The 114,698-nt window shown below is 31.1% G+C and overlaps 2 protein-coding genes across 4 annotated transcripts in view; one reads left to right on the top strand and one right to left on the bottom strand.

Moving 5' to 3' along the window:
- Positions 1–5,862, top strand: part of LOC111640149 (3-phosphoinositide-dependent protein kinase 1-like) — a 43,961-nt gene extending 38,099 nt beyond the window's left edge. Inside the window, exons 12-14 of the mRNA XM_023386144.1 lie at positions 1,684–1,781; positions 5,454–5,508; positions 5,591–5,862. Of these exons, the coding sequence (XP_023241912.1) occupies positions 1,684–1,781; positions 5,454–5,508; positions 5,591–5,692 (255 nt within the window). The 3' untranslated portion in view covers positions 5,693–5,862. The remainder of the gene's footprint in view (positions 1–1,683; positions 1,782–5,453; positions 5,509–5,590) is intronic.
- Positions 5,863–12,419: 6,557 nt separating this feature from the next.
- LOC111640150 (chaoptin-like) lies at positions 12,420–84,664 on the bottom strand. Of its 3 annotated transcripts, XM_023386146.1 has the most exons (8): positions 34,664–34,747; positions 34,516–34,589; positions 29,080–29,225; positions 20,199–20,306; positions 17,933–20,086; positions 16,922–17,760; positions 13,566–13,981; positions 12,420–13,019 (listed from the first exon to the last, which is right to left on the bottom strand). In XM_023386146.1, the coding sequence occupies exons 5-8, from the start codon at positions 20,084–20,086 to the stop codon at positions 12,712–12,714; spliced, it is 3,717 nt and encodes a 1,238-aa protein (XP_023241914.1). In that variant the 5' UTR covers positions 20,199–20,306; positions 29,080–29,225; positions 34,516–34,589; positions 34,664–34,747; the 3' UTR covers positions 12,420–12,711. The 3 variants fall into 3 exon arrangements, with proteins under 3 accessions (XP_023241914.1, XP_023241913.1, XP_023241915.1); XM_023386145.1 differs by lacking the exons at positions 29,080–29,225; positions 34,516–34,589; positions 34,664–34,747 and adding an exon at positions 84,586–84,664; XM_023386147.1 differs by lacking the exons at positions 29,080–29,225; positions 34,516–34,589; positions 34,664–34,747 and adding an exon at positions 81,557–81,852.
- Between the last annotated feature and the right edge of the window lie 30,034 nt (positions 84,665–114,698).

The raw sequence follows: 114,698 nt of genomic DNA, 5'->3' as shown, positions 1-114,698 counted from the left end.
ATTATTTAATACTGTATCTTTTGATGACCTCAACATCCAATCCTGATCAATATTCTCATTAGCTTCATAAATCCATTCCTGCAGTTCTACTCCAATGCGAGCATTAAAATCACCAATTAAAAAGTCTATCTTATAACAATTAACCAACCTAGCTACCTCTGTCCAAATAGAATTCCATAATGCAGGTCTTATATACATAAAACAGAAAGAAATTACTATAGGCCCTATAGACAATTCCACAACAATCCAATGCCTATCTTTTTCCAAGATATTTACTTTCCAAGAGTTAGACAATAACAACAACCAGCCACCAATACAGCGCACTCTATCAGCCTCTCGATAACCTGCCTCCGAAAAAACAGAAAATTTATCCATATTTTGCAAATTGGGAATAGCAGACCTGCCATCCCACCACGTTTCCATTAAAAAAATTATATCAAAAGTATACAAAAAATTCCAAAAAGAGATAGGCTTATTTACAATACCTTCACAATTCCATGAAAGTACCGACGTACCTACTCCCAGTCAAGTTGACATTTGTTCTTCCAATTTCTTAGAAACTATATTATATTTATAAATTTTATTATCAACTTTAACTGCATTTCTATTATTTAAATAAGTAATTGAAGCACCCAATCTCTTTTTTTCTCTTGCAAAATCATTCATTGTTTTCCTTATGTGTCTAGTTAAAGGAGGAAGGTCATCCATTATAAATATCCTGGTTCCTTTTAATTTAAATGCCGCTCTTCTAATCTTACATTTATCACCATAGTCCAAAAAACTACAGTAAATCAACCTAATACTATCTTTCCGTTGTTGTCCCAATCTATAGCACTGCTCTAAACGAACGTTATCGACACTTAATTTATTTTGAAAAAATTCCAATACTACATCTTTAACTTGCAAGTTATCATCTTCCGACTCAGGTAAACCAGAAATTATTAAATTATTACGCCTTAAGAAACACTCAAACCGCTCCTGACTTAATGTGAACTCGGCCATTTTGTTTTCCAAATCTATTCTATCGTCCGATAGAATTTTATCGGTATCGTATGTAAATTTTTTCTCTAAATCTTCTAATCTAGTTTCTAGATTAACAATAGCTTCGTCCAAAATTTTCTACCCACGAGTAGATTCTATCAATCTTAGCAATCATTCCTTCCAATTTCTTATTCTGCTTTAAATTTAGCTGAATAAGTAGCAATATCCCATCCTTAATATCCAATTCTCCCTGAAGTAACTCCAGGATACTCATCTTCTCCAATGGGTCAGAATGAAAAATCTTAGATCTACTATCCAACTGACTTACTGGTGAATAAGTCTTCCTTTTAGACATGACGAAACAAACCAGTGAGCTTACCTGCAAAAGAGTAAACAATTATTTAAAATACGCCCAAAAACGCCGACCATAAACGCTGCCAACTCTCAAACACTAAATCGTTCACTTAAATAGTTAATTTACACCTCCTGGTGGTAAGCATCTGCAAAAGAGTAAACAATTTAAAATACGCCCAAAAGTGCCGACCATAAACGCTGCCCATAAACGTTTTATTTAAATTATAAAAATTATATTAATTCAATTATAAAGTATTATGCATTATCAATATGTATGTATAAATGTGCGTACACATTTTTATCAATGTTTCTTCTCAATTTACGAATGTTAATGTAATAAATTTTTAGGGACTCTTTGCAAGAAGACGAATGCTACTATTAACAACAGGTCCTCATCTTTATTATGTAGACCCTACAAATATGGTATTGAAAGGGCAAATTCCTTGGCAAGTATTTTGATTTTCTACTTAAATCACATTTAATTATATAAGAAATTAAAATTTTTAATAAGAGTATCTTTATTACCATTATATGCAATGGAAAATCATATAGAAGCCTGCATAATTTAATTACTTTTAAAATCAAACAAATGACAAATATAAATTATATATTAACTAAACACACAGATTTATATATTTCTAAGCTGTGGTTTGCTGAATGCATTGTGCACATTTTTTTCCTCTGTTCTATTTATTGTTTTTTTCTGTTAAATGATGTGTATATAGTTTAACCTTTAAATACTTTATATAGTGGGTGATCAGTTAACAAACATAATCCATTCCAAGACTGTGTTCTCTACCTGAATTGTTTGTTAACTGATTATCAGTTTACCATAGATTTTTATGGTAATTTGATTAATTTGTTCTGGACCCCCAAAAATAAAAAATTACAGGTAACCCCCATATAACACGGGAGTTATGTTCCAAAAAATTGCTGTTATGCGAATCCGTGTTATACAAAACAAAGAACTAGTATAAAAAGGGGGGTTAGGTTCCAAAAATTAAAAAAACATGCTATTATATTTTCATAATTAAGATAAATATCTTTATTAAAATTTTCTTAAGTGATACATATTAATATAAATTAAGCAATGTTTTCTTCATCATCACTAAGCACTATTAACCAAGGGCGTTTTCTTTTTGGCAAGATATCCTTATCCTCTGAGCATTTTTCTGCATTATCTTCAGATCCATGCTCTACCTTTTGCAAAACATATGCTATTTTAGATTGCTTGCTTTTTAGTTAAAAGGTTTTTATAAATTTCCTTATATGGTGCTAAGCACTTATGAAGAATAAAGCAAGTATGGAATAAGGGAAAAACATCTGGCAACACCAAAATTAGAAGTGTTGAGATCTGGCAACATGAAACAAGTTTCGAGAAGGACCATGTGTATCGACAGAAGGCGGGAAAAAGAAAATTTACATAAGTATGTAAAAATTTATTATATTTCATGTTGTATGAGAGTTTTACCCAATTCTCGAACCGTGTTAGAGTGAATCCGTGCTATAGAAGTGCCATGTTATAAGGGGGTTGCCTGTATATACTTTCTTACTATGTTTATTTATATATAATAATAAAAATGCATATGTGCACAATCTTGCATTTTTATCAGTCATGTTTTTATTCTATTTGTGGGGTTAAACAATTGTCCAATGTTGATTGCTTTTCTTTCTTCTTCAGGATTTTTCAGAAGTAATTAATAGCATTGTTTTTTTAGAGATCTCGAAGCCTATTAACCTCAATCAGGTTTGGATGACCATTGTTCTGATATCTTTGTACTTCTTGAAAAGATCTTTAATAGCAGGTGTTGGCATTGGTCCTCTTTTGTCTTCCTCTTTTTCAAGAAACACATCTCACTGAGTTTCTTGGTATTCTTCATTTGAGAGTTCTTGGAGTTCTTTTGTCATCAGATCAGTTTCAGGTTCCATTATGAGTTCTAAAATACTCTTTATTTCTTTCATAGCTAAGATTGTGCCTACTGTAGACCTGTTCAAGCCATACTGCCTAGCAACATCAGACATCTTGTGCCCACTTTCTACCTTGGCTATTATCGCTTACTTGGTTTCTATGGTGAGCACAGTTCTTGACACTCCTCTTTTTAGGCTCCATAATATTATCAGTTTCTTTTTTAAATAAGAAGTTCAGAAAAGCACTTACAAAAATTCTGAGAACAGAAATCAACTAGCACACGAAAAATTATATAAATGTGAGACCCAGATGAAATTCAAATTTTGATGTCAAAATGTTAACAAATATCCGATGGACAGTTAAACTCTTGACTTTCTAAAAGAAAAATCAATGCAAAACTTAATGAGTGCCCACCTGATAGTCTTGCAAAGACTATAAAAAATCCTTTGTCAGAAAGGTAAACAAAAGGCTGGAATTACAAGGGATAGTTTCAAAGTTTGGAGGAATACTATCTGATCGATTTTGGGTTGAGCATTGATGTCAACATCTCCCAAGCTCCGAAAGGTTTCGAACTGTCACCTGGAGACAAGGGAAGACTAATCGGTATTCACTGTTTTACGTCGCTTCTTTTTGTATTTGTTCTATGAGGTGTTCGTTGTCTGATTTGTTCACAATCCAAACTGTTCGTTAACTGATCACCCACTGTATATGGTTGGTTGAGCAGAAGCCAGTTAAGTGTTTATTGGTTGGTTGTTTAATAAAAAATTTAATGCAAGATGAAAGATGATTATTTCAATGCCTTATGAATCTTTCATTTGTTATTTAGAAAGGAACAAAGGTCTCTACTAGGAAACATGTATTGACTAATTAATATGTGTTTTTGAATTTGATAATGATGGAATTTAACAAAAATTGTTTTTTATAGTAACTTCAAGATGAAAATGAGAAAGAATGTAAAAACCACTGAGTTTTTTAGAGAATAAAAATATTTTATTGTGAATTTAGTGAAAAATTTTTACATCGAAATGTATCCAAAAATAAAATGGTCACAACTTTTTAAAAAAATGAAGGTTACAAGCAAGGAATTCACTAATATTTGTATTCATATCAATCTATGAATTCTTATTTACATAAAAAGTTACTAATTGGTCATTTTTAAAAATTTTTGTTATCAAATATAATGACAGTCATTTTGTTTAGTAACTTGAATTTTAAACTAAAATAAATCCTATCTGATATTTGTTAACTGAAATTAGTACAAGAAAAAAATTAACCCGATAACTGATAATTTAAATGGCAGTTAGATTTAATTAGTGTTGTTGAAAATGATTGATGATATTATTTCAATTGTATATTTGTGTGCAAACAGTCACTGGAACTATTTCTCAAGGAAATAAATTGGTTGTCTTTAATTTGGGAATTATTCTTCCTTCATCAGAAACTTTTGATGAAGTAGTTTAACTCTTTTTTGAAGTGCATTTATAGTGTAGTCTTTGGTGATTGTTAAAAGTAGTTATATAAATTATATTATCTTAAAAATTGAAAATATTTTAATCCCAAAATTTCTAAATCTAATTTTTATAATTGATATTTAATTGGTCTCATTTCCAATTACAGCAAGTCCTCACTCAACAATCGATAGGTTCTTGGAAACTGTGGCATTAAGACATTCGGGCGAGGAAGTTATTTATAATGAAAGTTATTTATAATGAACCAAAGTTATTTATAATGAAACCCAATTTTATCATAGGCTAAATAATATAAACATGATATAATTTGGTTATTATTATTTTAATTGGATTGTGTTTGCAACCTCCAGCATTTCTTTCCCACCTCATAGAATTAATTTACGATTTATATTATTTTTAAAATGTGTGAACTTTCAATGAGCATCTGTATATTTAAATACTATGCTAATAGTATCGAAAACTTACATTTAATGTGTATTTTTAAGATTTCAGTTTTTCTAATTTACAAAAATTGTTTTAATAATAATCTTTTTTTATTTTATTAATTATTGTTAAAAAATCAGTTAAAATTATTTTCATTGCATTAAAAAAAGCAGTTAGTTTATAAAAAATTTTTAGAACTGTTATAGACTTTCTTCAAAAATATATTTTTTTTAAGAACATTCAGTTATTAATTAATTTTTTTTATATTTTATATTAGTGTGATTTTGATGTATTCTGATAACTTAGTTTTTATTTAGGTCTCCAGAATTAAGGCCAGAACCAAAAAACTTCAAAACGTTTTTTGTTCATACTGTAAGTGTTCTGATTCATATTTATTACATGTAAATTACTATAAAACATTTCAAAGAAATTCATTTTTTTCCCCTTGTTTTAGCCAAACCGTACCTATTATTTAGAAGACCCAAATGGATTTGCCCTCAAGTGGTGTCAGGCTATCGATGAAGTCCGTAAAGCCACTTATTCTCAACAATCCTAACATAGCAATTAAGTTATCTACTATATATATGTATACAAATATACTGTATATGCAGGAAAAGTAATGCGTGAATGTCTGCAATCTATTAGTTCACCATGCAGTTATGGTGGAAATGTATAGTAAACTAACTGGATAAATATGGAGTGATTAAAAAAAGAAAAAAAAAAAAAGAAAAAATAGAATACCATGCCTTTGTTTCACCAGATTGGAGAGTAGTTATTTTAATGCACAGTTAGTAATTCCTTCTAAGAAATTGGGCCCTCCAGTTTATTTGGCATTTGTTCAGTATGAAGAATGAGTGATTTGTGACATAATCAAATGAATCTGTATTTTGTAATTGGATAGTAAATAGCACTTTTTTAACACACTGCTAGGGTTTAAAATAGACAACAGTAATTTATTTTCCATTCTTATTTTTGTGAAAAATCAGAATTAATATGCATTAAGTATTTATATGTGAAAAACCATGCAATTTAAATGTAGTTACAGGCTATAGGTGAAAACTTTTAGGCATATCAGATATGCAAAATATCTGAATCTATAGCTTGTTATAAATAAATAAAATATATATGTATTGTATGTATGTATGTATATAATATATATGCATATATATATATATATATAATTTGTGTGCGTGTATGTGTGTATGTATGTGTTAAATATGTTTCATTTTTAAAACATATGTAGTTTTGATTCAGTTAAAATTTATTTATTTGAATTTAAAATTAGATATTATATTTATCTATAAATAAATACAATATGATTTGCATTTTAGTGATACAATTCACGCATGTACAAAACACAATTGCATTTTTGATGTTCAAACATTTAGATTGAGTGTTTGGTGGGAATTAGTACTTTGCAATAGATGAAAGTTTTATGTCACGTTTACAATGCGTTGACATTTTACGTGTTCTCTCGTTATATGGCATGGTGAAAATTGTTTCGAAATACGATTAACATCTCTTTTTAGAGTTTATATGTAATAGGAAATTTAAATACATTTCGTATAGATAAAAAGTAAACCCTAGCAGTTAAGTAAAGGTGTTTTTAATTTCTATTTTTCCCAACATATAAACGTTCTTCATCTATTAAATTGTTTATTGTAAATCATCAAACATATATTATAGAATTAGAATACTGTAGTATAAAGTCATTTTGCTGTTAAAATAATTTTTATTTTCACTTTTTTTTAGCAGCAAATTGTATTTTGGCACAGTATTTTGAACAGTAATAAATTAATTTTCACCCTTCTTTTGTTTGTAATAATTATTTAACCAAAGTCTTCAATCAAGTTTGCATAAACTTTGTATGTATAAAACATTTTACATGGAATTCATTCACACACATCAGAGCAATAGGTGTACTTGGAATGGACTTAATTGCAGTTAGCTATATAACCTTAAGCTGTGCCTATCATTTAAATAATAATTAGTTAATCCATAAAAAATTGTAATTACATTTGATTAAGTAGTAAAAACACACAACTTTCAAAACTTTGTTTATCAAAACTATTGTAAGATTTAAGTTTACTGTTTGAATGTTATCGGTACCAGGCGTCTGAAAAATTACTGTGAAATGGAAAAGGTTTAAGTAAAGTATTAATACAAATGAAATTTTATGTATGGTATTGCAGTTTCTCCTATGGCAAATGCCAGAAATATCCCCAAAGACTCTAAAGTTTGGGGAAGTAAGAGCTGGAGACTTAGCAGGCCAGATTTCACAGGAGGTTATGTGATTGGCAAAGAAAAACCAGAACATCTTGAGCAAGTCATAATGTCATCTACCACAAAGTGGAAATATGGGACATACAACTTATAGGTCTCATATGCAATACTTATAACTTTAATGTCATTACAAATTTCTCACTGCACAGTAACTTTACGGACACCCAAATCTATGTTTACTAGAGGATACATTAATTGTATGATGATAATTTTGAAGATACGTCAAGTAAATGGAATCTATAGAATTGTATCACTGTCAAAAGATTTCCAATTAATTTTAATAGCTTTATTTTTATTTATATTACACTTTTCAGCTGTATGCCCTCTTTACACTACAAAACAAAGCTAAGCATTACAAAAATTACAAATTATAAAATTTAAACATTAAAAACAAGCAATTATTTAGTGTAACATCATGACAATGCCAGGCTGACATTTTAAATCATTTAATTTTTTTAAAATGTGACTTTCAATCTAGACCAAAGGTTCATATATGGTATTAAATATATAATTGGAGCCTCCATCCCCTAAATTTTTCATATCTGATTGCAATTTTTATATAACTTCGCTCTCTGGATTGATGAAGGACGGACGACAGTGGGAACATATAAGTCTGCAATTTTCAAATTGCAGCCCAATTAAGTATTGTATTTGGACTCAGAAGGTTTTAATGGGGTTTATGCTAGGTTATATGGTTTATTTTTATGGTTTTGTGTTTTGTTTGAATAGATAAGGTTAAGCAGGTTTGTTTAAATTATTGTAGTTTGCATTATGGAAAGATTGAGTTTTGTGAGAACATTTATAATTTCATGCCTATTATAATGGGGTTTTCTGTTGAGACTTTTTTAAATGTGGATTTTTTTTTTTATTATTAGTTGAGACCAAAGGACGTGTTTGATCTCAAACGTGTGCTTTGTTACCAACTGTAGTGACTCAGATCTCAGCCAAATTCGTTTTGCATATTGCTTCATTTCTTAAGCTTTTATTTCTTTTCGTTTGTTTTTGATTTCAGGATTGGGTTAGTGAAGGAAATTTCTTAGTTTGGGAATTATTATTTGTTGTTTATGTATTCTTTAATGGCTATGGTAATTTTTATACTCTTATTATTGACAGCCAGATGATCAGTGCAATTAGAGTATTCCTTTTTTTCTGAGAAATTCATTTTTGAGTTTAGAATGGTGTCAGTAATTTTTCAGACAGTAGTCTGAAAATTTTGGACCCCATACCCATTCAGTCATCACCATTAACCCATAACAATTATGCAAAAAAATTTTTATATTCTTACTTTTTTAAAACTCCACCCATGGACACTAAGAAGGCCCGGCAAAAGCCATCTTGGGCTTATTAAAAAAGAAGACTATTATGGGTTTGCCCAGGCCCACAACAGAAGTAGCCAAGTGATGGGGGATGGGATCCAATGTATTTAGACCACCATCCACAAAAAATTCTGGGGTTTTTTGACCCAACCAGATTTGATCCCAAGTCCCCAGAGTGGTAGGCTGCCACCCTAACTACTTGGCCATCTGGCTGTCAAAAAGCAAGCTCCTACATTCTTACTGCCTAAGGTAAAAATGGTTAAAACACTTCACTTTGTAATTTAAATCAATAGATACTTGAGTGAATATTAAAAATATATTTATTTATTTATTTTAATTATTAAATTTTATAATAATAAATGACTTGACCATTGATCACAGAACATATGCAATAGTAATCAATAATCAACATACATTTATTATTCTCCCTTTATTGTATTGATTCTAAGAGTACTGTAACCAGTAGCAAATACTTTAGAAAAGCATATACAGTATGTTGTTTTGGATCTCTGAGTAATGATACAAAATAATGAGTAATTAATTACTAGTTCTTCAGAAATGCAGACAATGAATTTTACAATTAGCCAAAGAATGTAAAGAAGAACCAACATATTGAACTATCAATAGTATTCTTGTCACACCTAAAGATTCCTGACGACATTGGAAATACTTTAATTTTCATAAAGTGTTTTGGATTACATAGAAAGTATATGCCCTCTTCGGACGAAGGCCTGCCGGTGGCCGAACAGATAAAACACCGAATTCCGCAGGTTTACGACAAGCCAGTGGTGCAGAGTTTTCGGGTCTTTATGAGTGGCACCCAAACGGGAGCCAGTTTCACATAGAAAAACCCGGAGGCCACACGACACATGGTCGATCCATTCGAGAGATCACCCACGTGTTGCATTGCCATGTCCCATTAAACTGAATCGAATCAGTCTTCAGATAGATACACACAAAATAGTTTGATGCAAATCACAAGTGCAACTTCAACATTACACAAATTATAAATGAGGCAATGCCTTATATTGGTGTTTGGTGTGCTTCATCTTTATTGTTTGGCTTAAGAGTAGGACCATCGATTTAATAGGAAACATCTGTAAAAAAAATAATTCTTTGAGAGTCCTTTATGCAGACACGAAATACTAAATGAAAAAATTACTCGAACAGACAAATTCTCCATTAGAATTATAAGTAATGATGTATCTTACGTCTATGGAAAGACGACTTTAACAGAGTAGTAACACTAGAAACTTCATTTCACGTACTAAAAATAACATACATAATTCTAGAATTACGTGTTTCTCTAAATGTTAAAGCTTGTTAATCAATCTGCCTGCCAAGAGCATTCTCGTTTAATCTATAGAACCAAACGGTGTGAAATATCGTCGCATTGTTTCGAATTGATTAGACGTTAAATCATAATTTGAATTGCGATATTAATCACATTACTGTCAATACATTACAGTACATTTGTACACGTTACGGCTCTCTGCAACACACCTCGTTAAAGCTAGTTAAAATATAGATAAATTTTTAGGTTTTTGTGTGATCGAATAAAAAAAAATTTTTCCCCCTCTTACCAAAAAGATTTCGATACTTTACATTGATAATATCGTAATTTGAAAGAGTTTGGAGCCTTTACACCGAATCGTCTCAAAATTATAACGTATTCGAACCCGGATCCAGCGTGGATGGAGAAACTTAATCTCCTATTCGAGTGCTGGGAAAGTTGAGCAAGAGTCTTTGCCAGCTGTTTTTTTAATATTAAGACGCAAATAAAGTTTACAATAAGATATTTTATATTTAAGAAAGTTTTTTGTGATAATCTTTAAAAAATTTAACTTGATTTCATTGTGTTCGTGCTTATTTTTTAATTAATAAACAATAGAAAAAGGAAACCTAAAAAAAACAATATAAATGCTATATTACTTCTGTTGAAAGAACTGAAGCGCCATCTGATAGTAGATATGTGAACAACTGTAGACAGAAGGCGCCATCTAATGGCAAGGGCGTAATCTATGTAATCATATAATTTGTCGTTCTTAGCATTAAGCATGTAAATTTTAAATTAATCGATATTTTAAAAAATATANGAATGCCGCCATGTTGAATGCTCGAGTGTCATATACTGTACTTTGAAATGTGCCTCATATGCTGTAATTTGAACGTTAAAATGTATACCTTCGTTGATGAAATACTGTAATGTTTCAATATTCAAATTGTTGTTCAATGCTTGAATACTAGCAACCTACTTTAACGTTGACTTTAACCTGTAATGTTCAATGCTGGAATCTTCTGTTTTAAAGCTTTGTGTAATATAATATATTAAGATGAATAAGAAATTCTGTCATTTAGAAAAATTTACAAAAAAAAAAGCTATACAAAATAAAATGCCGAATTCTTTATTGGGCTACTAATTGTGTTTTATTGAGGTTTTTAAAGAAAATATTTCTTTGCTGTGGCTTATCCATTATTATTATATTTCAAAATAAAAAAATAATTCTTAGTTTACTCTTTTTTATTTTTCCAAATGATGGTAGCGCAGTTTCTTTCTCGCTCCATCTTCACCCTTCTCTGATCCCGATACTTCGTTTTCTGTTTTAAGGATTAAGTCGAAACGTTGATCTTTATCCCGAATTGCAATCGAGAAACGTACTTTATCATTGTTAAGTCCTGCAGTTCTCATTGAGGACATTCCGAAGGATAACACTACTTATCTATTATGAAGATCTTTGTGTGAATGTTACACTCTTTCAAGGCCGTGCCCGCGGTGATTTGGGGGTTTTAACGCTCTCCATTTGAGAAGAATTTTAAAAAAATTTAATAAATTAAATCCACTAAATTAAAACTTCGCCCTTTAAAAATCCTGTGCATGGGTCTGTAATCTATAGTAAATTTTATTCCATAAAATCTTGAATTTCTTATTTAATTTCCTTATATGACAGTCCTTTTTTCATAGAAAATGCTTCGGGAACTTTGACTATCCCATTTAGCAGTTTTTTAAAATGTTCTCGGACATTCACAGAGAGAAATCCTAAATATATTTTGAAGACATAACATACAAGGCCTAATGAGGATACAAGGCGCCTGTATATTTCCTATTCTGTTATTGTTAGTTATGTTTACACCGTTTAAATGTAACTTTAATTTAAACACAGTATTAAAAATTACAAAAAAAGACAAAAAATAAAACGAATAAACCTGCTACTACGGTATCTAATATGCCTGAAAGACTTAATAAATTGCTTAAATGAACCATTTAATGTTGTAATAACATGTAAGACAATCATCACGCGAATGACTAGTTAAATTTCGTGATTCAAACGTTTCATTTTACAGCTTTACAGTCAATAACCTCTTGGGATTAGGTATAGCAAGTAATTCCCCACGTTGGTCTAATATACAACAGGAGTGGATAGATCTAACGACAAGCCAAACTCGGATACAAGTCTATTCTGTTCCCATGTCAGTAATTTCAATCGGGATGTGGGTAGTATTCACATCAAATGTACAAAATAAAATTGTACATTCCGTATTCTACACCACTCGATTTTGTGATGTAGAGACTGATATCGATCGCCCTTAAGATACCGAAGCTCCAATGCTTGAAAAACTCTGATTTTTCTTTTGTAACTTACTACGTTCTACTTTCCAGGGAAAAAAATCAAACTACGAGAAAGATAAACATTGAAACACATCTTTTACTTTCTGTAAAAAAGTGTAAAAATAAAATTTTGGAATTTCGAGGTGGGATATTTCACCCACTCAACATATATTTTTTCTTCTTTTTTTTTGGTTTTGTCTCATAAACACGATCTAACTTCAAATAGAATACTGATATGTCGGCTCAATAAACCCTTTGATCTTCACCTTGAAACTCTGTGATCTTCACTAAAGTCTATGATGAATCCGATCGATTTGAGCCTCGGATGAATCGCTGATCGTTTTTTTTTTCTTTTTTTCATTGAACTTATCATCTTCCCATGAATATTTTCCAGGCGGTTAAGATGCTGATGATGAAAGAAATCGAAGATAAATGCGGATGATCCGTAGTATTTTGGCAGTCGAGGTGTTCTCTTCGTAAATCTATGAGCGGTATCTTCATCTTTCCATCGGGCATGGTGCACATACTCTTTCTAGCTAAACTTTGCACGTGTAATGCTGCATCAAATGGCAAGATGTGAGCTCGAAAAGTTTCCCTCATCCATCTTCTTAACCAATGACCTAACCATAGAATTTCACAACTGCAAATCCATGGATTATCCTCCAGCATAATGCCACCTGAAACAAAAAGTTTGAATGAGATTTCAGAAAAAATGGTTTTTTTTTATATTAAAAAAATTGTTTTTAAATTGAATAAATGGTTATTCCGGCGAAAGGAATTCTCTAGAAGTAATAAAAAGCTTTAATATATTTTATTTGAAATATTTTTACTTAAAGTAGAAGATAATTTATGTTAATACATTAAGTAATCGATATGTTACATTCATACGGATGCACTTCACGGTTAAATTGTAATGAAACTGTATAAAATCTAATAATAAAAATGTTAAAAATTATAAATTTTTTACTTAATTTTTAATTATTTAAACATATATGAAAAAAAGCAACGAAAAAAAAAACAACGTGTTAAAAACCCCCATAAAAATATCGTTAGTTAGTGCTGCCATCTCACGAGAGAAATTTTTAAAAAGTGAATAAATAATTATTTTCACATCAATTTCTTACTATTTTGTACTCAGAAAAACTTTAAAAAACTTCAAGCAATTTATTTGAAAATTTAAAGTTTATAAAATCGAAAAATTTTAAAAAATATATGGAGTTTACCTATGATATGTTTTGTACTGCTGAAAGTTGTGCAGCTTTCTCTACTTAAAGCAAGTACTTCAGGTTTCATGGAAGATAATTGATTTCCTCGTATGTCCAGCGTTAGATATCGAACATCAGCGAGATATTTCAACAAACCATCTGGTAAAGTATTAATGGAAGTATTTGTTATTCTTAAAATCAGTTCGTGAGTTTGTAATCCTAAGAATGCATCCGGGAATATTTTTGTTAGTTTCTCTCCTGTTACTGTTAATTCTCTCAGTTTTATTCCGAAAGTCCATTGTAATTGATGATTCAACATTGGTTCTTCTACTTCTATCCAAAAACGCCTCAACGATGAACACTTTGCAAGTAAATCGTGAAGGCGAAACGTCCTGACCGAAGCGTACGTTCCAGTTTTTAGAGTTTTTAAATATCTAAAATGAAAAACAAAACACATATTAAGATAAATTATAACAATAATTGTAATGTAATAAACATTACTCGAGCAATGTTTAGCATGTATTTGCTGAAATAATGCCGAAATTCAAGAATGCCGCCATGTTGAATGCTCGAGTGTCATATACTGTACTTTGAAATGTGCCTCATATGCTGTAATTTGAACGTTAAAATGTATACCTTCGTTGATGAAATACTGTAATGTTTCAATATTCAAATTGTTGTTCAATGCTTGAATACTAGCAACCTACTTTAACGTTGACTTTAACCTGTAATGTTCAATGCTGGAATCTTCTGTTTTAAAGCTTTGTGTAATATAATATATTAAGATGAATAAGAAATTCTGTCATTTAGAAAAATTTACAAAAAAAAAAGCTATACAAAATAAAATGCCGAATTCTTTATTGGGCTATAAAGACAAATAATAATTAAGCAATTTGGCAAGAGGAAGACTACCAGGTCGCCCTCTGTTGTCAAATATAATAACTATAAATAAATTAATTAAAAAAATTATAGTTATTATATTTAACAAGAGATGGCAGCCTGGTAGCGTGCCTCTTGCCAAATTGCTTAGTAATTATGTAGCCATATAGCCCGGTAAAGAATCCGGCTTTTTCGTCTAACATTTTAAATAACAATTGGATTATTTGTATTTATTAAAATAAGCTATAAACAAAAATTCACGTATTTAACACAATTTTATAAAATGCTGCACATAATTATCATGTAAAATGGCGGATCGAAGTTCTTCAAATATCGAAAACGTTTCATCAATAAGAAATTATTTTATAAATTTATAAAATTAACAAACACTTAACTTAAATAATTACAAAAATCAGGAAAAAAAGTAAAATAAACTCGTGGTATTTCTTTAAATTTAAAAAGAAAAGAAAAAAAATGGGGCCGCTTCTCGCGAATTCAAACGTGATGGAGAAGCGGAATTGATAAATGTCTCAAAGGTGACCATTAAAGAGACGTCCTCGTGAATAATTTCTTGGAGGATAAGTAAAATTAAATATTAAAAGATTGAAATAACTATATTTAAAACGTATTCTTTAAAACATTATCATTGAGAAACTCTTCAGAAGAAGTAAAAGTAATAAAAGTTTGTATCCGCAGTTATATTTGAGAAAAATAAAGGAGGAAAAAAAATAATTCTCTGACTTAATAAAAAGATTCTTTTAATTCTTATTCAAACTTGCCATTATCAAATACGTCCATTAATTGTTAAGTTGATGGGGGATTTGTTCGGCAAACTCAGCTTTAATGAGACGATGAGTACATCATTTCTAAAACTGCTTGTTTAAGAATTAACTACGTCAGAAGAGAGGAAAAATATGCATTTTTTTTCTGGAAAATATGAATTTCTACAAATTAAAAAAAAAAGAATTAATGGAGTTGTAAATTCTTCTTGCATTTTTTGAATTTATTTTAATTTTTATTTAAATTTATGACAATGACAGCACTTAGTAACAGTTCAATATACGGCTTTCCTATTTTTTTATATTCATTTTCTTGCTATTTTGTGTGTTTAGTTTTAAAAAGTTTAATTCTTTGTCGAAGGATTCTCACGTTTTTTGCAGTAGATCTTCGGTAAAAAAAGATTTTTTTATACTAATTTTAAGGTAAATTTAACAATTGTACCTCATCCATCTAAAAATCAGGTACACTTGTAAAATGACGATTTTATACCAATTTTAAAGCAACAACCATAACAATATAATTCATATTTATGAGAAATATACAATATAGTCGACCCCCCTATAACACTGTTGATAATTCCGTTTTATATGAATTCCATGTTGTACGAGTCACTTAGATTTTACAAATACGTGAGCCGTTCNATTAATTTTATGGAAGAAAACCTTTCAAACAGCCGTAGTCCGTAAACTTCACACATGTCGGGTTGTGATTGGCTCATGTATTTAAGGATTCCTACAACGTGAAATTATTATAAAGTGGAACATATCTACCACGTTATAGGGGGTCCACTGCATAATAAAAAATTAATTATATGCATTTGTCTGTAATAAAACTAATTATAAAATTGTGCATTATACTTATAACAAAAATATAATTCTGTTATTCTTTGAATCATAATGTATGAATTAGCAGAATCATGTGATCTTAAAATCAGAATAAGCCATTTGGATTAAAATTGACTATTACTATTTTATGACATAATAATACATTAGAAAACATCGTTCCATGCTTCATATTTAATGAAAAATAAATATCAGAAATTCATACAATATATTTAAATTTTTATTTGTTCAAAAACTAAAATTTCAAAACTTTTAAAATGATGACATTTATTATTATAGGTTTCAGCTATATTATTGAAATATAGCTGAAACCTATAATAATAAATGTCATCTTTTTAATATATTGGGTTGTTCGGAAAGTAATTTCGTTTTTTTTCCATAGGAAAAAAACAATATTTTTATAATAAATAAATATTTTAGTGAATTATATATTGACTATTTTGGTCAAATACCTGTTGCTATCATTTCTGGTAGTAGTAGCATGATTCCACGTTTATAAAAGTTTTGATGTTTGCTTACAAAAAACGGATGCAAGTAATTTTTGACATTTTCATTTCAAGTAAATGTCTTACAGTTTAAAAAATTTTGTAAAGACCAGAGAGTGTGTGATCTGGCAAATATGGTTGGTGTGATAGCACATCCCATCTAAGCTGTAACAGTTTCTGATGATTAAAATTAATAAATTCTAAAAAATTTTTCCTTAAAAAAACCTTTAAGAAATACAAGTGAATTCACTTTTTAAATCCGACTTCGATAGAGAGTGTGTGATCTGGCAAATATGGTTGGTGTGATAGCACATCCCATCTAAGCTGTAACAGTTTCTGATGATTAAAATTAATAAATTAGACATAGAAAATAATAATTAAGAGTTACCTGAGTCCGTAGAGGGTTCCAGAATCGAGAAATTTCAAATGTAAACCCCTTATATCGAGATAGATCAATCGACGAAGCCCAACAAAGCTTGCTGTGGTAAGAATCTCAACAGGATTATGAGATATGTCAAGGAATGATAGATCGGGTATCCTGACCCAAATATGTCGTGGGACATCTCGAAGATAATTTCTGGATAAGTCGAGATGTCTAAGATTTGCCAGATGAATAAAAGATTGATCAGATAAATTATAAAGGTAATTCCTGGATATTTTTAAATTTCGTAGACTTTTTAATGGTAAAATCGGTAAATGGGTTAGGTTGGTGTTCTTTAAATTTAAATATTTGAGCATTTCTAATGGCATAAATACTTCAGGATCCAATTCCCCAATTAGATTATTCGATAGATCTAGCTCTAGTAGGTTATCAAGGCCGAAAAAAGAGCCATCTATCAAATGATTGATTGCATTGGAAGACAAATTTAGTGATTGAAGTGCTCTTAATTGACTTAATCCCTTTACAGATTGCACGAGATTGTACGACAGATCTACCAAACTCAGGCTGTGTTTCACACCACGAAACGAATTTGTAGGGAAATTGTTAATGGAGTTCCTTGATAAATTAATTTGTTGGAGTTTAGTTCCTGTAAAACAATCATCCGGTAGTGTTGTTAGATTGTTTCCACTTAGATCTACGATTCGTAATTTTTGTAAAGTGGAAAATAATTGGGCAGATATCTCTGTTAGGTAATTGTCACTCAGGGATATGATCTGTAATGAGGGGCAACCATAAAAGACGTGGGAGAACAATGAAGTGAAGTAGTTGTGATCCAGCCTCAGCACCTAAAAATACATTAAAAAAATTAATTAATTACATTCTTTTTTTTGCTAATTTTTAATAAAGTTTTCAAATCATGCAGAGGCCGATTAATAATATTTTTAATGGGGTGTAAAATTATATTAATTGGTATATTTCTAAGCGGAAAAAAATTAGCATATTAACTTTAGAACTTACCTGTAACAATGGAGTATCTGCTAGGGCCTCGTATGTTATATTGGAGAGCGAATTATGGGAAAGGAACAAGTTAAACAACGATTCTCCCATTGGACTCAAGAAACCTTCGGGTATAATTGATATGCTGTTATGACTTAAATCCAAAGTTCTAACCTCTAAATTATCGTCTTCTAATTCGTATTCCGGTGACACCACTAATTCTCTAATGTCATTATTTGATAAATTGAGATACATGGGGTTGGAGGAATCACCACTTCCATTGAAAATATTGAGCGAAAAAACGGTCAGGAAATTATCCTGCAAGAAAACGTTAGTTAAATGGTTCAAATTTCTAAAACTTCCATCTTCCACGTAAACTAATTGATTATGGGCTAAAACTATAGTGTGCAAGAGTTTCATATCTCTAAATCCATCCTCTCTTATGGCTTTGATTTTATTGTTGTATAGAATTATACTGGTGACAGACGGGAATTTGGTGAATGTGCCACTATTGATCACGTCTATGTCGTTATTGGATAGAAGTAAACTGTTCACGTGTTTGTGGGTGCTTTCAGGAAACAAACCATCGACAGTTTTCAGACGATTACCCTCCAAATCAAAATGAAAAAGGGTTGGAAGACTGATTAAAGGTGAGACGGTGAGATTGCTGAGAGTGTTGTGGTCCAATTGGAGCCATTTCAATCTACGAAGCTCTTCGAAACGAATCCTTGGCAGTGTTACGTGTTCCGTAAATGCATAACTGAAATCTAACATCTCTATGGTTTCAGAAATCGGCAATAAGAAGTGAGGATCAACAAAAGTGAGCATGTTGTAGGAGAGCCTCAACTCTCTGAGTTTCTTCAGATGGCTGAAGACGTCTTCGGAGAGGTCCATTATCTTGTTGCTGGCCAAACTGAGTTTGGTGAGTGATTCGGCCCAGATGAAATCGTCTTTGTCGATCTGGTATATGAGATTGTCTTGCAAACTCAAGCGTAAAAGATTCATTGAAGAGTTTAGAGCCTCGGATGGAATCCTCTTCAGGAGATTACTCGAAAGATCCAAAACTTGAAGCACTTCTTTAAAACGTCCGAAATCTTTCTGCTTAATTTTTTTCAAGAAATTTCCACGTAAATAAAGATGCGTGAGTTGATTGAGATTAAAGAGGCAAGAAGGAACTTCAGAAAACAGATTAAAACTGAGGTCGATCGTTCTTAAAGTTGACTCTAATCCAAGAAAAGAATCTAAAGAACAGGAAGACAATCGATTGTTCGATAAGGAAAGTCTTTCCAGTTTTAATCCATTAAAAGTTGAATTATTTAATGTTTTAAGAAAATTAAATTCTAAATGAAAATCTCGTATGTTGAAAGACGAATTAAATAAGTTTGCAGGAAGTGATGTTATTAAATTATTGCTGAAATCTAACTTTTCCATTTGTTTGACCGGTATCGGTAGGATTTGGGGGATTTCGTGAAATAAATTACCACCTATTTGAAACCAATTGAGGTTTTTTAGATTTGATAAAGCATACAAAGGCACCGAGGTTAGTTGATTGTGCGAAAGTGTAAGTGTAACCAAAGATGGCGGAAAAGGCCTCCCTTCGATTTCTGTAATCAAATTATTGTCGAGATCTAGAGAAGTTAACGCCGATAATTTGCTAAAAACACCATCTTTAATCTGTGTTAAGTGATTTTCACCTAGAAACAAACTCCTCAACGTGTTTTTACAGCCGAAATTCGCCACCTCTCTCGTCTTCACTTCTTCAATGTCATTGTTATGCAAGCTGAGCCATTGAAGATGGTAGAGCTTCCTGATGGATAAACTAGGAATCTCATTTAATCTATTGAAACTTAAATCCAGGGAAGTTAAGTAATGTTCCGTACCCTTAAAAGCTTTGGGGAGGACCTGAGATAATTTATTATGCATTATTCTTAACGAAGATATTTTGCTTTCCTTCAACGAATCGTTGGTAAGCAAGAGCAAATCGGACTTCATGATGCTCAACTGGTAAAGCTCGTCTGTAGGTATGTCCGGTAGAAAAGAAAACGGCACACCTAAACACATAATGTCAGCTTGGCTTAAGGTGCAGGTGCATAATGGATTAAAAAAACAGGGCTCCGAAGAGATTTCCAAAAAAGGTAGAAGAAGAACTACCAGTATGGTAGTCTCTATTGGCATCTGTAAAGAAGAAGTAAAGTTTTAATTCTACTGTTGATGGAAGGAGAAAATAATAAAATGGAGAGTAGATTTAAGTTTTTTTTTCTTTCTTTTTTAAAGAAAGTGCCATTACCTTTTAACATGGAGGAAAAAGATTTTGAAAGAAAAAGTTAGCGGTGCATTTTATTCTCATAGTCTGACGCTCACATTTTGAGACGATCTTCTTCTCTTTAAAATGAACCTGAAAGAAGAAAAGATAACGTTGCTGACACTAGAGATTTACAGAAGATTGCTTTTTGGCCTTCTACTTCTAAGTGGGCTTAGAAATGTGACGGTTGAAAAATTCCCTTTCTGTCAAGAATACCGAAGATAAAGAAAAGTCAATTACATCATTCAGTTTTTATTATCATTATTATTATTTTTTAAAAGGAACCTCTTAATAACAAAGTAAATACAATTAATTATATACTTTTTTTAATATATATATATATTAAATATTAATTAAACACGCGTTTAAAGTTGGTTGTTTTAAGTGTCTTCATTATAATAAAGGTAATTATTAATTTTCTTCTAACTTTCGGTTCCCGATCTTAGATTAATTTCTGGATAAATCTCTGTTATGAGAGCGAACGAAGATAAAGATAATGCCAGACATTAGTTGAAACTGTAATTTGTCTTGTTTAAGGAACTTCTTATCTTCTTGCTACGCTTAAACTGCTTCAAGTTCTTACTTTTTTCCAGCAGAATTTAGGTATTTTGCATTTCTATTGCCTGTATTCTTTAGTGTAAATCACTAAGGAGGGAGGGCATCTACGATAGAGAGCAATCGCAATACTTTATCTTTCTATTGATCTGTGATTTCAATGCATAAATCATCGCACCCATCTACTATAGATGTATAATTTATATGCATAAATCAGTAATCTGACAATTTTTCTATGCGTGGTACGGTTTATTTTACTCGAAAACTTGCCTTAAATTAATTATACAGATTCCAAAATACCGTGGCATTTGTTAAATTCTCACTGTTTGGTGGAAATGTGGCGTACGTCAGGGATATATTATACAGAATATCAGGATTAGGTATTTATTTAGTGGGACAGTAGTTGTGGCTTAGAATGTATTATAACCCACGTAACACTTAAACAAAGAGTAAGTTAAGTAAACAAAGGCGGTAATTCGGTCTGCAACAACCCGTTTCTCAATTAATATTTCGGAATGGTGTATTGAGTTGGCAAGTTTTGGCCATTTCTCAGATTCCCAAGAGGGGAGAGAATAGAAGCGAAGCAGATATTTGTTCTACTCATCAGCAAAATGTCACAGGTAATTGGCGAGATGTGGGACAACGTGCAGAGAGTAGGTAACGACTTTCTCCCAAGGCGAAGAAACGATCGATGATGTGAAGCAAAAACACTTTCTCTTTCTAGAAAAGAATTCATTATCACTTTAGCTTTTTATTTGCTCCTTGTTTCACTTTATAAAATACTCCTCTCTCACTTCTCGACAAAGAAATATTTTCGAAAATAAACTCGATCGAGATAAACAATTTTTTTTTGTTGTTTTTTTTAAATTCGTGAACTCTAGTAGAATACATTTCTATAGATCTTCACGGTGCAGAATTGTTTACAGAATTCTAATTTAATAAGTTAAACTTCTTTATTTTATTTAATTTTAAGAATTTAACATGATAACGATGATATATTTTTCTAAATTTAGCATCATCTCTCTTTCTATTCTGATCTTTCTTTCTCTCTACTTTCTCCTCATATCTCTCTCTACTTTATCTTAATCATTTTTCTCTCCAGTCTCTCTCAATCATCTCTCTCTCTCCAGTCTCTTTCAATATTGTCTCTCTTTCTCTCTACTTTTACATCTCTTCCTCTATTCTCATCTCGTTTTCTGTACTCTCAATCATCTATCTCTCTCTCTATTCTCACCTCTCTTTCTCTCGCTATCTCCCTCTCCCCTCTCTCTTCTGATAAAATTGCAAGTTAAGATGATAGAGATGAAATTACCAAGATAAAAATCCTTTCAAAACTACTTCAAATTAATAATAATTTATTAAAAAAACTTGGTTTTTAATGATTTATAAATATACTTATATTAATTTAACAAATATTTTATATTTATATATTCATAAATATTTGAAAATAAACTTCAATGACCCTCTCAAAATCAGATTTTCAATGATAGAAATTCTTTGGAAGTAAATACTAAATTATTAAAACATTTTTGAAATGCTATCATTCATATATTTCTGGATAGAAAAATATGTAAAATAATACCAAAATATTCTTATTTATAAGATTATAAGTCACGTGTCTAAAAATAATTACTTTTGTTTTGAAAATTCATCAAAGTAATAACCTGTATAGAACGGAACTTGAATAAAACGGAAAAAAAATAATACCGATTTACGCAGGTTCTACTGCGATTAATTAAAGGGCAACCACTTAATGAAGGGCATGTTTGCCCTTTAATAACTTGCTCTTCTTTGAAATTACTTTCAATAGTTTCCTTTTTATTTGAAGATTTCTTTGGAAGGAAGTTGCTTTTTCATTAAAGGTATCCTTCAATAATTGAAAGAGCTCTTAAAGTGAAAGTAAACGGCAATCATTAAATAGAAAATGTCAATAATAAATGTCCTTTCGTTGAAGATTTCTTTTCAATTATTGAAAGGAATCTTTAACGAAGAGTAATTATTAAAAGAAATCTTCAATGAAAAGGAATTTATTATTGAAAAGAAGTTTTGAAGAAGAGCAATCGTTCTGGAAATTTTGAAGAGCGATCGTTCAGAGGAATCTCGACGAAGAAAATCTTTAACGAAAGATAATAATTGAAAGCCAATGGCAATCGATAAAGGGCAATTATTATTGAAGTCCGCTTTCAGTTATTGGAGAAACACCCCTTAACGAAGGGCCAAGCATTAATTAAAAAGACTATAATGGTTGCTCTTCGTTAAAGTTTCTTGAAATTGAAGCTTGCTTTCTATGGCACTTTGTGAAAATTGAAGCTTCATTTCACTGGTTGCCCTTCATTCAAGATTTTCTTTAATTGTTATTAACATTTCCACTTACTCACCCCATTCAAGTGCCTTTCGATCATTGAAGGATCTTTAATGAAGGCAATAATTAAAAGAAATCTTCAATTATTATTGAAGGGAATTTTTAATGAAATGCAATCATTTAAGGGAATTAATTATTAACGAAGTGTAGCCATTAAAGGGATTTACAATGAAGGGCAATTATGAAAGTACTCGAAAACTCAGAAATTTACAGTTACAGTTTGTTTACTCTAATCTACTAAACTATAAATTTATATGTACAATAATCGCAACCAAACTATTATTAATAATGGAAACTAGAATACAGTAGACAGTGGAAACTATTCACAATGGAAATTTTTAACGCTTGTAACTCCTCCCTATCGTGTATCATTGAACCATTATGTAGATGTAAGTGTCCTTTAACGATTGTAACTTTTATAATTCATGAAATTTCGAATTTTCCTATAAAATATAAGGAGTACAACTAATAAACGGGAAAATTTCAGTGTATATTCCATGCATATTCTACTTACAAGAAGTGGAAAAATTCCTAGAATAGAAAAAGTAACACAAAATGTCAGTAGTCGTTAGTCACGTAGGACTAAGGAAGAAGTGGAAAAATCAAGTAGGATAGAGAGAAAGTAAGAAATTACTCACTAAATACGGAAGTAAGTCGAAAGAAACTCACTAGGACAAGAAGAATTCACTAGGGTAAGGAAGGCGAAACTTCATTAGGTTAGGGGAAAAAGTAACTAAACTACACTAGAAAGAAGGTAAATTTCCCTAGATTAAGAGAAAGAGAAATTTCACTAGACTAGAAGGAAGAAAGGAAAATATACTTGGATTTAAAATAGGATAATTTCACTAGACTAGAAGGAAGAAAGGAAACACCACTAGGTTGGAATGAACTGAATAAAATTCACTAGGCTAAGAAAAAACATGGAAATTTCTCCAGGCTAAGAAAAACAAAAAAGGTAATTATTAGGCTAGAAAAAAGGAAAACTTTACTAAGAAGAAAAAAGAGAAAAGAAATGTAAAGAAAAAGGGAAAATTCACTAGACTAGAAAGAGAAGAACTTTCTCTAGGTTAGAAAGAAAATGAATAAAATTCACTAAGCTAAAGAAAGTGAGAAAAACTCATTAGATTAGAGGAGTAGGAGGAAAAAAAAATTCCTCAACATCATCTAGATTTATAGGAAGGTAAATTTAAAATAAATTCCTTACGAGTCACCTTTAATTTAACACCGGAGTAAAGAAGGCATTTTTGATTATTACACATAAATATAAACTCGATCATTTCCAAAATAGTAAAAGGGCATTAGAGCAGGGGACAATCCATTATCATAAAAAAACATTTCCTTAATATTTAATGAGAGTTTAAAGCAATTCTCGATAGAAATAGAATGAAAATTTCACATTAAAAAAGATGTGTAAGTGGTCGAAATAGATTGTTTGCTTATCTAATCTATGTTTTTCCTCCTTTTCTGCAGTGGAAAAAAACGAAGAATAAAAAAGAGAGAAAAAAATAAAAGGAGGAAAAAAAATTTTTTCGGTGGAAAAACCAAAGTAAATTATTGCAAAGAGGTAATTTCCTTTGTCTCAACAAACTCCTACGGCAGGATTAAAAACAATTATTTTTTGATACGCGAGATGCGATAATGGTTTTTTATGCTCCTTGACAAGTACTTGTTAGACAAAGAGATGTATTATCTTTAAATGTTCTTCGCGTATTTTTTTTTTAAATCTCCGCCATTTTCATTACGAATGTCTTTCAATTGACAATCGAAGGGGGTGCGGAATCCCTCCCGTTTTCTCATCAAATTTTAATAATAAAAACGTGCAGATTTAATCCGGAGTTAAGTAAAATATGAAGGAGTGATTTTTTACCTCTCTTGGAATTAAAAAATGAGTCCTTTCCTCTTAAAAATTTTTTTTTATAAAATTACTTTCTTCTTCTTTCTTGCGACTTGGAGCGGAAGGAAGAAAGTAGGAAAGGAATGAAGCAACTAGGAGTGGAATGAAGCAAGTGGGAAAGGAATGAAGCAAGTGGAAAAAGAACGAAGCAACTAGGAGGGGAATAAAGCAAGTGGGAAAAGAATGAAGCAACTGGGAGGGGAATGAAGCATGTGGAAAAGGAATGAAGCAAGTGGAAAAAGAATGAAGCAACTAGGAGGGGAATGAAAGAAAAGAAACTAGGAAAGAAACAAAACAACTAAGAGGAGAATGAAGAAACTATGGGGAAATGAAGCAACTAGAAAAGAAGAGAAACGCATTTTGATTGGACAGAATAAATAATAACTCGGAAAGGTATTAAATTAAGGAATAAATGAAAAATCTCTTATCGTGAATAAATGTAAATATTTGTAAAATTTTAGTGTCGAACACAGTAAAAAATTCCAAGAAAAATCTCGTGTTTTGGTGGGGATTGCTGAGTGTTGATTAGTTTGATAACGCCAGAATAAATTCTGATATAAAAGTTGTAAAAGATGTCAAAATACATTAAACAGATTGCTTCAACGGTTAGCAAATTAACAAAGAGGAAGATGCTTCAATGGTTTTATGATTCTTTCCTTTAATAAACACTCTGCGAATTGGTACTAACGCCTGCCTCAGATCGATGTTTGATGTCATAAAGTTAGGATTCAAACATCGTTTGCAATTCGTTAAGCGAAATCTGGACATTTGCAACATTTCCTGATGGATCTGCAACGTCTTTCTTAGTCCAAATTACGTTTCGGAATGGTTAAAAATTAATTTGATTATTCTCGGCTCATCGTTATGACGTTTATGATTAGTTAATGATCGGTTTCCAGGGGCTCATCACTTGAATCGTCCTTCGATCTTAAGCATCAATTCTCATAAATTACGTGTATTATTTGTATTATTTGTGTGTAATTTTACACGTTAAAGATGCTCTAAACGTTTATAACATAATCAAGAAAAGTTAAACAGCATAAGAATATGTGTAAGGGGTGCTTAGATACGTAATCCTCAAGTTGTATATAAAAGATCTCTGGCAACTGTATAAAACTGTATAAAAAACCTACAAAGTAAGATAAAAATATTGGAAAACACAATGTAAAAAATGTACAATAAAGTTCAAAATCCACGTAGAGAAAAAAATTAACGTGGGAATATCGAAGATTGTGAAGAAAGATATAACTGGTTTACGTACAAAGAGTGCTTGAAGAATGCAAGTACCAATATAAAAGTTTCTCAATGCTGTTGTGTGGAGTGGGTGTTTGTAGACATGCAAACAGGAAATAACTAAATACAAAACCATTCACAAGAAGAAGGGGAGGGGCGAACACAAAAGAAGCAAAGTCATATTCTAAGCTATTAATTCGTTCAGTGAGCAGCAAATCGAGTTAAAGGATTTCTTGCACCCTTGGGATTGTCTTCTCAACTTTACTGTCAGATTCCGTCTCTTAACCAAAGTCTCAATTCTGCATTTCTCTGGGTATAAAGCACTTTTTACGATCTTCTATACCTTTCTTGCACTTTCATAACTTCTCTCTTCGTATAATAATTACCCCATTTCTTTGAATGTTTTATGTCTCTCCCCAAGGGGTGGTTTACGTACTGCCACTCTAAAGACATGGAAATTTTCACAATTTTTACGATCAAATCTTTAAATAAATTGTAAAATATCTTTAAAAAAAATTAAATTCCCAATCAATTTACATAATTAATTTGTACGCGAAGCAATTGATTCCATTCCAAAGATTCTGATCCTCCATTCAACTTTAATCGGGTTATAAATATAACTGAGTTAATTAAACTTAATTAAGATTAAAATTAATATTTGGAGCTCGAATTTCATTTATAAATCACGTAAGGAAAGCGTATCGTAGTGTTAATTACGTACTGTAATGAGCCTCAATTTAATAAAATTGTATTAAATAGATGAAAGCTTAGAGAAAAAGGCCACAATTAACAATATGCCAACGTAGGGCCTGAACCGGAAGTCACGTGATTTCAATTCAAAAATTTTCTTTCTAAGATGACCTGCACGACTCCGCTGTTATCAGGAAAAGTATGATTTACAGGGGCAATGAATTACTAATTTGAAATCGAGAGCATATATTTTAAATTAAATAAATTAAAAATATAATTAAAAACGTAATTTTTGCTGTTTTTTTTTAGATTACTTCATCTGATGGGAGCGTGCGTGCGTGTGTCTGTGTGTAATATATATATTTAAAAAAAGATTTATAGATGCATTTTAAATTTATTTTTTTTTAGAGGATAAATCGTTCTAACGTCCTTTATCGAACAGAAAAACTGAAAGGCAGAATTTCGTTCAGTAATAAATATATAGAGCGACATACAGAGCTACTTTCTCTATTGATTTTTGTCAAGTTTTTCAGGAGGACAAAGTTGTAAAACTGACTAAAAACAACTCGACCTTCCCTCCAAACTAATGTCAATCGTTACATTTATTCTTCTTTATTTTATTATTATTTTTTTTTCCTTGTATATATTTTATTAAATCGGACATTTTCGAATATCAATAAGAAAGTTCTTTCTTTGAATATTCCAAAGTAGAATAATGGTTTAGGTAAATATTCCAAAAGAAAAAAAAATCTTTTATTTTCATGTTTTCCTTCTTTAATATCTGAGGAAAACAAACAAAAAAACTGTATAAAATACAAAATCAAAACATAATTTCTTCTTCTTTTCCTGTTCAATTGGAAACTGATACATTCCAACCTCTTAAAACGGCCACCTCTCAGTAACGACCAAGTGGATATTTTCTTTTCCGGAATTTTTTTTTTTTTTGTATCGGATGTATATGAAATAACCTCCGAACAACGGACATTTTTTTATGTTCTCGTCGATGGCCGTTGCTCGAAGGTTCGATCGGCTTAATTTATTCGCTGTAAAATTTTTGAAGGAAAGTAAAGTTCAGTCGAACCTGTAATAACGGCCACCCGTAAACAGTGGAGTAAAACATCGGTAAAAAATTTTTTTTAACTGGTTCTTTGTAATTTGAGCTGACGGTTTTTGACTTTTTCAGTAGATTTACAGCTAGAAACTTCATAAAAGAACCTGTAAATCCTACAAAACTTGTATAAAGAACTGTAGATCATCTATAACCTGTATAAAGAATTGTAAAATCTACAAAACCTGTGTAAGGAACCAGTAGATTTTATATAACCTGTATAAAGAATCCGTAGATAAGAAGAATGTATAGAAACTCCTACAGATTCTATAGGTGCAGCATCTTTATAAATACACTACAGATATAAAAAAAGGAAGGCAATAAATAACAAAGGTTATACTTCTCACAATAAAAAGAAATAATGAAGACAGACAGCGAAGTAAGTTACTACAACGCTTTACCACGATAAAGAAAGAAAGAAAGAGCATCTCACGCGTCACTACACTAATCAAAAGCAGCAGGGGAAAAAAAGGAAAAACTGTAATATTTTCAAAAAAGCACACTATAACTTCTTCAATAATAGTTGGAGGGGGGCCAACAAAGCAATAATTTACTTTCTCACCCCACAATAGCGGAGTGATATTTTTCTTTCCAATCTGTACATCGTTGTATCCAAGCTTCTAATTGGGTAACACATCCCTCTTATCATTTCTACACCAGTAGTCCCACGAGTGCTTTACTTTTGTCTCCCTTTCTCCGTTTCACTTTCACTCGACAAGAAAAGGGAAAAGTATTGTCGGAAACACCAGAAAATACAAAATATTTTGTAATTTAGTTTAGGAAATTCTCGGAAGTTTTATACCCCCCTCTTACACAGTTAGCAGGTGATATTCCCTGAAGAATGATCAAGTCGTGGCTTATCTTACTATACACATTGATAGACGGCCAAAGACTTTGAAGATCAACTTTACACTTACTAATTACATCATTATTACGTCGCTTAACGTTTTTCTTTCGTTTGTTATACCTGGTTTCATGCAGTGGAGCGTACACTAAAAGCCGATAAGACCTAAATGTAATTAACTGTAACAGGCTGAGATATCGCAGTGTTTGATTATCTGCGAGCTAAAGATGGGATGCTGCTGCTGCTGCTCCTCCGCATCCTCAGCATCCTCTTCCAATTTTTTCCTTGTTTTTTTCTTTTGTTTTCTGCTCATTTCCAATTCGTATCTAGATCAATTTAAGATAAGAGTTTTGAGAGACGAGTCAATAAATTTATTTGACGTTAATAAATTTGCATTTATTAAATTTATTTTTAGAAATTAAACTTGATTTTTATTGCTAATTCTTGATTTCGATCTTCGTTTTTAATCCCCATGCTGTTGTTTATAATAGAGGAAAATTGTCAAAAATAATCCCCCACACCAAGATTCTTTATATTTTTGGACTCGTGGTGACCTGAAAACGTAAATATTTGGTGATTTTTCTATATGTATGTATGTGTATGTATAGGAGGGAGAGATTTTGTTTACTCACTTTGAAACTTAATAACTCACGTGCTTTTTGTCAAAAATTCCTGAAATTTTGCAGTAAGGTTTGTGTATTAGAGGATTTGATGCTGTTAAATTTTGGAGGTTAAAGGTCGAGGGAATGGGGAGATACAGCGGGTCGTGTGTGGTATCTCGAGTGGTTGAACTTAGCATTTACATTTTTTTTTTTAATATAAAACTCGTCTCTATCCCGAAAATTAAGTTTTTTGCATCTTGTAATAATTAATAAAATAAGTTTTTTAAAATAAAATTTCGCAACAGATGGAGCCATACACAATTTTAACTCTTAGCCGAGAAAGTTATGCAACTCGTTGCTTGATTTCCTTGAGTTATTTTAAGTAAATTTCCTACTGAAAATTCTAATTTACGAATTTCATTTTAATAATAACAATAATAAATTAGCGAATAATCGTAAGTACAATGAACCTGTCTAAAATGGAAACATGCCTAAATGGGAAAAATTCTTTGGAAAGGAGCCATTTTCTATGTTAAGAAAAACCCGTTCAAAACGGAATCCTGCCGAAACGAAAATATGTTCCGGTTTACACAGGTTTTACTGCGAATAAATAGAAATTGCGTGAATGAAAGTGAAGACGTAGCTTGCTCCACCCAAATTCATTAAAACTGGATAATGAATGAATGAATATAAAATGCAAAAAATATTTTTTTCTCCGCCCAAAAATCAAATTCCGAACGAATAAATGTAAAATTAATGAGTGAAATCATTAAAAATATGTCACACTCCGCCCAAAAATATAAATAAAATAAATGAAAATATGTATTTACGAAATGTAAGTCGAATCTCCAATTCCGGCAACCTCTATACAACGGCCGTTTTTTTTTCAAGAAATATTTCTGCACGCAAAATAACCTCTAAATAACGGCCCCCAGTAATTTTTCTTATAAAAATGCATAGGAAATAACCTCCCAATCTCTCAATATTTCTTATGTTACTGCAAGAGGCCGTTCCGTTGTTTACAGGTTTGACTGTATTTGAAATATATAAATTAAATTAATGTAAAATTACAATAGAAAGTAAGAATAGAAATTTGCTCCACCACCCGAAATTTGCATAAAACTTAAAGTTAATTAAATTAAATGCAAGGAAATGATATAAAATATAGTTCTGTTGGCCAAAAAATATACAGTAAAACCTGTCTAACGCGGAAACGAAATACTCTCTACGCACCTGAGTAAAGCGGAATTTGGTATATTACTATATAAAATCCAGTTGTTTTTTTGAAGAGAAAAAAAAGCCACAATATCTCTCGTGTTCCGTCTTAGACAAGTTTTCCTATATAAAATTCAGTTTTTTATGAGAAAAAGCCATAAATTTTGCAAATTTTCATTAAAAAAATTAATCATATAAAACTTTTAAGAGAAGAATTTATTAAGATTCGAGGACATTTCTAAATACAGCAACGAAACGGCATACCATAATCATTAATTTCTTTATGCTAATTAGCTAATTAACCATTTAATTATATTGCAAATTAATTATTCATTTATAACAGAATTTAATTATAATTAATTTAAAATATTTCACGTACTATGAGTAATCGAATTACGTGTAATACAGATTTAAGTAAGTAAGGGCACTCGAAACGAGTTGATAACACGAGAGATTAAAAAGAAGAAACGGTGAAATATATATATATATATATATTTTTATTCGATGAAAATTGTCTAAAAAATACAGGTTGATAATACATAAACATGGCTACGAGCGCGGTTTATTACCCGAAAAAAGTGAATTGATCCTAAGCTATTCTCCATTAAGGCTACGAAAAAAAAGAAGGGGGAGATGAAAGAAGTAAAGTTATCATGTCAACGGCAAAATCATGTTACTTCGACTTCCACCTTAACCAATCAAGGGCTAATAGATTGAGCAATCAGCAAAGGAATTCCGAATTCAATTTAATTTGTTACTGTAGAAGTTTTATTCTTACTTTCTATACGTTCCATTGTTTAGAAAAGTCTATCAATCCTTCTTGTTGTTGAAATAGCATTTTATGAGCTAAACTAAGAAGAAATAGCTTGGGAGAAATGTTTCCTTGAAGATAAATTACTCCTGCTTGGTCAATATTGTACCAATTCTATTAGAAAATTTCCGGGTGGGTTATATTAGTGTATTATTTGTGCGATAGATGGTGCGAGACATGTTACCACCCCTGGGTAAATGTCGTTTAAGATATTTAAATATTCATTGTTTATCGTCGTTAAGGTTTATCTATATTTTAAAGTTTATTTGTTGTTTGTTTATGTATTCGAATTACTATTTGATTAGTAAAAATTGATAGTGAAATATTAAACGTACTTTCGAAGCAGTTGCAATGGTTATAAATTAAAGATGAATGTTATAAACAATTGGAAATGTTCGAATAGAAGAGTTTGTATTTCAGAGTCCATTGGGAGAGTTTAAATAATTAGATTTCTCGTATTTAAAATCCTGCAAGATTTCTTAGATTATTAATGGAAAAGTTGAGTGAGAAAAATTTATTGGAAGAATTTCAGGTGAAGAAAACTCGGGCGAGAGAAACTATATGGAAAACTCGGGTGTAAGGAACCATTGAAAGACTCTAAATTTAAGCACCAATTAAGAGAAACTTGAGTGTAAGGAACCATGGAAAAGTCTAAATTTAGGAACCCATTAGGAGAAATTTGGGTGTAAGGAACCGTTGGAAGAATTTCGGTTTAAGAAATCATTAGAAAACTCGGGCAAGAGAAACCGTTACGAGAAACTTTCATGTAAGGAACCACTGGAAATATATAAGTCTCAGAAATCATTAGGAAAACTCAAATAAAAGAAAGTATTAAAATAATTCAAATGTAAGAAAGTGTTTGGAAAAGCTAACATGAAAACTTATTGAAAAATTCCAATGTATGAAACCATTCGAAGATCACATACGTAAGACACTTATTGTAAAAATTTAAATATAAGAAACCGTTAAAACATTAAACGATAATAAATTTATACAAATAATACTCGAAAGACCTAATTAAAACAATTGCAACGATTAAGGGTTCTAGGGCCCCTCCTAAGTTCCTTTCCCATTGAAATTTACAAGACGTCCACATTACTGTATACGTATTTGAAACGTTTAACTATTCAGTTAATAGTTTATTATAAATGCATATACTAATAAGGAAAAAGATAAGGCATTAGTTGAAAAATTTTGCATCCTCCCACAAAATTTGGATCCTGTGCACGTTCAATTGATAAATACACCCAAAGAAATAGCAGTAAATTAGAACATTATTTTGCATCTCTCCTAATTTGTCTGGTAACAAATTACAGGAAATTATAATACGATTCTAATAATGGAAAACAATAAGAATGGTAACAACTATTTGAACAATTTACAGTGACAAATCCTAAATATTATCTTCGTTATTTAAATTCTAATTAAAGCCTCAATTACAACTTGATTAAAACTAAAAATATTTACTGAATAGCCATCAAAATCAACTGTTTTTTTCTTTTCTTCTAGACACTTAAACTGCACTCTCTTCGGGAAAGAAAAAAAATTCAGTCATTAAATATAATTTAAGCAAAGTTATTTTATATTGACGAAATGAAAACTTTCAATAATTAAATCTTAGAATCAATAAAGCTAATCATTAAGGATTATAATCGAATTATTTTATTTTATACATATATATATATATTTAAAAAAATCAAAAATCTTGACTCCAAACCAATTAATCTTTGTCTAAAATTTGAAAAAAAAATGACGGACTAATCTTTATCCACTTCCATTGTTTTTTTTTTTTTTTCTTCTTCTTCTTTTTTAATTTTATTTTTTGGAGAGAGGGAGGGGAGAGGGAAATATTTAAATTCGTTTTTAATGTTTATAATACGATTATAAATATTTTTTTCCTTCTTAAATCATTGTTTAAATTCTTCTCTATTAAATATTAAACGAGTTTTAGTAGAAGAAGAATTATACCCTTTTGTAAAGAGGGAATTAATTGATCGCCATTGTAACTAACAAAATTAGCTTCTGCTGGTGTGTGTGTATGTGTGTGCGCGTGTTTTTTTTTAAGGTAATGCCAGTTTTTACGACATTGAAACACACTTTAGAATCTACAGAGGGGGAGAGAAAAAAAAAGGTGGAATTTCCTTTTCGTCGACCAAGTAGAAAATCTTGCAAACCCTTTTGAAGTTAGAAACGAACCATTTGGCCTTCGACAGAAGCTCTTGTGAGCAAACCTCCTCATCCATCATAGCTAATCTTTCTCGAAAAGTTGATGGCAAAGAACTAAAAAATAATAAAATAATAAAATAAAGAAAAAAAAAATTCAGGTTTAATCATCTGTTCAAACTGCGGCTATGTCTGGCAAAGTAGAATTATCTTTAAGAGGCTTCTAAGTAAAATTTATACAAATTTCTTAGTTTCTTTTTTCTTAAATTCTTTTCTTTTTTTCTTTTTGAAGGGATGTAATTAATTGCATGACTAAAATTTAGGTCATTCTTTTCTCTCCTTTATTCACCACAATGTTATCTTCGTCCATATTAGTGTGAGGATTTTTCTTTTATTTTTATTCATGGTAAGGATTTTTCTGTTTGTTTTAAAGATTTTTACTGTATATAAAAACGAAAAAAAATTTTTTTTTTATTATAGTTAATCACTTATAAAAATAAAACGGGTTTTAGTTATCGTATAATGAGCAGAAACCTTTACTAATTCAATATTTTTATATACGTGTAAAGGAAGAAAATCGCATATTCTTAGAAATAAAACTGAATTTTTGCCGAAAAGAACATCTAATTTTAGTTTCTCTGTAAATATATATATATGTTCTAAGAGTTTACTCTTCATCCACAGTCATTAGTGGTTGTGGATGAAGAGTAACTACCACTGTGGCATCTCTGTACCGCAGTGGTACAGAGGTGCCACAGCAAATATTGATTATGTTTATAGTTATTCTATTAACTACAGGGTGAGTTTTCTAAGAAACCTCCATACTTTATCATTCTTCCAAAAATTGTACCCTTGCTGCTTTCTAAAAATCACAATCTTTAGTTTTCTAAGGTATCACGCTTTAAAAAAAAATGTAATTTTTTTTTTAAAAAAGAAAAATATACAACGTGTATTTTATAAATAACTTGAATACCTTTCTATTCTTCCACAAAAACTATATATTTTCTACATTCCAAAAGTATAAGTCTTCCTCTTCAAACAGAAAGGCATAGATCCATTTTACCAATATAAAGTGACACATCTTTTTGTTTTTTATAAAAATAACGACGTGTTCTTCCGCTTTTCGAGAAAATAATATTCTACCGTTTCCTAAAAATAGCAAAATTTCCTCTTTTTTTCTTTTTAGAGGAACCGTTCTTTCATTTTTTGAAGAAAATATCAAATTCGAATTTCAAAGAAGTGGAACAATCTTCCGTTTTGTAAACGTTTTCTAAGTAAATATTATAATTTTTTTCTTAAAAAAAGAAGATTTTTTTAGAAGAAAAATAGGATTTTATGCCGTTTCATAAAAAATGACGTTTATTTTTTAAGAAAACAATATTAACTGTACAAATAAGATGATATTTTCCTTGCTATACATGGAAATTTAAGATTTTTACTAGGTTTACACGATGGAAAATAAATTATATAAGGAATTTTCAGTCGTTAAATATCAAAGAAAACCAGTAAAAGGCCCAAAATTTTTGGCCTTTACAATTAAGAATCTCGTATGCTCCTCATATTTATTACCTTAAGGTTCTCGTACCCATTTAGATCTTCGTGTTTATCAAATTGCATACCTTAATTCCTTACAATTTACAGTCTCGTGTTTCTCACATACAATAACATAAGGCCTCTCAATTTAAGGCCTTGCATCTGTCCAATTTCATAATTCAATGTTTCACAGTCCACAGTCATTTTTCTTAATCTGACATTTCAAAGACCTCAGTTTCTTATATTTTATACCTCATACTTTTCAATTTATCTTACAAATACTCATAATTTAAACGATAATATGAGTCCTGGTATTTAGTTATAGTCCTTTGTATTTTGATGAAGAGTAGGGACCTGCTAGTTTTGACGTTTTAGGGTCCTCAATTACATTGGATTAATGGGAGAAGGCAACTCAAGTCATGGGCAATTTTCACAAGGGGGGTACCTCCACAGAGAAATTTTAGGCAAACTTGTTCCACGTGAAGAAAACTCGGGAAATTCCACGTGATCAGCTCGTCGATGAGGAGCGAACCCACGACTAACTACCACTTGGGACCAAATTAGATAGTTCGATAGTTTTAACTAATTTGGTCCCAAGTGGGCTTTAGGGCCTCAAAAAGTCTTGCATAAAATACCAATTAAATACCCGGAAACTTTATAATTCATTAAAAAGAAGAAAAATTAATGATTCAAATTAATTAAAATCCTTCGAATAAAGTTATGATTTGTAGAATTTTCTTTTTAATTTAAGAAAAAATAAAATTTTCTATAAAGTATATTAAATTATTCCAAAAAAAGTCGAAATTATAATAACTATCTACATTTTAAAAAAGTATTCTTGTTTTTAAATTGAGTTTTTTAAAGATTTTTATCGCATAAAGTTTAATTTTTGAAGTAATTAAACTTTGCGAAAAAGGTAATTTTCTTTTATTATAAATTTTATAGAGTGAAAGAAGTGAAAGAAAAGAATAATTCCAATTGCGTTTCAATTGAATAATAATTTTATTCTTTGAATTTTTATTCTCTTTCTTCTCTTCTAATCTAAAATTGATCTTTTAAAAACTTTACTTATTCTAATTTATTTATTTTTATAATTTTTACTTGATAAAAGGTTCCTTAGTATCACAGCGTTTGTTATAATAAAATAATTCTTCGCATTCCATCAAGGAAATAGGATGATAAAAAGGTACCTTTGTATTATCCACACTACTTACTAAGTACATAACACTGGGTCATGGGTTCGCATCTGACCAGCAAGCTGGCCACGTGCAGTTTTTCGGGCTTTCTTCAAGTACTAACACTTAAGTAAGGTGCCAGTTTCTCGTGGAATACTTTGATACATCGCCCATATTGCATTGGCTTATTGCATCAATCAAATCTTTGGTGTTAAAGCATCCAATCAATAAAGGTTCCTAGTATTGTATCGAATTCTTATGATAAAAGAAGTGTTGCATCGTGATATAGGATCTTCAGTATCAGAACATGCATTTATGTGATACGAGTTCCTTGTACTGCATCATGATAAAAAGGCGATAGAAGTATCACAACATTCGTTATAATAAAAGAATTATTTGCATTGAATTAAGAAGATAAGATTATAAAAGGTTCCTTTTTATTATTCCCACTACTGGCTACTAAAGTATAGTACAGTACATAAGACTGGGTCGTGAATTCGTGCCTGACCAACGAGTTGGCCATGTTTAGTTTTCAGCGTTTTCTTCGCTTGTCTAACACCTAAATATGGGCCAATTTCTTATAGAAAGTCCTCACGAGAGGTATATCATCCATGTTTCATTGTATTATTCCATCAATCCAATCCAGTCCTTGGTATTAAAGCACCCATTACACAGAAAGATTCCTAGTAGTTTGACGTATTCTTATGGTAAAAAAAAAAAAAAACTATGGCGTTGCATTATGATAAAAGGATCAGAGCATACATTTGTATGATACGAGTTCCTAATTAGTACGTGGACTATTATGACAATACAATCAACATTGCATCACAGTAAAGCGATCCTTGGTATCACATTATCCATTTCAAAGACAGAAATCATACAAAAAGAAGAATCCAATAATGAAACGATCGTCCGTATTACACAATACACTTCGTGATAAACGAATTCGTAAAACTGTACTATACATTTCCATTATAGAACATTCAGCATGTTTTGCGAAATGATCCATAGTTTTCAACCATACTAAATGATTGCTAGCGTTTTACAGTTGAACCTGTAATAACGTCCACCTTCCAAAAACGACCATTTCTTCGTGGATTTGCGTACAAAATAACCTCTAAACAACGTCCATTTGAAATATTCCAGTTCGTGACAACTGCTCAGAGGTTTTATAGTGTATAATTCACATTGCACCATAGAAGATTTACGTAAATTCTATAAGAAGTTCTGATAAAAAAAAAAAAAATTTAAAAAGAATATTATTCGAAGAATAAACAAGATTTAAATAAATATAAACATTAAATTAAATTAATTGAAAAAATTTCTAAAAAAACATTTGATATTTGATCAATTGTAAAATGGAATCTTCAATATTTGCTATTTTATATTTAATTTATTATGAAAAATCAACTTCTAGATCATCAGAATAATTGATTTTAAATGAAAAAAAAACAATGGGATTTTTTTTCTGATTACCTTAAAATGTTGGATTATTTACAAAGCCGAAAAAAAAAGCCAAACAAAATTGTATTGTCTTATAAAAATAAATACGCCTTCGGGTAAAAATTAAATCCTCTACCATTAAAAATATTAAATAATTAAGTTTACCATAAGTAAAAGTTTTCGCTTGCCTCAAGAAATTTATCAGATTTTTCTAATGTCTTTTTTTTAAAATAATTATTGGGAATTTTAAATATTTATTCTTTCATTACATTTATTGGTCTGAACAATTCAATATTATTTCAATTTGAAATTATTCGCTTGAAAAACCTAAAATAATAATTTTTTTAAAGTATATTCTATGTCCATGAACGTCAAGTGGATGAAACTAGTTTCATTTGTCTACCGTTTTATTATATAAATACAGTAGACCCCCTATAACACTGTAGATAATTCCGTGTTATATGAATTCCGTGTTGTACGAGTCATTTAGATTTTACAAATACGTGTGCCGGGCTGCGAACGGCTCGCGTATTTGTGGAATCTAAGTGACTCGTACAACACGGAATTCATATAACACGGAATTATCTAGTGTTATAGGGATGTCTACTGTATGAATCTTTGTTATTAAAATTTGTTATAAATAGAAACTTTTGTACCTTTATATTCGAAATTTTATTCTAAAAATAGTTAGAAAGTTAAATAAAAGTAAATTTAATAATAAAATTTAAAAAGAAAAAAGTAGTGTGTTAGTACCAGGGAACATTCTACATGATGAATTGGAATGCGATGCGACGCGAAACGACGCGACAGAAAGTCAATAATTTCTTGTATTACGTTCTGTCAAAAAGTCAATAGATAATACTTAAGTCACTCATACTCGAAAAGAATTATGAGTAGTGATATAATTGGTATGGCATGGGAAACGACATGATTATGAGTAACACAAACATTAAATTGTTGGGCTGTACGTAGATTTATTACGAGCAGTTAACTACAACAGACCCTTCCTCTACAACAAATGAGAAAACGTGAGGCCCTAAGATGCAGCTTGTTTAGATTACGTGCAAACCGGGCCCTAATTAATGTCATGACAGAACTTTGAGCACTTAAAATGAGTAATGATACTAATATATACTACACAAACACTAAATTGTCACTCATTGCTCGACAATGGTGGATTTTATAAAGGGCTTAGAAGGAATACAATGGACTCAGGTGACCGATTTTATTTGTGAAACCCTCAGAATAGGGTACAAAACCGCTCCTGTTGCTCGAGTCAATTTAAAAAATTTAAAAATGGCCTCAACTTTAGAGACGAAATTCAATGTTAAACGAATATTTAAGCAATTTTTACACCGTTTCTATCTAATAATACTAAATATTCACTTTCTAAATCTTTTCGAAATTATTATACTATAAATATTCATTTACTTTCCTTTATAATTTTATGCAGATTTGTTTTATTTTTAATCATTTTCTGAGCCGAAATAATTAAGTATTAAAAATATAATGAATTTATTAAACCCTATCAACAATGGAGCTTTAAAGGATCAGGAACAAGGAGTGTTTATCACGCGAAAAATAACCGAAATTAACGTATTCATATCATGTAGAGGAAGTAGATTGATTGATAATGCCAAGTGATAACATATCACTGCTATTATAAGAATAAAAATGGTAATTGAAACACGTGCTTCGTAAGTAGACTTTACACTTTTTTACTTTGAAGAATAGTAGCGAGCGAGAAGTTTGTGGAGATATCGCTCTCGCGAAGAGAAATCGTGCACCGGCGAGAAATAGAATCTCTCGCTCCAGAGGTGGACTTGAGGGTGTATGTACTATACTGTACTGTACATTACTATACTTCCGTTCTGGGGGTTTTTCTCGAGTAAAGCAGTGTAACTGGTAGTAAAAAGTTTTCCTGCATCCCTCTAAAGATTTCTGGATCCGCTATCGTCTCGCTCTCGCAGATATCTAACACAATTTGGTTTTTCTCTCTCACTCGCGCGTCTGAATAGTTAATAAGGCTACGGCCATCTTGAAGCCAGCGAATGAGTGACCTTGTCAATTTCTCGCTTTTTCGTTTCTCGCTCTCGCTAACATTGTCGTGCTGTAGCGTGAAGTTTTCTCCTCTCTATTTTGAGGGTGTAGAAAAAAAATGAATGGATTGACGACGACGCTTGCTATCTTTATTTCGGAATAAGCCGTAATCAAATTTATTAATTTCTTTCCAAGAAAAACTTTGTTCACTTTTCTCGCTCGTACATGACGAAGATGCCATGTTTGAATGGTAAACACGCCGAAAACGAATTTAGGGTGGGACTATGCAGACGCGAATTTAGAGCGAGCGAGAGGTTGCGAGCGATTTAGTTTTCGCAAAGGTAAACCATGCACAAACGAGAAGCGAGAAATAACACTGGTGAGAGCGAATTTCTGATGCTCGCACATATCTGACAGGTTTTGATATTTATCGCGTCTCGCCTCTTCTCGCCACATATTCTCGTCGCTCTCGTCTGCATAGTCGCACTCTAAAGTAAGAACTTCAAATCGCGATGAAAATCAAACAGTAGAAGACATCTGCGAAAGCGAGATTTTTTGTTTTGAAGCGAGAAATTCTATTTCTCTCTCTCTCTCACGATTTCGTTTTGCCTAAGCGACATAGCTACAAATCTCTCTCTCTCTCTCTCTCTCTCTCTCTCTCTCTCTCTCTCTTTCTCTCAAACACAATTTTGTTTTGCGACATCGCTACAAACTTCTCGCTGGTTACCATTCTCGCTTTTCTGCTAGAATTGATGAAGATCGAACTAATTACAGAGAAGCAAAAAAGAAAAATTTAAATATAATTTAAAAATCGTGTAAAAATGTAAGAAAAAAGAAAAAAATGTGTCAATTGTCACAAAGTTTTCAGTCAAATATTTGCTATAGCATTTACTATGTGTAATTACGTTAAGTATTCTTTAAACATTACTTCCAGCTAATCAATTTGTCAACAGATTCTTTAAATTGTGTAAGTTCAATAAAAATTATAAAAGTTATTTTTTTTTTACGAGAAAACTAATCTAGTTTTATGCCTTTTTTTATTGGCTAGAAATTTGTTTGAATAGAAATTTATAGAGTTAAAATCACTTACATCAGTAATTGAAGGAGTTCCTGCTCCTTAATGTTATGTATAAACAGTGAATTTGTAAGTGTAGGCGCCAAAATAAAGGCTCATTAATATTGAACACGAAGATTTGGTCTTTTATTTAACGTATTTTTCCCTGGAAAAATAAAATTAAACAGAAAATTCATAAATATGGACAAGAATATTCAAAGGGTACTGAATATTTGTTCTTATGCTGCGAATATGTTGAATGTTTGTTCCTATATTGCGAATGTATTCAATTGTATATTTGTTCCTATGTTTAAATGTATTGAACTGAAAATTTGCTACTATATTGTACTGATTTGAACTGAAAATCTGCTACTATATTGTACTGATTTGAACTGAAAATCTGCTACTATATTGTACTGATTTGAACTGAAAATCTGCTACTATATTGTGCTGTGTTGAACTGAATATCTGTTAAAATAAAAAAATAATAATAATAAATTTATATAAATGTAAAAAAGTAAAAACATTTCATATTCTCAAACTTTCCTCACGTCTTTCTTCAGTCATTTTCAAACGATTTCAAAAGAATTTTTCTTTAAACAACTCAACTTTTAGTCCTTTTAAGAGATATTACAAGTAACTTTACGGCTAGTAACATTTATTTTTCAAACACTTATCATACGAGTGGAGCATTAAGAAAGTTTTAAAGCATCCTTAAATAGAGTTTGGTGACAATATTTGTCTGAAGACAATACTTATAGGTAACCATTTGTCGTGAAACAGATGGACGTCAAGCCTTAGATAAGAACTTTTCAGTAAAGAAGAGTGATAAATAACGGCCGTGACAGTAAAACTGGCAACAGAAGTTACCATCGACCCCCCGAAACCACTCGAAAAGTCAGTGTTTGTGAAAGGTAAAATGCATCTTCCGCTCGTAAACACCCTCCGTAATAATACAGTAAACATCAATTATACGTTTACAGCTCAATAAATATCGAAAGTAGGGAAGAAAATATAGGGAAATTGTAAACAATAATAATCCCTGATAGGGTAAATTTCGTTGATTTGATTATGCCGGAGAAACAAAACTCCAATCCGGACTTGCCAAAATCGATAGGGACTGAGATTATGTTCAACGGATCGGAAAATTTCTTCAGTACTCCGATGCCATGACAAATGGAGTAGCAGAGGTGATCGATACCTCTTTCACGGGGTCAAAGGTCGCATGGTATCTAATGCCCCTCGTCTGCACTAGTTGATAAGATGAAGAAGTATCGTCTTAAGTGAGTCCGACTAGCTTTATATCTCAATTAATTGCTTTCCTTTTCTATCAACTTTTACTTTATTCCAACTAATTTTTAATTTTTTATTATTATTATTTCGAATTTATTAAATTTTCTAATAATAAATATCATTTTTTTTAAATTCCTTCCCTTTCACATTTATAATTAAAAATATTCGGAATTAATAAATTTGTGACGTGTATTTTATTAAATTTATAATAATTTTTGTTATTTTTTAATATATATATATATATATATATATACATATTTTACTTTTATTAAATAAATAATCTGTCGGAAAAATTAATTACTTTTTTCATTTTTTTAAAAATCAATTCTTATGTTTTTAAATATGATAATACGCTTTAATTTAATAATAAAAAAAAGGTATTTTATTTATTAATTAAAGAATTTTTTCAAATATTTTTTACGAATTTTTTTTAGATTTTTTAAGCTATTTTTTTCCTATATTTTTAGGGAATTTTTTAATTTTTTTTACCTTTTAAAAAGGTTTTAAATGTCTTTTTTTTTTAATTTTATATACAGTAGAGCGTCGTTTATCCGAATCAATTGGGGAATGGGGTTGTTCGGATAACTTATTTTTCGGATAACCGATTATGTACGAAAAAATATATTAACCTATCCCGTGTTGAAATTTTTCTCCGTTGCGTGTCGCTTCGCGTTGAATTTTCGTCGATGTTAAGCCTAACGTAAACTTTTTAAAATAATAATCGTGACTATTGTATCGTTAAAAATGATTTCTTTATGTTTTACAAACGAAATAAATACATTGAAAAATATAAAAACAAATAAAAATTATACTTTAGGCCGACTGGAATTCTTTCGGATAACCGACTTTCNGCACGAAATAAATAAAATAAGGCATGAAATCATTCCAAAATACCAATAAGATGTAAAGATTAACATCCGAACAAATAATTCCCCACAAAATTCCACGAAATCACAACAAAAAAGTGATCGAAACACTACCGAAAAGCCCCCAAAAACACAAATTCTTATTACAAACCATCTCGAAAGATAAAAGAGGACCATTAAAATAAAGATAAGAAGAAAGAAAAGAAAGAAAGAAAAAAAAACCAGTAAATAGGATGCAAAATTATGAAAATAAATCACACTAACAGGTAAAAATTTCCGTGAAATTTTCGGAAGCATTACACACACACATATATATATATATATATACGTACAGTACTGTACATACATTTTTTATCTTTACATTCTTTTATTTTTTTTTCAGTGACACATATTTTATTCCTACGAGAAATAAAATTTCCATGTTTTAAAGTTTGGCTTTCTGTGAAATAAACTGTTGTAACGATGTATTCTAGAAGTAGAGGCACAGGGGGTGCATTATGCATGAGATAGAATCTTTCACCATGTTGAAAGTTTTGCACTTTCTAACGCTTGTTGATTTATGATGTCGGTAATTTAGAAACGGTAAGCTTCTAGCCATCGACCATTCAATTGGTCATTTTCACAGTTTGGGCGATTAGGATGTCGTAAAATTCGGCCACTGCATCACCCCTTTTCGTTCCACAAAGTACGGTAACAAAACTTTGCGCCTCTTATTAATTTCCTACTGATTTATGATTCCGTACTTAACTTTGATGATATTACTTCTACAAGAATGAATCTTCCCGACTTAAAAATAGGCGTGAAGGTAAAGGTTAATGGCCTTATTTATTTTAAAAAAATATATATATTATTTAATTGATTTTCTTTTCTAATTTTATATTCGAACCTTCTATTTTGTCACCACCAAAATAAGGGTTATACTTTTTATTAATATGCAGGTACTGTGCGTACGGGTCTAACATCTAATAACAATGCTAAATAAAAGACTACTTACTACTTTATGAAGAGTGGTTGCTTTAGAAGGGGGCGATCTTTCACAGTGGTTTCGCTGTATTTGGTGTTTTTTAGATATTGAATTGTTGAAATATATTTATTCAACTCGTTTTCCTTTCAGTTGATGTAATTCCCAAACGTAATTCAACATGGAGAAATAGAAAAATGTTGCTTTTTACTATCTAAAAAGTCAAGTTTTTGAAGTGAAGTTTTGACATTTTACTACTTGTTTTTTGTGTGTATTTTTATTTTTATGTTTATTTTAGCCGTATAATTTTTAAATTCTAATTTTTAGTCTAAAAATTTGACATTTTTTTGAAGTTTTGAAGGTTTTTCCAGCATCAATTTATCACTAGTATGGGTAAGTGGTCACTTTTTAGCTGTCTTTTAAGTGCCGTGTGGCTTTTTTTTTATGGTTTCCTTCTTTAAAATGTGACAAGATCGATCATTTAATTTTATTTGAACGCTTTACTTCTTTTTAACTTCATTTAAAGTTTAAAGATTAAAGGTTAGAGGTCAATCTTTTATTTCGTTTTAAACGATGTCGATTGATCTTCATCTTACAAATTGGAATTTTACTTTCGTTTAATGTTATAGAGAGAAGATTACGATTCAATCTTCACTCCAAAAAGTCAATCTTACTTCATTTAGAATTTAAGGTAAAAGGTCATAAAGTAAAAAAAGCAACCAACAATAAAGTCAAAGGTAGAATGTAGAAAAAAAAATAAGGTAAACATAAGGAAAAAGGCAGAATAAAAGGAGAAAATAAAGTAAACAATAGGATAAAAAGAGAAAAATTATAATACTAACAAGGAGAAAATAAGGTCAAAAGTAGGATTAAGAACCAAAAACTAAGATAAACGATAAAAGTATATTAAAAAGTAAGGTAAAAAGGTAAAAAAAAATAAAGAAAAAAATTAAGTTAAAAAATAAAGTTTAAACATCGAATTTTCTATCATTTTTATAAACACAATCATTAAGAAAAGGAAACAAAAGAAAATAAAACACGCGAATTATTCAAATAAAAGAATATAAAAATTTCTTTCAATTTTTAAAATACAAATCGAAAAGTTATTTAATCACATATATTTTTTATTTTTATTTTATTTACAACAATAAATTTATTTAATTTCAATTCGGAGAGAAAGAGAGGAGAAGAAATAAAAGTTAGACGAAAGAAAACGTCTTGGGAACAAAGTATATGAGACACGTCCACCATTAAGACGTGGAAAGATGGAGGTGGAAATGGAGGACGACTTTGGTTATCGTCGTTTTGACACCATAACACACATGGGGAGAGAAAGTTTTGTGAGCAAGATACTGTAGAATATAAGAGAAGGCCGGGCTTACTCATCCATGAAATGGGATGGCGGTGAACGATAGCTAATCTGCATGACAACGAATCTGCGCATGAACAATCTCTCCCCTTTTTGATGGTTCCCTCCCTTTTTTATTTTTTTCCTTCTCCCCCTCTGCACAGAATTGCTCTTCTGTATACTTACTACAGTCCTTTCTTAGAATATCAATGCTGACGTTGGCTCCTTTGACCATATATATATATATTTTTCTTCCCTGTGTTTTTATGATGCTGATTTATTAGCATGAATATAATCATAGGTTCATGAAATTTTATAACGTATATTTTCATTATCTCCTGCTTTATATTATTTAATGATATTTATAAGATTTTGTCGGATGTGTCTTATGGAAAATGGCGATTTTTTTATTACTGGTGAGCTGTGTTGCGTGCTCTCTCTACGTTAGAAAAATGTAAAGTTTCTTTAAAAAGTCATGTATAAACGGATAAAAATAATTAAATTTATAGTGTTTAACCTTTTTTTATTAATGAGATAAGACTATTTTGAAATGTATTTTATAAAAAAAAATGGCTAAATTTTTTTATAATTTAAACAAGTTTCTGCCTTAAATTTAAGAATTTGCTGCACTTTCGACTTAACTTTGACTGAATTAAAGTGAACGGTTCAAATTAAATCGTTATTCATATCAATTAATATTACTCAACTGGTAGATCGCGACTCCCTCCTAGGGGTTTAGGAAAGTCTTTATTCTATGTAAGTCACGCTCATTCATTATGCTAAAAGGTTAGGAAAAGTACAGACAGACCTTCAGACGGATCTACGAAAAAGCCTTTAAATAGTGAATTTTTATTATAACAATTGATTTCGATAAAGTTTAAGAACGTTCCCTTCCTTTAAGGTATTGAAAATTCGATTTTAAAGCAAATTTTTAGACATTTTACATGTAAACTAGTCGGTAATTTGGATCAGAAACACCTTAAAAAAAACACCAGATACGCTCAGTTTAAAATAGAAAATGTCATCTCAACAGCTTCTAAAATTTAAATGCAACGAGTTGCATGACTTTACCGGCAAAAAAAGTTAAAATTGCGTGTGGCGCCATCTATTGCACGATTTTATTCTAAAAGCTTTTCATGTTATTAATTATTATAAAGTGGCCAGTAGCTTAATTTTCGGGGTAGTGACGAATTTACGAGGAAATCCTTCATTCGACACTTGATCTTCTCTATATCCTCACTCCCTCGACCTTTAACCTCCAAAATTTAACGGCATCGACGAATCTAATACATAAACCTACCTGCAAAATTTCAGAAATTTTCGACAAAAAGAACAGGAGTTATTAAAGAAGAAAACCAGTACAAATCGGAATCGCACGATACAGCATATATTTTCCGTTTTGGCAGGTTTTCGCTTTAAACAGGTTTTTAGAAAATCGCTCCGTCCATAAGAATTTTTCCGTTTAGACAGGTTTCACCGTATTTAACATTAGAAAAAGTAAGAAAAAAATATATATATAACCAGTTTCACTAAATCACTCGCTGAATACGAAAATCGACACGTTTCGGCACGTCAATATTTGAATTTTACGTGTTAAGACATGTCAATTCTTGTTTTTTTTGACAGGTTTCGACATGTTAGTCTCTAACAATAGAGAATTTTCCCTTTTTTTCCTTTTCTTTTAATAGAATCGTCAAGTAAACAGTCAACCGATGTGTAATGTGTGTAACGTAATAATAGGAAAATGATTGACCCACCAAAGTAACAATTAGATTTCAGGACCAGATGAATGCTGAATCACTAATCAAGCAAAAGAAATCCCAAAAGGGAGGCCATGTCTGATTAACCATTCCTTCAGTTCGTGTGTACAGGATGATTAATATCACTCTATCAAACTTTCTAACTCAATGATCCTTGTTTTCTCTTTCATTTTTACTCCATTTTGTTTTAATTTTTAAATATTTTTAAAACTGCTGAGAAATGTCGCGAACAGACCGACAGACGTACGAGGAAACATTTAATTTCTTAAGAAAATTCAAGTATTATGCATAAAAATCGTATTTTTGATACAAAATTGTACAAAAAATTAAATTCTATGTCTAGTTTCTGAAAAATCTGGAAGAGAGACATACAGACGAACGTTTTTTTTCATTATTTTTATTTAAAAAAAAATTAAAGCTGAAAGACTTTCTTGAAGAAGTATTTGTAAAAATGTTGGATCACTAAATAAATGAATATTCTTTTAAAAATAAAGTAAAACTTGTCTAATACAGAACGTGAAATTCCGGTTTACACAGATTTTACTCTATTTATCTTCTACACACAGTAAAACCCGTGTAAACCGGACGCACGGCACAGAATATTTTTTCATGTTTGGCAGGTTTCCGTTTTAAACATGTTTTTTTAATACAGAAAATCATTGCGTTTTGAAGAATTTTTTCCGTTTACGCAAGTTTCCGTTTAATTAAAGTTCCGCTTTGGACAGGTTTCGATTTATTTATATATTCCATTTTACCGTCTCATCTTTACTGTCATTTAATATACCTCGCTAAAATGTTGCAATCGCGTGCGATTCCGGCTTACACAGGTTTTACTTATTTTTTACATACTGGTTTATAAATTAACCATAGTTTAATTAATAAGCAATCTATCATCTCATCTTTACTCTCGTTTAATAAAAACCTCTCTAAAACGGAAACGAAACACCCGGTTTACACAGATTTACTGTATCTACGTAGTTTAGATATTTATATATTTCATTTATAAATTAAACATAATTTAATAAATAATTAAGTTACTACCTAGTCTTCATTCTCACTTAATAAAACCTGTCTAAGACGGAATCCATAAAACTTCGGCATCGCGTGCAATTCCGGTTTACACAGGTTTTGTTATATTTATTTATATAAGCAAGCTACCATCTCGTGTAATAAAACCTCTCTACAACGGAACTCCGGTTTACACAGGTTTTGCTATATTTACATTTTACCGTCTCGTCTTAACTTTCATTTTAAAAAATCCCGTCTGAAACGGAACCCGAAAATGCCGGCATGGCATACGATTTCGTCTTAGGCAGGTTTAAACTCAATTTATATTTTACATATATTTAAACAGCTGAATAATAATTCATTTATAAATTAAGCATAGTTTAATTAATAAGCAAGTTACCATCTCATCTTTACTCTCATTTAATCTAACCAAGTTAGTTTAATTGATAATAGACTTAATAATTACGTTTCCTTGATCGCATGGATGATGGTTACTACCGAAAATTTGGTAATAATTCATCCTCCAGGATAATATCGACGTAAAATAATGAAGGATTAATTGATAGAATGTGTAATATACAGTTACGAATCAGTTTTAAAATTAAAAAATGATGATGTGATCAATTTGCTATTGATCCTACGAAGGATTTTATGTTACTCGAATATAAATAAATAAATAAATAATAGAANAATTGGGATTATTTTTATTCCACTGGCCACTTTCAATAAATTACTTGAAAGATCATAAATCTAATTACTAATAATAAAAATAAAATGTATTATTTTCATGGCCTTTCATGCCTCGACTTCCATCATCTTCACATTCTTACTTCAATATAAAATGGAGAGTTGTATAACCGAAAGGCAGTTTTGTTAGTGAAGGTAGCAAAGTCTCCATTCAACATAAATAACATCCAACAAGAGCATTTAAACTCGTAGTTTAGCCACTAAAAAAAACTAAAGTTTGAAAGTGAAGCACTAGTTTTATTGGAGTGCTTCACTTATCCTTTTACGACTCCAAACACCGCATATATGACACAAAACAAATGACTCGTACATAACTTTAACTATAGTCGAAAGTTAAAGTATCAATATATAAACTAACAACCTGTAAAATGTTAAGTTTTCTTAGAAATTTTACCTTCGTAAAGGTGAAAAATACCACCAAATTGGACTCTGCAATGATGGAAACCTCTAAAATGAGGCGGAATTTCGCGTAATCATTCCAAAAATAGATGCATAATCACATTAAAAATAGGTGCAAAATCTCTCCAAAACCTCAAAAAAATAAAAAATAAATTGAAAAATCTTTATCTAATTAAGTAAACCACCCCTCTATTTCGCTACCACCAATGGTTCCGAAAAATAGTTGTCTTTTATAGGCGTTTCGCTGTTTATTAATGAAGATCAAAGAAGTAACTCACTAAAATGACTCAAAATTGTATTAAATCTCCTGAAAATATATTAAAATCATACCAAATTATCTCCAGGACATGCAAAAAGACTATATAATTCAATGAAACCTCTCCAAAAGTTGGAGCAAAATACTTCCGAATCGACATCCGAAGACACAAAATCTCACCAAGTCTATTAAGATCCTATTAATATACCCTATAAACGTATAAAAATTATTAAGATAAAATAAAAGTCTACTCCAAATGAGATGCAAAATTATTAATAGGTTATATTGAAGTTCAGACTATCTTCTAAAAAGTACTGTATATTATTAAACACTCTTCTAGAGACAGACAAATTTCTATTACTCACTTTTAAAAAGGATGCAAAATTCTACCGAACAAACCTCCAAAACACAAAATCCACATATAAACCTTGCCAAAAAATGGCAAAAATGATTAAAATAAAACGCAAAGAGTCCAAAAATATCAATAAGATGTAAAATTTAACATCCAAACAGATAAGCCCACTAGAAAAGTCCCAAAGACAAAGTAATATCCCACATAAAACACTAAAAATCCTACCAAACCAACCTAAAAAAACACGAAAACCTTACCAAAATTGCACGAAATAAATAAAATAAGGCATAAAATCATTCCAAAATACCAATAAGATGTAAAGATTAACATCCGAACAAATAATTCCCCACAAAATTCCACGAAATCACAACAAAAAAGTGATCGAAACACTACCGAAAAGCCCCCAAAAACACAAATTCTTATTACAAACCATCTCGAAAGATAAAAGAGGACCATTAAAATAAAGATAAGAAGAAAGAAAAGAAAGAAAGAAAAAAAAACCAGTAAATAGGATGCAAAATTATGAAAATAAATCACACTAACAGGTAAAAATTTCCGTGAAATTTTCGGAAGCATTACACACACACATATATATATATATATATACGTACAGTACTGTACATACATTTTTTATCTTTACATTCTTTTATTTTTTTTTCAGTGACACATATTTTATTCCTACGAGAAATAAAATTTCCATGTTTTAAAGTTTGGCTTTCTGTGAAATAAACTGTTGTAACGATGTATTCTAGAAGTAGAGGCACAGGGGGTGCATTATGCATGAGATAGAATCTTTCACCATGTTGAAAGTTTTGCACTTTCTAACGCTTGTTGATTTATGATGTCGGTAATTTAGAAACGGTAAGCTTCTAGCCATCGACCATTCAATTGGTCATTTTCACAGTTTGGGCGATTAGGATGTCGTAAAATTCGGCCACTGCATCACCCCTTTTCGTTCCACAAAGTACGGTAACAAAACTTTGCGCCTCTTATTAATTTCCTACTGATTTATGATTCCGTACTTAACTTTGATGATATTACTTCTACAAGAATGAATCTTCCCGACTTAAAAATAGGCGTGAAGGTAAAGGTTAATGGCCTTATTTATTTTAAAAAAATATATATATTATTTAATTGATTTTCTTTTCTAATTTTATATTCGAACCTTCTATTTTGTCACCACCAAAATAAGGGTTATACTTTTTATTAATATGCAGGTACTGTGCGTACGGGTCTAACATCTAATAACAATGCTAAATAAAAGACTACTTACTACTTTATGAAGAGTGGTTGCTTTAGAAGGGGGCGATCTTTCACAGTGGTTTCGCTGTATTTGGTGTTTTTTAGATATTGAATTGTTGAAATATATTTATTCAACTCGTTTTCCTTTCAGTTGATGTAATTCCCAAACGTAATTCAACATGGAGAAATAGAAAAATGTTGCTTTTTACTATCTAAAAAGTCAAGTTTTTGAAGTGAAGTTTTGACATTTTACTACTTGTTTTTTGTGTGTATTTTTATTTTTATGTTTATTTTAGCCGTATAATTTTTAAATTCTAATTTTTAGTCTAAAAATTTGACATTTTTTTGAAGTTTTGAAGGTTTTTCCAGCATCAATTTATCACTAGTATGGGTAAGTGGTCACTTTTTAGCTGTCTTTTAAGTGCCGTGTGGCTTTTTTTTTATGGTTTCCTTCTTTAAAATGTGACAAGATCGATCATTTAATTTTATTTGAACGCTTTACTTCTTTTTAACTTCATTTAAAGTTTAAAGATTAAAGGTTAGAGGTCAATCTTTTATTTCGTTTTAAACGATCTCGATTGATCTTCATCTTACAAATTGGAATTTTACTTTCGTTTAATGTTATAGAGAGAAGATTACGATTCAATCTTCACTCCAAAAAGTCAATCTTACTTCATTTAGAATTTAAGGTAAAAGGTCATAAAGTAAAAAAAGCAACCAACAATAAAGTCAAAGGTAGAATGTAGAAAAAAAAATAAGGTAAACATAAGGAAAAAGGCAGAATAAAAGGAGAAAATAAGGTAAACAATAGGATAAAAAGAGAAAAATTATAATACTAACAAGGAGAAAATAAGGTCAAAAGTAGGATTAAGAACCAAAAACTAAGATAAACGATAAAAGTATATTAAAAAGTAAGGTAAAAAGGTAAAAAAAAATAAAGAAAAAAATTAAGTTAAAAAATAAAGTTTAAACATCGAATTTTCCATCATTTTTATAAACACAATCATTAAGAAAAGGAAACAAAAGAAAATAAAACACGCGAATTATTCAAATAAAAGAATATAAAAATTTCTTTCAATTTTTAAAATACAAATCGAAAAGTTATTTAATCACATATATTTTTTATTTTTATTTTATTTACAACAATAAATTTATTTAATTTCAATTCGGAGAGAAAGAGAGGAGAAGAAATAAAAGTTAGACGAAAGAAAACGTCTTGGGAACAAAGTATATGAGACACGTCCACCATTAAGACGTGGAAAGATGGAGGTGGAAATGGAGGACGACTTTGGTTATCGTCGTTTTGACACCATAACACACATGGGGAGAGAAAGTTTTGTGAGCAAGATACTGTAGAATATAAGAGAAGGCCGGGCTTACTCATCCATGAAATGGGATGGCGGTGAACGATAGCTAATCTGCATGACAACGAATCTGCGCATGAACAATCTCTCCCCTTTTTGATGGTTCCCTCCCTTTTTTTTTTTTTCCTTCTCCCCCTCTGCACAGAATTGCTCTTCTGTATACTTACTACAGTCCTTTCTTAGAATATCAATGCTGACGTTGGCTCCTTTGACCATATATATATATATATTTTTCTTCCCTGTGTTTTTATGATGCTGATTTATTAGCATGAATATAATCATAGGTTCATGAAATTTTATAACGTATATTTTCATTATCTCCTGCTTTATATTATTTAATGATATTTATAAGATTTTGTCGGATGTGTCTTATGGAAAATGGCGATTTTTTTATTACTGGTGAGCTGTGTTGCGTGCTCTCTCTACGTTAGAAAAATGTAAAGTTTCTTTAAAAAGTCATGTATAAACGGATAAAAATAATTAAATTTATAGTGTTTTTTTTGTTTTGCAGAGTCTATAAAATGTCCATTTTAAAAAGGATTATTATTATTTTAAACTTATTAAAGTCACAAAATCTATTAAAAAGTTTAATTTTTGCTTTAAAAAATCAAACATTATAGACAATAATCATATAAATTTCTTTTTAATTTAATGAAAAAATCTAGAAAATTTAAGTTATTGAATTCTAAATTAAATATTAAAAATACATAAATGTATAGGATTTAACTGAAATTTCATATTTTATTAATAGTGAGGTTTTTCATCTTGCAAAATCACGAATTTTTCAAGAAATAAATAAATTTTATGCCTTTAAAATAACGTTTTACAATGAAGAAAAGTTAAATAACGAATTGATTTTAATTTTAATTTTTTAATTTATACCATAAATTAATTATTACAATTGCTTTTTTGTTAATTAAAAATTAATTTAATGCGTTTTGAATATAGGCCTATTTGTCTATATTATTAATCAAAATTTATAGTTTGTCTACGATTTACATTAAGGAAATTAATATCACATAATAATAATTTTGCAAGTTTTAAAACAAAATTCTAAGATCGTTATTCAATAAAAATACGCTGTGTTTTGCAGAGTGATTATCTACGTCATTGTTGAGTAATATTTAAATCTGCAGATTTAAAAATTATTCAACAATGACATAGGCTTTTATACAAAATTATTTTGTATAAATGAATCAAAAAATATAGCCTTGGACAATACAGAACTTTAAAGAGGCAAATAAATATAATTAAAGATACAAAATTAAAAAATTGGCTATTCATACTTATTCAGTGTAATATCACATCTGCAATTATGAATATTTGATAACTTAAAGATATTATTTGTCTTGAAATTTAAATAATAACATATGATTAAAAGAAAATACTAAAATAGTTATAGGATCTATTCGCAAACAGAAATATTGCATAGTTGTAAAGGTTTTTATAAAGTTTTAGCTAGTTTAAATCAAAGTTTAAAGTTTCAAATCTTATACAATTAAGCGTATCTTTAATATGATTCAAACTATTTTAAAAGCGAGTTAAACTACGTAACAAAATAATTGCTATTTTACTTTAATAGGAGGAGGAAAATTCCTATTGTAGTAAGTAAGTCTATTAGAAGACCTCCTATCTAATTAATCTATTTAAATCTTATTAAAATAAGGTCTATATTATAGACCTATCCATTTTTCAGATCCCAAAAAGTTCTTGAAATATGATATAATTTTTCTGTTAAACTTAATTTTTCTTTCGATAAAATAATCTATAGAGTTTTTATTTTAAAGTTACATTTAATCAAGTTTATTTTATTTTATCTTCTATTTAATCGAGCAAATTATTAAATTTCTCACAATCGATGTAAGTCGCTTAATTAGGGATAGACTTAAGTCATTCTTCATGACTAATAAGCTTAACTTTTTAAATTGTCTAATTTATCATAAGTTATTTTAATGAATACGTATCAAAACTAATTTACAATAATTATTATTCCATGTCGAAAAAATTTAAGTTAAAACGTTCTTTTCTTTCTTTTTTTAAGTGAGTAAAATAGGTCTATGTAATTATAGTTATATAGTTTCTTTACAATAATTTTATAGACAGTAGAATAATTTTGATTTTAAAAAATGAATCGTCTTCCTTCCCTACAATTAAGCGGCGTTATTAAAGTATTCAAATATTCAACACTTTTACTGATGAAGTAAAGTAGGTCGTTGAATTATATTCTTAGGAATTTGAAAGCGAAAGGAAAACCCCGGTTAAACTAGTACAGTGGTGAAATAGGAAAAGTTTTTTTAGTTATAGGGGAATTATACGGGACGAAACAACGCCTACGAATTGTAAAAGGTCATGAAAACTACCCACGTTCGAGTGTCATGCCAATGTCGTAAAACGGTACAAAAATGTCCAGTTAGTTTACGTTGTAGAAGTTTACGCCCTTATTGTAATATAGCGGCTTTATTGTTATTCTGTTCCTGGTCAGGGCGGTGGACACTGCGACACCGTGTCCTCCCGTTAATTTACAGATGCCCTATCGCGTTATGTTCGTTGGTCACGGTTTTCTTCTATGCCTACTTTTAAGGCCTAGTTTTTTCCTACAACTTTTTCGTGCGGCCTCGTTTAAAGAATGTTAAGAAAGTTCTACAAAATGGAATATGAATGTTTAAAGCATTTATTACTGTTTTTCCCGTCTACATAAGCATAGGTTTAACTCGGTTACTTCAAAAAGGTGTAACCGCAATTAAATCCTTCTTGATATTTTATGTTAAAGAAGCTCGCTTGGAATGATATTACACAATAGAAGTGTTAATAAAAAAACAATTTGTTGACTACAACGAAGGTTTTTAATTTTACTAAGAATAGTCTTAAATTGTTTTCGTCTTGAATAATAACTTCATTATTTAATTAAGACTTAAATAATTTATCTCTTGAAATTATATGAATTTTTTTTTAAACAAAAGCATTTTTACGTATTTTTTTTATTATTTATTTAATCAATTGTATAAAATTTTATGCAAATATGCAAATTAATTATTTATTTTTCATAATGTACACTGTACAGTACATTCAGTAAAGTGCTTTCTTTAATTCGCGAAGAACAAAAGAGGGGAAAATGGGTGAAGGACAGGAAAATCTCGACATGATCAAATTACGTTAGAATTAAATATTCTTTGTTTAAAAATTTTCAATTGTTAACATGTAATTAAATTTTATTTTGGTTAGATTTCAACAAAGCGTTATATTTTTAAGTTTTTTTTTTGAAAAAAACAGTGATCTATATAACATTGCCAGAATTAATTTGTACTCATTCAATTTTTGAATTAATCCATAATTGTTTCCAGCTTCTAAGATAATAAATTTCAAGTTAAAAAAAAAACAAATGAACGAAATTTAATTGGATTTATCTAAGCTTATCGAAAAGGAAACGTATTATTTGATTTTTTATATAGCCTATATAGGCCTATATAAAAATATTGTCTACTTTAAAGATAAGCAANAAATCTGAAGGGGAAAACAAAGCTTTAAAAAGGAAAGGAGCAAAATCTGAAGGGGAAAACAAAGCTTGAAAAAGGAAAGAAGCAAAATCTGAAGGGAGAAACAAAGCTTTAAAAAGGAAAGGAGCAAAATCTGAAGGGGAAAACAAAGCTTGAAAAAGGAAAGGAGCAAAATCTGAAGGGGAAAACAAAGCTTTAAAAAGGAAAGGAGCAAAATCTGAAGGGGAAAACAAAGCTTGAAAAAGGAAAGGAGCAAAATCTGAAGGGGGAAACAAAGCTTGAAAAAGGAAAGGAGCAAAATTTTCAAGGAGAAAAAGTTGAAGGGGAAATTTTTCAACGAAGGAAAACTTAAAGGAGGAATTTCATTCAAGGAAAACAAACTTAAAAATAGAATTTCTCAATGGAGACAAATTTGAAGAGGAAATTTCTTGATGAAAATCAAAATTAAAACGAAGAATTTTTCACGGAAAGAAAAGTTGGAGAACATTTTTAAAGGAAAACAAAATTAAAAGGATAAATTTTTTTAAAGAGAAGCCAACTTTGAAAGAGAAATTTTTCGAGGAAATAGAAATTAAAGAAGATAATTTATCAAGGAAAGAAAACTTTAATTTTTTTTTTTTCAAAACAAAGTGAAATAAAGATAAATTTAAAAATAGATACTGGAAGGAGTAAAATTGAAATGGTAAATTTCTCAACAAACAAATGTTTACAACGAAAACAAAATGAAAGCAGATACTTTCCAACGAAAACAGAATTTTAAATAAAAAATAAGCAAAGTTTTAAAAGAACAAAAAATAAAACGGGAATATTTTAAGTAAGCAAAATTGCGAGGGAATTTCTTCAGTAAAAACCAAAATTAAAGGAGAGAGGTGTTTTAAAAAAACAAAGGAAAAATCGTAAATATTTTTAAAAAAAATAAACCAAAATTTTATTTATAGCAGAAAAAAAAAACAAAACTTAAAAAGGGAAATTTGCATACAAAGCTCTTGTACAAATAATCCAATTTTAATGAAACTTTCGATTTTCTATTCTTATTAAGGGATTTTCCTTATTAAAAATGATTGTAAAAATCTAAAATAATGCAAATTTATGTTTATTTATTTATTTTCTATCAGAGTAAAATCAAAATTTGATATTTAATCGCGATACAAGATAATAATTTTAATTGGAAAATATCAGAGATCGAAACAAATGACTGGAATTTTATCTGTTTTGCCATCATCAGGGATCAATTGGCAATCTAAAAATAACTTCCTTCTCTATCTCATAGCAAATCTAAATCACAAAATTTGTAATATTTTTTTTTTAAATTTGAAATAAAATAAAAATTGCAAATGTTAATTAACATCAAATTTAAAATCTCTGGCTTATTTTTTGTTTTTGGTTATATTAAGAGTACTTCCCTTCCAATCAAAGGAGAGTATATTTACTAAAATAATAATGATTAGACCTCTAAATAACGTATATAAAGCGTAATTAGTTATTTCTTGTTTTTCGGATAAAAATTTGTTTTAAATGTAAGCTTGTTTTGTGGCTAAATTTGAGGCAAAGTATGAGCCAATTGTTTGAATGTAAGCTTGTTTCGTGGGTTAAATTTGAGGCAAAATATGAGCCAAGTTCGTACATGTGAGCTTATTTTGGGGGCTAAATTTGTGATAAAAATGAGCTAGTTTCTTAAATATGAGCTAAATTTGTGATAAAGTATAAGCTAATTTCTTAAATATGCTAATTTGCAATAAAATATAATGTAATTTCTTAAATATATACTTATTTACGGGCTAAAATTTTGCATAAAACACAACCCAACATCTTAGCTATGTGCTTATTTTACAGCTCAACGTTTAGAAGCTGTGTGCAAAGTACTTTTTGCATAGAATTAGGCATTTTTAAATTAGCATACTTAGCGAGTTCCATCATTTGAATAGCTCCGTCTTCCCCGCCATACAACGTTTTTTTTTTTAAATCCCCATTTTACGAATTAACCCACATTAAACGATAATCCGCGTTATCCAGACTAATTATTGTAAGCGTTAATTATTCCATATTTTAACAAAGAACGTCGCGAGTAAAAATTAGTAAGAGGTAATCAGCAGATTTCCTCGATGAACGAAGAAGAAAATTAATAAAAATTATAGGCGTAAAATGGCGCGAAGAGTTTTAATTAGTGCTTTTTAAGACTCTTTTCGCCTAACAGGTACGTCACTCAATTCAATTCTCGAAATAACTAAGTGACTGCAGGTGAAAAGCATCAAATCACTCGCTAACAGGTAAGAACTTTGTAGGAAAGAATGAAAGGTTAAGAGTAAAAAAAACAAGCGAGTAGCAAGAAAAGAAAGAAGAAAAGAAGAAAAAAAAATAGGAGCAAGAACTCGCTTTCTGCATGGTGGACATGAGTTAAGTTAGTCGATGATTCAAGTTCCTGCTAAAGGCATCAGCTGAGCTGTCATCCTACAAATGCAGTCTGCACGGGGATCACGTGATCGTTCATGCGTGAAAACAAAGCAGATTTTCATTCATGAAGAACAGAAAGATTAACTTCGTCTATTTTATATATAATTGCTGTATTTTTAATTTTATTTTATTTTATATATTTTTTTCTTCTTATCAAAATCTTCCATTTTTCATGCGCTGAAAATTTATATTGTGATTTTAAATGTGAAAAATCGAAAGAAATTATCGTGACGTCGTTGTAATGCCGGGATGCAGTTTTTAAATCGCGTTTTAATTTGAAAAATTACGAGACTTCCGGTCCAAACCGGAAGTTCATATGTATTTTGGCCTACGGCCTCCATCTTTTCATATCTGGTCTCGATTTTCATCTGTATAATCTCGAGATTAAGGAAACATGGGCAGATCTATAGGTGTGAATTTGCTGCTAAATAATTGAATACTATAGAATTTTATGTTATATGCTCGCCAGGATATCTTGCTTATAGATAATTTCCCTAAACCTCAACCACACTAGGTAAAAAAATTTACCTCACATTTTTTCCCTAAAAGACAGCCTATAAAATAACCCCATATAAAACAAATGAGCTTATATTTTCTCTAAATATCATCCCGTAAATAATAAATCAACTTATACTTTCCTATGAAGCTAAAGCTAACCTCATAAAATAGGTTCGTGCATAATAAAGTAGCTCGTATTTTTCTCTAAATCTTACCCCCGTTAAATAAAACCAAATACAATAAATACTTTGTAGCCTCATAAAGCCCATAAACAAAATAAACAGTTTATTCTCTTCCTAAATCTTAACCCATAAATTTGTTATTTTACGATTATGATTTAGGAAATTTACGGAAGGTAAATGGGTTAATCTTGTTTATTAATTAATTTACAAGTAATAAACGATTTCATATATTTTTTCGAAATTAAAGCCCATAAGTAACAAACTAGCCCCTATTTTTGTCTCGAATCTTAAACGATAATATAAGTTCATATTTAACTTAAATTAAAGCCCATAAATAAGGAACTAAACCCTATTTTTTTCTTAAATTCTAAGTCATAATATAAGCTCACGTCTCCTGAAATTAAAGCCCATAAATCATGAACTAGACCCTATTTTTCCATTAAATCGTGGACCATAATATAAGCCCATATTTACCTTAAATTAAAGCCCATAAGTAAGGAACTAAACCATATCTTTTTCTTAAATCCTAGGACATAATATAAGCTGAAATTAAAGCCCATAAATCATGAACTAAACCCTATTTTTTCATTAAATCTTGGACCATAATATAAGCCCATATTTACCTTAAATTAAAGCACATAAGTAAGGAACTAAACCATATCTTTTTCTTAAATCTTAGGACATAATATAAGCTGAAATTAAAGCCCGTAAATCATGAACTAGACCCTATTTTTCCATTAAATCTTGGACTATAATATAATCCCATATTTAAATTAAAGCCAACAAGTAACAACAAAATAAGTTACAACTCAACCTAAATTCTAAAATGAACTTGCCCGCAATAATTGACACGTGTATTGTTATTAATAGAAGCAAAGGTATTCTAAAAGTAATCAAACTATGATTATGCAAAACCTTGAAATTTGGATCGATTTTCCACAAAAATTGAGTTTAATTTTGCACAAAAATTACCCGAAATAATTTTTATCAGTTAAATTAATCGAAAAATTAATTTTTAAGCGTAAAAAAATCGTTAAAACTGGTAAAAAATATTGTCAAAAATTAACTTTACAGAGTGATAACCTTAATAAAATTATTAACAATCAACTGAATTCGTGACAACATCACAAAAATTCATTGAAATAAGCCTAAAGCTACATAAATAAAGCTGAAGCTATTAAATCTCCAGATAAAGGAATTTTATTAAAAGTAAAAAAGAAGAAATAAATAAATAAATTTCTTTGATTAGTAAAAATTATTTTAAATGGTAAAAATAAATTCGGAAACACGAAATTAAAAAAAGTACAAACGAATAAATTTAATCANTTTTTTATTAATGAGATAAGACTATTTTGAAATGTATTTTATAAAAAAAAATGGCTAAATTTTTTTATAATTTAAACAAGTTTCTGCCTTAAATTTAAGAATTTGCTGCACTTTCGACTTAACTTTGACTGAATTAAAGTGAACGGTTCAAATTAAATCGTTATTCATATCAATTAATATTACTCAACTGGTAGATCGCGACTCCCTAGGGGTTTAGGAAAGTCTTTATTCTATGTAAGTCACGCTCATTCATTATGCTAAAAGGTTAGGAAAAGTACAGACAGACCTTCAGACGGATCTACGAAAAAGCCTTTAAGTAGTGAATTTTTATTATAACAATTGATTTCGATAAAGTTTAAGAACGTTCCCTTCCTTTAAGGTATTGAAAATTCGATTTTAAAGCAAATTTTTAGACATTTTACATGTAAACTAGTCGGTAATTTGGATCAGAAACACCTTAAAAAAAACACCAGATACGCTCAGTTTAAAATAGAAAATGTCATCTCAACAGCTTCTAAAATTTAAATGCAACGAGTTGCGTGACTTTACCGGCAAAAAAAGTTAAAATTGCGTGTGGCGCCATCTATTGCACGATTTTATTCTAAAAGCTTTTCATGTTATTAATTATTATAAAGTGGCCAGTAGCTTAATTTTCGGGGTAGTGACGAATTTACGAGGAAATCCTTCATTCGACACTTGATCTTCTCTATATCCTCACTCCCTCGACCTTTAACCTCCAAAATTTAACGGCATCGACGAATCTAATACATAAACCTACCTGCAAAATTTCAGAAATTTTCGACAAAAAGAACAGGAGTTATTAAAGAAGAAAACCAGTACAAATCGGAATCGCACGATACAGCATATATTTTCCGTTTTGGCAGGTTTTCGCTTTAAACAGGTTTTTAGAAAATCGCTCCGTCCATAAGAATTTTTCCGTTTAGACAGGTTTCACCGTATTTAACATTAGAAAAAGTAAGAAAAAAATATATATATAACCAGTTTCACTAAATCACTCGCTGAATACGAAAATCGACACGTTTCGGCACGTCAATATTTGAATTTTACGTGTTAAGACATGTCAATTCTTGTTTTTTTTGACAGGTTTCGACATGTTAGTCTCTAACAATAGAGAATTTTCCCTTTTTTTCCTTTTCTTTTAATAGAATCGTCAAGTAAACAGTCAACCGATGTGTAATGTGTGTAACGTAATAATAGGAAAATGATTGACCCACCAAAGTAACAATTAGATTTCAGGACCAGATGAATGCTGAATCACTAATCAAGCAAAAGAAATCCCAAAAGGGAGGCCATGTCTGATTAACCATTCCTTCAGTTCGTGTGTACAGGATGATTAATATCACTCTATCAAACTTTCTAACTCAATGATCCTTGTTTTCTCTTTCATTTTTACTCCATTTTGTTTTAATTTTTAAATATTTTTAAAACTGCTGAGAAATGTCGCGAACAGACCGACAGACGTACGAGGAAACATTTAATTTCTTAAGAAAATTCAAGTATTATGCATAAAAATCGTATTTTTGATACAAAATTGTACAAAAAATTAAATTCTATGTCTAGTTTCTGAAAAATCTGGAAGAGAGACATACAGACGAACGTTTTTTTTCATTATTTTTATTTAAAAAAAAATTAAAGCTGAAAGACTTTCTTGAAGAAGTATTTGTAAAAATGTTGGATCACTAAATAAATGAATATTCTTTTAAAAATAAAGTAAAACTTGTCTAATACAGAACGTGAAATTCCGGTTTACACAGATTTTACTCTATTTATCTTCTACACACAGTAAAACCCGTGTAAACCGGACGCACGGCACAGAATATTTTTTCATGTTTGGCAGGTTTCCGTTTTAAACATGTTTTTTTAATACAGAAAATCATTGCGTTTTGAAGAATTTTTTCCGTTTACGCAAGTTTCCGTTTAATTAAAGTTCCGCTTTGGACAGGTTTCGATTTATTTATATATTCCATTTTACCGTCTCATCTTTACTGTCATTTAATATACCTCGCTAAAATGTTGCAATCGCGTGCGATTCCGGCTTACACAGGTTTTACTTATTTTTTACATACTGGTTTATAAATTAACCATAGTTTAATTAATAAGCAATCTATCATCTCATCTTTACTCTCGTTTAATAAAAACCTCTCTAAAACGGAAACGAAACACCCGGTTTACACAGATTTACTGTATCTACGTAGTTTAGATATTTATATATTTCATTTATAAATTAAACATAATTTAATAAATAATTAAGTTACTACCTAGTCTTCATTCTCACTTAATAAAACCTGTCTAAGACGGAATCCATAAAACTTCGGCATCGCGTGCAATTCCGGTTTACACAGGTTTTGTTATATTTATTTATATAAGCAAGCTACCATCTCGTGTAATAAAACCTCTCTACAACGGAACTCCGGTTTACACAGGTTTTGCTATATTTACATTTTACCGTCTCGTCTTAACTTTCATTTTAAAAAATCCCGTCTGAAACGGAACCCGAAAATGCCGGCATGGCATACGATTTCGTCTTAGGCAGGTTTAAACTCAATTTATATTTTACATATATTTAAACAGCTGAATAATAATTCATTTATAAATTAAGCATAGTTTAATTAATAAGCAAGTTACCATCTCATCTTTACTCTCATTTAATCTAACCAAGTTAGTTTAATTGATAATAGACTTAATAATTACGTTTCCTTGATCGCATGGATGATGGTTACTACCGAAAATTTGGTAATAATTCATCCTCCAGGATAATATCGACGTAAAATAATGAAGGATTAATTGATAGAATGTGTAATATACAGTTACGAATCAGTTTTAAAATTAAAAAATGATGATGTGATCAATTTGCTATTGATCCTACGAAGGATTTTATGTTACTCGAATATAAATAAATAAATAAATAATAGAAAATCCACAGGAAACGTTTCTCAATAAAAGTAAAATTGAACGGGAATTTTTTCTTTTTTTTTTTTTTTTTTTTTTTTTGAAGTTACTATGCCTTGACTCTGGTCTGGCATAGTACACAGCCATCGGTGTCCACCTAGTGTAACTCACAAAACTCAACATAATTGAGTTTTGTGGTTTATGGCATTACGAAATTCTATTAATAGTATCATATCATACGTTTCATNCAAAAGCTTGAAAAAGGAAAGGAGCAAAATCTGAAGGGGAAAACAAAGCTTTAAAAAGGAAAGGAGCAAAATCTGAAGGGGAAAACAAAGCTTGAAAAAGGAAAGAAGCAAAATCTGAAGGGAGAAACAAAGCTTTAAAAAGGAAAGGAGCAAAATCTGAAGGGGAAAACAAAGCTTGAAAAAGGAAAGGAGCAAAATCTGAAGGGGGAAACAAAGCTTGAAAAAGGAAAGGAGCAAAATTTTCAAGGAGAAAAAGTTGAAGGGGAAATTTTTCAACGAAGGAAAACTTAAAGGAGGAATTTCATTCAAGGAAAACAAACTTAAAAATAGAATTTCTCAATGGAGACAAATTTGAAGAGGAAATTTCTTGATGAAAATCAAAATTAAAACGAAGAATTTTTCACGGAAAGAAAAGTTGGAGAACATTTTTAAAGGAAAACAAAATTAAAAGGATAAATTTTTTTAAAGAGAAGCCAACTTTGAAAGAGAAATTTTTCGAGGAAATAGAAATTAAAGAAGATAATTTATCAAGGAAAGAAAACTTTAATTTTTTTTTTTTCAAAACAAAGTGAAATAAAGATAAATTTAAAAATAGATACTGGAAGGAGTAAAATTGAAATGGTAAATTTCTCAACAAACAAATGTTTACAACGAAAACAAAATGAAAGCAGATACTTTCCAACGAAAACAGAATTTTAAATAAAAAATAAGCAAAGTTTTAAAAGAACAAAAAATAAAACGGGAATATTTTAAGTAAGCAAAATTGCGAGGGAATTTCTTCAGTAAAAACCAAAATTAAAGGAGAGAGGTGTTTTAAAAAAACAAAGGAAAAATCGTAAATATTTTTAAAAAAAATAAACCAAAATTTTATTTATAGCAGAAAAAAAAACAAAACTTAAAAAGGGAAATTTGCATACAAAGCTCTTGTACAAATAATCCAATTTTAATGAAACTTTCGATTTTCTATTCTTATTAAGGGATTTTCCTTATTAAAAATGATTGTAAAAATCTAAAATAATGCAAATTTATGTTTATTTATTTATTTTCTATCAGAGTAAAATCAAAATTTGATATTTAATCGCGATACAAGATAATAATTTTAATTGGAAAATATCAGAGATCGAAACAAATGACTGGAATTTTATCTGTTTTGCCATCATCAGGGATCAATTGGCAATCTAAAAATAACTTCCTTCTCTATCTCATAGCAAATCTAAATCACAAAATTTGTAATATTTTTTTTTTAAATTTGAAATAAAATAAAAATTGCAAATGTTAATTAACATCAAATTTAAAATCTCTGGCTTATTTTTTGTTTTTGGTTATATTAAGAGTACTTCCCTTCCAATCAAAGGAGAGTATATTTACTAAAATAATAATGATTAGACCTCTAAATAACGTATATAAAGCGTAATTAGTTATTTCTTGTTTTTCGGATAAAAATTTGTTTTAAATGTAAGCTTGTTTTGGGGCTAAATTTGAGGCAAAGTATGAGCCAATTGTTTGAATGTAAGCTTGTTTCGTGGGTTAAATTTGAGGCAAAATATGAGCCAAGTTCGTACATGTGAGCTTATTTTGGGGGCTAAATTTGTGATAAAAATGAGCTAGTTTCTTAAATATGAGCTAAATTTGTGATAAAGTATAAGCTAATTTCTTAAATATGCTAATTTGCAATAAAATATAATGTAATTTCTTAAATATATACTTATTTACGGGCTAAAATTTTGCATAAAACACAACCCAACATCTTAGCTATGTGCTTATTTTACAGCTCAACGTTTAGAAGCTGTGTGCAAAGTACTTTTTGCATAGAATTAGGCATTTTTAAATTAGCATACTTAGCGAGTTCCATCATTTGAATAGCTCCGTCTTCCCCGCCATACAACGTTTTTTTTTTTAAATCCCCATTTTACGAATTAACCCACATTAAACGATAATCCGCGTTATCCAGACTAATTATTGTAAGCGTTAATTATTCCATATTTTAACAAAGAACGTCGCGAGTAAAAATTAGTAAGAGGTAATCAGCAGATTTCCTCGATGAACGAAGAAGAAAATTAATAAAAATTATAGGCGTAAAATGGCGCGAAGAGTTTTAATTAGTGCTTTTTAAGACTCTTTTCGCCTAACAGGTACGTCACTCAATTCAATTCTCGAAATAACTAAGTGACTGCAGGTGAAAAGCATCAAATCACTCGCTAACAGGTAAGAACTTTGTAGGAAAGAATGAAAGGTTAAGAGTAAAAAAAACAAGCGAGTAGCAAGAAAAGAAAGAAGAAAAGAAGAAAAAAAATAGGAGCAAGAACTCGCTTTCTGCATGGTGGACATGAGTTAAGTTAGTCGATGATTCAAGTTCCTGCTAAAGGCATCAGCTGAGCTGTCATCCTACAAATGCAGTCTGCACGGGGATCACGTGATCGTTCATGCGTGAAAACAAAGCAGATTTTCATTCATGAAGAACAGAAAGATTAACTTCGTCTATTTTATATATAATTGCTGTATTTTTAATTTTATTTTATTTTATATATTTTTTTCTTCTTATCAAAATCTTCCATTTTTCATGCGCTGAAAATTTATATTGTGATTTTAAATGTGAAAAATCGAAAGAAATTATCGTGACGTCGTTGTAATGCCGGGATGCAGTTTTTAAATCGCGTTTTAATTTGAAAAATTACGAGACTTCCGGTCCAAACCGGAAGTTCATATGTATTTTGGCCTACGGCCTCCATCTTTTCATATCTGGTCTCGATTTTCATCTGTATAATCTCGAGATTAAGGAAACATGGGCAGATCTATAGGTGTGAATTTGCTGCTAAATAATTGAATACTATAGAATTTTATGTTATATGCTCGCCAGGATATCTTGCTTATAGATAATTTCCCTAAACCTCAACCACACTAGGTAAAAAAATTTACCTCACATTTTTTCCCTAAAAGACAGCCTATAAAATAACCCCATATAAAACAAATGAGCTTATATTTTCTCTAAATATCATCCCGTAAATAATAAATCAACTTATACTTTCCTATGAAGCTAAAGCTAACCTCATAAAATAGGTTCGTGCATAATAAAGTAGCTCGTATTTTTCTCTAAATCTTACCCCCGTTAAATAAAACCAAATACAATAAATACTTTGTAGCCTCATAAAGCCCATAAACAAAATAAACAGTTTATTCTCTTCCTAAATCTTAACCCATAAATTTGTTATTTTACGATTATGATTTAGGAAATTTACGGAAGGTAAATGGGTTAATCTTGTTTATTAATTAATTTACAAGTAATAAACGATTTCATATATTTTTTCGAAATTAAAGCCCATAAGTAACAAACTAGCCCCTATTTTTGTCTCGAATCTTAAACGATAATATAAGTTCATATTTAACTTAAATTAAAGACCATAAATAAGGAACTAAACCCTATTTTTTTCTTAAATTCTAAGTCATAATATAAGCTCACGTCTCCTGAAATTAAAGCCCATAAATCATGAACTAGACCCTATTTTTCCATTAAATCGTGGACCATAATATAAGCCCATATTTACCTTAAATTAAAGCCCATAAGTAAGGAACTAAACCATATCTTTTTCTTAAATCCTAGGACATAATATAAGCTGAAATTAAAGCCCATAAATCATGAACTAAACCCTATTTTTTCATTAAATCTTGGACCATAATATAAGCCCATATTTACCTTAAATTAAAGCACATAAGTAAGGAACTAAACCATATCTTTTTCTTAAATCTTAGGACATAATATAAGCTGAAATTAAAGCCCGTAAATCATGAACTAGACCCTATTTTTCCATTAAATCTTGGACTATAATATAATCCCATATTTAAATTAAAGCCAACAAGTAACAACAAAATAAGTTACAACTCAACCTAAATTCTAAAATGAACTTGCCCGCAATAATTGACACGTGTATTGTTATTAATAGAAGCAAAGGTATTCTAAAAGTAATCAAACTATGATTATGCAAAACCTTGAAATTTGGATCGATTTTCCACAAAAATTGAGTTTAATTTTGCACAAAAATTACCCGAAATAATTTTTATCAGTTAAATTAATCGAAAAATTAATTTTTAAGCGTAAAAAAATCGTTAAAACTGGTAAAAAATATTGTCAAAAATTAACTTTACAGAGTGATAACCTTAATAAAATTATTAACAATCAACTGAATTCGTGACAACATCACAAAAATTCATTGAAATAAGCCTAAAGCTACATAAATAAAGCTGAAGCTATTAAATCTCCAGATAAAGGAATTTTATTAAAAGTAAAAAAGAAGAAATAAATAAATAAATTTCTTTGATTAGTAAAAATTATTTTAAATGGTAAAAATAAATTCGGAAACACGAAATTAAAAAAAGTACAAACGAATAAATTTAATTAAATGTCTAAAATTCATAATCAAAATCTAAAAATTCGAAATTTTATCAAAAATATAACAAAAAAAAGAAAGTTCTTTGATTTTTTTAGATAAAATATAACATAAATGGTTAAATTTGATTGAAAAATATCGAGAAAAATTCATCTACTTTCCAGAAAATACAGCATAAAAAAGGCGTTATATAAGAAAAATACAACAATCATAAAATATAATAAATGTAACTTAAAATACTTAAATTTGTTTGAGAAATTCTAAAAAAATCATCCAAAAATCAGCATTAAAAAAGGGTGATCAATAAGAGAATGATCAATACAAAAAATACAAAATTTCTTTGATTTATACTAAAATACAATCATAAGATAATTGAATCCGATAAAAAGAAATTCCAAAAATAAAAAAAAAACGAACATCCAATATCCAAAAATACAACACTAAAAGATTCCTACACAACAGAGAAGCACGAAAAAATACAAACTTCCACACAGTAAATCTAACTTACACTATTATGATAAAGGAAAATAATATGTAGATATTGTATATCTCTTTCCAAAAAAATAAAAATAAATAAAAGAAATTCTTCCGCTTCTAAAACTTCACAATCGACTCAAAAGTTTTATTTTTAGTTTATTTTTATTTTTTTATATTTTTAACAGTTTTATTTTTCTTATATTCAAAATAAATATATTTTTCACTCTTAGGCGCTTGCTTAGGAGGAAGGAAAGGGGATGGAAACAAAGAAAAACAACCGGAAGAAGGGATTTTTTCGAAGAAATAGAAAGAAAGAATGCAAAAAAAAATTTGTTCTGTATAGAAGAGTGGATTCTTTCACATCAGCAATTTGAACTTTATCCTGTAAAAATCCTAAATCTTATGATTTTTCTCCACTCTTGATATACTACAATCGTTTCTTTAGCTTTGACTTTATGAGAGTTACCGAATTTCACTTGATTCGTTTTTCATATCTATGGCAATTTGTCAATTCCACTAAAAAGATTCGGAGTAAAACCCTGAAATCCTAAACGACTGATAAATTATCTATCATTTGGTTTCGGTTAACTTCTCCTTTATATATATATATACAAACAGACACACGCACGGCCATTCGAAAGTTATCGTTCTGGACATTTTTTAGTATCTTGAGCCGAAGTAAAAACAAATATGTATGTAGAAATGCATTAGATCTAGAAGGATGGTGTGTTTTTTTAGGGGTTTCGAATGGTATTTTTTTGAATTTTTGGAGGATAAACTTGAAATTTGATCCTGAGGTAAATCACTCTTCCGGATTCTTCTGAAATCTGGTTGCTGGTTTATGAGGTAAAATTCTCGAATATTCTTTCCAAAAGAGCAAATTTTAGAAGGATAAAATTATTGTGGCATCATTACAATGCCGGGCGTCAATTTTTAATCCTATTATTAATTTATATAATTTAAAATATATGCTCTCCATTTCAAATTAGTAGTGGCTTTCCCCTGTACATCATACTTTTCCTGATAACAATAGTATTGTGCCAGTTTTCTATGTAACTCTGTTTTGGAGAAAATTTTTGAATCGGAAATTACGTTACTTCCGATCTAGACGGGAAGTTCGTGTATAGTTAATCGGTCTTCCAGCTCCTAATCATTCCATATTTGGTCTCGATTTTCATCTATCTAACACCGTTCTGTAGATTAAGGAAGAACAGACAGATAGACGGACGACAATGGGAATTTATATCTACAATTTTGTTCATATTGCAATTTTTAATTAGCTTTATTTTGGTTCTATTTTGATCACAAGATCTATTAAAATCGAGCCCAGATACGGAAAACTTAGTTTAAACTAGATTCTCATCCTCTCCTTTTATTTTCATTTGTATATTATATAAATTCTTTGTTTAAATTTGGGGGAAATGCAATTCTAAATTAATTTTTATTTTATAAATTTGTTAAATTTCACAGAAAAGTGACAATTTTGGCAACATGTTATTTAAAAATGAGTAGGTGAATAATTACACTGAAACTACGTGGAGTATGTAAATTAACTTCATCACCGCATCATAAACTGAAGATGTAGAGTTTTTAAATAGTTGAGAGCATTCCAAGTCACAAACGTTAAACAGTCAAAGACACTGATGGAAAGCCTCTTAAGTCTCAGATTTAGATCACCTTAAGTTCTTGACGTTGATCATTCTAAGTTGCAGATGTAGATCCTCTGTAGCTGCTGATATAAAGAGTCTTAAGTTGCAGATGTCGAGAAGTTATAAATGTAGAACATCTAGAGTTGTCAATGTAGATCATTCTAAGCCATTGATGTTGAATATCCTAATGTAAGGCATCCTAAGTTGCAGATTAGAATCATTCCAAGCCAACTTACTAAGTGTGTAGCATCCTGAGTAGAAGATGATCATTCCAAGCCAACTTATTAAGATGTGAAGCATCCTGAGTAGATGAGGATCATTCTAAGCCAACTTACTAAGTGTGGAGCATCATGAGTAGAAGATGAGGATCATTCCAAGTCAACTTACTAAGCGTGGAGCATCCTAAGTAAAAGATGAGGATCATTCCTAGCCAACTTATTAAGATGTGGAGCATCCTAAGTAGAAGATGAGGATCATTCCAAGCTAACTTACTAAGTGTGGAGCATCCTGAATAGAAGATGAGGATCATTCCAAACCAACTTACTAAGTGTGGAGCATCCTGAGTAAAAGATGAGGATCATTCCAAACCAACTTACTAAAATGTAATGCATCCTAAGGAACTAATGTAAAAAATCCTGATCTAGCTACAGGATTTTTATAAATTATTGAATTCATAATCTACTGATATAGTGTTTAAAAAGCAACCGATGCTATTAAGCAATTAATAAAAAATATTTTATTCGTCTAACATTTAAATTATTCATGTAAAGTACTTATTCTATTATCACAGCTATAAATAATTAAGATAATAGAAAGTTATTATTAAGATTAAATGTATGGAATTTTATTAAAACGGTAAAAATTTACCTTATGATAAAAAAAGTAATTTATATTTTTTAATGTAAAGAATTATTTTTCCCATTAAAATGTCATAAAATACAAAGTTGTTTTCAAATATATTTCAATAAATTTTTTAAAAAATTATAAAAATAATTTTTGTTTCACAATTTAATCCACACGAAGTTATAAATTTTACATTAAATTTAAATTTTATTCGCAGAAAAAATTATTTACTATTATTTTTTTTTAATTTTACAAAAAGATGAATTGAAACTAATAAATTTCAGGAGGCAGTAAAATTTCCAAAGAAAAATAAGCTATAAAAGCCAAAAAAATGTATTTAAATCATCGTTAATATCTGTTCTGATAGTAATTTTACATGAAAAATAATTTTTATTTCTTAAAATCTCTTGTAATATTTCACTTTAAAATGTGTTTTTTATCGTTTACGAATTGGAAACAAATAGGAAAAAGTTGGATTTATGACGATAAATCGACGTAATTTTTTTACAATTTAAGCTATATTTTTTTACATTTTAAATAAATATTTATGTGCAAGCAACAAATTCGATTCTAAAATTGTAAATTTTAGAAATTATACAACAAATATATTTGATTTACGAAGGCAACTACCTTAATGAAAGTAATCGTTAATTAAACCAATTTAAAATTTTTCGATTGGAAAAAAATTTTACAGCCACACAGACAGACAAACGGAGAAAATAATTGCAAATTTTCATCATCCTAAACCTTAAAGTTTTCGAGAAATTTCAAAAAAAATCAAACGAACGAAGCGCGAGAGAGCGAAGAAAACTATAAATAACACCTTTAATTCGTCAAAGAAATTTATTTAAATATGAAAAATTCGTAAATAAATCGCTTTTAAGTAATGGAAATAGTAAAATTTGTTAAAAATATTCCACTTTTAAAGAGGAATTTATTATAAAAGGTCGTTATTTAAATTTCTGAAAGCGTAATAGAAAAGTAAATTTCGAGAGGAGGAGGAAAAAATGAGTAAGGGTAAAAGAAGAAAAAAAAATCTGCTGGAGAATATGAAAGATTTCGGTTGTTTCCAAAATCTGATACATGAAAAAAAAACGGGGAAAGTGACACGAAGAAGAAAATGAAAGTTACGCGCTTTTCGAATATTAATAATCAAGAACCACGAACAGGCATTTCGCTATTAATCTTAGCAATATAGAAACGGTTATTAATGTCTTCAACTAAGAAATATCTCGACGTCTCATAAAGTGACATTAATATTTGATATTCTTTATTCTTTTGACACAAATACAAGAAATTAATCGCGTTCTCTTAAGTGCAACCAGCGAAAACCGGTTCACACGGTGGGTGGACGGATAGGAGGAGAGCAGCAGAAGAAAAAAAATGGCACAAAAACCAGCTTTAAGTCTTTTGGATGTAAACAAACACAATAAGGCACGAAGATAGATTAATAAGGCACCGAAAAAAAAATATATATTTTATTGATGGAAATTAATAATTACCAAAAAAAAAAATATATGGAATTCATAACTCCATGCCACATTGCAGCACGCTGAAGAGATTTAATAAATCTTGAAATCGGAGTTCTTCAAATTAAAAGAAAATATTAAATTCTTCGATTTATCTTCTTAGAAAGTATTATAATTTAATCTACGATGGACATTATTTGATGTAGTATAAGGGAGAATAAGAAGAAGAAAAAAGGAAAAAAAAGAGGATTAGTCGTAGCAATCGGCTGAAGGATTAGTAAGAGCAATGAGAATCACACAACCACAAACATCCCGTAAATAAAAGAAAGTAACAAATCCATCACGGTGTAACGTATTAGAAGAAAGAAAAGAACGTTCTTCGATGCGTAACTTCCTGTCAGGACGTTAAAACGAGTAGTTTTTATAACGTTCTTTCGAGGGATTCTATCATTAAAATTCACTATGTACACTGAGAATTTTGTGCAAATCGGTCACATCTGCTAAAGAAATTTAAAAAGAAAAAATTTATGTCAAGCAAATTACCGAACGGGTGAAGAATTTTAAAACGATAGATTAGAGGCGTTAATCCGGATCATAAAAAGCTAATCGAACGTTTTGTAAGTTAAGAGCATTCTAGAGGAATTCGCGCGCCATTTAAGATCCAACGGTTGTTGTAACGGTTGTTTGACACACGACGACAAACTAAACGACTTCCTCGTGATGTATTGCATAATATATAATACGTCTAAACTCCCTCACCATTCTGTTGTATGCTGCCCTTATTTATAACAATTGCATATCCATTTATCTGGCGATTAAAACAGGTGAACGTGTCCGAGATCTTGTATGCAATTTTCAATACGCAACAGAGAGTTATGGAGGAAATTCTGTGCCAAGAAGATGCGGTAAGAAGGAAGCCAAAATGAAATTAATTTTATAAATAAACGTCTTCGTCGACAACTCCTATCGAATTTTTCCTAGTAGGCCTCTAAAGATGTCAGACTGAGATCAATGGAGCAAAATGGTGAAGATGGAGGATCAGATAAGTCAAACGCTGTAAATTCGAGATTAGGAAGGCTATTAGTCTTGCACAACGGAATAAATTTGATTAACAATATAAAAAACTGGCATACAATTATTGGAAAGTGTAATAGGAATGTTTAATTGGCGAGTGAATTGGAGCGATGCAAGAATGAACAGAGAATTGATGGCAAATTCCGTTCTCATGTTAAAACCCAATCGAAATTCATGCAATTAAAAGAGATTCAATCACGCGTTTATGGTATTTTTGCATTTTTTTTAAAAAGTTATCTACATTAAAATCACTATAGAAATATCATAACTGTTCAAGAATCTTGTTTTTTTTTCTAGAATTTTATAGATCGGAGGACCGCTACCTCTTGCAACGTTCTTCGTTGGTAGAAAGGTCAATAAAGATCTGTCATCATTCACCGTGATGAGTAAGGCACTCGAGATTAGGACATAAAATAATAATAAACTCGATTAATTTGGAGAAAGTCCCCCCGATGATAGGAATGAAATGATATGAGAGTAACCATTCCAATTTATTGCTGAAAGATTCTAAAAATGATAACGTTTTATGTCTATAATTATATTTCTTTCAGTTTTGTGTTACGGTCATATATTTATCTACACTCGAAGTAATTGCATTAGTTTAAAAATGAATAAGTTTTCAGTGAATTAAGGCAGCAAAACTGAAAAGTTTTGATGCCTTAATTCACTGAAAACCCAAATTGCATTAATCCTCTAAAATCTTGCTGTGAATGGATACAAAGTAACCGCGTAAAATAAAAATATAATCTATAATTTAATTTATATTTTTATTTTAATTTCAAAATCTTCTCTTTGTTTTAAATTCCTTTGCTGAACGCCATTTTGCATTCAAAAAAAAAAGATTCAAAATGGCTTCGTTTGACGAAGCCATTTTGAATCTAAAACAAAGAGAAGTAATCATAAAATAGTAAAAATGAGAAAATGGCATAAAAATAAATGCTTAAATGCACTTTAATTTTGATTTATTTTAATTTTTACGAACAAAATTCTTTATTAAACTCGAAAATCCTACAAGAAATCAATTTGAAATCTTCATCAGGAAGAAAGATCGCGGTCCGAAATTCGTTATATCTTTAAATTTAAAGAAATATAATGTAGAAATTTTAAAAATATATTCGTTAGAAGTCATCTTCATTAGGGTGCAATTTGTGTCCATATAAAACAGAAGCCGCCATAAAATACAAGAGGGAGGAAAATGCTGCCAGAAACTATCTCTGACGATATTTTATGAACATTGGACATTCCCTAGACAAACCGAAAGTAATATTCTCTTCCCGTATTCTTATCTGAAGGGGAGGGAAATGTTCACACCACGAAAGATTTTATTCCCCGTAGGGTAGTGGGCAGTTAATACATCAAAGCGTAGATAGGAGCATATTTTTTTTTTTTTTTTTTGTAATATAAAAGTCTGGGAGCGCGTATCCTGAGGCGCGATCTTGGAGTACTTTAGGGATAAAGGACGACGAAGCTGGAGGAATGTGAAAAGAAAAATAAAAAATAAAGAAGAAACTGGTTAAAGTTATCGAAACCCAAGAAAATAAATCAGATATGTATGTAATATAGTGATAACTCGCACAATATATGACGTTATTGATGCCTGTCATCTGGAATTTTTAACTCTGAAATCTGTTTTGGAATTACAAATGATTTTATGTCCCCCCCATTTTTACGTTCCGTTGAGTATTTTGTGAGTCAATTCCTTTTGTTGCTGTCCTACGCATTCACAGAACTGTTTTGGCAGGTGAGAAAGAAAGGATCTTTGTAAAGGATTTTTTTCTCCTTTTGTGTCCTCCTTCTTTTGATTGAAAAAAAAAATTCCGAGATGTATAATGGCTTGTGGATTTAAATCTCATATTAAAGGATATTCCGGTTTTTTTAAAAAATATATATTTATATTTTTGACTCCCGTTCGTTTAATATCTTTCGTTGGATATTTGTTAAATCTGAAGAAAAATTGTTTAGTTTCGATGCTCCCTGTAAAGGATTTATGGTGGTAAGTTGGAAGAATGAACCAATTTCCAATATTTCTGGATCCTACACAGGATTTTTGTTACGGGAGTGGTCCAATGTTTGCTATAATTCCGTTTCGGAAGTATTGTTTTTTGTATTAAGCCATTCTATGCTTCCATAGATTTAACGCTTTGCGTACGAAAAAATAAAGAAAAATTGTCGAATTTTTTAAAGATTCGGATAAATTGCTTCTTAAACCACGCGATTTTTCAAAATTTAAGTAAATTTTACGTAAAAATTAGCACCGGAGAGCTATTTATAGACAAGAACCTCAGTTATATGTAGCTTCCATTGATCCATTGATTGCAGAACTTGGTTCTATTAATACTTTAGCAGATTTTAAATATAAATAAATTAACAACGTATAAGACTTGTAGGTTAGAAAAATTCTTTTATTTTTTATAAGCCTACTAACTAAACGTTTCCAGGCTATAAGTGGCACCATTTAGAAAAGAACGCTCCCAAGAGGCAATTATAACAAAGGAACACTCCCAGGAGCCAATTAGTCTGTCATTAGTGAATGGATTCATCCAAATCGGTTGAAGTTATTACAAAAAAAAACACAATTTATGGCATAAAATCCCGATATTTTATTGTGCAAAACACTTTCCTCCACCGTAATCGTGCCCTTTGCGCGTTGTATGCACAGCGGATCTTTGTTGTAAAAAGCTCTAAAGTATGGCCTTCGTGTAAGAGAATCGACAACATTACACTTCGCTCGAGGAACATTACAAACTTAAATTATAAATTAAGTCTATAACTTTATTATGCTTATAAATTATAATTAAGTTTGGGTGTTAATTAACCGTCATCTTCCGTGCCAAAGGTTCGTTTAAATTTACATGGACAAATACATCGTTTACATGACAGTTATGGAGGACGAGTCATAGATTTCTGCAGTGGACATTGTGATGATTTAGTCGAAGTTGAAGTTTATTTTTCGTCCAGGCATACAAATATTCTTTTCTAGAATCACAAACAATAAAACTTTGTCGTTAACTCTTAATAAGATTACATTTGTTACAGTAATTTCCTCTTTACGCCCTGAATAGAATTATGGTGTGTTGGACTAAAGCTCCAAGCAATGTCTAATCCAAAGCTCCAAGCCATAAATTAGAATGGATTCGGCAAATATTTGACTTGTTAAGTAAAGAGAAAAAATGTATTTTTATTCGTTAAAATGTGTCCTAATTTGTTCTATTTTTTCGGGTATTTAGCTACAATTATACTGAACTTGCGCTTAATTTTGTTAGAGATGTGGAAGATGTACAAACTGTGACTTACATTTAGTAAAAATTAAGACGTGGTTTGTCTTAAATTTACTAAAATTTAACATAAACTGCTTCGATAATTAACTCAAAAATCAAAATTGCCTAATAAAGAAAGGCTACAAAATTGCTCCTACAAAAAAAAGGCATGTAAAGTCTACGAAATCTCTGAGATTTACATATAAAACTTTGTAAAAATATCATTTATTCAATTTTTTTTTCGAATTGTTGGAAGTAAAATTTAGTTAGAAGGTTCCAATTTTGTGTTGGTATACCAAAGATCCCAAAAATCCATAAATCGCTACCGTACTAAAGGAACCGAAAACATTTTTGGCAGCTGCTCGCGTGTTTATTTTGACGTTAGGAAAGCAAAAAACGGAAAGAAGAAGTAAAGAATTTGGACTAAAAATGGATAACAAAAATGAAATGAATTAATTACGTGAGAAATTGTCGATTTCGTTAAAATTACAATCGTCCATAACTTTGTATTTCATCTGTTGAATGGCCCAAAAATATATTAAAAAATGCGATCCTGCCATTGAGATTTTAGAAGATTTTTCCGCAAGAATTAGGTGCAAAGACTTTGCACCCAATTCTAAGCTCGAGATGATGGCATATTATACGGGTAAAGTAGAATCAGACATGATTCCATTATGGCAAAATATATCATGATGGAATCATGCTCTGATTCTATTCTTTTCTATAGGTCTTACGAATTCCACATTATCATCAGCGGATCATTCACGAATTCCAATAAATCGCATACTTATATAAATCATACACTACCCATAAAAAATTCAACATTACTCACAGTAAATCCTACATTATTTGTTGAATCTCTTACCAAATTGAATCTTAGTGAATGTTGTAATACTGCCACGTACTAATGATTCACAATAATTAATGTATCTTGCCAAAATTTACATTCTATATCTAATAAATCCCATTGTAATGAACGTCCCGGCGAGTCTTATTTTAACGAATCAATTCGATGAATCTAGAAGAATCCAGTGTTCTTTTGTGAATTTCCATCTTGATAATTCTTATGAAAACAATGTAACGTTCGGTAACTGCGTGTAACAGCTGTATCACTAACACTCTGCAACTGAATGTAATGCTGCATCATTTTATCATTCGGTAATTAAGCGTAACAACTGTATAACTAGCGCTCAGTAACTCTGCATCTTAGTTACTGAGCGTAACAGCTGTATTACTTTAGCGCCCAGTAATTAGGCGTAACAACTGTATCACCGCAGTAACCGGGTGTAACACCGCATCACCTTAACGTTCAGTAATTGAGCCTAACAGCTGTATCGAGGTAGCTCCCAGTAACCGAGAATAACAACTGACATAACCCAGTTATTTTTATTGAATCCTTTATTAATTGAATTTCATTTGATCCAATCGTTGGACAGAATTAAGATCCAAACATTTATCAATGCACAGAACGAAAATAAAATTAAGAAATTTAATTAATGCGGTTCGATTTTGTACGCGAGTTCTCCTCTCTCTCATTTTACAGCCACCGACTTTGAATATCGATTTTTGCCTTTATTGTGTGGGTGTGATCGCTCGACACTACGCAAAAGGGTCGCACGCATTTCGCACGAGACGATACCCGGAATGTTTATTTATTCGAAAGAACAGAGCGTGTGGATCGCCGGCTTTGTTTGGTTCATATAATTAATGATGGAGAGGAGTGGTAGGGATGGAGGAAAGGAGGGGAAGAGAATCGGTTGTATCGTCACCTCCGCCGAAAAGAGGATATAAATACACGACGGGAAACGTAACTACTACTAATAGGCTTGTGCGGGAACGTCGGTCACGTGATACGGCCCGCCACGCGCGGTATTTCGGTTACTCCGGGTCACGTGCCTTTACGACTTAACCAAGATCACGTCCCTCTCGATACTTTTGCACGCTCACGTAACTGTTTCGGTGTTTGTTTCGATCGCTGCTTGCCGTTCCTACCCCCTCCCGTTTCTCCTGTACTCGTTATAGGAAAAAAAAAATCTACGGGCTGTCACGAGATTTTCGATATCGTTATGTATCACGCCGGTTGACAGTTTTCCTATTTTATCTATTGTGACGTGCGTCACGTTTCGAAATTTCGAATCGAAAAATCTAGTGAATTATTTCTCCAAATCGCTTGTATTTTTTTATGCAAATTATTTTACGGGTTAATCCGTAAATACGGCCACGCTAATCTTCGCAATTGGAAGAGTAACGCGTAACATAGTTCGATGTTGAATTTGGCCGCGACATCTGATACCGTAACGAAAATAGTAACGTCGGAGAAAGGGGAACTTAAACAAAAGGAACATGTGGAACGTCAATTTAGGTTGTATATTTATAAGTGTATAAATATATATACGTGGTGTCACGTAACCGCAATTACCTTATTGTGGAAATAAAAGCTCATAAACGCATTAAAGTAGAAAATTTGCTAAATGTCACGTGCTTAAATGTTCGTGTATCAGCTGTTTTTAGGGGTGAAAAGTGAAAATATACAGTTTCACATTAATTGTTTCATTGATTGAAACACACCATTGACGAAACAGTAGTTTGATTGACATTTATTGAACGTCTGTATGTATGAACTAACAAATACTACTACTACACGCAGCAGAACATAGTAGTAATCGGTGAGGGAGGGCCTCTCGGGCCTCCCTCACCGATTACTACTATGTAAATAAACTGAGAAATAAATAAAATAAATACAGGGAAAACACATATATGCATATGTTGAATGTTACATTTGCACGTTTTAATTAAGATCCCTCTTAATATCGGTTCTAGTTACACTACTGATTGAACATCAGTAAAATCTGTTTCTGTTAATCATCTGTTGAAATAACATGTATTAAAAGTTTATAAATATAAAATGCATATTGAACAAATATTAAATTAACATTTGTTTAACACACGAAAGAACACGGGCATCTATCGATTTAAATCTATAGAATTAGACGTATTGAACATTAATCAAGCTGGCATTTATTGAATATCTATCAAAGTAGCATCTATTGAACATTATATATTAAATAGTTTAATGTGCGACGGTTCGATAATCAAACCGGCATTCATTAAACTTTAATCGAACAGTAATCTATTGAACTTCTAGCATCCATTGAACATCAACTAAACCAAAATCTATTGAACTTCTAGCATCCATTGAACATCAATTAAACCAAAATCTATTGAACTTCTATCGATCTAACATGTATTGAACATTGAATATATTGATCCACTGAACATCTATTGATCTAAATTCTATAGAACTAATATCTTCAAAGCATCTATCGAACAAACTAATCATCCATAGAACTAACATCTATTGAACTTCCACCGAATTAACATCTATTGAATCACACCATCACGAAACAATGGTGTGATTGCACACAGACACACGCACATCCATCGAGATGCTATCACTCCACCGTTAGAGTGTTTATCAACCAGGAAGGGACAAATTCGACATTTATCACGCTAATCATTTTCTTCTTTCACTTCCAACTAAATTAATTCTCTCGGCTAAGATAAATTTACTACGAAACACGCGAAAGGTCAAAGGTTAATTTTAAGATAAGGGCCTATAGTTATATAAAATTTTTATTTAAAAAAAAAACAAAAAAATTATTACGTGACGCCGTCATCTCATAAATATTTAAAAGCGGGAGAAGGGGGGGCGTTTATTACGTTTAGTTTCGTTACGTGACGATTGAAGATGTTCAAAAATCGGTTAATTTAAGTGTGGACGAGTAAAAATTGATGATAATTAAATCAATCATCCTTGAATTTTGACAGGCATCTTTCAATATTAAACGGTTCGATCCGATTTTTTTTTCTGTAGATCGTGAAGAATGTGACACACCAACCCTACAACACCCTTCTACTTGGGGCCTTGACTTAGACTTGCTGTGTCTCAGACCACGACGAAAGGCCCCACCACCAAATATAAATGCGATGCCCCCTATCTCCAGGACCTAAACTGCAACTTGTATGCAAATTCCCCCCTTCATTCGTGTTTTAGTACACCCGAAACCATTTAGAGAGAGGGTACAGAACTGAAACAATTAATACCCGGCTTTACTCGGAAAAAATACCTCCCAGTAGGTGGGGATGCACGGGGCCAGGCTTCATCCCCCCGCGTGAAGCTCAGTTTGACTTACACAAAGCCTATTTATCCAGTAACGAATTGCTGTATCGGGTGAATGAATTCGTGACGTACTCGTGAAGCCAACGTTCTATGTTAAAACAGAAACATTTTTTTTTTTTATTTCTTTTTAACGAAATTTGTCCGATTGCGGGTGATCTGTCTGATATAATTGATAATAGCCTCTGAGTCACGATACAGTCACGCCAACTCGCTTATTTGTTGCACGTGAAGCACACCATTCCCACATCTTTCCCTGTTATCTGATGGATTTCTAATATTATCACCCTCTTTAAGCGTGACAGATGTTAGAAAAGTCACGTGATTTATATATATATATATATATATATACATATATTTTTTAAACTTTGATAAGGATTCGAATAAAATCCGGCGCGTGATCGGCTCGAAATTAATAGGATTTGGGCGTTAACGTGCCGTCACGTGATTATGCAAAAATTAATGGTCTTCCCTTTCTAATATTTGAACGCTGTCACTGTTCTCACTGTGGGGATTTTGTTTTCCCCGCTGATTTCACGTGATTATCATCTTATTAATGGCCATTCTATAACGCTATTTATTTCTTACCTCCCATACAGGATAGGTTATCAACCGGTAGCTCGCGATCTACTTAAGGAATCGTATACTCGTTGCCGCTAACTCGAAACGGGATGGGAACGAAGGAAGGTTGGGAAGTGCGACTGAACGAGCGAGCGAGAGAATTGCAGTTACTTTCGAGCCCGTCACGTGATCTAGTTTCCTCCCTTTTTTCCTATTTAAAAAAAAAAAGTTATATAATTGGATTTAGAAGAACGAAATTATCACGTGATGTTCGACAGAAGGGTAGAAGTTGATGACGTGTATACGTTATGCGCCTTTCTCTCTCTTTTTCTCTCTCTCCCGGCTAAACTTGTCACGTTATCAATTTCAAAAAATAATGGAAATTTAACGGTGTTTCGAATCCTTAAAAAAATGGGGAAAAAATCCGAAAAATAAGTAAATAAAATAAGAAGAGGGAAAGGGGAAAAGGGGGAATTTCACGTGTCATACGTCACACGTTACGACATTTATTCAACGTCGCGTGGGCGATATTTTAAGCGCGTCAACGAATTTGACACCACTCGAATCGAGCGGAGCAAATTTATCACGTGACCGCGAAATTTGCATATTTTGATTTATTTATTTTCGTTTTATAATTAGCTGCCCCATTTTCGTCCACGCGCCTTTAATCACCCCCCTCTCTTGAGAAAGGGGAGAGGGGAGCGGCGGTAAACGGCACGTGACCGGAGGTAAATAAATTCTGCGCGTATTTCCACGTGCGGTTGGCTTTCGGTCACGTGACTGCCAGCCAAAAAGTCGCCGGCAGATTGGCCTGATACGTTTTCATTTAACCTGTCAGCGGGACGAAATACAAACATTTATTTCTCTTCACACTTTGTCGAGCATAATAACGTTCTACGTGATAATAATCTAACGGCCCAATCGATTTTCGGCCACGCTAGAGGTAATCACGTGATTTGCCGAAATTAACTAACTTAATAACGTAATGAGTCAATCTGTACGATCGGTGGCACTTTGGCTCGCTTAGGAGATAGATTATGAAAGCCACAGGGATTCTGTTTCTCTGTTTCCGGCCGGGCCTTAAAGAATTTCGAGAAGGAAAGGACTTTCAAGAGCGTAAGAGTTCTCTACTTTAGAGATTTTCAAGAATATTTGGGCTCTATTTCCCTAGAGGTGCGGCCAGTTTTTCCCTTTTTCTCCGAAGGTATAAGGGATGTTAAGAATGGATCCTTTACGGATCCATCTTTAACAACCCTTATACTCCATAAGAAGAAATCTGAAGGACTTTGAAGAATCAGAATTTCCATGCGTTCTCAATTTATAAGGGGTTTAAACAAAGCCGCAAGGAAAAAAGCTGAAGGACTTTCAAGACTTTGAAAAACAAAATTCTCGTGCATCCTCAAGTTATAAAGAGTTATACAATCTTTACAATGCAGAATTATTGAAGTTCCTTATAACTTGAAGAATTCAGTACTTCAAAGTCTTAAAAGTCCTTCAGATCATCTTGTGGCCTAAACAAGACCATAAGATGATCTGAAGGACTTTCAAGACTTTGAAGTACTGAATTCTTTAAGTTATAAGGAACTTCAGAAATTCTGCTCTTTAAAAGATTGTAAGGATTCTGTTCCTTTGCTCCCTAAATAACATAAAGGCTCTAGATGACATAAATACTCTCAAGCCACAAAAACTCCATTTTCCTGTTCTTCAAAGGACTGTTTTTAGGACTTTACTAGTCTGTAAAAATTCGGAATGTGGAAAAACTCGGTTATTCCGAGAAGCATAAGGATTCTGAAATGATAGGAGTTCTGTTTTTCTATTCCCCAGAAATATAAGGCCACTTAGGAAGATAGGGATGCTAAAAGTAAAGACTAAGTGTTGTCGGAATCTCTACATTATCCAAATACGTAGGGGGATACCGAACAACAGAGGAAGACAGAAAAACGGAGGATACTTAAACTCCAGTGAAGCATCCTTCCTCTTTTTTCCAGATTTTTTTGAAAGATCACTTTTGATAGTACTCGTTTGAGGGGCTTCCTAGAGTCACGTGTCTGGGATGTGGGGGAGACGTTCCCCTGGGGAATTGCAGGAGCCGGTGTGTAAACACACTAAGTTGACGGGAGGTTAAGCAAACAGGCGCCTCTGTAAATAGAAGTACGTTTATAGTAACAAAAAACTTTAAACTAAATAAAAGAAAAGGAGCCAACAAAAATCAGTCACGTGAGCCGTGACAAAATCAAAAAAAAAAAGAAAGAAAATCCCGGTCAGCTGACTCTAGCGACTGAGCGAGAAGGGGTGGAGGAAGTAGAAACTAAATATCGGTAAAGCGCCCATTATACTTAACTTGATAATTTTTAATAAAAAAAAAAATATGCAAAAATTATTGGAAAAGATATGGAAAAATGGAATAAAAGACAGGAAAATCAGCGGAACTTCAGTGTGAAAAAATGAAATTGCAAGAATCTCATTTGCATTTTTTCATAAGACGTAACATTTTGTATCCCTTCAATGGGGCATTATAATAAAAGAGTAAAGTGGAGGAGATTTGTTTTTTCATTTTTGGTGGGCGAAAAGTCCATCTACGGTTGGAAAAATGAGGGGGAAAGAGAGTAAGAGACTAAAACAGAGTAAAAAAGTAAACTCTATTGGTACAAAAGTGAGGTGCAGCAATTCCCGTGTGGAAGATCTTCAACGCCTCGAAAATCCTCAAGCACCCAATCCATAAGAATTCTGGCGTTGAGGATGTGCAAGGCGTTGAAGATCCTCAACACAAGAATTCTTATGGATTAGATGTTTGAGGATCTTCAAAGAAGAAGATCCCCAAAACATCCAAATTCGTTGAAGGAACCAAATCCGAAACTCTAAAGAAACGTGGCGATTGGTCCGAGCGTTTGTCTAAACTTACCCCGGAGCGAAATTTGTTTACTTTTGTTTCTTTTTTGCGCAACGTGCAAGAAAAGAAGAAGAAAGAAAAGAAAGAAAAAAAAAGAAATGGGTAAATAATGGTGGCGTCACGTGACCGAAAGCCACTCGGAAAAAGGAAATGACGTGGTACTTACCCACGGACAGTGATGACGTTTGTAGGTAGTCAAGCGACGGCACCGGGTCCGACTCGAGCGATCGACTGCTACGTCCTCAACTAAAGGAGGGTGCACGATGACTTCCCTAATGCGCATGCGTTGCTGGTATCCAGATTCTATTTTGGTTCCCAGCAGAAAAATATTGGAAATCTCTTCTTTTCTTTTTTCTTTTTCTTTTTTTTTTATTTGTTTGTTTATTTTCGTTCTTTCGTCTTTCGAGCAACAGGTTTTTCTATAATGTGTCGCTTAGATAACTTCTTGAAAATTCTGGATTTCTTTCTCTCTCCCTCGCGCTTTTTCCTGGATAAACTCGACACAATCCGTTTTCCTTTCTAAGTCGAATATTTAAGTTTTCTTTGCTTTTATTAGTTTCTGATAGGATATTTTGATTTTTTTAATCGTTTTCTCTTTAAATTTCGAATGGGGTTAGTGTTTTTTAAAAAATATATTGGAGAAATAAAGGTAATTCTAAAGGAAAAAATTAATTGTTCGGGTATTTTATGACAGAACTAAATGCTTTTTTAAGGCTCTTGATGGACGAGACAAGGTAATTTTGGGGAGGAATTAAAATAAACGCCTTTTGAAGAGGATGAGGAAAGGTAATTTTGAGGAGGAAATGCGTTTAATTACACATTTTTAAGGAAAAAGTAATTTTGAGAGAGGAAGTAAGCTCATTTTAAAGGGAGACAGTGAATGAGGCAAGGTAATTTTGGGGAGGAATTAAGCGCCTTTTGAAGAGGGAAGATGGATGAGGAAAGGTAATTTTGAGGAAGAATTAAATGCATTTTTAAGGAAAAGGTAATTTTGAGAGAGAAAGTAAGCGCACCTTTAAGGGTCGAGATGAATGAGGAAAGATAATTCTGAAAGAGGAATTGAGCGTATTTTTAAGAGACGAGATGGATGAAGCAAGATAATTTCAAGGAAGAATTAAATGCATTTTTTAAAAGACGGGGTTAAAGGTTAAATGGTAAACGAATGATCGAGATAAAAACTCGAGAATATGAAGAATTGTGAATTTTTTTCACTGATAAAGGATCCGTGGAGATAATTTTTTTGCGTTGAGAAAATGAGCCTTTGGCTGAGTTTTAAATAAGACTTGAAAATGACTCTGTGCTGAATTTAGTAACGAAAGACCTAAAATCGTCAAGTTGGGGCAAGGGTGGAGCCGTTTTATTAAAGATTCTGTTCTGTTCTACTTCGTGTTCTCTTCTATTTTATGGCCATCGTAAAAAATCGTACGTTACTCATTTGTCTTTCGTTTCTGTCGACCTCCCAAAATATTGTTATTAATAATAAGTTCGAATTATTGCTCTTTGTTTTCCTTGGATCTGTGTCGCGTGTTTCTTATATGATTCTATATTGTTGATCCTCGTGTTAGGCCCTTCCTGCGGTGTTATTTTATATCGTAATTATTCCAATTTAGCCTTAAAATATACAAGATTTTTATTTCAAAAATTATCGTTTAAACATGACGTGAGAAATAGGAACCACCTTATAAAATATGAGTATTGTAAGCAATTGCAATCGGAGGAATGGTCGTCACGCTCAATTACTCGTCAGAAAGGTGAATACCACGTGCAATTACCATAAGAAATATGAGGATCGTGTAGGTTACATTCTTCTTCTTCTTCTACAATATTTTCTGTGGATGTCGGAAATCACATTGACTCGGAACTGTCTATTGGTTGCTATGGTGAACAGTTGTTCACCCTGGCCTCTTATCACCCTGAGAAAAATGAATAACGACGTTTGGTCTGATGGGATGTGGCAACGCAACACGCGGGCGATTTACCAACTAGGGATGCCCACCGGGAGAACTTGTGTGAGAAATTGGCCCTTATTTAGATATTTGGCACGCGAAAAAAAAATCTGGTAAACTCCGCGTGGTCAGCCTATTGGTCGGGCACGAATCCACGACCCAGTCAGTGTTCAAGAATTAAGACAACGCAACTCAAACGTTCTGCCAATAGGGATGAGAACTTGCTATGAGAAATTGGCTACTATTTAGGTGTTAGACACGTGAAGAAAATCCGGAAAACTCCACGTCAGCTTAAAATTCTCGTGTGTGTGTGTGTGTGTGTTTTTTAAATTCTAGCCCCTCCTGAAATTTAAATTTCTTAAAATCTAAAAATTGTCTGATGTATCGCGCAGAATTTCTTAGAAATATTAGTTTATGGTACCCCACAACAACAGAAGAATTGCCCTGATGTACCATAAAGAAACCGACATCCTGAAGCATCATATTGTAGAATTTTTTGAAAAATTCTAACGTATATAATGAACCAGAACGACTTTAACTTATGGAATTTTGCTTGACAACTGTGTAATTCCTGTAAGTAAACAGATTACGAAGGAAAATTCCATCTTAACAGTTAACACTACAGGGTTACACCATTGTGAAGAGATTCGTTATCATCACTGATTAAGCAAAAGGCGAGCAAAGCTGCGTTACAAACCATTATACACGATTCCATGTAATTGAAACGGAAATCTATGAGATTATCACAAGATCTGCACCCCTTTATCAATGTCGAAACGGACTTAAAAGTTACTCCCGTCTTCAAAATAATTGATATTATCCTCAGAGAATAGTGCCAAATATTTAAAATGGTAAGAGATAATTATCAGAATTCCTCTTTAGTTTATTCAGTAGAGGAAAAAAAAATTCTAATCATCAATCAATAATCAGGTGTTGAATGGAAGAGGAGAGAAAAGGTATCTGCTCGTAAATTGTCTTTAATAAGGAAAAGACAAGCACAACATTGAAGTCGGAGGGAAGAAGTGATAATATGTTCCTGGACAAAGGAAGACATGATGGAAATAATATGATTTACTACATCTCCTGTCCCATGTTAATCTATTTGTTACTTCCTGCACTTATTCCCATCCACTCCTTCCTCTGCCAATTTACTTATTTATTATACGTTCTCTCCGGATAAAGTTTTCATTGGTACAGATATAAAAAAGAAAAACTTTCGTGTTGTACAGTACTCAGACATGTTTTTCGTATGAGAAATTCTAGAATTTCTCAGGAATGTTTGCTTGATAATGAAAGAGAATTGTAGATTACTCGAGAAACTATACAGTATTATGCAGAGACATCGACGAAATTCGAGAAATTTCTAAGTAAATATTAGAATTTTTCATGATCTAAATACGTTGCAGCTTAGGGTCTCACACTACTTTGCGAAGAAGATGGATCTGTTACACAATATAGCTTAGGGCTACAACATGCCTATGTCCAGCCCCGAAATTACAAAAAATTGCCAAAGAAATTATAGAATTTCAGCAAATTGATCAATAGCAATTTGAGAAATTGTAAGGGTTCGAGAAACGACATCTCCACTTCGAGAAATTGCGGTATTTGGAAAGGTTAATCAGTTGAAACTCGTTAATTTCTGGAAGAAATTAGTTGGGAAATTGAACTGTTACGCCATGAGAAATTACAGAATTTCAGGAAACTGATTGGTTACACATCAAGAGATTGGAGAACCTTAAAGATAAGTGGATGAAGAGAAAATATGAGAAATCTCAGTTGTTTGATGAAGTAATCTTGAAAAAATCCTATCACAGAGAATATTTGGAAGCGTTTTCACGTTTAGGAATATCAACATAGATGTAAAGATGTATAAATAATGTAGAAAATAATGCAATTCAACGAAAAAAAAAACAGAAAATTTGGGAAAAATTGATGGATAGAATAGAGAAAAAAACGCAAGAATACAATATCTTCCCAGTCACAATGGATGCTTTCTTATGAGATTACGAGATATTTTGAATATGGACATTTTATTAACTCAAAAATCCAATTTGCAAATTGGATTGAACTTATTTTCAATGGGATGAAATTAATTTTGCACCGTTTGATAGGAAGAGGTATGTTTATTTATTTTATAATACCGAATTTCAAATAGGAAATGTCCCGTGATTATAACTACTTATTACATAACTCTAGTAGAAAGAATTACCACTTATGAGAAATTGATCAGTTCTACTTCCAAAAATTGACTTATTCTACATCAAGAAATTATAGAATTTCAAAAAATTGACTTTTTGTGCATTTGAAAATTGTGAAATTCTCGATAAATCAACCTTTTTACGCATCTAGAAAGTGTAGGATTCTCTAGAAAGCCACTTTTTCTGCAATACAACATTTGTAGGATTCTCTAAAAAAGGACTTTTTAGGCACTCAGAAAGTGTTTTTATGCATTTAAAAAAAGACTTTTTCTGCATCTAGAAAGTGTAAAAGTTATTAATACCATAAAGAAAACATAATAATTTCGAGACTTTGATACTTACTCTGCAATTATAACTACTAATCAATTAAAATGCCATTGAAACGTATAAAAAAAATCAAACTGTTGTACATCATACATAATTGATATGAAATTTCTCACGAAAACTTTCTTTATTGGCGGAAGAAACTAGAATTATTGAGAAAATAATCAAGATTTGATCATTTCGGGAATCGAATTTGTTCCACAACAAAAAAAAAAAAAACTAGAATTTCAAGAAATTGCCTCGTTTCATATTGAGTAATCTTGCAATTGTAATTACTAGACAACTAGTAATTACCAGATTCAGTATTGAAGGATTACAATAGGATTAATTCACTGCTCTAAACAATTAAAGGATATTGCCATATCAGATGATTTTATATCAAAATCAATATCATCCGTTCGATTTTTAATGTTTCTACTCGTCGTGTCGTCTCGAATGGTGTTACTTCTTCCATACAAGATGCAATCTTCGGCAGATTCGGACATTCTTTACAAGTAATTTCTGATGAAAACCACAGAATAAACCTCCAGAAAATTGTTTAAAGTAACTCTTTTTATAGTTCTTACATGAAAAAACGCAATAAATTCTTAATGAATTGTTTCATATTGCACCAACCTGAAAGGGCAAGATCCTCTTGAAACTAATGGTTTCTATTGAAAGCGTAACTTCTTAGTGACGTTATGACACTAGAATGAAAGTATTTTTGATAATCAAAAAATAAATAAGCATTAATTTATAATTATGCATACGTCAGCGATGGGATACGGTAACACAACACTTGGAGGATCTGCCAAGAGATGCTCCAAGTTTCCCATAGAAAATTCTTCAAGAAGGATTTTCTATGGTAAACTGGCTCCTATTTAGAAGTTAAGTAGGTGAATAATAATTGGAAAACGTTACGTGGTCGGCAAGTTGGTGGGGTGCGAACCCGTGACCAAGCTCTCATTGGTTTCGCCCACTCGGGCACTGATGTTCTAATAAATTTACTAATTACTTTAAAAAATTTCATTAAAACACCTGAAAATATATTTCAAACAACAGAATTTGATTTTAAAACAGAATTTATAAAGTTTTTCTATATAATTTAAAATAAAATCGCCGTATTTCTGACGTCCTAGCAGAGAAATCGCACCGTTTCCTCCCGAAGACCATCAGACTAATGAAGATTTCAAATAAAATTTCTATTAAAAAAAATAAATAATTAAAAACTACAAACTTTTTATTAATCAAACGAATTTTTTTACAATGATTTTAAAATTTTTCTTAAAAAAATAATCGAGTATTAACGGATGAAAGTATTAAAAATGTCCGAAAATTAATCCAAAAATTAATTTTAAAATTAGCCCGAAGCGGGAAATATGCCAGGAAAAATAATTCGAAAAAATAAAAGAAAAAAAGAAAATCACGGTGAGTTTTCTTAATTTATATAATTATCAAAAAGAATTTTTCTTTTTCTTCTTTGAAATTTCCCTGATATGATATGTGACAGATTAAGTCTCGAAGGAAGGCGTTGTGTGAAATCTAATGAAGTTTTTCTGACATTTTTAATTAGTGAATTATTTCTCCTTTACGTGGCCTCAATTGTGATCGATGTTGGCCCAAAAGAATTAATAATTTACTTAATAAAACTAATTAAATACCTTCCTTCATACATAAAAAAAATTCGCTTCGTTCGACCCACAAAAAATACAGAAAAATAAATAAATAAATAAATAAACAAGCAAATTTAATTCGTGGTTCCTACTAGCCAACTTCAAATTAACCAGTTGTATTATATATTTTTTCATATTATTTACGTATTACTCGTTGTGCCAACGTGTCCGTTCTTGTTTAAACTTGTCCATTCATGAAACTATTGGTTTTCTACAATATAATTTGAATTTATTTACGTATTTTACAAAACTATTATGTGAAATTGCTACACTTTAGCCATTAGAAATACGGTTGAACCTCCGTGACGTTCACCTCCTGACAACGGCCATTTTTTTAGGAACGTTTCTTATTAAAATCCGTACAAAATAACCCTCAAACGCTGGCCATTTCTTAGTTATAAAAACCTCTAAACTACGGCCATTTATTTTTGTTTTTGTCAGTGGCCGTTGTTTATAGGTTTTATTACAATAAAACCTATAAGCCACGTTAAAAATGGTTTTTGTTTACAGGTTATTTTGTATGTATTTTCATTTAACGTTCCTGAAATATGGCCTTTTTTCGAGGTTTTTTCGACGTTACTGAAAAAAAAATGGCCGTATTTAAGAGGTGGCCGTTATTGGAGATTCGAATGTATCGAATTTTAAATAAAATAAGGTAATATCTGATAGATTTTTTCCTATAATTGCATCAGTAACTATTAATTTTCTTTCAATGTAACCAAGCAAGAAGCCTCTATATTTACAGCATACAAATTGTAATTAAGCCTTAAAATGCATACTTATACTTAAAACCAGTAAAAGAAATTACATTCCTCGTTTAATTTATATTATTTCACATAAAAATTACGCTACTTCATCAAAGATCAAAGCGTGTAATTTGAATAAATAAAGACGTCAAGAGAGCGTTTTTCCCCCGGTAACGAGGAATAAATATCCATTTCTATTTTTAATTAATTAATGTTTATATTATGTAAATTAAGCATTAAAAATTATTATAGATTTATACTAATAATTAAAGCTGATAACATAGATTCAATAATTACAACTTGGCTAATGTTGCCTGCGATCAATACAGCTGCGTTAATTTGGCAGTGTGAGATACTCGAGATACAACTACAGATTACTAAGACACACAAATCTATAGATAATAATAAAGTAACTACCCCGCCTGCACGTCTGTATGTCTGCCCGTATAATATAAAATATATATATAAACCTTATTCCCAATAAAATTGTTGTATACGGAAAGATTTAAAATGTAGCAGATGGGTCCTTTTCCTGGATCTTGTTATAAAAGTCTCGTATAAAATCCAATGTAATCGTAAAAAAAAGAAAAAAAAATACTTTTATTTACGGTTTCCCGTAAAAAAATATCTTGTAATTAGAGTAAGTGAATTAGCTACTCGTGTCCGGGTTATACAGGTGAACCTCCAAAACAGCCACTTCTTTCAGACACGTTAAACATAACTGCGTACAAAATCACTGGCCGTGATTTGCAGGTTTGGAGGTTTAACTTGTGTGATAATTTAATAATTTAGAATGTAAATTATGTTTCGAATAACCTGTCTAATATTTGTTAAAGAATGTAAATTTAGTGCGAAAATAATTTTTACGTCTATAGGAAATATTCCATTATTTCTTAGTTGTAAATTACCACAATGCAGCCTAACCTGTACACAACATCCACAGACCGAAGCATAAAAAATAAGAATAAAAAACACATACAAAATAACCTTCATACTGCGGACACTCTGTTGTTTGGAGATTTAACTGTACAATACTTTCTAACAGTATTTTCATTCAAATCCGGAAAAAATGGCCGTTTTTTGGAGGTTATTGTATATGCCTTTCATTCAACATTCCTAAAAAATGGCCCTTGTTTACAGGTTATTTTATATGCCTTTCATTCAACATTCCTAAAAAAATGGCCCTTGTTTAGAGGTTATTTTGTATGCCTTTCTTTCAACATTCCTAAAAAATGGCCCTTGTTTAGAGGTTATTTTGTATGCCTTTCATTCAACATTCCTAAAAATAATGGCTCTTGTTTAGAGGTTATTTTGTATGCTTTTCATTCAAAATTCTTTAAAAAAATGGCTCTTGTTTAGAGGTTATTTTGTAAACCATTTCATTCAATGTTTCTGAAAAATGGCCGTTTTTGCAGGTTATTAGACTTACCTGTAAACTTTACACATTAGCAGTTTAGAGATGACCGTTATTGGACGTTCGACTACATAATAATTTCGTAATTTAGAAAATAAATTACGTACTTGATTAATTATTTTATTTTTTCTTACAGAACATAGATTTCTTGAAAAAGTAATTAATAAATCTAGCAAAAATATTCGACCATTATTAATTAAGTATAATTGCCATAATAAAGCCAAACCCGTGAACAAACGGACAAATAAAAAAAGACAAACCGGCATATAAAATAACCTGCAAACAACGGAGTGGCCGTCGTTCGCAGTTTGATCATAGAAATGACCTTGAGAAAGCCGAATTTCTCTCTGGTTAGTTGGAATCATCTGTAAACTTTAGATATTTTTATGATTAATTTCCACGTTGCTGCCGTGTGAAACAGCACATTTCAGTTAGTAATTAATAAAAAAATCTATGCAGTAATAACGAAAACGTTATCGCAACTTCAAACGAGAGTTGAAAAATAATCGATGAAGCAACGAAAGTTGGTTTTAATCACAAAGAAGTAAGAAAATCTTTTCTTCTAGATAAGGAAAATTCGATTCTCTTCTACCTTCTCCTACAACATCTTAAGTTGAAGTCTAGTATTTCTTCTAACAGGAGATAAAGAGGAGAATGTGCTAACAAATTCATCTAAGTCAATAAAGGAGCTTACTTAGTGTAAGAAGACATCAAGAAAGGATATCAAGTGAAAAAAAAAATCATATAAATTTCTAGAAAAATAAAGTCTTATATGAGTTATTCTTGATCTTAAACAAGAGCTAAACTTTGAAGCGTTAAATCTTCTAGAATAAATTTCCAGAAAAATAAAGTTTTCTATGAGTTAGATCAAGAGCTAAATCTTCTAGAAACAAGAGCTATATCTTCTAGAATAAAATTCTAGTAAGATAAAGTTTTGTTTTAGATATCCTTGATCATAAACAAGAGCTAAACTTTAAAGCATTAAATCTTCTAGATAAATTTCTAGAAAAATAAAGTCTCTTATATGAGTTATTCCAGATCCTAAACAAGAGATAAATTTTCTCCTGATCTTTAACAAGAGTTAAACTTCGAAGAGGTAAATCTTCCTGATAAATTTCTAGAGAGAGAGAGAGAAAAAGGCTTTATATGAGATATTTTTATCTTAAACAAGTTCTAACCAGAATAAATTTCTAGAAAAATAAAGTTTTTTACGAGTTATTTCTGATCTTAAACAATAGATAAGCCTTGAAGCGTTTCAAGATCTCTAATAGAATTACAAGGCGCGATTCCTAACGTTTAAAGATTTTTTTTTTTTTCTGTTATTGTTTCCAAGTTAATGTCTTTTATTTTGAAGTGGATTACAACTTAAGAACCAATTTATAAAAAAGAAAAAGTTTATGATGTCTTAACTTGGCTTTGAAGACCAGAAAAGCCTTAAAGATATCTCAAGTTAGGACATTGTCATCTCAATTTAGTATCATGTTCAGTGTGGTAGAACCCGAAAGAAAGGGTGTTTTAGCTGATTTTTTTCTATAAAATTACCGTAATTTATGTGAAATTTTGTTGAAAATATTGGATTATTTTCGCAGAATTTATGATTTTTTCCGTAAAAATAGGTTAAATTATTCGAAATAACCTATCTTCGCTGTCTTCCAGATAGGCTATATCATGCTACATAAGCAATTTCTAGTGATAAATTGTAATTTATTACAAATGTTTAAGGAGCCAAACTTAAATTAGTTTTATTTGAAACGTCATTAATGAGTTTTCTTCGTTTACGGTTTTTTTTCCTTTACAGATCGATGAAAAATAGTTTAACTTTCACGTCAAATTATAATCTGTCATGCAAGTTTAAGAAGGTATACTCTTATTTTACGCATTAATAATGATATTATCTTCGTTTATTTAATATTTTCTGTTGACGAATCGATGAAAATGTGTAAAAATAAAAGAAATAAACGTGAAAGTGTTCGTTTCTAACGGTTTCTTTTTCATTAAAAATGCTCAAAATGTAAGAAAATAACCAAGAACGGATCTTCACAATAAATTACAGAAATAATTGAGAACACGTTCATTTACAACAGGTCTTTTTCCATTGAAGAACAGCAAAAATTATCATGAATGTGTTCTTTATCGAAGATTTTCCATCAAACAACCAAGCAAGAAAAAATAAGCAAGAACCCGTTCATTCTAACAGTTTCTTTAGAAAAAAAATAAGGAAAACCAGCAAATATTTATTGTCACATAGTGACAATTCCAGGCGTCAATTTTTTTACTTATTTATAATTTAAATTATATGCTCTCTACCACAAATTTATAGTGGCTTGCCCCTGTACATCGTATTTTTCCTGTTAGCAAGCTTCTGTATATCATCCTTTTTCTGACAGTAATAGTCAAGGCAGTCTTCTATCTAACTATGAGAAAATTTTGAATTGCAATCACATGACTTCCGGTTTAGACTGGAAATTTGTATATGGTTAATCGGAGCTTACTATACCTAAATTTGCCATATCTGGTCTCGCCTTTTGTCTATCTAACTCCATTCTTGAAATTAAAACAAGAGACAGACAGGCGGACGGACATGTGGAAATTTGTCTACAGTTTTTTTTTTTTCAAATTGTATCCCAGTAACCAAGAACTGTTCGTTTACAATAGCTTTCCCAGTAAATAACGTTAAAAATGATCATGAAAGTTTCCTTTTATCGAAAATTGAGAATTCTTTGATAAAGAAAACTTTCTTGGTCACTTTTTACTGTTATTCACTGGAAAATTTTCGTCAAACAATAGATAAAAACAACCAAGAATGTGTTCATTTACAAGAGTTTCTCCAATGAAGAACAGCAAAAAATGACCACGAAGGTGTTTATAACCCAAGATTTCCAATCAAACATTAGAAAAAATAAGAACGATGGTGTTCGTCTCGAACAGTTCATTTAAATCAGTTATTTCAGAATAATTCAGTTAGAGCAGTTCATTTAGAACAGTTAGTTCAGAACAGTTCATTTAAATCAGTTAGTTCAAAACAGTTCAGTTAGAACAGTTCATTTAAATCAGTTAGAACAGTTTATTTCGAGCAGTTAGTTGANCCCTGTTATCTGATGGATTTCTAATATTATCACCCTCTTTAAGCGTGACAGATGTTAGAAAAGTCACGTGATTTATATATATACATATATATATATATACATATATTTTTTAAACTTTGATAAGGATTCGAATAAAATCCGGCGCGTGATCGGCTCGAAATTAATAGGATTTGGGCGTTAACGTGCCGTCACGTGATTATGCAAAAATTAATGGTCTTCCCTTTCTAATATTTGAACGCTGTCACTGTTCTCACTGTGGGGATTTTGTTTTCCCCGCTGATTTCACGTGATTATCATCTTATTAATGGCCATTCTATAACGCTATTTATTTCTTACCTCCCATACAGGATAGGTTATCAACCGGTAGCTCGCGATCTACTTAAGGAATCGTATACTCGTTGCCGCTAACTCGAAACGGGATGGGAACGAAGGAAGGTTGGGAAGTGCGACTGAACGAGCGAGCGAGAGAATTGCAGTTACTTTCGAGCCCGTCACGTGATCTAGTTTCCTCCCTTTTTTCCTATTTAAAAAAAAAAAAGTTCTATAATTGGATTTAGAAGAACGAAATTATCACGTGATGTTCGACAGAAGGGTAGAAGTTGATGACGTGTATACGTTATGCGCCTTTCTCTCTCTTTTTCTCTCTCTCCCGGCTAAACTTGTCACGTTATCAATTTCAAAAAATAATGGAAATTTAACGGTGTTTCGAATCCTTAAAAAAATGGGGAAAAAATCCGAAAAATAAGTAAATAAAATAAGAAGAGGGAAGGGGAAAAGGGGGAATTTCACGTGTCATACGTCACACGTTACGACATTTATTCAACGTCGCGTGGGTGATATTTTAAGCGCGTCAACGAATTTGACACCACTCGAATCGAGCGGAGCAAATTTATCACGTGACCGCGAAATTTGCATATTTTGATTTATTTATTTTCGTTTTATAATTAGCTGCCCCATTTTCGTCCACGCGCCTTTAATCACCCCCCTCTCTTGAGAAAGGGGAGAGGGGAGCGGCGGTAAACGGCACGTGACCGGAGGTAAATAAATTCTGCGCGTATTTCCACGTGCGGTTGGCTTTCGGTCACGTGACTGCCAGCCAAAAAGTCGCCGGCAGATTGGCCTGATACGTTTTCATTTAACCTGTCAGCGGGACGAAATACAAACATTTATTTCTCTTCACACTTTGTCGAGCATAATAACGTTCTACGTGATAATAATCTAACGGCCCAATCGATTTTCGGCCACGCTAGAGGTAATCACGTGATTTGCCGAAATTAACTAACTTAATAACGTAATGAGCCAATCTGTACGATCGGTGGCACTTTGGCTCGCTTAGGAGATAGATTATGAAAGCCACAGGGATTCTGTTTCTCTGTTTCCGGCCGGGCCTTAAGGAATTTCGAGAAGGAAAGGACTTTCAAGAGCGTAAGAGTTCTCTACTTTAGAGATTTTCAAGAATATTTGGGTTCTATTTCCCTAGAGGTGCGGCCAGTTTTTCCCTTTTTCTCCGAAGGTATAAGGGATGTTAAGAATGGATCCTTTACGGATCCATCTTTAACAACCCTTATACTCCATAAGAAGAAATCTGAAGGACTTTGAAGAATCAGAATTTCCATGCGTTCTCAATTTATAAGGGGTTTAAACAAAGCCGCAAGGAAAAAAGCTGAAGGACTTTCAAGACTTTGAAAAACAAAATTCTCGTGCATCCTCAAGTTATAAAGAGTTATACAATCTTTACAATGCAGAATTATTGAAGTTCCTTATAACTTGAAGAATTCAGTACTTCAAAGTCTTAAAAGTCCTTCAGATCATCTTGTGGCCTAAACAAGACCATAAGATGATCTGAAGGACTTTCAAGACTTTGAAGTACTGAATTCTTTAAGTTATAAGGAACTTCAGAAATTCTGCTCTTTAAAAGATTGTAAGGATTCTGTTCCTTTGCTCCCTAAATAACATAAAGGCTCTAGATGACATAAATACTCTCAAGCCACAAAAACTCCATTTTCCTGTTCTTCAAAGGACTGTTTTTAGGACTTTACTAGTCTGTAAAAATTCGGAATGTGGAAAAACTCGGTTATTCCGAGAAGCATAAGGATTCTGAAATGATAGGAGTTCTGTTTTTCTATTCCCCAGAAATATAAGGCCACTTAGGAAGATAGGGATGCTAAAAGTAAAGACTAAGTGTTGTCGGAATCTCTACATTATCCAAATACGTAGGGGGATACCGAACAACAGAGGAAGACAGAAAAACGGAGGATACTTAAACTCCAGTGAAGCATCCTTCCTCTTTTTTCCAGATTTTTTTGAAAGATCACTTTTGATAGTACTCGTTTGAGGGGCTTCCTAGAGTCACGTGTCTGGGATGTGGGGGAGACGTTCCCCTGGGGAATTGCAGGAGCCGGTGTGTAAACACACTAAGTTGACGGGAGGTTAAGCAAACAGGCGCCTCTGTAAATAGAAGTACGTTTATAGTAACAAAAAACTTTAAACTAAATAAAAGAAAAGGAGCCAACAAAAATCAGTCACGTGAGCCGTGACAAAATCAAAAAAAAAAAGAAAGAAAATCCCGGTCAGCTGACTCTAGCGACTGAGCGAGAAGGGGTGGAGGAAGTAGAAACTAAATATCGGTAAAGCGCCCATTATACTTAACTTGATAATTTTTAATAAAAAAAAAAATATGCAAAAATTATTGGAAAAGATATGGAAAAATGGAATAAAAGACAGGAAAATCAGCGGAACTTCAGTGTGAAAAAATGAAATTGCAAGAATCTCATTTGCATTTTTTCATAAGACGTAACATTTTGTATCCCTTCAATGGGGCATTATAATAAAAGAGTAAAGTGGAGGAGATTTGTTTTTTCATTTTTGGTGGGCGAAAAGTCCATCTACGGTTGGAAAAATGAGGGGGAAAGAGAGTAAGAGACTAAAACAGAGTAAAAAAGTAAACTCTATTGGTACAAAAGTGAGGTGCAGCAATTCCCGTGTGGAGGATCTTCAACGCCTCGAATATCCTCAAGCACCCAATCCATAAGAATTCTGGCGTTGAGGATGTGCAAGGCGTTGAAGATCCTCAACACAAGAATTCTTATGGATTAGATGTTTGAGGATCTTCAAAGAAGAAGATCCCCAAAACATCCAAATTCGTTGAAGGAACCAAATCCGAAACTCTAAAGAAACGTGGCGATTGGTCCGAGCGTTTGTCTAAACTTACCCCGGAGCGAAATTTGTTTACTTTTGTTTCTTTTTTGCGCAACGTGCAAGAAAAGAAGAAAAAAGAAAAGAAAAAAAAAGAAGAAAAAAAGAAATGGGTAAATAATGGTGGCGTCACGTGACCGAAAGCCACTCGGAAAAAGGAAATGACGTGGTACTTACCCACGGACAGTGATGACGTTTGTAGGTAGTCAAGCGACGGCACCGGGTCCGACTCGAGCGATCGACTGCTACGTCCTCAACTAAAGGAGGGTGCACGATGACTTCCCTAATGCGCATGCGTTGCTGGTATCCAGATTCTATTTTGGTTCCCAGCAGAAAAATATTGGAAATCTCTTCTTTTCTTTTTTCTTTTTCTTTTTTTTTTATTTGTTTGTTTATTTTCGTTCTTTCGTCTTTCGAGCAACAGGTTTTTCTATAATGTGTCGCTTAGATAACTTCTTGAAAATTCTGGATTTCTTTCTCTCTCCCTCGCGCTTTTTCCTGGATAAACTCGACACAATCCGTTTTCCTTTCTAAGTCGAATATTTAAGTTTTCTTTGCTTTTATTAGTTTCTGATAGGATATTTTGATTTTTTTAATCGTTTTCTCTTTAAATTTCGAATGGGGTTAGTGTTTTTTAAAAAATATATTGGAGAAATAAAGGTAATTCTAAAGGAAAAAATTAATTGTTCGGGTATTTTATGACAGAACTAAATGCTTTTTTAAGGCTCTTGATGGACGAGACAAGGTAATTTTGGGGAGGAATTAAATTAAACGCCTTTTGAAGAGGATGAGGAAAGGTAATTTTGAGGAGGAAATGCGTTTAATTACACATTTTTAAGGAAAAAGTAATTTTGAGAGAGGAAGTAAGCTCATTTTAAAGGGAGACAGTGAATGAGGCAAGGTAATTTTGGGGAGGAATTAAGCGCCTTTTGAAGAGGGAAGATGGATGAGGAAAGGTAATTTTGAGGAAGAATTAAATGCATTTTTAAGGAAAAGGTAATTTTGAGAGAGAAAGTAAGCGCACCTTTAAGGGTCGAGATGAATGAGGAAAGATAATTCTGAAAGAGGAATTGAGCGTATTTTTAAGAGACGAGATGGATGAAGCAAGATAATTTCAAGGAAGAATTAAATGCATTTTTTAAAAGACGGGGTTAAAGGTTAAATGGTAAACGAATGATCGAGATAAAAACTCGAGAATATGAAGAATTGTGAATTTTTTTCACTGATAAAGGATCCGTGGAGATAATTTTTTTGCGTTGAGAAAATGAGCCTTTGGCTGAGTTTTAAATAAGACTTGAAAATGACTCTGTGCTGAATTTAGTAACGAAAGACCTAAAATCGTCAAGTTGGGGCAAGGGTGGAGCCGTTTTATTAAAGATTCTGTTCTGTTCTACTTCGTGTTCTCTTCTATTTTATGGCCATCGTAAAAAATCGTACGTTACTCATTTGTCTTTCGTTTCTGTCGACCTCCCAAAATATTGTTATTAATAATAAGTTCGAATTATTGCTCTTTGTTTTCCTTGGATCTGTGTCGCGTGTTTCTTATATGATTCTATATTGTTGATCCTCGTGTTAGGCCCTTCCTGCGGTGTTATTTTATATCGTAATTATTCCAATTTAGCCTTAAAATATACAAGATTTTTATTTCAAAAATTATCGTTTAAACATGACGTGAGAAATAGGAACCACCTTATAAAATATGAGTATTGTAAGCAATTGCAATCGGAGGAATGGTCGTCACGCTCAATTACTCGTCAGAAAGGTGAATACCACGTGCAATTACCATAAGAAATATGAGGATCGTGTAGGTTACATTCTTCTTCTTCTTCTACAATATTTTCTGTGGATGTCGGAAATCACATTGACTCGGAACTGTCTATTGGTTGCTATGGTGAACAGTTGTTCACCCTGGCCTCTTATCACCCTGAGAAAAATGAATAACGACGTTTGGTCTGATGGGATGTGGCAACGCAACACGCGGGCGATTTACCAACTAGGGATGCCCACCGGGAGAACTTGTGTGAGAAATTGGCCCTTATTTAGATATTTGGCACGCGAAAAAAAAATCTGGTAAACTCCGCGTGGTCAGCCTATTGGTCGGGCACGAATCCACGACCCAGTCAGTGTTCAAGAATTAAGACAACGCAACTCAAACGTTCTGCCAATAGGGATGAGAACTTGCTATGAGAAATTGGCTACTATTTAGGTGTTAGACACGTGAAGAAAATCCGGAAAACTCCACGTCAGCTTAAAATTCTCGTGTGTGTGTGTGTGTGTGTGTTTTTTAAATTCTAGCCCCTCCTGAAATTTAAATTTCTGAAAATCTAAAAATTGTCTGATGTATCGCGCAGAATTTCTTAGAAATATTAGTTTATGGTACCCCACAACAACAGAAGAATTGCCCTGATGTACCATAAAGAAACCGACATCCTGAAGCATCATATTGTAGAATTTTTTGAAAAATTCTAACGTATATAATGAACCAGAACGACTTTAACTTATGGAATTTTGCTTGACAACTGTGTAATTCCTGTAAGTAAACAGATTACGAAGGAAAATTCCATCTTAACAGTTAACACTACAGGGTTACACCATTGTGAAGAGATTCGTTATCATCACTGATTAAGCAAAAGGCGAGCAAAGCTGCGTTACAAACCATTATACACGATTCCATGTAATTGAAACGGAAATCTATGAGATTATCACAAGATCTGCACCCCTTTATCAATGTCGAAACGGACTTAAAAGTTACTCCCGTCTTCAAAATAATTGATATTATCCTCAGAGAATAGTGCCAAATATTTAAAATGGTAAGAGATAATTATCAGAATTCCTCTTTAGTTTATTCAGTAGAGGAAAAAAAAATTCTAATCATCAATCAATAATCAGGTGTTGAATGGAAGAGGAGAGAAAAGGTATCTGCTCGTAAATTGTCTTTAATAAGGAAAAGACAAGCACAACATTGAAGTCGGAGGGAAGAAGTGATAATATGTTCCTGGACAAAGGAAGACATGATGGAAATAATATGATTTACTACATCTCCTGTCCCATGTTAATCTATTTGTTACTTCCTGCACTTATTCCCATCCACTCCTTCCTCTGCCAATTTACTTATTTATTATACGTTCTCTCCGGATAAAGTTTTCATTGGTACAGATATAAAAAAGAAAAACTTTCGTGTTGTACAGTACTCAGACATGTTTTTCGTATGAGAAATTCTAGAATTTCTCAGGAATGTTTGCTTGATAATGAAAGAGAATTGTAGATTACTCGAGAAACTATACAGTATTATGCAGAGACATCGACGAAATTCGAGAAATTTCTAAGTAAATATTAGAATTTTTCATGATCTAAATACGTTGCAGCTTAGGGTCTCACACTACTTTGCGAAGAAGATGGATCTGTTACACAATATAGCTTAGGGCTACAACATGCCTATGTCCAGCCCCGAAATTACAAAAAATTGCCAAAGAAATTATAGAATTTCAGCAAATTGATCAATAGCAATTTGAGAAATTGTAAGGGTTCGAGAAACGACATCTCCACTTCGAGAAATTGCGGTATTTGGAAAGGTTAATCAGTTGAAACTCGTTAATTTCTGGAAGAAATTAGTTGGGAAATTGAACTGTTACGCCATGAGAAATTACAGAATTTCAGAAAACTGATTGGTTACACATCAAGAGATTGGAGAACCTTAAAGATAAGTGGATGAAGAGAAAATATGAGAAATCTCAGTTGTTTGATGAAGTAATCTTGAAAAAATCCTATCACAGAGAATATTTGGAAGCGTTTTCACGTTTAGGAATATCAACATAGATGTAAAGATGTATAAATAATGTAGAAAATAATGCAATTCAACGAAAAAAAAAACAGAAAATTTGGGAAAAATTGATGGATAGAATAGAGAAAAAAACGCAAGAATACAATATCTTCCCAGTCACAATGGATGCTTTCTTATGAGATTACGAGATATTTTGAATATGGACATTTTATTAACTCAAAAATCCAATTTGCAAATTGGATTGAACTTATTTTCAATGGGATGAAATTAATTTTGCACCGTTTGATAGGAAGAGGTATGTTTATTTATTTTATAATACCGAATTTCAAATAGGAAATGTCCCGTGATTATAACTACTTATTACATAACTCTAGTAGAAAGAATTACCACTTATGAGAAATTGATCAGTTCTACTTCCAAAAATTGACTTATTCTACATCAAGAAATTATAGAATTTCAAAAAATTGACTTTTTGTGCATTTGAAAATTGTGAAATTCTCGATAAATCAACCTTTTTACGCATCTAGAAAGTGTAGGATTCTCTAGAAAGCCACTTTTTCTGCAATACAACATTTGTAGGATTCTCTAAAAAAGGACTTTTTAGGCACTCAGAAAGTGTTTTTATGCATTTAAAAAAAGACTTTTTCTGCATCTAGAAAGTGTAAAAGTTATTAATACCATAAAGAAAACATAATAATTTCGAGACTTTGATACTTACTCTGCAATTATAACTACTAATCAATTAAAATGCCATTGAAACGTATAAAAAAAATCAAACTGTTGTACATCATACATAATTGATATGAAATTTCTCACGAAAACTTTCTTTATTGGCGGAAGAAACTAGAATTATTGAGAAAATAATCAAGATTTGATCATTTCGGGAATCGAATTTGTTCCACAACAAAAAAAAAAAAAAACTAGAATTTCAAGAAATTGCCTCGTTTCATATTGAGTAATCTTGCAATTGTAATTACTAGACAACTAGTAATTACCAGATTCAGTATTGAAGGATTACAATAGGATTAATTCACTGCTCTAAACAATTAAAGGATATTGCCATATCAGATGATTTTATATCAAAATCAATATCATCCGTTCGATTTTTAATGTTTCTACTCGTCGTGTCGTCTCGAATGGTGTTACTTCTTCCATACAAGATGCAATCTTCGTCAGATTCGGACATTCTTTACAAGTAATTTCTGATGAAAACTACAGAATAAACCTTCAGAAAATTGTTTAAAGTAACTCTTTTTATAGTTCTTACGTGAAAAAATGCAATAAATTCTGAATGAATTGTTTCATATTGCACCAACCTGAAAGTGCAAGATCCTCTTGAAACTAATGGTTTCTATTGAAAGCGTAACTTCTTAGTGACGTTATGACACTAGAATGAAAGTATTTTTGATAATCAAAAAATAAATAAGCATTAATTTATAATTATGCATACGTCAGCGATGGGATACGGTAACACAACACTTGGAGGATCTGCCAAGAGATGCTCCAAGTTTCCCATAGAAAATTCTTCAAGGAGGATTTTCTATGGTAAACTGGCTGCTATTTAGAAGTTAAGTAGGTGAATAATAATTGGAAAACGTTACGTGGTCGGCAAGTTGGTGGGGTGCAAACCCGTGACCAAGCTCTCATTGGTTTCGCCCACTCGGGCACTGATGTTCTAATAAATTTACTAATTACTTTAAAAAATTTCATTAAAACACCTGAAAATATATTTCAAACAACAGAATTTGATTTTAAAACAGAATTTATAAAGTTTTTCTATATAATTTAAAATAAAATCGCCGTATTTCTGACGTCCTAGCAGAGAAATCGCACCGTTTCCTCCCGAAGACCATCAGACTAATGAAGATTTCAAATAAAATTTCTATTAAAAAAAATAAATAATTAAAAACTACAAACTTTTTATTAATCAAACGAATTTTTTTACAATGATTTTAAAATTTTTCTTAAAAAAATAATCGAGTATTAACGGATGAAAGTATTAAAAATGTCCGAAAATTAATCCAAAAATTAATTTTAAAATTAGCCCGAAGCGGGAAATATGCCAGGAAAAATAATTCGAAAAAATAAAAGAAAAAAAGAAAATCACGGTGAGTTTTCTTAATTTATATAATTATCAAAAAGAATTTTTCTTTTTCTTCTTTGAAATTTCCCTGATATGATATGTGACAGATTAAGTCTCGAAGGAAGGCGTTGTGTGAAATCTAATGAAGTTTTTCTGACATTTTTAATTAGTGAATTATTTCTCCTTTACGTGGCCTCAATTGTGATCGATGTTGGCCCAAAAGAATTAATAATTTACTTAATAAAACTAATTAAATACCTTCCTTCATACATAAAAAAAATTCGCTTCGTTCGACCCACAAAAAATACAGAAAAATAAATAAATAAATAAATAAACAAGCAAATTTAATTCGTGGTTCCTACTAGCCAACTTCAAATTAACCAGTTGTATTATATATTTTTTCATATTATTTACGTATTACTCGTTGTGCCAACGTGTCCGTTCTTGTTTAAACTTGTCCATTCATGAAACTATTGGTTTTCTACAATATAATTTGAATTTATTTACGTATTTTACAAAACTATTATGTGAAATTGCTACACTTTAGCCATTAGAAATACGGTTGAACCTCCGTGACGTTCACCTCCTGACAACGGCCATTTTTTTAGGAACGTTTCTTATTAAAATCCGTACAAAATAACCCTCAAACGCTGGCCATTTCTTAGTTATAAAAACCTCTAAACTACGGCCATTTATTTTTGTTTTTGTCAGTGGCCGTTGTTTATAGGTTTTATTACAATAAAACCTATAAGCCACGTTAAAAATGGTTTTTGTTTACAGGTTATTTTGTATGTATTTTCATTTAACGTTCCTGAAATATGGCCTTTTTTCGAGGTTTTTTCGACGTTACTGAAAAAAAAATGGCCGTATTTAAGAGGTGGCCGTTATTGGAGATTCGAATGTATCGAATTTTAAATAAAATAAGGTAATATCTGATAGATTTTTTCCTATAATTGCATCAGTAACTATTAATTTTCTTTCAATGTAACCAAGCAAGAAGCCTCTATATTTACAGCATACAAATTGTAATTAAGCCTTAAAATGCATACTTATACTTAAAACCAGTAAAAGAAATTACATTCCTCGTTTAATTTATATTATTTCACATAAAAATTACGCTACTTCATCAAAGATCAAAGCGTGTAATTTGAATAAATAAAGACGTCAAGAGAGCGTTTTTCCCCCGGTAACGAGGAATAAATATCCATTTCTATTTTTAATTAATTAATGTTTATATTATGTAAATTAAGCATTAAAAATTATTATAGATTTATACTAATAATTAAAGCTGATAACATAGATTCAATAATTACAACTTGGCTAATGTTGCCTGCGATCAATACAGCTGCGTTAATTTGGCAGTGTGAGATACTCGAGATACAACTACAGATTACTAAGACACACAAATCTATAGATAATAATAAAGTAACTACCCCGCCTGCACGTCTGTTTGTCTGCCCGTATAATATAAAATATATATATAAACCTTATTCCCAATAAAATTGTTGTATACGGAAAGATTTAAAATGTAGCAGATGGGTCCTTTTCCTGGATCTTGTTATAAAAGTCTCGTATAAAATCCAATGTAATCGTAAAAAAAAGAAAAAAAAATACTTTTATTTACGGTTTCCCGTAAAAAAATATCTTGTAATTAGAGTAAGTGAATTAGCTACTCGTGTCCGGGTTATACAGGTGAACCTCCAAAACAGCCACTTCTTTCAGACACGTTAAACATAACTGCGTACAAAATCACTGGCCGTGATTTGCAGGTTTGGAGGTTTAACTTGTGTGATAATTTAATAATTTAGAATGTAAATTATGTTTCGAATAACCTGTCTAATATTTGTTAAAGAATGTAAATTTAGTGCGAAAATAATTTTTACGTCTATAGGAAATATTCCATTATTTCTTAGTTGTAAATTACCACAATGCAGCCTAACCTGTACACAACATCCACAGACCGAAGCATAAAAAATAAGAATAAAAAACACATACAAAATAACCTTCATACTGCGGACACTCTGTTGTTTGGAGATTTAACTGTACAATACTTTCTAACAGTATTTTCATTCAAATCCGGAAAAAATGGCCGTTTTTTGGAGGTTATTGTATATGCCTTTCATTCAACATTCCTAAAAAATGGCCCTTGTTTACAGGTTATTTTATATGCCTTTCATTCAACATTCCTAAAAAAATGGCCCTTGTTTAGAGGTTATTTTGTATGCCTTTCATTCAACATTCCTAAAAAATGGCCCTTGTTTAGAGGTTATTTTGTATGCCTTTCATTCAACATTCCTAAAAAATGGCCCTTGTTTAGAGGTTATTTTGTATGCCTTTCATTCAACATTCCTAAAAAATGGCCCTTGTTTAGAGGTTATTTTGTATGCCTTTCATTCAACATTCCTAAAAAATGGCCCTTGTTTAGAGGTTATTTTGTATGCCTTTCATTCAACATTCCTAAAAAATGGCCCTTGTTTAGAGGTTATTTTGTATGCCTTTCATTCAACATTCCTAAAAAATGGCCCTTGTTTAGAGGTTATTTTGTATGCCTTTCATTCAACATTCCTAAAAAATGGCCCTTGTTTAGAGGTTATTTTGTATGCCTTTCATTCAACATTCCTAAAAAAAGGCCCTTGTTTAGAGGTTATTTTGTATGCCTTTCATTCAACATTCCTAAAAATAATGGCTCTTGTTTAGAGGTTATTTTGTATGCTTTTCATTCAAAATTCTTTAAAAAAATGGCTCTTGTTTAGAGGTTATTTTGTAAACCATTTCATTCAATGTTTCTGAAAAATGGCCGTTTTTGCAGGTTATTAGACTTACCTGTAAACTTTACACATTAGCAGTTTAGAGATGACCGTTATTGGACGTTCGACTACATAATAATTTCGTAATTTAGAAAATAAATTACGTACTTGATTAATTATTTTATTTTTTCTTACAGAACATAGATTTCTTGAAAAAGTAATTAATAAATCTAGCAAAAATATTCGACCATTATTAATTAAGTATAATTGCCATAATAAAGCCAAACCCGTGAACAAACGGACAAATAAAAAAAGACAAACCGGCATATAAAATAACCTGCAAACAACGGAGTGGCCGTCGTTCGCAGTTTGATCATAGAAATGACCTTGAGAAAGCCGAATTTCTCTCTGGTTAGTTGGAATCATCTGTAAACTTTAGATATTTTTATGATTAATTTCCACGTTGCTGCCGTGTGAAACAGCACATTTCAGTTAGTAATTAATAAAAAAATCTATGCAGTAATAACGAAAACGTTATCGCAACTTCAAACGAGAGTTGAAAAATAATCGATGAAGCAACGAAAGTTGGTTTTAATCACAAAGAAGTAAGAAAATCTTTTCTTCTAGATAAGGAAAATTCGATTCTCTTCTACCTTCTCCTACAACATCTTAAGTTGAAGTCTAGTATTTCTTCTAACAGGAGATAAAGAGGAGAATGTGCTAACAAATTCATCTAAGTCAATAAAGGAGCTTACTTAGTGTAAGAAGACATCAAGAAAGGATATCAAGTGAAAAAAAAAATCATATAAATTTCTAGAAAAATAAAGTCTTATATGAGTTATTCTTGATCTTAAACAAGAGCTAAACTTTGAAGCGTTAAATCTTCTAGAATAAATTTCCAGAAAAATAAAGTTTTCTATGAGTTAGATCAAGAGCTAAATCTTCTAGAAACAAGAGCTATATCTTCTAGAATAAAATTCTAGTAAGATAAAGTTTTGTTTTAGATATCCTTGATCATAAACAAGAGCTAAACTTTAAAGCATTAAATCTTCTAGATAAATTTCTAGAAAAATAAAGTCTCTTATATGAGTTATTCCAGATCCTAAACAAGAGATAAATTTTCTAGAATAAAGTTTTGTATGAGATATTCCTGATCTTTAACAAGAGTTAAACTTCGAAGAGGTAAATCTTCCTGATAAATTTCTAGAGAGAGAGAGAGAAAAAGGCTTTATATGAGATATTTTTATCTTAAACAAGTTCTAACCAGAATAAATTTCTAGAAAAATAAAGTTTTTTACGAGTTATTTCTGATCTTAAACAATAGATAAGCCTTGAAGCGTTTCAAGATCTCTAATAGAATTACAAGGCGCGATTCCTAACGTTTAAAGATTTTTTTTTTTTTCTGTTATTGTTTCCAAGTTAATGTCTTTTATTTTGAAGTGGATTACAACTTAAGAACCAATTTATAAAAAAGAAAAAGTTTATGATGTCTTAACTTGGCTTTGAAGACCAGAAAAGCCTTAAAGATATCTCAAGTTAGGACATTGTCATCTCAATTTAGTATCATGTTCAGTGTGGTAGAACCCGAAAGAAAGGGTGTTTTAGCTGATTTTTTTCTATAAAATTACCGTAATTTATGTGAAATTTTGTTGAAAATATTGGATTATTTTCGCAGAATTTATGATTTTTTCCGTAAAAATAGGTTAAATTATTCGAAATAACCTATCTTCGCTGTCTTCCAGATAGGCTATATCATGCTACATAAGCAATTTCTAGTGATAAATTGTAATTTATTACAAATGTTTAAGGAGCCAAACTTAAATTAGTTTTATTTGAAACGTCATTAATGAGTTTTCTTCGTTTACGGTTTTTTTTCCTTTACAGATCGATGAAAAATAGTTTAACTTTCACGTCAAATTATAATCTGTCATGCAAGTTTAAGAAGGTATACTCTTATTTTACGCATTAATAATGATATTATCTTCGTTTATTTAATATTTTCTGTTGACGAATCGATGAAAATGTGTAAAAATAAAAGAAATAAACGTGAAAGTGTTCGTTTCTAACGGTTTCTTTTTCATTAAAAATGCTCAAAATGTAAGAAAATAACCAAGAACGGATCTTCACAATAAATTACAGAAATAATTGAGAACACGTTCATTTACAACAGGTCTTTTTCCATTGAAGAACAGCAAAAATTATCATGAATGTGTTCTTTATCGAAGATTTTCCATCAAACAACCAAGCAAGAAAAAATAAGCAAGAACCCGTTCATTCTAACAGTTTCTTTAGAAAAAAAATAAGGAAAACCAGCAAATATTTATTGTCACATAGTGACAATTCCAGGCGTCAATTTTTTTACTTATTTATAATTTAAATTATATGCTCTCTACCACAAATTTATAGTGGCTTGCCCCTGTACATCGTATTTTTCCTGTTAGCAAGCTTCTGTATATCATCCTTTTTCTGACAGTAATAGTCAAGGCAGTCTTCTATCTAACTATGAGAAAATTTTGAATTGCAATCACATGACTTCCGGTTTAGACTGGAAATTTGTATATGGTTAATCGGAGCTTACTATACCTAAATTTGCCATATCTGGTCTCGCCTTTTGTCTATCTAACTCCATTCTTGAAATTAAAACAAGAGACAGACAGGCGGACGGACATGTGGAAATTTGTCTACAGTTTTTTTTTTTTCAAATTGTATCCCAGTAACCAAGAACTGTTCGTTTACAATAGCTTTCCCAGTAAATAACGTTAAAAATGATCATGAAAGTTTCCTTTTATCGAAAATTGAGAATTCTTTGATAAAGAAAACTTTCTTGGTCACTTTTTACTGTTATTCACTGGAAAATTTTCGTCAAACAATAGATAAAAACAACCAAGAATGTGTTCATTTACAAGAGTTTCTCCAATGAAGAACAGCAAAAAATGACCACGAAGGTGTTTATAACCCAAGATTTCCAATCAAACATTAGAAAAAATAAGAACGATGGTGTTCGTCTCGAACAGTTCATTTAAATCAGTTATTTCAGAATAATTCAGTTAGAGCAGTTCATTTAGAACAGTTAGTTCAGAACAGTTCATTTAAATCAGTTAGTTCAAAACAGTTCAGTTAAAACAGTTCATTTAAATCAGTTAGTTCAGAACAGTTCATTTAAATCAGTTAGTTCAGAATAATTCAGTTAAGACAGTTTATTTCGAGCAGTTAGTTCAAAACAGTTCAGTTAGAACAGTTCATTTAGAATAGTTTATTTACAACAGTTCCTTTAAATCAGTTAGTTCTGAACACTTCGTTTCGAACAGTTCAGAAAATAAAGAAAAAATAGAAATTCCTGTATGGAAGAACGTGTTCGAAGAACTTGCAACAATTCTTATCTATCGAACAACAAACCATTATTGGTGAAGTACCACTTTAAATAAATTTCATTTATTAGAATTGAGTAAAGGTATCTTACCGTTGAATAATCGATGAACATTTTTTGCTTTTACTAAATAAAAATTCTGTTGAGCCACCAATATTATTCCTTATCACGAATTCTCTACAATTTATCTAGAAATTACGGAATATTTCACTTATTTATCTGTTTAATTGGCATAATACCGAATACTTCGTCATGTTATTCACGATGTTTGTTATTTTTTGTAGTATGAATTCTTTAAATTTTATGGAATTTATTGATAAAATAAACTATAAATTTCCGATATGTCGTAGAATCTCGATATTGCGCCGCCACCCCCCCGTAAAACGCGATTTTGCATTCTCCAAAACACGTGACTTTTATGATCCAAACTTGTGTTTAGAACCGTAATTCTTTATTATTTAAGTAATTCGGTTTAGCAGCTGACAAACTATAGCGCTAAATCGAGGTTTAAATGTATAATTATTAAACTTTAAGCAGTGCATTTTATAATATTTATGTGTTTAGCGTTAAACTTCGGTTCAAAACTGTAACTCTGCATTGTTTAAGTACAGGTATTTCGGTTTAGCGCCACGCTCCATGCTCTAAATCGAGACGCGGATATATAATTAGTATATTACATTTTATATTTTTCGAATATATTACATAAAATTCTTGGAAATAAACTCCAAAAAAATTTAAATAAAAGTTTTTTGAGAAATAAAATCGTGAATATAAACTCAAAATCCGATGTAGAATACACTATTGATTAGCTTCTGAAGTTGGCACTAAATCGAGTGTGGCGTTAAATCGAGGAATACGAAATAATGAGAATTATGTGTAGTAACGAGGTCTGCTCCCAAGGATCGAGTACAGGGAGAGTGGTTATGTGGAATCCATTTTCCAAGAATCTTTGCGATTGCGGCGTTATATAGAAGTTTGACATAATTTCTAGATTCTAAACCTCCAATAACGGCCACCTGTCAGCGACAACCACCCTCTAAACAGTCGGCCAAACTTTTTTCAGTAATATCGAACAAAACAATGCATACGAAATAACCTCCCAACAACAACCACTTTTACATCATCCCGTCGATGTCCGTCGTTTAACAGGTTCAACCGCGCATAAAATATTTATTAATAAAACAATTTCTATGTGAAATCAAAAAATTGTAGCTTGATCGACGGTTTCACGTTTATATTTGAAAGTTCATTTTACATTTTTGATGCCGTAAATAAAAAAAAAATAAGAAACCGTATTACATCTAAAAATAGTTTATATTATTATTATTATTTTGTTTGTTTGTTTTCGCAGAATCGAAATAAATTTATTTTATATTATTTACAGCATCACTTCTGGCTAGTGATTGCCTTCCTCCTAACAGAGTTTCTTTGAAAAATAAAATATATTAATATTATCAGTCATATTTTATTCATAAAAATGTAACAAATAAGTCNTTTCTTCTTTGAAATTTCCCTGATATGATATGTGACAGATTAAGTCTCGAAGGAAGGCGTTGTGTGAAATCTAATGAAGTTTTTCTGACATTTTTAATTAGTGAATTATTTCTCCTTTACGTGGCCTCAATTGTGATCGATGTTGGCCCAAAAGAATTAATAATTTACTTAATAAAACTAATTAAATACCTTCCTTCATACATAAAAAAAATTCGCTTCGTTCGACCCACAAAAAATACAGAAAAATAAATAAATAAATAAATAAACAAGCAAATTTAATTCGTGGTTCCTACTAGCCAACTTCAAATTAACCAGTTGTATTATATATTTTTTCATATTATTTACGTATTACTCGTTGTGCCAACGTGTCCGTTCTTGTTTAAACTTGTCCATTCATGAAACTATTGGTTTTCTACAATATAATTTGAATTTATTTACGTATTTTACAAAACTATTATGTGAAATTGCTACACTTTAGCCATTAGAAATACGGTTGAACCTCCGTGACGTTCACCTCCTGACAACGGCCATTTTTTTAGGAACGTTTCTTATTAAAATCCGTACAAAATAACCCTCAAACGCTGGCCATTTCTTAGTTATAAAAACCTCTAAACTACGGCCATTTATTTTTGTTTTTGTCAGTGGCCGTTGTTTATAGGTTTTATTACAATAAAACCTATAAGCCACGTTAAAAATGGTTTTTGTTTACAGGTTATTTTGTATGTATTTTCATTTAACGTTCCTGAAATATGGCCTTTTTTCGAGGTTTTTTCGACGTTACTGAAAAAAAAATGGCCGTATTTAAGAGGTGGCCGTTATTGGAGATTCGAATGTATCGAATTTTAAATAAAATAAGGTAATATCTGATAGATTTTTTCCTATAATTGCATCAGTAACTATTAATTTTCTTTCAATGTAACCAAGCAAGAAGCCTCTATATTTACAGCATACAAATTGTAATTAAGCCTTAAAATGCATACTTATACTTAAAACCAGTAAAAGAAATTACATTCCTCGTTTAATTTATATTATTTCACATAAAAATTACGCTACTTCATCAAAGATCAAAGCGTGTAATTTGAATAAATAAAGACGTCAAGAGAGCGTTTTTCCCCCGGTAACGAGGAATAAATATCCATTTCTATTTTTAATTAATTAATGTTTATTAACATGCAAAGAGTCTATGTCGTTTTATCACACTTCCACGTGTGATACAGAGCAACATTTATTCTATTGTAACTCAGCTAGCTGATTCTGCAATATCAATCTTATATCTTGACTGGTTATGAATGATATATAATAGAATGCCAGCGTGAAATCTAGGAAATTTTTTTCTTTCTAAGTGAAATTAATGAAGCCTGTTTAGATATTTATCCAGGGAACATCACTTAAATAACTTCAGTTAATGGGCCAGATGATAAATTGTCATACAAAGTACAGAAATTACAATAAAGAGCTCGAAATGCTTTCTGAACTTATAGAATCATCTTTAACAAAATTCTTTTTTCTTGTAAACATATAACTTTAACAGGATAATAGCTTTAAGTAAGGAAGATAAGAGGCTGTTGTTGTTTTTTGTTAGATAAAAAGTAGAAAAATTTAACTTTCATAAATAATAATTCTGATTAATCTTACAATTTAACACCATTCAAATTATAAAAGTTGTATAACATTTATTTATAAAGACAGTTAAAAATTGTCTATAAATATCTCGTAATAATTTCGTTATTAAATTAAATAAAATTTTTTAATGAAAGCAATTAAAATAATGTAGCTTCTAAGTTGAAATTATATTTTGCAAAAGAAAAAAAAATATCTTTGGGGAGTAAACAAATTTTTATAGAAAAATAAGATAAAAGTCAAGTTCTTTTTCTCACAAAGCGAATTCTATTCTATATTTAGATACGAATATTTCATATCTTTTCTTATATAGAAAGATATTTTGCATCAAAAATCTATTTTTCTACATCTATAACAGAATTTTAAATTTATTAAAAATATGAAAATAAGAAAAATAAGTAATAATACAAGAATATAACATTGCCATAATTTATTATAAACATAAAAAAAAATATAATTTAACAAAGTCTGAAATAGTAATAAGGTTAAAAACATTAAATATATTTTATCATAGACTATAGGCGATTTTGTCACATCTCTAGCATTTTTATGAATCCATAGAGAAAACTTTATGAACCATCTCAAAGATCTCAACTTTCTTAGCTTCTAAATTATTAATACATTAT

This window comes from Centruroides sculpturatus, unplaced genomic scaffold (assembly GCF_000671375.1).
Source record: "Centruroides sculpturatus isolate CEXI.00-Female unplaced genomic scaffold, Cexi_2.0 scaffold1432, whole genome shotgun sequence".
NCBI classification, from domain to species: Eukaryota; Metazoa; Arthropoda; class Arachnida; order Scorpiones; family Buthidae; genus Centruroides; species Centruroides sculpturatus.
The sequence above is the reverse complement of the archived record's forward strand: the minus strand, read 5'-3'. Positions and strand labels throughout refer to the sequence as shown.

Coding starts and splice junctions, on each gene's coding strand:
- LOC111640150 (XM_023386145.1), bottom strand. CDS start 20,086: ATGCCAATAGAGACTACCATACTGGTAGTTCTTCTTCTACCTTTTTTG. Junction 17,761..17,932: donor CAGATACTCCATTGTTACAG/GTAAGTTCTAAA, acceptor ATGTATTTTTAG/GTGCTGAGGCTGGATCACAA. Junction 13,982..16,921: donor GGAACCCTCTACGGACTCAG/GTAACTCTTAAT, acceptor TTTTCATTTTAG/ATATTTAAAAACTCTAAAAA.